Genomic DNA, 121,896 nt, shown 5'->3' with positions numbered 1-121,896 from the left:
AAGACCAAGTGTGCGCTCGCGACGCGGGGCCTGGCCGTCCGCGGGCGCCCCGCAGACGCGGGGGGAGCTCCAGGCCGCTCCGGGCGCGCTCGGCGCCATCCCGGGTCCGGGCGGAGGGGGCGCTGCGGCGGGAGGCCGGGCGCGGGGCGGGGCGGCGCGGGGCCGGGCGGGGCCGCCCCCAGCCGGCGGGCTAGCGAGAGCCGAGCCCGGGAGGGAGCGAGGCCGCCGCCGGCGCCGCGCGCGCTGCCTGGCTGCCGCCTCCGCCGCCGCCGCTCGGCCCGGCCCCGGCCCCGGCGGCGTACGGCCGGCCCGCGGGGCGCGGAGCCGAGGCCCGCGCCGGCCGCATGAAGGACTGCGAGTACCAGCAGATCAGCCCCGGGGCCGCCCCGCCGCCCGCCTCCCCCGGGGCGCGCCTCCCCGGCCCCGCCGCGCCCCCCGCCCCGGGCTCCGGCCCCTCGCCCCCCGCGCCCGCGGGGACGCGCTGGAGCGCCAGCGGGAGCCTAGGCCGCCGCCCCCGGCGCAAGTGGGAGGTGTTCCCGGGCCGCAACCGCTTCTACTGCGGCGGCCGCCTCATGCTGGCCGGCCACGGCGGCGTCTTCGCGCTCACGCTGCTGCTCATCCTCAGCACCACCGTCCTCTTCTTCGTCTTCGAGTGAGTCCCAGCCCCGCGCTCCCCGCGCCCGGCCCCCGCCCCTCTCCTCGGCTCCCCGGCCTCTGCTCTGCCCGGCCCTGCCTCGGCCCACGTCCGCGGGAGACCGGGGCCCTCCGCGCCCCGCCTCCCTCCATCCTGGACCACCGCTTCCTCACCCCAAGTGCGCCCTCCTCTCCCCACCCTCCCCTCCACAACTTCTAAGTTCCAACACGCTTTGCCCGTGTGCATCCTGGGCGTCCCCCGGGCTTTCGGCCGGGCCCTGGCTCCTCTCAGACTCCCCTCCTTGCCCCCCTCCAGCCCCCTCCACCCACCCTTAGACTTCTCCAAGCAGCTTTGGGCCTCGGAGACCTCCCCTTCTCTCTCCAGCACTTAGTTTCTGCAGTTCCCCGGCCCCTCCACTCCTGGCTTCTTCCCGCCTGCCCCCTTCTGGCTTGTGCACGGTGCCTTCATGTAACAGGCCCGATTGACTCCTGTGGGTCCCATGGATGGAACAATGGGTGCTCACCCACTTACCCAGGCCACCTATGTGCATGACAAGTTTGCACCCCATCCTCCAGCAGAAGCCACCTGCCATATATCTTGCAAAACGCTCCCACTCATGCACACCCACCCTGGGGGCCCTTCCCTCCTGGCCCTCCCAGCCCTCTCTTCCTTTATTATACAATGCACTTAAGAGTTCCTTCTCTGGAGACAGCAGATTTGGCGTGGATCCCAGCCCCACCACACACCAAATGTGTGACCTCAGGCCAGCCACCTCTCAGAACCCTGGGCCTTTAAGAATACTCACCCCCAGGGTTGTCAAGAAGCTGGTTACCAGATGACACATGCCAGCTTTTGGCTCGGTGACTAGCAGTTGATATTGGTTGCTAGTTAGTACTTGTGTCACCAAAAAGCACTCCCTGAGGACACATGGCTGTGGGGAGGCTGCCACAGGATACCTCACCAGGCCTTGTATCTGCAGCCCTTGCTTCCTCTGTAAGCAAGATGATTTCCTATCACCTTCTTCTTTTTGCCTTTGCACCAAGTGCTCTGCCTGTCCTAAGTCAGGCGAGGTGAAAAGTTTGGGATGATTTACAAGCAGAAGCTCGGTTGCTCCAGCCTGTCCTGTGGTCCTTGCTCTACCTGTTCCTGTGACTACACTGTGCCTTTTGTAGAATGGGGGAGTGGAGAGGGCTGGAGCTCTGTTGTGCGCCCTGTGGCACTGTAGTGTGAGTTGGGGTCAGTTCAGAAGCAGGGCCTCTGGCTAGAGTGGGTGTTCTCACTGGGTAACTGGGCCCGGACGGACCTTGTCTCTTCTCTTCGCTTCCCCAAGTGTGGTGTTCCCACTTGGAGCTCACCTGAGTTTGAACAAGCCCTGTTGAGGGACTTCCTCCTTCCACTAGCCTGTTGTTCTGGTAAGGGTATATGTCTGGGTCCTGTCTTTCCTCCTGTGGTTTAGTGAACTGTGGAAGGTCCAGGCTTCCTATCAGAGCTTTCAGCTTCTGCCCTGCGCCCCACATAGCAGCCAGAGCTCCCCTTTCATTCTTTTTGTTTGTTTTTGTTTTGCTGTCCTGGGGTTTGAACTGTCCTTGGGATTTCTCAAGGCTAGCGCTCTACCATTTGAGCCATAACATCACTTCTGGCTTTTTCTGTGTAAGTGGAATTGAGGAATTCTGGGTTTGAGGAATGGAACCCAGGGCTTTGTGCATGTTAGGCAGGCACTCTTTAACACTAGGCCACACTCCCAGCCCCCACCCCTTTCATTCTTCCCCTGTTCTCTCTCCCAGTAAGAGCCAGAGTTCTGATACTAGACTTCCTCTTGTCTCAGCTCCTCCCTCCCCTCCACCTTTTTTTGTGCCAGTTCTAGGTTTGACCTTAGGGCCTGGGTACTGTCCCTGAGTTCCTTTGCTCAAGGATAGTGCTCTACCACTTGAGCCACAATTCCACTCCCAGCTTTTTGGGTAATTTATTGAAGATAAGAATCTCACATACTTTCCTGCCTGGGCTAGCTTTGAACCTCATTTTCCTGAGCAGCTGGGATTACAGGCATGAGTCACCAGCAGCTAGCTTCAACTCCCTTTTTGTTCTTTTCTTCCTGAGTCTCCTGCTGTGCCTCACAGCCCATCTCCCCCACATTGGCCTGCATGCTCACGTACTGTGGGCCATCCCACTGTTTGGAATACCCTCACTCTCTTTTCACTCTTTCAGCCATCGGTACTATGTGTAGACAGTAGTTTACAGTAGTTTAATACTTGTCCTTGTCCATGAGAGTGGAGTATTTATTGTTCTCTTCTAGAACCAGTGTCTGGTATGTGGCTCCACACAGCAAATGCAAGTTAATGAACAGTCACTTGCTGAGAGCCCAGATACCCTAGTCTGTCACTGACCTGGAATCTGACTGTGGGACCTGGCATCCTTCTGGGAAATCAGGAAACTAGTATTGGTGTTTCCTAAAGACTGTGTAAGTCTTACATTTCAAGTCTCTGTCTCCCTTGGAAGGAATCTGGCTGTGAGTGAACAGAGTGAGTTGCCATGTAAGTGACACTGAGAGCTTGACTAATTCTATTTGAGGGTTGTACCTGGGGTGGAGGTACATGGCCTTAGCCCTCTCTGGAAGCCACACATCTGCTGAGCAGTGTGCAGATGCCTATAGGCCTGGCTCTTGCTTCTGCATCAGCTCCTGCAATCCTGGCTGCCTCCTAACCATCTCCCAAGCAGCTTCTCCAACCCCATGCAGCTCTGTGTAGGAAGTGGCCCAGGGCAGTGGTTCATATAGCACAGGCTTCAAAGTCAGACCTGGCTCCAGTCCCTTAGCACTCCTGAGCTGTATAACCTGGGGCAGTTTTCTTTTCTTTTCTTTTTGTTGCTCATGGGGCTTGAACTCTAGGCCAAGGCACTGTCCCTAAGCTCTTCATCTCAAGGCTACCACCCTACCCCTTGAGCCACAGCCCCACTTCCTGGTTTCTAGAGCTTAATTAGAGATAAGTATCTCACTGAGTTTAGTGCCTGGGCTGGCTTTGAACCACAATCCTTACATCTCAGCCTCCTGAGTAGCTAGGACCACAGGGGTGAGCTACCATGCCTGGCTTTTGCTGCTGCTGCTGCTTTTTTTTTTTTGGTCAGGCTTGGATTCTGGGCTTGAGTGTTGTCCTTGAGCTCTTCAGTTTAAGGTTAGTGTCCTATCCCTTTGAGCCACAGAACCACTTCGGTTTTCTGGTGGTTAATCAGAGATAAGAATCTCATGGACTTTCATATTCAGGCTGACTTTGAACTGAGACCCTCAGATCTCAGCCTCCTGAGTAGCCAGGATTACAGGACTGAGCCACCAGCACTCAGCTTGGGCAGCTTTCTTAATTTCTCTGAACATTAGTTTAAAACTTGTCTATAAAGGGTTGAACATTGGCTGGGAGTTTGGCCTAGTGGTAGAGTGCTTGCCTAGCATGCACAAAGACGCGGGTTCAATTCCTCAGTACCATAGACATAGAAAAAAAGCCAGAAGTGGTGCTGAGGCTCAAGTGGTAGAGCTCTAGCCTTGAGAAAGTCCAAGGACAGTGCTCAGGCCCTTAGCTCAAGCCCAGGACTGGCAAAAAAAAAAAAAAAAAGGGTGGAACATAGCTTTTCAATGGTCCTAGTAAAGATTTGATGAGACTGTGAAATGCACAGACTTGTGTTGTTCAGCTATTATTAATAACTTACTAATTAGAGCAGTGTCTATCTGGCACATAGTAACTCTTCAAAGCTATTAGTAACTGGGTGTCAGTGGCTCATTCCTATTATCCTAGCTACTTAGAAAGCTGAGACCTGGAGAACTGTGATTTGAAACCAGCCTGGCAGAAGAGTCTGAGAAAGACCGTCTCCAGTGTATCAGCAAAATACTGTGCTGGAGGTGTGTTTCATATTGTAAAGCATCATCCAAAATGAGAGCAGAAGGCTTAGAGTTCAAGCCCTAGAACTGGCAATCAGTGAATCAATTAAAAAAGACAATGCTGTCAAGACTGAGGATCATAACTATGTTACAATATTTACCTAGCATGCATAGGTCTTAGGTTTGAGTGACAGCACTACAAACTAAAAACTAGTAGCTATTTTATTTCTTGTGGCAGGAGAGAACCACTGTTGATTGATTTAACTGTTAGTTACTGGATATCTTCTGGAGCCAGGTCTGTAGTGTGCTGGGAATGTAAGGTGAACTAGAGATGCTGCTGCACTTCAGAGAAGTTCTTCATTTTCGGAGAGAGACGGCACATCAACAGATAAGCGGTTAATGTGGGGGGGGGCGTGTGCATACATGCGTGCATGTGTGTGTCTACTGCGCCTGGGGCTTGAACTCAGGGTCTGGGTGCTGTTCCTGAGCTATTTGGTTCAAAGCTAGTGCACTTTCTCTCCAGCCATAACTCCATTTTCAGCTTTAATTGGTGATTTGGAAATAAGAATCTTACGGCCTTTCCTGTCTTAGTTTTTTGTTTTTGTTTTTTTTTTTCCAGTCTTGGGCCTCGAACTCTTTGGCTTTCTCAAAGCTAGAGCTCTGCCATTTGAGCCATAGCACCACTTCTGGCTTTTTCCTATCTATGTGGTATGGAGGAATCGAATCTGGGTCTTTGTGCATGCTAGGCAAGCACTCTACTACTTAGCCAAACTCCCAGTCCCCCTGCCTCAGCTTTGAACCACAGTCCTCAGCTTTCAGCCTCCTGATTAGGTTCTCTACTCATTCTTGTGGGTTCTGCTTCACTATTATATCCCTCTGAGAGCCTTGCCTGTTCCACCCTCCCCTCCCTGCAGCGCACACATCACCTGTGTGGCAAGTCTCTCTTCTCCACTAGACCAGAAGGGCTCTTATTCACAGCCCTTGTTTCTGCTGCTTATTAAAAAGTATTACTTGGTACAAAGCATTCCGTAAATATTTGTGGAGGGTGTGACTAAATGGGCACGTGAACAACATTGCCCTGGACCAGCCACTTCAGGGACGGTACACCTCATTAGTCATGGCTATCTGGAGCAGTGTGCTTACTAGGTTTCTGAGGCTGCAGCTGAGTTCAGGGTTAAAAGTGTTGAGATCTGAGCAGGGTGTTGATAGCTCACATCTGTAATCATAGCTACTCAGGAGGCTGAGATCAGAAGTCCCAGTTCAAAGCCAGCCAGGACAGAAAAGTACAGTTAAACAGCAAAAAGCTGGGGTGGAGTTGTGACTAAAGTGTAGAGTGCCAGCCTTGAAGATGAAAAAAAAAACAAAACAAAAGGAGCAAAAGCATGAAGCTGTAAGTTAAAATTTCAGTACTGACTGGCATGCATAAAAAAGTGCTGGGACGGGGCACGGTGGCTCACACCTGTAATCCTAGCTACTCGGGAGGCTGAGATCTGAAGATCATGGTTCAAAGCCAGCCTGGACACAGAAGTACATGACATTCTTATCTCTAACTAACCACTAAGAGGCTTTAAAGTGGCACTGTTGTTCAGTGTAGTAGTAGATTGCCAGCCTTGAATTGAAAAGCTCAGGCCCAGGGTTGAAGCCCAACGACCAAGGGGAGAAAAAGGAAGAGGGAGAGGGAGGGAGGGAGGGGTAGAGGGAGGGAGGGAGGGGCCGGGAGTTTGGCCTAGTGGTGGAGTGATTGCCTAGCATGTATGAAGACCCGGGTTCAATTCCTAGTACCACATACATAGAAAAAGCTGGAAGTTGTGCTGTGGCTCAAGTGGTAGAGATCTAGCCTTGAGAAAGCCCAAAGACAGTGCTCAGGCTCTGAGTTCAAGCCCCAGGACTGGCAAAAAAAAAAAAAAAAGGAAGAAAGCTCCAAGGAGATAGAAGCTCATCACACCTATAACCCTACCTCCTCAGGAGGCTGAGATCAGAAGGTCAAGGTTCAAAGCCAGCTCTGGCAGAAAAAGTCCAAGAGATTCTATCTCCAAAATGCTGAAAGAAGAAAAAAGAAACAAACAAGGTGTGGCTCAAGTGGAAGGCCCTGAGTTCAATCCCTGGTATCACCACCACCAGCAACAAAAACCCAAAACAACCCAAAAACAGATTTGTGGGATGTGTTGATCAGGTCTGTAAGGTATAGGATCCTTGCTCTTGTATGTGCAAGGAGAAAAGTATTTCCCTGAAGTAGAGCGAGCCCCTGCCCCAGGCCAGGCTGGACCCCAGAATAAGTACTTCCGGTTATGTGTGCTGACCCTCCGCCTCTCCTTCCAGTTGTCCCTACCTGGCCCACAATCTGACCTTGGCCATTCCCGTCATCGCTGCTGTCCTCTTCTTCTTCGTCATGAGCTGCCTGCTGCAGACCAGCTTCACAGATCCGGGGATCCTGCCCCGGGCCACCGTGTGCGAAGCTGCCGCCCTGGAGAAACAGATTGGTGAGGCCTTCTCTGGAAGCTAGGCTTCCCCACCCCATAAACGCCCCAAGTTCTCTTCCACCCCCTTGCTAGGAACTAGAGATGGAGTGGTGAGCCAGGCAGGCTGGAGTGAACACTGACACTGGGAGAGGGAAATAGGTGATAAACTAGGGGGCAAGTAAGTTAGCAGGAAGTGCTAGCCAGAAAAGGCTCTGGAAGCCAGCCTGGAACCAAGTGCTTTTAGTGGGGCAGGCACTTTTAAACTCTCTGTGCAGTCTTATAGACCCCCTCCCCAATAATCCCATGAGGTGTGGACTGTTGTCCTCCCTTTACTGATTGTCTTCAATGAAAGATGGAGAAGTTTAGGGAATAGTCTAACATCTGGAATATGATGTAGGCAGTCTGCTCTTAAACATTTATACACACTTACTCATTCACTCACCAGGCTTTTACTGATGCTGTGGGCCAGGAACTTTCCTAAATGCTAGTGATAGATAGCAATGAAGCTAACAGTAATCTCTGTCCAGAGGCAGCATGCTGGGGAGGAAAAGGCAGTAAACAAACAGGTAATGAAATGTCTAAGAAAGCAGAGAGGGTAGACAAGAGCTGGAGAATTTTAGCCAGGCTCTAGTGGCACACAGCTAGATTCCTAGCTATTCAAGAAGCTGAGGGGCTGGGAATGTGGCTTAGTGGTAGAGTGCTTGCCTAGCGTGCCTGAAGCCCTGGGTTTGTTTAATCAGTCTACGTAAACAGAAAAGGCCAGAAATGGCACTGTGGCTCAAATGGTAGAGTGAGTGCTAGCCTTGAGCAAAAGAAGCTCAGGGACGGAGCACAGGCATTGAGTTCAAGCCCGAGGACTGAGATCTAGGATCAAGGTTCCAAGCCAGACTGGGCAGTAAAGTGTCAATTCCTATCTCCAGTTAACTACCAAAAAGCCATCAGTGAAGCTATGATTCAAGTGGTAGAGTGCCAACCTTGAACAAAAAGCTAAGAGACAGTGCCCAGGCCCTGACTTTAAATCCCAATACTGGTACCAAAAACAAAAACAAAAACCCTGGAGAATTTAAAGCAGGGGCATCCTGAGAAGAAAATGGCATCTGGGCAGAAGCCCAGGCCTGCAGAGATGAGGAGCTGGGCATGTGAGAAGGGGTGCAGTAGGTATGGGGTTTGGGCTGGCTTTGATTGGGTCAGGGAAGGCCCTAGAAGCCTATGAAGCCAGAATAGTGTGGTAGGAAGCCCGGTATCTGTAAAGGCATGGGGACAGCTGGGTGGGTTGCAAGGCCAGCCAGAAGGCTGTGTGACTAAAAAGAACCTGTGCTCCAGGCCCCCTCCCCCAGGCAGCCCTTGATTCCTCCCAGACTGCTTGCACTTTCCTCTGGGGAGCTCCTTCCTGGGGCTGGGACCTTCATCTTAGCTGGCTCCACCCTCGCTCCTTCCTGCTGAGAAGTGACGTGGATGCTTGTGTACTCTGAAGGTTTCCTGTTGGTGGTTGGTTCCTTCCCCTATGAGGGTGGCATTCATGCAGGCTTTCAAATGCCCAGCTGGCCCTCAAGAGATCTAGTGGCCTGTAAATGTCAGCATCTATCACTGGAAATCATTTCATTCTCTGGGGCAGCTCGGGACAGGCGGTGGGGAGAGGGTATTCTCTAGGTTCTGTGCTTTGTCCCCTTCTTCTGTCTGGCTGCACCCATAGCTGCTTCTTTCCCCTTGAGTGGCCATGGGCCGTCCTGATTCAGCGCCTCCAGTGTCCCTTGTTCTAACCTGGCTGGGCCACCTGGCTGAGGCGGCTCAGTGGCATCTCCTCCGCTTCGGGTCAGGGCTAATCATGAGGCAAGATTATTGTCCAGCTCAGCCCCTCAGAGGTCTGGTGTCCTGTGAGCCGCTGGGGTAAGAATGACAGCAGTAATCCTTGTGTTTGAGCGTATGTCCAGGGCTGTCCACTGATCATCCCCACACATCTGCCTGCCGTCTGCTGAGGGTTACTACCCTGGTAACCAGGTGTGCCAATGCAGACACCAAGCACGCAATCTTGGATCTGAAGGGACAGCAGCAGCCACAGCATTGTGTCCTCATCCTGTCTCCTCCAGCTCTTTCTCCTCCCTCAAGGCCCCTGGGCCCCAAGATGGACATTAGGGGATTGTCTTTTCCACACAGCTATGAGGGCCTGGGCTCCAGTATCTTGTTCACCGAGTTGCTATGTGGACATCTGGGTATGGAAGGCTTTAGAGCTGTGGATGGAGAAATGAGGGAAGGCTGTGATCCTCAGACTCTCCTGGTGAAGCTCCGTGGCTCTTGCATGTAGGGGTGTTCCCCACACATGTAGGGGTGTTCCCCACATGGCGCTGCCACCCTGCCTCAAGTGGTTAGCCGGTACAGGGCAGTACAAGGTATAATGCCTGAGCGGCCACAGGGTAAATCAGACCTTGGGAGATAATGGGAAGGATGAGCAGTTACAGAGCACATAATGTGGGTCAAAGTTTATAGACAACCCATCTATAGTGTGTGTAGTACACTCTTACGATTGCACAAGTGACATAATGACACATTTCTCAGACTATGACCCTATCCTTAGGCCATGCATGACTGTGTTTTAAAAGGAAAATGTATGCCACCCCGGTAAGTGTCAGACCAGATTCACTTGCTCTGAATAGAAGATAATCATAGAAGCAGAAACCACAGCATGATGGATTTTCTGGTAGTCACTGTTCCCAGGAGAAGTCACTGGGAGGTGAGGACAGGTCACAGGATAATGGTATTAGGAGTTGAGACTTTCTGCTTGCTCCAGTTAAAGGCTGGAAAGAGAATTGAAAAAGGAAGAATGTCTCATCCCGTGACTCAATGTTGCTTTGTGCGTGAGGACAGGAAACCCCCTGTGGGGTGGCCCTGCAGAAGCCTTTTTCCTCCAAGACTGGGGAGTTCCCAGGTTGGTCAAGGTCCCTCTGATGTTGCCTGCTCTGTTCTGTGTCTACTCAAGGCTCCTCTCCCAGTGGTGAGACCCACCTCATTCTTCTCCCTGGTAATCACCACTTCTTTTTGTTTCTATTTCAGCCTAGGTCTCCTTGGTGGGCTGGATCTCACATCCTCCTGCCTCAGCCTGCTGAGTGCTGGGATTTCAGGCATGTGCACCTATACCCATTTAATAGTCACTCCTTTTGCTGGGTGTGGTGGTACATGCCTGTAATCCTAGCTACTCTGGAAGCTGAGATCTGAGAATCAAGGTTCAAAGCCAGCTCAGCCACTAAAGTTCCTGAGACTCTTATCTCCAATTAACCACTAGAAAACTGGAAGTGGCACTGTGGCACACGCGGCAGGGTGTTAGCCTTGAGCTGAAGAGTTCAGGGTCAACACCCTGACCCAGAGTCCAAGTACCGTGACCACCACCAACAACAAAAAGTCACTTGATTTCTTTTCTTTTCTTGATTATGGGGTCTAGAGTGCCAATCTTTAGTGCTAGGACTGGCTTTGAACCATAATCCTCATATTTCAGTCTCCTGAGTAGCTGGGATTACAGGTGTGAACCACTTCACCTGGCACTCTTTTTGATTTCTTGACCCAGTCTCATTCCTCCAGTCCTCCAGCCCACTATTCCCCTTTGTATTTTTTGGGGGGGAGGGTCTCTCATGGGGTTTGAACTCTGGACCTGGGTACTGTTCCTGTTTCTTCAGCTCAAGGCTAGCACACTACCACTTTGAGCCACAGAGCCACTTCCTCTTTTTTTTTTTTTTTATGGCAGAGAGCAAAATGTTTATTGGTTAAAAAAAAATTAAAAAGTGGGGTTGGAGGGCCAGGAGTTTGGCCTAGTGATAGAGTGCTTGCCTAGCATACACGAAGACCGGGGTTCGATTCCTTGGTACCACATACGTAGCAAAAAGCCGGAAGTGGTGCTGTGGCTCAAGTGGTAGAGCTCTAGCCTTGAGAAAATCCAGGGACAGTGTTCAAGCCCTGAGCCCAAGCCCAGGACTGGGAAAAAAAAAAAAAAAAAAAAAAGTGGGGTTGGGGGTTTGGCCTAGTGGTAGAGTGCTTGCCTAGCATGCATGAAGACCCGGGTTGAATTCCTTGTACCACTGGAAGTGGTACTATGGCTCCAGTGGCAGAGCTCTAGCCTTGAGAAAGCCCTGGGACTGGCAAAAATATATATATATTTGTTTTTTCACACATGAATTTCATGTTTAGCTTTATCCTTCAGGTATTTTATTATGTATGTGTGTATAAATGTTCCAAGATCACAAATTGGAAATCCAAAGCACTTTTGGTCCTAAGCATTTCAGATTAGCAGTAATCAGCCTATAATAAACTCTTGTTAGGTGTTGGACACTTGGCTAAACTCACATGGTATATTTCTAACTCCTGATCAGCATTTCTCTGAGATGGATTGATTTTGTTTATATTTTGTTTTTGTACTGATCCTGGAGCTTGAACTCAGGGCCTGGGCATTAACCCTTGAACCCCAGCTCCACTTCTAGCTTTTTGGTGGTTAATTGGAGATATGAGTATCACAAACTTATCTGCCCAGACTGACTTTGAGCCATGATTCTCAGATCTCAGCCTCTTGAATAGCTAGGATTACAAATATAAACTACCAGTGCCTGGCTTTTGTTTTTTGTTTTTTACCAGATGAATGGAGAAGTTAAGTGATTTGACCCCAATGTTCAGTAAATGATTGGGAGTTTCCTCGCTAGGTCCAAAGCCTGTCAGTCAGCAGAGGACAGGTGGCCAGAGCTGGGCTGGGGAGTGGTATGGGATTTGGTGTTCTGTTCAGAACAGCACCAGCAGCTTTGGAAGGAGCCAGTTCTGCTCACTGGCAGAACACAACTTGAAGTGTTGATCAGGACCAAAGTCAGTTGCTCTCGTGAATCTAGCTGTGTGCCCAGAGGCTCAGAGAGGTGTAAGGAGCTCCTGAATCCTGCCAGGATTCACCCCCAGTGCCCTCTTGCTGACAACCACTAGGAGGTGCTTACCTCGCATCTGTCCATATGTGTGATCTGTGCAACTGTAAGGCGCGTGAGGAGCCATAGCAACTGTTGGAATCTATGTTGGGTGTTTTGTTTTGTTTTGTTGTCATCAGTCTGGGGCTTGAACTCTGGGCCTGGGTGCTGCCCCTGAGCTCTTCAGCTCAAGGCTACTGCCCTACCACTGGAGCCACAGCACCACTTCCGGTGTCTGGGTAGTTAATTGGAGATAAGTCTCATAGACTTTAGTGTTTGAACTAGCTTTGAACTGCGATCCTCAGATCTCAGCCTCCTGAATAGCTAGGATTACAGGAGTGAGCCACTGGCCCTGCTTCTACGATGGGTTTGAGTCAGTGCTGGTGAGCAGGGAGTAGGAAGGGGGCTTAGAGAGAGTGGGGCAGAAAGACTTGTCAGGGGAAGAATGAGGTGGGGAAGATAGAGGAGAAGGACGATTAGAAACAAATAGAGGGCCTTGAACAACCTGGGAAGTGTGTCTGAGGGCTGGCAGTGTAGTTGAGCAGTGCAGAACTTGCCTCAATGCACTGAGTCCTGTTTGAGAGGGAGAAAACGGGGCTCACACACAGCAATGACAAAAGCAGGTTTTCAGTCTGTTCACTGGCCTCAAAACCGCCTGCCCTTTACCACGCATCCTGTTTTGAAGAGGAACTGCTCAGATGCTTACTTTCACGTCACGGTCAAGGTTATAGAGAAACATCAGACTGGAAGTCTGTCTGGTGGTTAGCAGTGTGAGAATGGGCTGTTTGCCCTACTGATTTTCTGGCCCTGCCTCTAGGGGCTGGCACGTTGGCAGGCTCTGAGGAGTCGCTGGACCAGTGGTGGACGTCCCCCACGCTGGGTCATCCAGACTTTAGTGTGGGAAGGGGCCACTGCTCTGAGGTCTTCAGTCCTCTGTGGCCTAAGAAGCCCAAGGGTAGACTGGGGTATTTGAACAGTTGGTGAAGTAGAGCCCAGGCTGGCACACAGAAGGCCTCAGTACCTAGTGGTAGCTTTTTTATTTTTATTTTTTGCCAAGACTAGGACTTGATCCTGGTATCTAATGCTTTTACTCACTGGCTGGAACTCCACTACCTGAACCATACTTCAGCCCCAAGTAGCTCTTAATGTTTGTCACTACAGTAGGCCAGGGAGGTGCACACACCCACTCGCTCCCCTCACCTTTCCCTCTTCCCACGTTCAGACAATACAGGCAGCTCCACGTACCGGCCGCCCCCTCGGACACGAGAGGTGCTGATCAACGGACAGATGGTGAAGCTCAAGTACTGCTTCACCTGCAAGATGTTCCGGCCACCGCGGACCTCCCACTGCAGCGTCTGCGACAACTGTGTGGGTGAGTGGGAGCCTTAGGGCTCCATGGGGTGGCAGTCTTGGCTAGAGGGACAGTGGGTGAAATAACCAGGGCCAGGCAAAAAGTCTGCTTCACCCACACTTGCCTTGACTGAGAATGAGCAAATGGCATCTTGGCTCCATCCGGGATCCACTGGTCCAGCCGTGCCAGTGACTCAGGCGCCCCTCCCCTCCCCGCCCCCAGCTGCTGTGCTGTGGACTTTGGTCTGATTCCCAGGGTTGGGAAGGGGTGACAATCTGGTGCTGTGGAGTGGGGAGGATAGAACCAGGACCAGAAGCTGGTTCCTGATCTACACTGCAGTCAGTGCTGGTCTTGTCCCCTTGCCCTGCTTCCCAGAGGCCACACAGCTCCCATTGAGACCCAGGGAGGTCCCCTGGGAGGGTGTTGTAAGAGGTGCTAAGTAAGGTCCCAGGTGAGCTGAGCCATGGTGACAGTGCACAGTTCTCAGAGCAGTGACCTCACCGTGCCAGCTCAGCACACCCTGAACAAGAGCACAGGGGGAACTCCCAGAACAGGAGCAGCGCAGTGGGTGACACCTATCCCCTAGAGTCTGCCCCACCCATCTCCGGCAAGGACACTCACCCTGGCAGGAAGCCTGCAACGGGCCTGTGACCCCCATTCCCACAGGACTTTTCCTCACCCTCTGGGCGTGCCCCACCTCCGGGACCTGGATGAGCTCAGCTCTGCCTGTGATTTACATTGCAGCAGTGCATGTGATCAGACAAATACTTTTTTGTGTGTGTGTGTGTGGATTGTGGGGTTGGAACTTGGGCCTGGGCACTGTCCCTGAGCACATCAGCTCAAGGCTACCACCTTACCCCTGGAGCCACAGTGCCACTTCCTGTTTTCTGGTTATTAATTGGAGATAAGAGCCTCACAGACTTTAGTGCCCAGACTGACTTTGAACTACGGTCCTCAGATCTCAGCCTCCTGAGTAGCTAGGATTACAGGCGTGAGCCACCACACCCAGCTTGACAAGTACTTGTGTGGGTCTTTGTATGGCTGCACAGTGTTGGACCCAGGGTTTCACAGCAACCTCATGCCCACAATCGAGCAGAGGCCAATCCAGTCATTATAAATATACAGATCGACCTAGACAGAGCACTGCTAACCGGGAGAAATAGGGTGGTTAAGTAGGTGCCCCAGCCATTCTGGGGCCTAAGATTTATTATTTATTTATTTTTTTCCAGTCCTGTGCCTTGAACTCAGTACCTGGGCACTGTCTTGGGATACTTTTTGCTCAAGGCTAGTGTCCGATCCACAGCACCACTTCTGGCTTGGGGGCCTAAGACTCCTTAAGGCTGAGATGTGAAGGAGGTTCTGTTGAGTGGGGAGAGAGGTGAGGATGTCAGCACGAGGGCAGGGCCTGTGCACAATAAGCAGAAGAGATGAGATCAGTGTGGAGGGGGAGTGGATAGGGGAACCCCGGCCATGGCAGCAGACCTCTAGCCACCTGTGCTGGCTGCAGACCAGACCAGCGCTAACCTGCCCCCTCCTTTCCCTTTCCAGAGCGGTTCGATCACCACTGCCCCTGGGTGGGCAACTGTGTGGGAAAACGCAACTATCGCTTCTTCTACGCATTCATTCTCTCCCTCTCCTTCCTCACGGCCTTCATCTTCGCCTGCGTGGTCACCCACCTGACCCTGCGTGAGTTGAGGAAGGACGGGGTGCGGGGGAGCTGGCCAGCACGCCCATCCAGACCAAGGGGCAAGGCTCACTGCCCCTCTCCCAATTCTTTCCAGGCTCTCAGAAAAGCAACTTCCTCTCTGCTTTGAAGGAGACACCAGCAAGATATCCTTTGTCCACGAGTGGGTTCTCTGGTGGAAACCTAGGCTCCTTCACAGAGAGAGTCCATGTCTGCCCACTGTATACCAGCTGCTTCTGTTCATGCCCAGGCTCGAGCTAGTCCTAAATGGGGCCTCATGGAGCAGAGCTCGGAGGAAGCTCTGTCCTTGTCTTGGGGGCCTGGGGGAAAGCATGTCCCACCAGCAGCCATGCTCCCTGCCCCGAGCCGGGCCCGCGACTGTGTTACAGTCCTCACTTCCCTCTGCCGTCATTGCCCTGATCTTGTCTTGCTCCTGGGGATCCTGCTGAAGAGTGGTGATTGGGCCACAGGCAGGCCCCCATCTTGTCAGTGGCCCCGGGAGACGTCCCCGGGAAGGCTGGGTGAGAAGGGCTGAGCGTCCCTCCACTGCTGTGTGTCCTTGACTGCGCCACTGTGCTGGAGTTGGTGATCTGCTTCTTCTCCATCTGGTCCATCCTGGGCCTCTCAGGGTTTCACACTTACCTTGTCGCCTCAAACCTGACCACTAATGAAGACGTGAGTAAGGCCATGCGGGCCGAGGGAGCCCTGGCAGCAGGGGTATAGAGGAGTCGAGCCTGCCAGTGTGCCTGGCCTGGCCCTGAGAGATCCAGTAGAGGGTCCCCTCAGCCCCCCAGCACAGGCCCTTGAGACCCCCAAGTTGCTTTTCTCAAAACTCCACGATGAGCCAATACCAGCCAGTGCCACTCCACTTCTTTCTGTTCCCTTCATCTCTGAGGCCTTTTGCCAAGCCCAAGCCGGAGGCAGGAGCAGGAGTGTGTATTCTCCCTTGGACGGCTGAGGGTTGGGGCCCACATTCACAGAGCTGAGAAGGAGCAGGGCCAGGGTTAGCCCAGACGTCATGGTTACGCTTTGTGATCATAGCGCCACCTGTAGGCAGCAGAGCTGTGACCAGAGCACCCAGCAGCATCCTTATTGAGAGGATGGCACAGGGGGCTCTAGGGAGCACCCCGGTGACCAAGCAGCCAATGTACCCAGCCCCATCATCCAACAGAAAATACGTTCCCTATCTGGGGGCTAGTGGCTCGGGCCTGTAATCCTAGCTGCTCAGGAGGCTTAGATCTAAGGATTGTGACTCAAAGCTAGCCAGACAGAAGAGTCCTCCAGAGACTCTTATCTCCAGTTAGCCACTAGAAAATAGAAAGTGGTATTGTACCTTAAAGTTGTAGAGCACTAGCCTTGAGCAAAAAGTGCTCAGGCCCTGGGTTCAAGCTCCATAGCCAACCCCCCACCCCCCAAAAAACCCCAGTAACTTCAGCCTGTCAATGCGGGGGGCGGGGGGACTCAGCACCCATGACAGGGTATCATGTGCTGGAATTGGTAAGAGCAGGAATGACATCAGCCATTGTATCTTGAGAGTTGGTTTCCTAGATGCTGACTATGCAGGATATTTGCAGAGCTTAAGCAACAATGGGCGTAAGACACAGCCAGGGTACAAACTTCTGTGTTTGTGGGACTTGACTTCTACCCCACTCAGCACCTCCAGAGCGGACTCATGGGACTAAGATGGACCATGACATTTTTCATCTCATGCTCCATCTGTGCTCTTTGAGAATTAGTGTAGTGTAGTTATCCCTGTTCAAATGAGGAACAGATTTGGACATGTGATCTAGCCAGTGAGTGCAGGGCCACGGTTCACAGCCAGCTCTGTCCTAGTCCTGTGTTTTCGATGCCATTCTCCTTCCTGGCCAGCCAGAGAAGGGCCATTCACCCACAAACTTCCTTCTTTTTTTTTTTTTTTCCCGTCCGATACTTTTGTTCTGTGGCTGGTGCTCTACCACCTGAGCCATGCCTCCAACCCCTCCTGAGCTTCCCTTTGGAGACTCCTCTTTGATTCTGTCTTCTATCCTGTTGTGGAGCCTCCTGATCTTTGTTATGGTCCCCCACATCCAGCAGTCCTCCACATCTCTGGTGAATGCATGTCTAAGACATGTTTCTCCCATCAATCCACCCAGAAGAGTTTTGGAACTGGCCAGACATCCCTGGCCTCTCAGCTGCCCTCCCAGAAGAGAAAAGAAATAGGAAGTGGCGAGGGGTGCTTCTCAGTGATAGCATGCCTGCCCTCCACGCCTGGAACGGCAGTGCAGACGATGGGGAGGACTTCAAACACTAGTGGTACGTGGCATGCACAGGCCCTCCCTAGGTTTGATCTATACCTTTTTTTTTTGGCCAGTCATGGGGCTTGAATTCAGGGCCTGAGCACTGTCTTTGGGCTTTCTTTCTTTTTTTTTTTTTTGCCAGTCCTGGGCTTGAGCTCAGGGCCTGAGCACTGTCCTTGGACTTTCTAAAGGCTAGAACTCTACCACGTGAGCCTCAGCACCACTTCCGGCTTTTTCTATGTATGTGGTACTGAGAAATTGAACGTGGGTTTTCATGCATGCTAGGCAAGCACTTTACCAACAGGCAAAACTCCCAGCTCCCTTTTTTTTTAATGCCATGCACTGATGACTCATACTTGTCATCCTAGCTACTCAGAAGGCTGAGATGTGAGATTGTATTTTGAAACCAGCTCAGAGCCTATGAGTCTCTCATCTCCAAGAGCGCTAACCTTGAGCAAAAAAAACTTCAGGGACAGTGCCCGGCCCTAGGATTGGCACACGCGCGCGCAAGCCAGATTGTAGAGAGTGGCTCAATTGTAGAGTGCCAGTGAAAGCAAATAAGTAAGCCAAGAAAACTTGAGGCCTTAAGTTCAAACTTCATTACCAGCAAAGTAGTTAAATAAGAGGAAATAACAGTGTTTCTTCCTGCTTGTAGATCAAAGGCTCATGGTCCAGCAAGAGGGGTGGTGAGGCCTCCGTCAACCCCTACAGCCATAGAAGTATTATCACCAACTGTTGTGCTGTGCTCTGTGGCCCCCTGCCACCCAGGTAAGCCAGAGAGGTCACTGCCTGGAAGACCTTGGACCTCAGCAGACCTCTGCCAATCCCACCAGCATCCTCTGTCCACAGTCCCCTGATAATGACCCATCATTTGTCATGCAAGGAAATGCTGTGAAAGGTTGTCATTTTTCTTTATGTGCTCGTTGTAGAAAATAAGCATAAAATATTAGGATTTGAGTGGGGCATAGTGGCCCGCACCTATAATCCTAGCTACTCAGGAGGTTGAGATCTGAGGATCAAGGTTCAAGGCCAGCCCAGGCGCAAAAGGACCTGAGACTCTTATCTCTAGTTAACCTCTAGAAAACAGGAAGTAGGACTTGGCTCAAGGGTAGGGCGGTAGCTGAAGAGCTGAAGAATTCAGGGACAACGCCCAGGCTAACTTCAAGCCCCACAATCCACAAAAAAAAATTAGGATTTGATATTGTGATCAGTTATACTGATAGTTATAGCCATGCTTTAGTGGTGGGTTTCAGGCAAGAGTGGGTAGACTACCCAACGACCTCTCCTGGCAGAAGAGAATGTTGATAGTTCATCCCTTCTAGAAGTTTACTGCCATTCTGACACCAGGGGGCGCCAGTGCTCCAGAATGGGAGTGAAGTCTCAGTGGCCACTGCTGGGACAGTATGTCCACACAGTCATCTCCTGCCTGGGGGTGGGGGGAGAGTAAGATTGTCATGTCTCCTAAATGCCTGTCCAACCTTGCTTCCCCCTTCCCCGTCGCCTGACTTCACAGCCAGACACATGCTTTGTTTTGAACTAACAATGAATAAATTGGGTTGGCTGACAAAAGCCATGTGCCAGAAGACAGGGAGGCTTTCCAGGTCAGGAGCCCCAGATACAGAGAGCCTGGAGCTCTGTGTTGGGCCTAGCCCTCATGTGTCTTGTTTTTGTGTTTTGGAAGCCTGATCGACCGGAGGGGATTCGTGCAGTCAGATGTTATGTTCCCCTCACCCATCCGAAGTGACGAGCCAGCCCGTGGCGCCAAGCCGGACACCAGCATGGTAGGAGGCCATCCCTGATCGCAGCTCCGTACTGCCACCTGCTGGCCTGTGTCCCCGCTGCACCCACCTGCTGGGACCCCATGCCATCCCAGGGAAGCAGAGCTGCCAGAGACAGGAGTCTGTTCGTATTTATTTCCCACCCTGCGTGGCTTTCCCCGAACTGTTCCGTGGCTGTACCCTCTGCTGCCCAAACCCAGGTTCCCACAGCCTTGGGCCCTAGGGTCCCCCAGCTAATCAGTGACAGGAGAGCCAGAACCTCTGGAGGCCATGGAGGGGACACGGAAAGTCCCTGCCTGTGCCCAGGCAAGGCCTCCTGGCTGAGAACGGCACCACGGGCCCCAGCAGTCGAGGCCTAGACAGCTGCTTTGGTTTGGGGCCCTGCGCTCTTTGGGCATTTGGTGGTTTGGTGGGGAGGGGTTGGGTAGAAATGGTCAATAGGATTAGAGCTGGGGTTCCGTCAGGGGATGGCAGGGGTGGGCTGAGTTGGGAAGCTGGGCCCGACAGCCACCCAGAACCTCAGCTTCTGTGAGAAAGGCCTAGTGCCCCCACCCTCACTACTCCGGGGGCCCTGGACCCCTCTGCCGCCCCATCCCCAAGTCTGTGCTGGGGACGAGCAGGCTGCGCTCCCGCCGCCAATACTTGAAACGGGTTTATCACTGCTGGGTATTTTGCACAATTTTATAGACCTCTTTTCTACATAGCCTTTTTGAAATGGAAGAGCCAGTTGCTCTCTGCATAGTGCCAGGTGCAGGGTTATCAGAAGGCCAGTTGGGTTTAATAAGTTTCTTATAGGAGACCTTCTGGTTGTGTATGAGCGTGTGTGAAAGAGAGTGTGCGTGTGTGCACACATGCATGTGTTCACGTGTGCCCCTGTGCTCCTCCCCAGGCTGTCCCCTTCCCTAAACCTGCTTGGGTTCGGGAGCAGCCCAAACCGCAGGGTCGGGGCAGTCAGGGCTCCCTTGGAGCTCAGCCCCGCTCTCTTCCTTTTCCCTTCCTCCGTGGACTTTAGACAGTCGGTGACTGGGGACTCTGCCACCCCTCCCTGTCGCCACCCAGGCCCCAGATGAGGCTTCCAGCCAAGGCCTGCCCAGACAGGCTGAGCCCGATGGGATGGGTGGGGTGGTGGCTCTGGGGCGCGGCTGCCATCCTCCACACCACCTGCCCCCCCCCCCCAGACCACTGCCTTGGGACCTGCTTCCAGATAAGGAGTTTCTGCCACCTGGGACTGACATCCAGGGCAGAGGAAGGAAGGAATGGGATAGGCCAGGAGGGGAGTGAAGCTTGGCCCAAGTGTGAGCCAGAAGCTCTAAGGACAGGCCTGTCCCTCTGGGTCCTGTTTTTCATGGTAGCTGGAGAAGTCAGCCCGGCCCCCTCCCCGGGCCTTGGAAGTGACACGGGAAGTGTGCACCTTGCCCTCCTAGAGAGAAACGGCTTCACCCAGCCATAGGGCTCTGGGCTGTGCTGCAGTGACCCTGGGCGGTGGAGAGGAAGCTGGCTCAAGAAGGGGGATCTTTTTGTTTTTTTGCCTTTTATTTAAGCCAGTATTCTTTGTTCCTGCTTGTAATAAAACTTTTGTTTTTAAGAGTTGATTTGCTTTGGTTTGGTTTTTGTTTTCTTTTCCTTTGCTGAGGCCCCAGCTGGCAAACCTGGGCTCTTTCACAGGAGCTCCCAGAGGGCACAGTGCCCAGCAGTGTCCACAGCTCCCCTAGCCGAGCTGGGCCAGAGGGAGACCGGCCCTGGCCAGGTCACCCCGTCCTCTTCACCCCTTCCCTGTCCTCGCTCACTGTCTACCCTGGTCCCAGTGAGGGCTCTGCTGAGCAAGTGCTGGGGACACGGATTCCACTTGGAGAGCCGGAGCCTTGGGGCCACAGCCCTGCGTGGGTAGCCCGGCCCGCACTCGTAATGCTGGCCACTCTCCGGTATCTCCCCCAGGAGGACACCTGTCAGGACTTTGCCATCTCCTGCACAGCCTGAGGGAGCTAGCAGGCCTCTTTGCAGAGGGTTAGCTGGTAAGCGCCTGTCTTGCCTGTCGGCTGCTCAGCCATCATCATCATCATCGCATGTCTCACCGACCCCATGGAGCCTCTCCATCTGTCTGGTGTGTGGTGTGGTGCGTGCTGGTGATAATGGGGCCCGGGGCTCTCCCCCAGACAGAAGGCAGAGCAGCTGTCTGCGGGAAGAGAAGGTGACGGCCCGGGTAGGAGGAGGGCACCCCCAGGCCCCGGCCTGATCTAATGGTTCCTGGGGTGCTGGGTCCCAGTCCTGAACACCGCCTGTGTGTCCTGGCTTTCTGTCCCTGCTGAGCTTGCTTTCTCACCTGCCTGTCTTCTCGCTTTGTTGCCTGCTGCCTGCGCCCTAGCCCTTCTCTGGGGGAGAGCCAGGTGTCATGGCAGCCCCAGTCTCCAGCACAGGCCCCTCTTATCCTGCTAACTCTCTCTCTTCTCCTCCTCTGCTGACCCACCTGGGATCTCCAGTGTGTGCAGGGGCTTAAGGACTTCCTGAGGATCGGTGCGCGCTGCCTCTCCAGGGGTGGTATGGAGGGAGCCAGGCCCTCAGCACCTCCACCTGCCTAGCCTGTGCCCGTCTGCCACCATCTGTGCCTACAGGGTCTGCCCCTCAGCCTGTCCCACATGTGTGCTCTCTAGCGCCCCCATGGAGGCAGGGGCTGGCCTCTACCCCACCCCTACTCCATGCTGGCCAGAGCCTAGAAAGCCATTATGCAGCTCTCAGCACAATGCTGTACTACTATGCTGAAACTCTCCTCCCGGCCTCCCCCACGTGCCCTCCCCGGGTTTGTGAGGTGTCAAGAATCTTCAGGAATCTTGCCTTACTGTCCCCCCAGCCCGACCTCCCCCCCCAAAAAAAAAAAAACCAGGCAGAGCCATAGCCACGCTGAGCAGGTTTCTACAGGAGCCAGCTGGGATGCCCGTGACGCTGCTGAACAAGTTCGGTGACTGTTCCAAGCACAACCAGCTCCCCGGGCTTCAGTTCCCACACCCTTTTGGCCCAGTGGGTCGGGTGCAAGGAGGGAGCCCATATCCTTTGCCCCTGGCACTGAGGGCTGTACAGTATCACGTTCCCCCAAGGACCTAAGGGAACTTTGCCCACACCTGGGAAAATCAGCTGCGCCCAGGCCTGGGGGCTGCTTGTTTGCTGTCCTGTGACCTTTTATAATCAAAATAAAGAGTCCCCTCTTGCCATACCTTTTTGATTGTGTGGTGTCACTTTTTCCTTTGGGGTCTGTGGGTGGGGCCAGTGGGGTCTGCAGAAGAACCACTTCCTAGCTTTGCTGCAGCTGGTCAATGCTGGGCATCGTTGCTTTGAAGACGAGTCTGGGAGGAACGTGGGAAAAGCTGCCAGCAGCCTCTGCTCTGTCCCGTTTGACAGAGACTGGCAAGCCTTAGCTGACCTCTGAACTCAGAAAGGCCCAGCCTAGGCTGAGACAGGCTTTAACTCCAGTGGAGGGCTCACACCCCTCTCTCAGTTGCTCTCCCGACCCGCGGGTTCAGCTATTCGTGCGGCTCGAAGAGGCACCTCCTGAAAGAAGAAAACCAATGGGGGAAAGAGAGGAAGGAGACCAGGCGCATAAAGAAAGACAGAGACAATCTGAGTCGCGTCAAGGTCTCATTTATTAAAAGTAAAGCAGGGTTTATATACCCTGAGTGTAAGGAAGGGAGTATAGAGGGGGGGGGAATGGAGAGTTTTTGTGATAACAAGAAGGAGAAGTCTCAAGGTTAGGGGTGGGTCAGGCTGTTCTTTTGGCCGTTGTGCTAACCCAAGCAACCACCTGCGGTTATTCCAAGAAGTATTTTGTGCAGATGACTCAACCAGATGCGATTTGCTCAAGGCTAGAGGGTCTTTGCTTCGTTCCGTTTAACTCCTTGGTCTCTGACAATTCCCCCTTTCCTTTAAAGAACAAGGTCTTTATAGGTGGAGAGAACACCCTGTCTTAGGCTATATGGAGGGACCCTTACTCCTGGCAACATGCCTTGTTGAGCCGGCCTCGACGGCCTCTGTATGTTGTGCCACCCAGGGTAAGCTCCATAATAATCCCGTCATTGGATGCTCTCTAGCCGCTTGGGGTTTATCAGCCAAGAAGTGTATGAAACTGGAGCCCTCTTTCGGGAGTGCTTGTTTCGGACCCTACAGGGTCATCCTGAGCCTCTAAGCGATGATAATGCACCGAGATTGAGTTTTTGGAAAAGGCAGAATCAATTTGATTTTTTATAAATCGCGTAAGGCGCTGAAAAGCCCAAGGGCCAAAAGAAATTAGGAGGAGAAGTCCCACAAGGGGGCCCAAGAGGGAGGGTAAAAGAGTTGATAGCCAGGGAGATGTGGAGAACCAATTTTGATACCAAGATTCTTGTTTTTCCCTTTCTCTTTTTCGCTTTTCTAGGCTAGCTGTAATTTTTTCTAAGCTATTCTTAACAAGTCCTGTTCTATCTACATATACGCAGCATTTTTCCTTTAAAGCCGCGCATAAGCCTCCTTGCTGTAGAAAAAGTAAGTCTAATCCTCGTCGATTTTGGAGGACAACTTCTGCCAGAGAGCATCACCGTCAATAGCATCATGCCGAGTGATGACAGGGAAGGCCTCATCAACATGGTTGTTGACCTGTAAAAGAAAAATATTTTTGTTCTCAGGCGCCACCCTGGAATTAGTTATATGGCTTTATTGTTTATTATATGGTTTTATTAATCTTTCAGGCAACCATCTAGCTCCCCCTTCTTTAGAATTATAAATGCAAGCTGATCCTTTTCCCCAGATAATGACTGGGTCAGGGCCATTCCATATTCCCGTCAGTGGGTCTTTCCATAGGGCCTGGGCGTAGTCTGTTTGTGTGGTGGGATGCCAAAGGCGTTCTGCAGCAGATTTGCCATTACCGTCAAGGGTTAAAAAGTTTAAAACAAAGAGAGCATGTAATAGTAAAGTCTTATAGTTTCCTTTAAGGGAATATAATGTTTCTTGTGAGGCAAGTTTAATGAGGGTGTTTTTTAAAGTCTGATGAGCCCTTTCCACTATTCCTTGTCCTTGGGGGTTGTAGAGGATTCCAGTAATATGTTTTATGCTCATTTGGGAGCAAAATTGTTTGAACTTTTGACTGGTATATCCGGGCCCATTGTCTGTCTTTATAGTTTGGGGTTGTCCCATGACAGAAAAAACATATAAACCATCGTTTATAACATCTTTTGTGGCCTCCCCTAAATGAGCAGAGGCACAAATAAATCCACTAAAGGTATCAATGGTAACATGTACATATTTTAACCTTCCAAAGGAGGGGACATGAGTAACATCCATTTGCCAAAGTTGTCCAGGTATGAGCCCTCTGGGGTTTACACCTACATGGGGTTCAGGGAGCAGGGTTAGGCAATTTTTGCAGTTTTTAACAATTTGTCTTGCCTGTTCTCTAGTAATTTTAAATTTTAAGCGCAGGGTATGAGCATTAAGGTGGTGAACAGCATGGGCCTCCTGTGCAAGGGTCACCGGATCAACTGTTTGAGATAAGGTAACTATTTGGGTTGCCAAGTCAGCTAATTCATTGCCCCGGGTTAGTGGCCCAGGTAGGCCAGAATGAGCACGAATATGTCCTACAAAGAAAGGGTACGAACGTTGTCTAATAAGTTTTTGCAATTCAAAAAATAATTGAAAAGTAGGTGTAGTAGGCTGAATAACCGGAACCATTTCTAAAACTTGTAAAGCTCTAACAACATAATGGCTATCTGAAAACAGATTAAAAGGGTGGGTCTTTAATAACCGAAAAACACAAAGCGCAGCAAATAATTCTACTAACTGAGCAGATTTAAAGGAAGTATTTACAAAGTGGGAAACATTATTAATAACATATGAAGCTTTTCCATTTTTTGAACCATCAATAAAGATGCTCAAAGTATTGGGGATGGGCTTTATTAAGGTATTTTTTAGAAAAACAAAAGGAGTAATATTAAGGAATTGAATAAGTCTGTCGCTGGGCATGTGAGTATCAAAGCTACCCTGGAACCCAGTGCATAAAACAGCCCAATCATCTTGTCTTTGTTGTAACCAATTAATTTGTTCCTTAGAGTAAGGGGTGATTATGATATCAGGATCCTTGCCAAAATATCTGACAGAAGTCTTGAGCCCCAGAAAAATAAGTTGGGAGACCAAAGAGGGGTAGGAGGGGAGTACCTTGGACTGAGAGGCGGAGGCATGAATCCATAACAGGGGCACGGTTTTTTGCCACAATAAACCGGTGGGTGTAAATTCTGTGGCAAAAATGATTAAATAAAGGGTCAAGGAGGGGTTGAAGTAACCTATATTTTGTTGTGTAATGGCCTCCTCTAACTTTATTAGGGCTTTTTCAGCTTCGGGCGTAAGTTTTCTGGGGGAGGAAGGGTCAGAATCTCCCTGTAGAATATTAAACAGGGGTTTGAGATCTCCTGTTGTTAATTTAAGGTGAGGACGTAGCCAATTAATGTCTCCAAGGAGTTTTTGGAAATCATTTAGACAATTTAGCTTATTTCTTTTGATTTGAATTTTTTGAGCATATATTAAAGAGGGTTCTAATTGAAAACCCAGGAACAAGAAGGGATAGCAAGTTTGAATTTTTTCTGGGGAGATAAAAAGTCCTCTGTCTTGTAAAGCAATAACTATTTTTTGAGTCACTTGATGTGCCTCCATTTCTAGTTTGGCAGCAATTAATAGGTCATCCATATAATGTATAATATATATATGAGGGTATTGAACACGAATTGGGTCTATGGATTGAGCCACAAATTTTTGACAAAGAGTGGGAGAATTAGCCATACCCTGTGGCAACACTCGCCATTGAAAGCGGGGATTAGGGCCCTTATGGTTTATTATGGGTATGGAAAAGGCAAATCTTTTACAATCTCCAGGATCGAGGGGAATGGAGAAAAAACAGTCTTTTATATCTATTACAATTTTAAAATATTCTTTAGGGATAGCTGTGGGAGAGCCAGGATGTTAGAAACCAGACGATGAACATGTCCCTAGATCAACCTGTAAGGCCTGGAAGGACTGGACTGCATCATGGTTAGCACTGTCAGCTAGTTTAGCTTTCCCAAGTTTTCCTTTAAATGACTCCTGGGGCTGCCTCTGATACCAGAGATAACATATGGCCTGGTGGTGGTGGGGGGGGGCTAACAATTGCTATCAGACCTGGGCAGAATGCTGGGCAGACAGCATTCTTTGGTTTGGAGGGGCATACAGCATTCCCTCCCAGTTCTGCACCCAAGAAAACCCACACAATTAGAAAATATACATCCAAGTATAGCAACCCCTCACATCAGTGTATCAATTCTGACTCTATTTACATTACTGCAGTTTAACTGCATACCAACTTTACTCAAGACATACTCATACCATTGGCGACATACTCAAACCTTTTACGACTTACATGAACATTCCATGATTATTTTCCCTTTTGAGCAAACATTTAAGAGAATTCCTTTCAGATCCTTTTTTTATTCAGATAAACCATTTTAAAGGAGAGTCCTTGCAGTGAGCTTGAAGCTCGGCCTATAATAAGAAAAAACATTCCTGGCGGGGGAGGCCCGAACCTTCCACAGTTTATAACAACTGTTCCTTCCTCTGGAGTTATAATTCTGGTGGTGGAGGAACAGAGGTCCAGTCCTGCGCTGCCTGCAGTGGCTCGGAACAAGTCTGAGTCAGCGATGTTTGCATCAGAGGCAGATTTTGGGCGGGAGGGGTCATTGGTTGTCATGGTGGGTAGGTAGGGCCCCCTACTGGGGCCCGAAGCCCGTTTCCTGAGACCGCAGATAAAGGCTGGCCATTTATATCGGTCTTGGACCGGCACTCTTTAGCCCAGTGACGGCCTCTTCTGCATTTAGGACAAAGGCCAGGGGGAAGGGGGAGGGGAATCGCCCCAGGAACATTGGGTTGTTTAATAGTTCCAGGGCATTCTCTAGCAAAATGTCCGATTTGTCCACATTTAAAACAGTTTTTAGGGCTAGGTATTTGTCCTAGTTTTCCTGAAGGTGGAGTCTGGTTTTGGAGTATGGCTCCAATGGCCAAATTAATAGATTTAGACATTTTATGTTCAAAGGAATCCACATCATTGCAAATTTTAATCATACCATTTAAATCTAGGGTCTTTGTTTTGCCTCTTAAAGCAGCTTTACAGGCTGCATTAGCATTTTCTATGGCCAACTGTCTAACTATAATATCATCTGTATCTACCTCACCTAATATTCTTTCAGCTGCTTCTAACAGTCTGGCAACAAATTGAGAATATGGTTCATTATTGCCTTGTACTACCCTGGAAAGAGAGGTAGTAACCGCTCCTGCAGCGGGCACGGCTCTCCAGGCGGCCAGGGCAGCCTGAGCAGTCTGGGTTAATATTCCTGCAGGGAGTTTTTGTTGTTTTTCCTCCGAGGCAAATTTGCCCCTCCCTGAAATTTTATCAGAAGACCATGAAGCCATTTGTGTATGTTTTTTATTGGTAATAGCTTGATTTTCTGCCTTATCTATAAATTCAGCTTTCCAGGTTAGATATTGACTCCTGGTTAAAACAGACTGTACAATTTTGTGCCACTCAAGAGGCAATAAATGTCCCTCACCCCCGAGGCCCTCCAGTACTGTTAAAGTAAAAGGGGCGTTAATTCCATAATTCTTAACAGCCGAATGTAGTTCTTTAATTTGTTTAAACGTCAATCTCCTATATGTAATTTGAGAATCTCTCCTTGCCTCCTCCTGATCACCCCCTTCCTCCTCAGAGGCAGAGGAATCTAGGTTTTGTCCCTCCTCCTGAGCCTTCTGGTGGTGTCCGCCTCTTCTTCTCCCGCTTCTCCTCCCTCCCCCTCTTGTTCCCGAGGTTGAGTGTTAGAGCGAGTAATTACCGGGAAGGAGAAGGAAACAGTTTGCGCCCCAGATTTGAGTCTATTATTGCGGCTCTTTGAGGCCGAGGGTGTTTTAGCGGGCTTGTTACCCGAGGCATGGGGGGTAGTCACGGCTTCCCCAACAAGATCCATTTGTAAATCATGAATTTGCAAAGTGAGGTCCCTTAACTCTCTTTTTTAAATGAAGCACGTTTTTTAATTCTGTCACTTGTTTCAAGAGAGAGTCTTTGGATTTAAGGAGACCTTGCACCTCCGGAGGAACAGAAAATGATCTCACCATTTCCTGTGGTGGGGCTGACTGGAGAGAGGTGTCTGGATAGGGGGGAGGGGTGGGCCAGTGAAGGGCCCTTATCTCTGGAGTCTGTGTAGCTGCAGAAACTTGTGCTGCCTCCTCCTCTAGCTCCACCTCAGAGGGGGGGTTGAGCCTGCCATTATCAGGAGAAGTCTTAGGAATAATAGGATAAATATTTTTATAAGGTTTTAGTGACATATTTTTCTTTTTAGTATAATTCCTGATGCTGTCTTCTAAAGGGGGTTGGACTTGTTCCTCTTTTTCGGGGATTAAAGGTGACGCCAAGCGGCGTCCTGAGGGCACAGGCTCATCAATCACAGAGGGAGTGCGTGAGCCAGGCCGAAGGCCAGTGACCATAGGTTTTTCATTGTCACTTTCACTTTTGCGAGACGGGCAACGTGACTCCGTTAGGTAATCCTCTGTTAAAGCTAGTAAGCGAGCACTGTCACCTCCCTCCTCTGCTTCCTTTAAAATATCTCTAATAACCCCATAGAAGCTAAAGAAGGCCTCGGGGATTTCCTCTCCCTGACGGAGTAAATCATTGATATTTTTTCCTACCTTATTCCAGGTAAGGGGATGGATGTCTGGTCCGTGCAAGACCAACCACGGACACTTTTCTCCAACAAAACAAAAGAATTTTACCAAATCTTTCTTTTTAACTCTTATTCCTCTCTCCCTAAGTGATCCTTTCATTTCTTTTATAAATAAAACCTCTTTTGATAATGCTTTGCCCATGGTTGATGGGACGGCAGAACTTACCTCAAGACTCTCCCACGGTGCACGAGCGATGCGGTGTGGGCGTCTCTACCTTAATATAATCGGGGTCCCCTGTTCTCCACGCCGTCCGGTAGGTCACCGTGCTTCGAGCCCCACGTTGGGCGCCACTTCTCCCGACCCGCGGGTTCAGCTATTCGTGCGGCTCGAAGAGGCACCTCCTGAAAGAAGAAAACCAATGGGGGAAAGAGAGGAAGGAGACCAGGCGCATAAAGAAAGACAGAGACAATCTGAGTCGCGTCAAGGTCTCATTTATTAAAAGTAAAGCAGGGTTTATATACCCTGAGTGTAAGGAAGGGAGTATAGAGGGGGGGGGAATGGAGAGTTTTTGTGATAACAAGAAGGAGAAGTCTCAAGGTTAGGGGTGGGTCAGGCTGTTCTTTTGGCCGTTGTGCTAACCCAAGCAACCACCTGCGGTTATTCCAAGAAGTATTTTGTGCAGATGACTCAACCAGATGCGATTTGCTCAAGGCTAGAGGGTCTTTGCTTCGTTCCGTTTAACTCCTTGGTCTCTGACAAGTTGCCAACCCACTACTGTACTAAGTGCTAAAACCTAATTATTGCTGCTGTTGAGCAAGGGCTTGCCAAGTACCAGGCCTTTTTCTCTCACCTTAAGCTGAGAAGGTAATGTCAGCCTTTTAAAAAATTTTATGCCAGTACTAGGGCTGCTTGAACTCAATCCCTTCACTCTCACTTAGCTTTTTTTTTTTTTTCCCCTTAAGGCTAGTACTCATCACTTGAAACATGCCTCCACTTCTGGCCTTTTGCTGGCTAAGAATTTTTGAAATGGCTGGGAAGGTGGCTTAGTGGTAGAATGCATGCCTAGCATGCATGAAGCCCTGGGTTCAATTCTTCAGTATCACATACATAGAAAAAGCCAGAATGGCACTGGCTCAAGTGGTAGGGTGCTAGCCTTGAACAAAAGAAGCTCAGGGACAAAGCCCAGGCCCTTAAGTTCAAGATCCAGGACTGGGGAGGGGGAGTGGAGAGAATCTTTGGAGTTCTTCTGTTCAGGCTGGCTTCCAACTGTGATCCTCAGATTTTCAGCCACCTAGAATTGCAGGTGTGCGCCACCAGCACCTAGCTGCTGCCAGCCTTTGTATAGATGAGGGGACTGAGGCTCCAGGAGGGCCCTAAACTACTACCTAGTAGGGGACTCAGAGCTGGCTGGTGAGGGCCCTCTGTGCCAGCGGGGAAGCTGAGGTCCGTGTGCAGGAAGGGACCTGCCAAGGCCTCAGAACACAGCAGGAATGTGGTCCTGCACCCTGACCTCATTCCGTTCTTCCATAAATCCCACATTACCCTAGACTGGACTGGTTTAGGAGACGAGATACTCTGAACAACAGTGCCTTGGAGGAAAACAGGACTCTGAGCAGCTGAATGACTTGAACTAACCTGGTATCTCTCCCCAAAGGCAGCTTCTTGAAGAGCCCCTCTGCTACGTAACTGTAACTGGGCTCATAGTCACAACTAACCAAAAGAAATCTCCTCTGGCTGCCTGTTTAATTCCGTCATTTCAGAGACAGAACTTTCTTTGTCATTTCTTTCTGGACTCTACCCAGTCTTTTTGATAGGTTGCTGCTTTCTCTATATCACAATCCTTCCTCTCAGCTAAGGAAGAAATTGAGTATAGACCATAGGATGGACAGCTCATAAGGGTGGGGAGGTAACAGGCGAGGCAAGGAAAGCCCCTTTCCTCTGCAGCCCCAGCTCCTGTCCTGCTGACTCAGGCAGCTGATGTAGCTCTCAGCCCTGCCAGGGCCTGCTGCCTCCTGCATGCCTGGGCCTCTGGACTGCGGGGTGGAAGCCTGGAGGCAAAGGGAGGCAACTAACACAGGAACTGAGTCAGGATAGACAGGCCGGAGCGAGCTAGAGCTAGGAGGCTTCCTGGCTTTGGCAGAAGGAAGAGGAGGAGAGGGGGGATTGAGGGGGTGCTCTAAGGAACTGTGAACCTTCAGATCCCCCTAGGACTTGCGGAAGCCCAGGCTGGATGACAAGTGCACAGGAAATCCTGGAGGAACCAGGGTAGAGGAGGCCACAGGAATGTTGTAGCGGGAGAGGGAAGGCCGAGTATGAATTGTCCCTTCTCCCCTGTTGAGATCCAGCTGGCAGGGGATGACCTTCTATGGCTGATTTTGTAGAACCACCTCATTAATAATGCTGTATGTGCTTATAATAATAAAGCTGGCCGGGCCTATTTCATAGGGCATTTACTTCTCTCTTGATTTCCTCTGTGCATTTCATGAACTCAATTTCATCCTCAGTGGCCTCACTCCCGTCTACAGGAATTCAGGCTCACAAAGGTCCCTGGGCCGTGACCACAGAAACCTATCAAAACTGAAGTCAGGCTGGGCACTGGTAGCTCACACCTGTAATCCTTGCTACTTAGGAGGCTAACATCTGAGCATCACAGTTCAAAGCCAGCCTGGGCAGAAAAGTATAAGACGCAACGAACTACTCAGAAAAAAGGTGGAAGTAGTGCTGTGGCTCAAGTGGTAGAGTGCTAGCCTTGAACACAAAGTGGTGCAGGAACAACATCCAAGCTCTGAGTTCAAGCCCCAGGGCCAGAAAAGGCACTGAGACTGGATGAGATCTCTCAGGAGGCTGAGACTGGAGGATCAGGGGTTGAAGGCAGCCCTGGCAGAAATGTCTGTGAGACTCATCTCCAATGGTAGCTCAACAGCCTTGACCAAAAAAAAGCTTAGTGAGAATGTGAAGCTCCTGAGCTGAAGCTTCAGTAGCAGTGCATGCACTTGCACACACACACACACACACACACACACACAAAGTTGGTATTTTAGTATAATTCTTTTCCATCCTTTTCTATGTCAATGCTTCAGTTTGAGCTAAGTCTTTAGGAATTTGGCCTAAAACTCCATTGGCTTCCTGAGAAACATAGCCTCGACATGTCCCTGCTGTTTTTGTTTCTTCTTGTGGTGCTAGGAATGGCTTGCTGGGCAAGCACTAAAGGCAAGCACTCTACCACTGAGCTACAACTCTAGTCCCCTACTTTTCCTTGGGCAAAGAGGCATCGACAGTCTTTGGGGTTCCCTCCAGAACTAAAGGAGTGCTCAGATTTCAGAAGAGCCTGGAGAGATGCAGGCCTGTAACATGACCCTGGCTCAAAGATTAGTGGATCCCAGAGAGGGGGTGGGGCCTCTCCCCTGAGCTCCATCTGAGCTTTAGCAAGACATGGGATGGATGAGCAGGAGCCCACCCCAACAGGCTCAGTGCCAACACTCCTAGGTAATGCTCATGGTGAAGCCTGGAGAAGGGGAGCCCCCAGCAACCTAGTCCTACAGGTTGGCACCAGAGAACTCTCCACCTGTGAAGCCTACTGTGGACCAGAGTGAGGGCTACACTCGGAGAGAGGGAACAGGGAATCCTCTGGTAGATGACAGACTGGGGGACACAAGTCACTCAGCTGGAATTGCCACCCCATAAAACAAAATGGTATGCGTCACAGCTACCTCCTTTTTCTCAGCCCTGTCTCTCTCTGGGATTGCTAGCGTCCCCCCTGGGGGACCAAACTGAGAAGGCAGGTGGCCTGCTTCCAGCCTCTGACAAGAGGGCCGTCTGGTCTGAGTCAGGCATGAAAGTGGGACAGGAGAGGAGCTGGGCCCCCACCCGCTGGGAGCCTTGCTGATACTCGATGGCAGACAGCTAGGAGGGGGCAGGTGAGCTGGTGTGGAGAGCCAGAGGCTAAATCCTCAGACAAGTGGCAACAGGCCACTGACTTGAAAGGGAAAATTGTGCTGTGATGGGGAAGGTGTCCAACAAGCCTACAGGGTGACTAATTACAAAGCCCGCGCTGAGGCGTCAGAGGCCGCTTCGCTGGTTAAAAGACTTCATTAAGTGGCACCCTGAAAGCTGCTGCCTGTGAATTCGGGAGCTCAGAGGGGACCTTGGAAGAGGGGACCAGGGGATAGAATGACCTTCAAGTAGACGCAGGAAGAGAACTGGTTTTCACTCTCAGATATTGGCTGGGGTTCATAGTTCAGAGACCTCCATAGGAGAAAAGCCCAATGAAGTCAGAAGTAGGAAGGGGATGAGTTAGGGAAGCTGTGAGCTCTAAGACCTGGGGCGACTCTTAGCCCGGATGGAGACCATGATGTCAAGATGCTTGGAAAACTGTACAGTTGTTCTATGGATATCTGTGTTACCACACCAGAACTCAGTGGGAAAATGCTCTGTAGGCAGGGGGCGGGGGCTAAAGCCATCCTCACCCCTGAAAGGACACAAGAGGAGGCTCTGATTTGAGAACCTGGGGCGGTTTCCTAATATGGGCATCTCTGTAATGAGCCCTGAACAGCAGGGGGCAGCACAGAGCCAGAAAGGTGCCTGTGCAGGTGGGGCCCACGCCCCAATCTCGCCTGCTGACTCTCCTGGTGACTCACCCCCACATCCCAACCCTTTTACCTTTGAGGAAGAGCCGGAAAAGGGGGTGGGAGGAGGCAGGTCCTGGGCCCCAGTCCCGCCCCTGCCCCACCCCACCCTTCTCTAGGCCATGCCACCCAGCCAAAAGGCAGGCGGAGAGCAGGAGAGGCACAGAATCCTGCATTGGTCCTGAAGCAGCCAGTTACTCCACTGCCTGTGTCTGTCTGCCTGTCTGTCTGTCATCTGTCACCAGAACCATGGAGAGAGCCAGTCTGATCCAGAAGGCCAAGCTGGCGGAGCAGGCCGAACGCTACGAGGACATGGCAGCCTTCATGAAGGGCGCGGTGGAGAAGGGCGAGGAGCTCTCCTGTGAAGAGCGCAACCTGCTCTCGGTGGCCTACAAGAACGTGGTGGGCGGCCAGAGGGCGGCCTGGAGGGTCCTGTCCAGCATCGAGCAGAAGAGCAGTGAGGAGGGCTCGGAGGAGAAGGGGCCCGAGGTGAAGGAGTACCGGGAGAAGGTGGAGACGGAGCTGCGGGGCGTGTGTGACACGGTGCTGGGCCTGCTGGACTCCCACCTCATCAAGGAGGCCGGGGACGCCGAGAGCCGGGTCTTCTACCTGAAGATGAAGGGCGATTACTACCGCTATCTGGCCGAGGTGGCCACCGGCGACGACAAGAAGCGCATCATCGACTCTGCGCGGTCGGCCTACCAGGAGGCCATGGACATCAGCAAGAAGGAGATGCCGCCCACCAACCCCATCCGCCTGGGCCTGGCCCTCAACTTCTCCGTCTTCCACTACGAGATCGCCAACAGCCCCGATGATGCCATCTCTCTGGCCAAGACCACGTTCGACGAGGCCATGGCTGACCTGCACACGCTCAACGAGGACTCCTACAAGGACAGCACCCTCATCATGCAGCTGCTGCGAGACAACCTGACTCTGTGGACAGCCGACAACGCGGGGGAAGAGGGCAGCGAGGCTCCCGAGGAGCCCCAGAGCTGAGTGCCCGCCCGCCGCCGCCCACCTGCCCGGCCCTGCCCTCCGGTCCCCCGAGCCAGCCCAGAGGACCAACCAGGCCCTGCCCTGACGCTTCCCGAATGCTCTGCCCCAGCTCAGAAAGGCCCCAGGGAGGAGGCAGGGCGGCATCCAGCAGAGACCAGGGGGCTGGGGTCCCACTCTTCATACAGCGATGGGGGGGCTCCTAAACTGCAGATCACTCGGCCTGCCCTCTGCACCCCCTTCCCCCCGACCCCATCGCTGACCTGGCCATTTTGTTCCACTCCGTGCCTTCCTCCGGTCCCATCCCGAGGCTGGGAACTGGAGATGGGCGCGTGTGACTCTGTGAATGGAGAGGGAAAGCAGGTCTGCTGGGTGTGACCACGTCTCCTCTCAATAATAAAAGTTCCCCGGTGACACCCCTGTCTGCTCCGGTTATTGGCCTTGGGCTGGGGCTGGAGCCGGTCTCAGGCCCTGCACCCCCGCCCCGCTCCGGCTCGGGGCCAGTGGCTCCCGGGGAGAGATGGGGGTCCGGCTCTCAAGGCCGCGGGGTTCCCACATTGCTCCACTGTGGAGGTGGGGAGCGGGGCGGCGGGGCGAGGGCGGGGCCGAGGGCGGGGACAGCCGCAGGGGGCGCTCGAGACGCCCGGGGAAGCCGAGGGTCCCAGCAGAGGCGCTCTCCATCCCAGGCAAAACGTACGGCGCCATTAAAAAACCCAGCTCGAGGTGGGGGGATGATCCGCGCCCCCCCCTCCCTCGGACGGAAGAGGAGGGCGGGAGAGGCGCTGGGTGGGAAGAACCGCAGCGCGGGAGGCAGCCTGCCGGGACAAGCTGGGAATTCGCAGTGGAGGGACGGGGCTTGGGACGCTACTGCCCAATCACAGGAAGGTATTACCCCCGGGTTCCGCCCCCAGGGCCCGACTGCCCAATGAGGGAGTGAGCAGCGGGCAACTGGGTAGCGACGGGTGGGGCGGCGGCCCTGCCACCCGCGGAGCGGCGGGCGGTGCTTTCCCGGTTTCACTCCGACAAGTGGCCGCCCGCCCGGAGCTGGAGCGCAGCTCCGCGGGGCGGGGCCCTAGGGCCGAGCGCAAGGTGCCCGCCCGGCCCTTTTGAGTCATCCACTCACCTGGCCCCGGCCGGGCTGAACTGGGAAAGGCCATCAAACGGCCCCGCTGCACCCCAGAGGCCCCGGAGGGCCCGCGCTCCTTCTGTATCTTAAGAAGGTCGACTTGGAGCTCCTGCAGTAGGGCCCGGGAGTTTGGCCTAGTGGTTAAAGTGCTTGCCCAGCATGCAGGAAGACCTGGGTTTGCTTCCTCGGTACCATATACATAGAAAAAGCCAGAAGTGGTGCTGAGGCTCAAGTGGTAGAGCTCCAGCCTTGAGAAAGTCCAAGAACAGTGCTCAGGCCCTGAGCTCAAGCCCAGGACTGGCAAAAATAAAAGATAAAAAAAGATATATATTGGATGGGCTGGGAGACTGGCCTAGTGGTGGAGTGCTTACCTAGAATGCACAAAAACCTCGGAGCTCTAGTTGAGAAAGCTCAGGCCCAGACTGACAAAAAAATAAATAAAAATAAAAATAATGGAACTGGGAGCAGTGGCTCATGCTACTCAGGAGGCTGAGATCTGAAGATCTTAAACCAGCCCTAACACTGAAGAACCTGAGACTCTTATCTCCAATTAATCACTAGAAAATAGGAAATAGATCAGTACCCTTGGGCTGAAGGGCTCAGGGACAGCGCTCAGGCCCAGAGTTCAAGTCCCATGTGTACATTATGTATACAATATATATTTGGGGGTGGGATATATATTTGGGGGGTGGGAGTGTGGACTAGTGGTAGAGTACTTACCTAGCATGCGCAAAGCCCTGGGTTCAATCCTTGGTACCACGTACATGGAGAAAGCTAGAAGTGGTGCTGTGATTTAGGTGCCCAGTGCCCAGGCCCTGAGTTTAAGCCCTAGCAATAAAATAAAGGTAAAAGGCTGGTGGCTCATGCTATAATCCTAGCTAATTAGGAAGCCAAGATCTGAGGACTGTATTTCAAAGCCAGCTGGAGTAGGAAAAAGCCAGAAGTGGAATCATAATTCAAATGGTAAAGTAGTAGCCTTGTGCATAGGGTTGTGGCTTAGTGATAGAGTGCTCAGAACATTATCGGGTCTAGCAATTGCTTAGCACTCACTAGGCCCCAAGCTCAGCCTAAAGCACCAAACACAAAATAAAACAAGAAAAAAGATTGCCAATTAATTTTTCCACCATCTGTCTAGAGTTTATACAGCATTCCTCTGACCAAAACAAAGTTATCAGCCCTGAGGAAAAATTAGACCTCTAGCCTCCTCAAGTTTTCCACACAAGTTCTCAGATCTGTCACCTCCTATTTCTAGAGGGGAAAACTCAGGCCTATTCTGATGCCTTTAGGGTCCCTAGTTTCCTCTTTTTTTGATGGGTTGAGTTCCAAGGTTCAAAACCCAGAGACTCTGGGCAGGGCAGGCTCCTCCCTGCAGTTCTGCAGCTGACCTGGTTTCTCTCACCAGACTGGTCTAGTGACTTTCTCTTAATGGGGTAGGTCCTGGGAAAGGAACTTCTTTCTAGTCTCCAGACTCTGACTTTGGCCTATTGGCTCCTGACCACTCAGGAGTGCCCTATGTGGGAGATGTGAGCTGCCCAGAGATAATGTGTTGGTGTGGAAAGATTTAAAAGAAGATGCTGTGGATTTACAATCGCCAAATCTGACCCTAATGGTCCAGAATCTGTCCAGCTCAGACAGGAAAGTCCATGGCACTCTTTAGCTCCAACTAATCACTAAAAAACATAAAATGGAGTTGTGGCTCAAAGTGGTGGAGTGTGCTAGCCTTGAATGGAAAAGCTTAAGGGACAATGCCCAGGCCTTGAGTTCAAGACTCAGGACTAGCAAAAAACAAACAACCCCCCCCCCCCCAATTTAAAGAACCATATATGGTGCTGTTCTGCCTCCTGTCATTTCGGACCAAGAATGAGGAACCAGGGCATATCTCAAGTGGTAGGGTGACAGCGGAAAAAGTCAAGAAGAGCACCAAAAAGGCCTACAGTTCCAGCACAAAAACCAATCATTGCATAAATAAAGTAAGATGTATGCTCTTTGATCATATTATCTTTAAGAAAAAATAAAGGATGAAGAAAGCCTTTTTTTCTCTGTATTCAATCTTATTCTACCCCAGTGTCTGGCACAAAGTCTTCAGTGATTAAGCAGACTGATTTCCTGGCTCACTCAGAATTTAGTTTTCCTTAACCTAGCCCCATTCTTTCTGTCTTTAAATTCTTCCTCCTGTTCACAAGGCCACCCTGTCCCTGATGTGTGCTTTGTATGGTGTAGGGAAGGCAGGTTTCTGCACGGTGGGTTCCTTTCCTAAGAGCATCCCTACTTCTACCTACCCACTGAGTCAGGAGGCAGGAATGTCTGTGGGGGCGGCAGACAGGCATGTCAGCCCCCGGGTGCCAGAGGCTGATTCATCTCTCTGCTCAGCCCTGTCTTCTTACAGTGCTGGGAACTAAAACCCTTTGTCTAGAGATAAAAGGGAAGCCTGGACTCTGGAAAGCATGCAGTCTTTTAAATCTAGGATTTTATCAGCAGGGAATCCATCAGATTAGGGTATTCAATATTTGTTGGAAGGGAAGGATGGAAGGAAGAGATGGAGGAAAGACAGACGACATATTTTCTCCTTTTCCAGAGCAAAGGTAATCTGAAATCTCTGACAACAGAGGAGACTGGCTTTTACTTCAAAACAGATCCTATGACCCCTGGAATGATGTAACAAAATTGGAGAAAATCTTCTCATGTCATGTCCCAATCTTCCTTCCTCGCTGTTTGTGCCTGTTCTAGGCCTTACATATTGGAAGAAGTTAGTTTTGGTGAATCATTCATTGACAGTTTGGTCTGAAAAAAAAAATACTAGGGGACATTTCTTTAAGGCAAACTCAAAGGGCAAGCAGACTGCTTTAGAGTTGGTTTACTTGGGATGTCTTGGGCATTTTTTTTTTTTTTTTTGGCCAGTCCTGGGGCTTGAACTCAGGGCCTGGGGGTACTGTTCTTGATGTTTCTCAAGGCTCTACCACTTGAGCCACAGCACCACTTCTGGCTTTTTCTGTGTATGTGATAACCAAGGAATCGAACCCAGGGCTTCCAGCATGCTAGGTAAGCACACTATTGCTAAGGCCAAACTCCTGGCCCGACTTGGGTATTTATTTTGAGTTAATGTACTTTTTCCCTCTGTGTCAGTTCTGCGGCTTGAACTCAGGGCTGTCCCTGAGCTTTTGCACTCAAGGCTAGTAACACTCTGTCACTTGAGCCACAGCTTCACTCCCAACTTTTTGGTGACTAACTGGAGATAGTTTCATGGACTTCTCCTATCCAGGCTAGCTTCAAACTGTGCCCCTCAGATCTCAGTGTAGAGAAATGTGAGTAGGTGGGATTATAGGAGTGAGTCACCAGGGCCCAGCCAGTTAACAGACATTTGGAACCTGCGGGAGTCATCTGTCCACACATCACACATGCCCGCACAAGGAACAGTATCACTCTGTCAGGGCCCCATTCCTCCTCTCTCTTCTCCCTTTTCAAGCTGTGCTCCCCACCCCCATATTTATCTCCTTCCTATTTACTCTTTGTCCCTTGCTTTCTCCTCTCCAAGGATCCTCTCCTAGCCAATCCTCTTTTATATTTATGGACCATTTCCATCATCATCAGCTCAGGTCTGTACTCCACAAATGAGAACTGTGATGGGTGGTTTCCTCCTTCCTAGCTCTTCTTTTTGTCATTTTTCCCCTGGGACTATGGATTAAACTTAAGGCTTCATGCTTGCTAGGCAAGCATTGAATCACATCTCTCAATCTATTTGGGATTGTTTTAAAGGAGCCTCCCATCTCCCTCTTCTTCCAGAATTCTAGAGTGAGGACAAGTTTTACTATGCAGTCCTTACCCAACACATATTTAAGCAGTGTGCATCTTTATCCCACTCAGCTGGATCTCAAATCCTCAGCCCAGCACACCTGAGTCCACTGGACCCCTGGGCTCCCCGGCTGGAAATGCAGCACAGTGGTTGGAAGCAAAGCATATGGCCTCCTCCATCCTTGGCAGTTGTGTTGGCAGGAAGGCACATGCTGACCTGGGGTTCTCCCTTCTAAATAGGACAGGAAGAGGAATGGCAGCCCACATCATGCTGGGTAAGGTCTCAAGACCCAGGGTTAAGAGAGAAGGAAAGGAGAAGAGGCCTGTATGGGCCATTATGCTGGACTGTACCTAAAACTACCTCATCTCCCTCAACTTCTTGAGAAAGGCAGAAAATCTCTACAATCTACCTCTCTTACTTCCTGGAGACCCAGCTGTGGGTGAGCATTCTGCTTATTCAGAAAGATTGAGGATGTACGTGAGCTGTGGGCTTTAGGACCCCACCTTCTCTCTTAGGCATTTTTGTCAGGCTAAGAGCCTTCCAATGAGCTGTGGCCCCATCTTCAATGTGTCGGGGACCTCTAATTCAGTCAGGAAACGCAAAGAGCCTAATGCCATTGCCTAACAGGGATGACCAAGAATGATGACATTATCAGTGACGTGTAAAGTGTCACTTCAGGAAAGCATTACAATAATATGAATCCAGAACTCAGACTGTCTAGGACTTTATCATAGGTTAAAAATTAGACTCAAATATTTAGGTACATAGATGTTAATCACAGTTTTTGCTATTGTAAATAGCAAAAAAAAAAAAAAAAAAAAAAAAAAAGCCTGTAATGACTTACTGGCTAACCATGGGAATCTGGCTAAGAAAACAGGTGATATAATCAAACTACCAAATACTAGGTGCACATTCAAAAAAATCTTTGTATTTTTTAAGGAATAATGTTGACTGAAAAATTAAAAACTTTATTGATTATATGAACTCAGGGCCTGGGCACTGTACCCGAGCTTCTTTTGCTCAAGGGTAGTACTTTACTACATGAGCCACAATACCACTTCTGACCTTTTCTGTAAGTAGTACTAACGAATGGAACTCAGGACTTCATACATGATACCACTAAGCCCCATTTCCATATGCTCTTCTCTTACCCTATACATTTCATGGAAGGAGTCATACTTAGAACCTGTCATGCTCCCTTTGAGATCCCTGTTCCCTTTACCTGAGGGTATGTAGGGAATACAAATCCCTTGTGCTATCACTTTTCCTAAGAAGCAAAGAATCTGGCTGTCATACCAAGGCCTGAAAATAATTTTGGATTTCTATTCAACTCCATTGCATGACTTCAGAGGATAAATGCTGAGGTGTTTGGAGATGAGGCCATAAAGTTGGAAACAATGCCTTCCAGCGTGCACACATGGTGCAATTTGGGTAAGAACTAAGGCTTCTGTGATGGCTAAGCATCAAAACCCACAACCACAGCTACTAGTAATAACTCAAAAACACGCACCCACCCTCATGCCCTGATGAGGGATCTGCCCAGCAGCAGCCAGCCACAAGCTATGCCTCCTGGCCTCAGTTTCTCTGGCTTGCCATGTTGGTACTCCACCTACTACGCAGAGTATTAATAGGGGTGAGGCACTTTGAACTCCTCAGATGAAAGCAGCCGGGTAGGCTGTGCCCAGTCATTATCCCCTCTAGTGCCAGGCGTGGGAGCCGCGGCTGGCTTCTTTTACACTGCCCCAGCCACCGTGGGCTCCTCACAGCCCCTCTTCTCTTTTGCCTTCAGTTATGGCTGCCAAAACTGGGAAGCAAAGACTAATCATCTGGTTTTGACTTAAAAACTGTTTTAGATTTCTTTTTTAAATCTATGTCAGTGCTAGGGTTTGAACTCAGGCCTAGTATTTGTTAGGCAGGCATTCTACCACTTGAGCCAAGCTCTGACCCTTTCCCTTGACTTATGATCCAGTAGTTATTCATCATTTACAGGTGTCAAGTTCTTTCTCCTGATTGACTACAAATCCTGTGGGCTAGGGCTGTAACTCTTCACTAGTAAGTATGCCTGGGGAGGAACATTCACCAGTCAGCAAAGTGGGCTGAGAGGCTAAGTAAATTCAAAACCATCTGTTTTCTCTGGCAAAGCAGGCAATGGCATGATCATAATCCCCTCCCCACCTCTAAGGGTCCGCTGTATGAGCCATCTGAATTGGTGTGTGGAGGCGCAAGCCCATCCTATCCTATAGGCCAGCAGTTCCGCCATGCCAGGTTACAGCTGCAAAAAGGCAAGCGAATGGTGCCACCTACTGGTTGAAAGTATGAACTGCATCCCACTAGCAGCAAAAACTTTTTTAGTGTGTCAGTTGTAGAGCTCAGCACTAGCACTTTGAGCCATAGTACCACTTCCGGTTTTCTGGTTGTTAACTGGAAATAAGAATTTCATGGACTTTCATGCCTGGGCTGGCTTTGAATCATGATCCTCAGATCTCAGCCTCCTGAGTAGCTATATTATAGGTATGAACCACAGGTGGTTGGCTTTAGAATGTTTTCTTTTTTTCTTTTGCCAGTCCTGGGCTTGAACTCAGGGCCTGAGCACTGTCCTTGGACTTTCTCAAGGTTAGAGCTCTACCACTTGAGCCTCAGCACCACTTCTGGCTTTTTTCTATGTATGTGGTACAGAGGAATTGAACCCGGGTCTTCGTGCATGCTAGGCAAGCACTTTAACCACTAGGCCAAACTCCTGGCCCTAGAATATTTTCTTTCAACAAATCAGTTTGCACACATTATCATATTTTGAAGTGAACTTTTAATATCTCTTTTCTTTGTGGCAGCGTTGGGGGCTGAAGTAGCACATTTGCTAACTGGTAGTGCTCTCTACTGAGCTACATCCCCAGACCAATTTTCTCTGACTACACACCTGAAACACAATGATAAACCACGAAATACAATGGAACTTAAACCATAAGGTGTAGCTAGGGAGTGTCATTTGTGAAGACTTCCTACATGTACAAAACCCATTTGGATCTGCTCGCCAGGGATACTGCAGTGAACAAAAGCTCAGGGCTGGTGTGTCAAAGCTCCAGTGTGCCAATTCCTGTGCTCTGGGAAAACAGCACCTAAATGACTGAACAAGTCTCCTCAGGAGGAGGGTGATATTTCTCTAGCTACCCAGGAGGCTGAGATATGTGGATCATGGTTCAAAGTCAGACTGAGCAGGAAAGCCCATAAGGCTTTTAACCACAAAAAGCCAATAGTAGAGCTGTATTAGAGAACTGGCCTTGAATGAAAAGGCTCATGGCAGCCCCAAGGCCCAGAGTTCAAAGCCCAGGTCAGGCAGGGAAAAAAGTAGAAAATACACTTTTAAATAAACATTCCAACACAGCCCAAGTTGAGCCAGTCTTCAACATCTGGCAGTGCTTCCTGAGGGCAGCAGCTACCAAGGCAGCACTGTGGTGGGCGTGCCGCTCTTCACCTCGTCTGGCTTTCTGTCCAGAAGTGCTTCGCAGAGCTGACTGTCCCTTTGCCAGACTCTGCTCTCTGGCACAGAGGACTTGCTTTAGGCTCCATGGCCTGCTGTGTCTGTCCATTGCTCTCTCCAGGGCCTCTTCGACACTACAGCTGCATGGTTTCCTGCTCCACAGACTGGTCTGAGGCCCTTAAGTACTTCTCCTGGATGCCCAGAGTGCTACAGGAGGGTGCGTTAAGGCTGATGGCAAGGACTGGCTTGGCTAATGTACGACCTCTACTGATACCCACCCTCCAACCATGACTGAACAGTTCTCTCCCTCTTTCTCTTCCTCCTGTCTATAAACAGGAACGAGCCACCCAGACTGCTCCCACAAGAGAACAAGAGGTTCTCCCACACTGTGCTGATGACCAAAGGACTGAGAGCTCAGCGGGCTTGCTGAGCTTGAACCATGCTCCTGGCCTACCTTTTTGCTAACTGGAAATGAGTTTGGCGCTTTTCTGCCGAGGCTAGCTTTGAATGTCAGTCCTCTGGAGCTCAGCCTCTTGAGTAGCTAGGATTAAAGGCATGAACCCCCAGCACCTGCCTTTCTGTTACCATTTCTGAGCCCCATGTCTCATCATCTTGGCTGCGGCAAAGAAGTGAGTGAGGCTGAGGGTAAGGATACGAGGAGAAATGGAAGTCAGCACCCATAGCCGCAGACATCATGGCCTCCAGGCTTCGATGCTCCTGGACCCCGAAACAGTAGCCGTTGGCTTTATCCACAGCCTGCAGGACTCTCTGGATGCTGTCTTTGTCCTGAGAAGAGATGAGAAACAATTCTATGAGTGAAACAGAGGTGTTAGAACTTAGCCATACAAACCTGTCTACAATCTCCAAATACAACCTATTTCACCTGATACAGCTGTATATGCAACTTTCTTGGCTGTGAGTTGTTCTGTGTTTCCACAGACCTGACTAAATCCAACCCTTCCTGACCTCCAGCCCACCGAGATTAGACACAGATCAGCACTTCTGTGGTACTCAGTCCCCTGGCTGTATGGGCAGCATGCCTGCTCTCTTAGAAATAAATCCCAAGGCCAGGAGCCAGTGGCTCACCTCTGTGATCCTAGCTATTTACAAAGCTGAGATCTGAGAATCATGCTTCAAAGCCAACCTGGGCATAAAAAGTCTGTGAGACTCATCTCTAATAAATCACCATCAGAAAACTGGAAGTGGCACTGTGGCTCAAGTGGTAGAATGCTAGCCTTGAGCTAAAGAGGTCAGGGACAGTGCCCAGGCCCAGAGTTCAAGCCTCACACCTCACCAAAAAAAAAAAAAAAAAGAATAATCTGTAAGTTAAATGTGTTACTTAAAACTACTTTTTTCGCTGGGCGCAGTGGCTCATGCCTACAATCCCAGCTACTCAGGAGGCCGAGATCAGAGGATCAAGGTTCAAAGCCAGCCTGGGTACAAAAGGACTTGATACTCATCTCCAATTTACCTCTAGAAAATGGGAAGTGGGGCCCTAGCTCAAGGGTAGGGCAGTAGCCTTGAAGCCTTGAGCTGAAGGTAGCCTTGAGCTGAAGAGCTCAGGGACAGTGCCCAGGCTGAGTTCAAGCTCCATAACCAACAAAACAAACAAAAAAACCTACTTTCTTCCTTCACATATAAAAATAATAATAGCTACTACATTACATGATGGACAATGCTCAACAGAGAAAGCCTCATTGCAAGAAGTTCAGAATGTATATTGAAGCTGGGTGCTGGAGGCTCATGCCTACATCTCTAGCTACTCAAGTGGCTGAGATCTGAGGACTGTGGTTCAATACCAGCCCAGGCAGAAAAAGTCAGTACTCAGAAAAAGCCTTAAGTGGCCTTGTGGCTCAAATGGTAGTGCTAGCCTTGAGAAAAAGAAGCTCAGGGACAGACATGTATCCAGGCACTGAGTTTAAGCCCCAGGACTGCCAAAAAAAATAAATAAATACACAAATGTATATGTACCTCTATTCTCAATAGAGGAGAAAGGTATGACATTAGAAAGGAAAAATACACGGGGCCGGGAGTTTGGCCTAGTGGTAGAGTGCTTGCCTAGCATGCACGAAGACCTGGGTTTGATTCCTCGGTACCACATACAGAGAAAAAAAAAAGCCAGAAGTGGTGCTGAGGCTCAAGTGGTAGAGCTCTAACCTTGAGAAAGTCCAAGGACAGTGCTCAGGCCCTGAGCTCAAGCCCATGACTGGCCAAAAAAAAAAAAGAAAGGAAAAACACAAGCTGGGCACTGGTGGCTCACTCCTGTAGTCCATTATTCAGGAGGCTGAGATCTCAGGATTATTGTTTAAAGCCAGCCTAGTGGTAGCCTTGAGCTGAAGAGCTCAGGGACAGCACCCAGGCTGAGTTCAAGCCCCATCAACACCCCCCCAAAAACAAAAACAAACAAAAAAACCTAGGCAGGAAAGTCCATGAGGCTTATTCTTAGCCAACTACCAAAAAAAGCCAGAGTGGTGTGGCTCAAGTAATAGAGTACTAGCCTGGGTGGAGGGGAGAGGGAAGGCTCAGGGATAGCATCCAGGCAGGTCTGGTACACACACAGAGAAAGGAAGACACAAGTAGTCAGATAAAACCCACTTCCTACAGAAAGAGATCTAATATACATACACCCGTGTCTCTTAGGTTAGCTTTACAGGGCAAGGTGAGAGATACAGGAACTAGGTACTAGTTTGCAAAGTTGAATCACTGGCTCACTCAGTTTTACTCAAGGAGGATGTGTAGGGAGAACCTAGTCACAGAATTAATTGACAAAGCAGAAATTTGTTCTACCTACTTCACTGCAGTTGTGCCCCCCACAGCTCCTGGATCCAAAAGCAGGGGAGCCCATAATAAACACACCCATAATAAAGACCAATGTTTTAGTTCTCAAATCGTCCTATGCCCTTGGCTAATGAGGGGAAGAGACCGTTCAGTACCCAATACCTGGATGTTGAGAGGGATAAAAGAAACCAGGCTGTAGTCTTCGATGAGCTGCACTAGTTTCTCATTGAGCTGACGGTAGTGACGGAAGAAAGGGTCAGAAGCCAGATGGTCAAGCAGGTAGGACAGGTCCAAGACCTCCGTGTAGTAATCAAGGTTGAAGGCTAGGAGAGAAACCAGGGTTCAGAAGCAGTGGGCATTAGGCTGAGGACTGAAGAGGACCTGAGCACTGGAGAGGCTGTGGGTCTAGTTTCACAGATTGTGTGGCTAGTGTGAACAAGGCCCTGGGCTCAAGCCCCAGCATTTGAAGGGGAAAAATCAGGCTATAATGCTGTGGTACAGCACTTGCTAACATGAGACCCTGGCTTCTATCCCAGGAGCACCGAAGAAAAGACTCAAGGACCGGGACTGCATTTTCTTCTTTTCCTTTGTCTTCATTCATTCAAATATTCATAGCTTCAGTGAAACCAAGTCACTAAGCACATTCTTGGGTTTCACCTGCTGGCTCTGCCTGGGCAGACTGCTACTTCACTGGGCTACTTTCAGGCTTAGAAGGAAAGCAGAGCTCCCAGTCAGATGAACTAAGGGACTCTAAGCTGAGGAAGGTCCTCTAAAGTGCTCATGCCCCTCCATGCCCTGCCTTAGAGCTAGTTGATGCCTTCCACCCTTACAAAGCCAATGCCATGTTACTTGCCCAACAAAACTCCCTCCCTGCTCACATGCTAGTTATCTGAGCCATTCTTTAGGTTTCTTTTCTTTTCTTTTTTCTTTTGCTTTTGCCAGTCCTGGGGCTTGAACTCAGGGCCTGAACACTGTCCTTGGGCTTTTTCCTCAAGTGGCTCTACCACTTGAGCCACAGCACCACTTCCAGCTTTTCTATGTATATGGTACTGAGGAATCGAACCTGGGTCTTTGTGCATAATAGACAAACACTCTACCACTAGGCCAAACTCCCAGCCCTCCATTCTTTAGGTTTCTTTATGGCTTGTGGTTCTGTTCAAGGAATCAATGCCTCCAGCACAGTAGAGTACTAATTTGGTAAGAAAAAGAATGTGGGGCCAGGAGTTTGGCCTAGTGGTACAGTGCTTGCCTAGCATGCACAAGGACCCAGGTTCGATTCCTCAGTACCACATACATGGAAAAAGCTGGAAGAGTTGCTGTGGCTCAAGTGTTAAGAGTGCTAGCCTTGAGGAAAGTCCAAGGACAGTGTTCAGGCCCTGCACTCAAGCCCCAGGACAGGCGAAAGGAAAAAAAAAGAAAAAAGGACATTGGGACTTCACAGGACACCTCTGCCTGCTGCCAGGCTGCTTTTCCATTCCCTCCATATTATGTTTATCTTCTCTCCCGGGATATCTCTGCCATATGAGGATACAATTATAAGGAGGCTGGCTCCTCCTGACTCCCGCCGCCCAGTTCTAGGCCTTGAAATCAGGGACTGAGCACCGTTCTTGGGCTTTCTCAAGGCTAGAGCTCTACCACTTGAGCCACAGCACCACTTTTGTTTTATTTTTTCTATGTATGTGGTACTGAGGAATCGAACCCAGGTCTTTGTGCATGCTAGGCAAGCACTCTACCACTAGGCCAAACTCCCGGCCCAAGGACACTGGCTTTGTATAAGCCACGAGCAGGCCCTCACCAGACTTCTCAGTCACCAGGATTGTGAGAAACAAATGCTGTTTAAACCACCTGATCAGTGACCTTTACAAAAAAAATACTAGCTAAAACAAAACAAAGCTTTTGCCCCTACTAGACCTTCTGTCTAGAACAGTCCTTCCTCAGCTGGCACTATCTCACCACTCAGGATCAGTTCAGGTGCTATGCCTTACAGCACTCACTCACCACAGTTCACTTCATTTATTTCCACCCACTCACTGTTCTATCACTTTACTTTGGTACCCATATTGGGGGGCTTGAACTCAGGGCCTGGGCATTGTTCCTTAGCTTTTCCAATCAAGGCTGGCATTCCACCACTTGAACCATATCTCCACTGCTTCACTCCAGCCCAGGTGCTGCCTTACTCCATGTCTGAAATTCAAGCTCTTACCCAGCTTCCCGTAGTGTTCAATGAGGTCCATCTTGGAGAGAAGGTTGACATGTGGCAGTTCCACATGCAGCATGGTGGCCAGGGAGGTGCACAGCACTGAAATGAATTTGGCTGGGTCTGTGCAGTAGTGAGAATCCACAAGGTGGACGGCTGTCAGCTGGGAGGGGAAAAGACAGGGCGAATGTGACTTGGGCTGGGGGGCGCTGGAAACATCTGGGACTCTGTCTCCCTCATCAGCTGGGAGCTTCAGGTCTGAGTGTAAGCCTTCCCCAATCATGTCTGCTTGCTTTGCTCTGTTCTGTTTTGTTCTAATAGTTGTACTCATGTCTTTTCTCTAGAAGACATGGGAAACATGTTTTTTTTTTTACAAGAGGCCTTAGACAGAACCTCCCAGTGGGCAACGGGTTCAAATTCTGCTTCCACTGTATTATCTATCTACACTTTTATCTTGGGGCAGGGTCTTGATATGTAGCACGAGTTGGCTTCTGATTTTAATAATTTTTTGGACCCAGCTTCCCAAATGATGGGATTGCAGGTGTGCCCCATCGTGCCCTGGATACCTCCATTCTTTCATTTGCTTTTGCCCATCAACTTAAAAACCTGCCACTGAGATGCGTTCTACATAATCCCCTATTTCCTAAAATCCTGAGATAGGTAGGCACTAGTGTTCATTTTCCAGATGGAAAAATCGAGGTTCAGACAGGTGTCTTATACAAATCACATCGCGAGTCAGCGGCAGAGGTAAAAATTCGGCCTCAACTAATTCCAAATCAATGCAGCCCCTACTGCCCAGGGTGACAGGAGGCGTGGTAATCGGTTCACCTTCCCGTCTCAGTTGCTCTCACTGCAAAATGGGCCTGCCCCGACCCAAGACGCACCCTGAGGTCCCACTGAGCCATCTGGGAGAAGATGTTACGCAGAGCGCCGTGGTGCGTGCAGAGTTCCACTTGGCCCGGGCAGTCGAAGAGCAAGTAGTGGCCGCGGAGGGGCTCGAGCTTGGCGCGCAGCCAGTCCAGGTTAGCTTCCAGATACTCCATGCAGTACAGTAGGCCGCCGTTGGGTCCCAGGCGCAGCGCGTCCATCACGTCGCCCAGGGCCACCAGCTCGCCCACGTCCACGGCGCACTCATATGGCAGCCCCTCGTTGGCCGGGTCCAGGTTCACCACCGCCACGCGCCGGCCCAGAGCGCGCAGGAACTCGCTCATGCCCAAGCAGTACGTGGTCTTACCCGAGCCCGGCGGGCCGATCACTGCTTGCCCGAAGGCGGTGGCCGGAGCAGCCCCCGCCATGGAGGAACAGGGCCCGGCGGGAAAACAGAGCAGGGCGCCGCGTCCGAACCTACGCGGTAAGCGGCGGGCTGTCGTCCAGTGCTTCGCCGAGAGCTGGCCGCAGGGTCCGGGGGTTACCTGAGGAGGACGGCGGCACCCAAACGTCCCGCACCAAAGAGACCCGACCCCGACTTCCGGGTGGCGGCGGAAGCGGCTCCGAGAGGAAGTCCCGCCTCTACAGTGACGTTTCGGTGGAGGGCGGGCCCACACCGCGTGAATGACGGGTCCTCCGCGAGCTGGGTTGGCCTCCCTGGAGTCTCCGGCTTTCTCACAGAAGAGAAGGCCAAGTGGAGTTGCAGACATGATTTATTCTCGCGTTCCATTCCGGTCCTGGGTCACCCGAGGACTCATCCCACCCGGTTCAAGCCGTGGGAGGAGAGGCGATGGTGGAGAGCTGGTGGGGCCTGCAGACCACTGCGAAGCCTCTCCTGGCCTTGTCCTCTCCCTATTCTGGCTTCCCTGACTCTTGTGGCCTGCAAGGAAGTCCTGCTGGTGATCTCTGGGTTCTGCAGGCTCTGGGGCAGGCCCAAACAGACTAGGATTAGACCAAGGAGCTGATATTAAACCCTTATCTCCAAGAGGAGACAACTTTGGGGGGATGTTTTTGCTTTTTTAATGTCCTAGAGGTAGAGAACTAAGCACCAGGTATCAGTGGGACAGACTGCTGCTCCCAGAATCCTCTGTGCCTTAGTGGAAGTGAAGGCCCATGAGGGCCTCACCCTTCAGTCGCCAGCCCTCACTCCTCATTCAAGGTTAGAGGGTCTGTCTGAGGCATAACTGGAACCCCTCACAAAGGCCATGTCTGTCCGAAACTTCATGCTACTGGGTGGCTGGCGGCGCAGCAGCGACTCCTTCTGGTCCTGGGGTAGAGGCTCATCATAGATGGTGGAAATGAGTCCCAAGCCAGTTCCACAACTCCTCTTCAGTTGCCCAAATGGTTGGAGCTTCTCTCCATGGTACCTGGATTTAAAAAGGACTTTCAATGAGAGGACACCTGGTGAAGAAGTTTGAAAAAGGCAGAGAAATAGCTACTACCTATCCAGTTTGTCCTAAGATGCAAAACTGTGGGATTTTTGTTTTGCTTTGCTTTTGCATAAGATAATGAGGTTGAACCTAGAGTCTTGTGTTTGTTAGGCCAGCACCTACCAGAGAGCCACCATGAACCACTAAAAGCAGAGCTTTAAATCTGGATATGGCCACTGATAATCTGTGCCACAAACAAGGACCTCAGAATGTTCATTCCATCACTATCTTTTTCCTTGACAGTTATCAAATTCAAACTCAGACCGAGGTGAGAGAATGACTCTCTTGGGAGACCCTGTTAAGACTTAGAGTTTGGCCTAAAACAAAAGGAATAGTTAGTGCCAGATCCATGTTTTCCTCCCCATTTTGATTTGAAGTTCATTCCCCAGGAGTACCCACCCCCAAATCAAAGGGAAACCAGGACACAGCTTAAAGCTAGCTTGTACCCCAGAGGAAGTTCCTCAGCTATACCCACCCTAGTCCACGCTTGCATCTGGGGTGCTGGCCATCACCATCTAGAGCCTCAGGCACCCCAGAACATGTGCTGCCCAGGCCCTGACCTTCTGCCCAGCCTTGGCGCTCCATCACCTTCCGGCCAATGCCCTGCAGAGGAAAAGAACAAGATTCAAAAATTGGGTTCAAGCTGGGCACAGTGGTGTACACCTGTAATCTCAGCACTTAGGCGAAGGCAGAAGGATTGCTAGTTCAAAGTCAATCCGTGATACAGAGACCCTGGCAGAGGTAATGGGGATAGGAGGAGGAAGAATGGTAGTAAAGAGGGAAAACATACAGGCTGGCATAGTGCTCACTCACCTTGGTGTGGCGCTCAAAGGTGCCCACCTGGCCTCTGATCAAAGACCCGTCTTCCTGACCATCACGAAGTCTCTGTTCTAAACGCATTTGCACAGAGTCTCGAGCATCCTTGTCTCCACCATCTGAGAGAACAGAAATCCAGTTTGTGGAAAGGTACCTTCTCAGCAGAAATAAAGGACCAGAATTCTAGAATTCCCCACAAGATGTACTGATTCATTTCATATTTCCTATTATCTCTGATCAAACTGGAAACTTACCAACAACAGGAATTATAACCCTGCCCATCTATAAAGATGAGGACCTCGTGATACAGAAAAGTCAGAGCCAATAGATGACAAAATGAAATTAGAACCTAGGTCTCTCAACAGCCCCAGCTTATTTTTTACTCTAGAACTAAGTTCTGACCAAAAAGAACCTGTCCATCAAATCTGAGCCTCCTCAGAGCTGTTCTAACATGACTTTTCTCACCAAAAAAGGACAACGTCTCCGTCTACAGCTGGTACTTTAAGTCAACAAAAGACGATGAGTGTAGTTGGCCCTCTGTATCCATAAATTCTCTATCTGTGGATTTAACCAGCCACAGATTGAAAATATTCAGGAAAAGTTCATCTGTACTGAATCTGGACAGAATTTTTGTACTCCCTTTACAATAGTATTTCCATTACAACAGTTTTAGTAGGACATCCAGAGGACATCAGAGATGATTTTTCTTCAAGAGAGGTGATTTAAAGGATACAAGAGTAAGTTATAAGCAAATACCACACCACTTTATATATAAAGTATCATGACTTTTTTGGGGGGGCAGATTTTAGCAAAAAATCTGTGGGGGTCTTAACACTAAACTGTACTGAGGGCCACCCAAAGAAACTGGTCCTATCTTGGCCTCTGATAAGCCTGTGTGCCAAAGTGTCCTCACAGGACAGTATGCCAGTTACACCCCTTGTCCAGTACCTCTGTCGTAGTACACGCTCATATCCACATCCCAGTCATCAGCGGTCTGCTCATCAAAGTCTGCAGGATATAAGCAGAGTGGGTGAAGGACTCAAAGGTCTGTTGAGAGTGAATTGTAGCATTAGACACAATTTGTAGAACCTGGTGTTTTGGTCTGTATTTTCAAGTGCTTTCTTCTAGGATTATTTAGAATTAAGAGTGCTGGGCGCAGTGGCTCACACCTGTATTCCTAGCTACTCAAGAGGCTGAGATCTGAGGATGGCGGTTCAAAGCCAGCCTGGGCACTAAAAACTGTGAGACTCTTAACCACTAGAAAATGGGAAGTGGGGCTATGGCTCTAGGGGTAGGGTGGTAGCATTGAGCTGAGGAGCTCAGGTACAATGCCCAGGCCAAGGAGTAGGGTGGTAGCCTTGGGTTGAAGAACTTAGGGACAGCACCTAGGCCCAGAGTTCAAGTCCCATGATGACAAAAGAAAAAAAAAAGGAAGAAAGAAAGAAAAAGAGTGCACATATGCACATATGTCTTTTCTATCCATCCTACTGATTCTTTATTACATACCAGGATCACTGGTGTTTCATATACAATAAAGGCAAGCCTTCCCTAGCTTTATTTATTGACTTTTTCTGGTGGACAAGGGTTTGAACTCAGGGCCTCAAACTTCTCAGCTTAGCTTACTTGCTTGCTGGCATTCGACCACTATAGCCATGTATTCATCCTGGCTTTTGCTAGAGAGAGGAGTTTCTTGGACTTTCCACCTTGGGTTGGCTTCAAACAATGGTCCCCCAGGTCTCAGCCTTCTAAATAGCTAAGATTACAGACATGAACTACCAATACCCAGATTTCCTAGCTTTCGTTTCTGACTCATTGTCAGGGAATAAACCAAATAGAGTAGAGAAAGATAATATAGTAGCGATCACCCCTGTCCTGACCTGAGTGCCAGTCCGCCATAAGTTGCACCTTAAAACAGCCCCCAGACTCTCACATGTTACAGGCTCAGTCCCAGAAAGCCACTACTGAGAGGTGAAAGAAATGCAGTGGGCCTAGTCAGCGGATTCAGGTTATTGGAGATACGCTCTTAAAAGGGTCTGTAGGACTTTGGTCTTTTCCTCTGTTTCCTATCCATAAAGTATATTGGCTTCCTGTGCCATGACCCCTTACTACAATGTGTTACCTCACCACAAGCCCCAAAACAACTGGGCCAGCAGGCAATGGTGGCTCACTTATACTGGCTGAGATCTGAAGATTACAGTTCAAAGCCAGCCTGGCACCAAAAAAAAAAAAAAGAGGCTGAGAATGTGACTTAGTGGTAGAGTACTTGCTTAGCATGCATGAAGCCCTGGGTTTGATACCTTAGTACCTCATAAAAGAAAAAGCCAAAAGTGGCACAAGTGGTAGAGTGCTAATCTTGAGCAGAAATAAGCTCAGGGACAGAGCCCAGGACCTGAATTCAAGCCACAGGACTGGCAAAACAAAACAAAACAAAAAACTGGACTGGCCTGGCAAGGTGGCTCACACCTGTAATCCTAGTTACTCATGTGGCTGAGATCTGAGGATCTTGGTTCAAAGCCAGCCCAGGCACTACAAAGCTCTGAGACTCATATCCCCCATTAAACTTCAGGAAATGGGAAGTGGGGCTGTGGCTCAAGGTAGGACAGTGGCCTTGGGCTGAAGAGCTCAGGGACAGCTCCCAGGCCCAGGGGTAGGGTGGTAGCCTTGAGCTAAAGAACTCAGGGACAGTGCCCAGGCACATAGTTCAAGCCCCATGACTCAAAAACAAACAAACAAAATAAAACTGGACTATGAACTGAAATTTCTTAAGCTATTAGCCCAGATAAACCTTCTCTCTCTCTCTCTTTTTTCTTTCCTGAGGAGCTGGGGAATTAACTCAGAGTTTTACACATACTAGGGAAGTGCTCTACCACATGCACCATGCCTTGAGCGAGTAAATACGTCTGGACAAAGGCTTTTGGGTAGCAGTTAAGGGGTAGGGGTTGAACTCAGGGTCTTCTATTTGCCAGGCAAGAGTACTACCACTTGGACCACACTTGTAGAAACTTCCCTTTTTCCCTTCCTTCCTTCCTTCCTTGCCAGTCCTGGGGCTTGAACTCAGGTCCTGAGCAATGTCCCTTAGCTTCTTCCCTCAAGGCTGGCATTCTACCACTTGAGCCACAGCTACATTTGTAGGTTTTTGGTGGTTAAATGCACATGAAAGTCTCTTAGACTTTCTTGCTGGATTGACCTCAAACCATGACCCTCAATCTCTCTCCTGAGTAGCTAGGATTACAGTTGTGAGGCACTGGCATCTGGTTTCTTTTTCTTTTGTTTCTCTTGAGAGAGAGTCTCCTTTTGTAGCAGGCTAATCTTACACTAAAATTCATCCTGCCTCCACCTCTCAAGTGTTGGGATTGACCTACACCTTTTCTCTTTAGAAGTTCATTTATTTCAGGTATCTGTGACAGTAAGAGAAAACTGAACAACCCAGAGCTTTACCGCCTTCTTCTTCTTGCCAGAACTGGGCGTCGGTGTAGAATACCAGGCCGGAACCTCCCTTCTCCCACTTAAGCTCAATCTCCTCTTCAAAGAGCCTCTCGGTGGTCCGCTCCTGCCTGGTCACGTCATCATGCAGTGCCTCATGCCGCTCCCACTCCTCACCCCGGTCGTCATCCTGGGAGAAGTGGGGAAAGGGGACCTGTGTATCCAGCTTCCCGACCTCAAGGCTCAGAGGCACGGAAGGAGGTGAGAAAGGGCTTTGAACCCCATGCCTTAAGGTTTCTCTAGAAGCAGTGCATATGTAGACCTGAGAACCCTGACCAATGCAAACCTTTACACTTCAACATGAGCTTCTCCCCAGCCCCTCCGTCAGGGCTGACTGGCTCTTAGCTCTGTTTTTGACTTGTGTAGTTTCCTTGCATGAAACATGTGTCTTCCTCCCCACATCCTTTTCTTCTCCACTTGGTTAAATCTTCTTCATCCTTGAGTCATACAACTCACATGAAGCCCTCCACTTAGACACATGGGACTCTCTCCAGTTTGAGCACACTTTTATAACTCAATTCCATTCATCCCAGTGACCTTGTGAGTTAACTTTATTATTTCCATTCTCCATAGAAGGAAACCTAGGCTCAGAAGAATAAAGTGATTTTCCTATAATGCACTAAGAACCAGCATATAAACCCAGGGTTCTATACAGTGTGGCCTTTCCAGATGCCAGTTTTCGCCAAGATTATAGGCTCCCCGAAGGCTCATAAATGGATTGTAAAATACCTTTGGGGGCCGGGAGTTTGGCCTAGTGGTAGAGTGCTTGCCTAGCATGCCCGAAGACCCGGGTTCGATTCCTCGGTACCACATACATAGAAAAAAGCCGGAAATGGTGCTGAGGCTCAAGTGGTAGAGCTCTAGCCTTGAGAAAGTCCCAGGACAGTGCTCAGGCCCTGAGCTCAAGCCCAGGACTGGCAAAAAAAAAAAAAAAAAAAAAAAAAAAAAATATATATATATATATATATATCTTTTTGGGGGGAGGAAAATGGGGACCAAGACATGTGAAAGGGTATCAATGTATGTGAAGTAATGCACCTTCTATCTGGCGAATGTAATGTAACCCTTCTATTAATTACAATAAAAAATATATGGAAAAAAATACAAATATATATATATATATATATATCTTATATATCTATCTTTGGAACTGTGTACTAGTCCCTGGTATACAACTGCTTGACTGAGCTTGTAGAATAACAGGTGACTCTGTCCTGGTCACATTTTTTGTAGCAGGTCACAGGAATCAATGCTGTCAAACAAGTGGTAGGGAGAAGTCAGAAGAGTGTCACTCTAAGGATGTGTGCTCATATGAAAGCTATGCTAAGCTAGGTACGCTGAAGCATGGGTGCCTTTTGACAAAAATAGCAAAACCGGTTTCCTAATAAATCCCACCTTCCTTTAAAAATGTTTTTTTTTTTTTCTGGGCACCAGTGGCTCACACCTGTAATCCTACCTACTCAGGAGGCTGAGATGTAAGGATCACAGTTCAAAGTCAGCACTAAAGTCTATGAGATGCTTATTGCCAATTAACCACAAGAAAAACTGAAAGTGGGGTTTGGCTCAAGTAGTAGAGTGCTAGCCTTGAGCTGAAGAGCTCAGGGACAATACTTCAGCCCAGAGTTCAAACCCCATGACCAACAAAAACAAAAACAAACAAACAAAAAACGGAAAACCTGTTGGGCCTGGGTACTAGAATTATAGATATAAGGACCAGCACCTAGCTTCCACCTTCCTTGTTTTATTTTGGTTAATTTTATTTATTTTTGTTGTCAGTCGTGGGACTTGAACTCTGGGCCTAGGTGCTGTCCCTGAGCTCTTCAGCTCAAGGCTACCGCCCTACCCCTAGAGCTCCAGTGCCACTTCTGATTTTCTGGTGATTAACTGGAGATAAGAGTCTCAAGGACTTTAGTGCTGGGCTGGCTTTGAACTACAATCGTAAAATCTCAGCCACCTAAGTAGCTAGGATTACAGATATGAGCACCAGCAACTAGCTTCCACCTTTTTTTTTTCTTTTTTTGTGGGTCTTGGGTCTAGAACTTGGCCTGGGCGCTGTCCCTGAGCTCTTCAATTCAAGGCTACTGCCCTACGCCTGGGCCTGGATGTTGTCCCAGAGCTCTTCAGCTCAAGACTACCACCCTATCCTTGAGCCAAGCCTCACTTCCTTGTTTTTTGGAGGTTGGCTGCTTTTGAACCTTGATCCTCAAATATCAACCTCCAGAGTAGCTAGGATTACAGGTATGAGCCACTGCGCTTGGCCTTCTTTTTCTTTTTTTTAATGAATGAACAACCATATCTGGAGAAAGGAGTCTAAGAAATGCCTACTATATTGACAATATCAAGAGTAGAAGCAGGGCTGGCTTAAGCCTTAAGTTGAAGAGCTCAAGGACAGCATCCCAGACCGAGCTCTAGCCCCAGAACAACAAAAGAGTAGAAGCTGGTGTAATCCATTGAATCAAGACAGCAAGTCAGAGGAGACTGTTCCCAGGCACAGGATGAAAGCCCATTAGAGACACAGAAACTGGGTTCTGTGCCTCTATTTTCTTAGATGATCTGAGACAAATTACTACATAACTCTCTCTCTTTGTGACAATCCTAGGGCTTGAACTCAGGGCCTGGGTACTATCTTTGAGCTTTTTTTGCTCAAGGCTAGTGCTCTAACAACTTGAGCAGAACTCCTTTTCCAGCTTTTTTTTAGGCAGTTGTAGGGCTTGAACTCAGGGCCTGAGCACTGTCCTTGGACTTTTCTCATGGCTAGAGCTCTACCACTTGAGCCACAGCAGCACTTTCAACTTTTTCTATGTATGTGGTACTGAGGAATGGAACCGGGGTGTTCATGCATTCTAGGTAAGCACTCTACCACTAGGCCATATTCTCAGCCTCTATTTCCAGCATTTTGATGGTTCATTAGAGCTAAGAATCGTACAGGCTTACTTGCCCAGGCTAGCTTCAAACCACAATCTTCAGATCATAGCCTCTTAGGTAACTAGGATTACAAGTATGAGCCACTGGCACCTGGCCCATAGCACTCTCCCTCTGTGTGTGTGTGCATGTGTACGTGTGTGTGTGTGTGTGTGTGTGTATAACTAGGCACTGGAACTAGGTGCTGGAACTAAGGCTTGAACTCAACCCCTTGCATCCTTGCTTGGCTTTTTTATTCAAGTAAGGAGCTTTATCACTTGAGCCACTCATCTACTTCTGGCTTTTTTGCTGGTTAATTGGAAATAAGAGTCTCTTGGATTTATCTGCGTGGTTTGGCTTCAAACCGATATCTACAGATCTCAGCCTGAGTAACTAGAATTACAGGCAGGAACCCTCAGAACCCAGTCGGTACAACTCGTGGTCACTGGTTTCATTTATGAAAAGGAACCCTTCTTATATCCCTCTCCCTCCCTTTTTTTCCTCCTCCTCCTCCTCTTCCTCCTCCTCCTTCTCCTCCTCCTCCTCCACTATAGAATCTTCTAGTAAAAACGCTGTACTTTTTCCCTTCCCTGTCCCGCCCCCGCCCCAAATAAAAAGGAAAAGAGGAAAAACATATATGCACATATAAATGCTGCTTTACATTTAGTATCAAGCAGTTCTCCTGCTCCTTGAAGACCCCCTGAGGCCCCCAGATTGAGGACCTTTGTAATATACTACTAAGAGAACATTACTAGTACCCTTTTTAAGCTGCCAGGAAGGACAGAATAGCATGCTATACTCACGTCATCAGAGTGAGACTCTTCCTCCTCTCTTTCTCCTTCATCCGCAGTCTCTTCACGGGTACTAACTGGTGCATCTATCAAGCAGGTCCCTTGGGGTATTTCCTCACCCTCTGCTGTGTACACATGCTCTTCCTGCTCCACAGTCTCAGATTCCTCATACTCGAAGGGCACATTGCCATATCGCCGGGAAGAGCCTGTCTTGGGGAACTGGAGCTGCAGCTGGGTGATAATTCGTGGGGGTAGGCGGCAAGCCCGAATCAACTCTAAAAAGACTCGCAAGGGCGTGCCCACATTCCCATTGGGCATTAGCACTGGTGGGTTAAGCTCTGGGAGTTGTCTCAAGTCAGTGAGAGAGAAAGCTTCACTCTCAGCTTTCCGACTCTGTAGCTGCTTCCTAGTTTTAAAGGGAAAGGAGTCCAAACCTTAGGAAGGAAAAAGAATGGATGTTGAAAACCACATGCTTAGCTGGGCTGGCTCACGCCTGTACTCCTAGCTACTCTGGGGGGGGGGGGGGGCTGAGATCTTAGGATCAAGGTTCAAAGCCAGACCAGGCAGGTAAATGAGAGAGACTCTTATTGCCAATGAACCACCACAAAACGGAAAGTGGCACTGTGGCTCAAGTGGTAGAGCACTAACCTTGAGCTGAAGAGGTCAGGGACAGCGCCCAGGACCAGAGTTCAAGTCTCACAATCAGCAAAAAAACAAAAAGATCCAGGAGTTTGGCCTAGTACTAGAGTGCTCACCTAGCATACATGAACAGCCCTGGGTTCGCTTCCTCGGTACCACATACACAGAAAAAGCTGGAAGTGGCATTGTGTCTCAAGTGGCAAGGCACTAGCCTTGAGCAAAAGTGTCCAAGGGCAGTGCCCAAGCCCTGAGTTTAAGTCTCAGTACTGGGAAAGGAAAGAAAGAAAAAAAGAAAGAGAGAGAGAGAGAGAGAGAGAGAAGCCGGAAGTTTGGCCTAGTGGCGGAGTGCTTGCCTAGCATACTTGAGGACTCAGTCCAATTCCTCGGTACTATATACACAGGAAAAAAAGGCCAGAAAGTGGTGCTGTGGCTCAAGTATAGAGCTCTAGCCTTGAGAAGGCCCAAGGACAGTGCTCACGCCCTGAGTTTAAGGCCCAGGACTGGAAAGAAATAAGAAAGGAAGGAAGGAAGGAAGGAAAGAAAGGAAGGAAGAAAGAGTCAGAAGCTTCAAGTAACACTTTCAGCCAGAAATAAAGTCATAGTTTAAATCTATTATCCTAATACTATTCACATTATAACCTCTTCAGAGTCCTTTCCTATCTTCCTGACAGAACCACTTGGCAATTATGTGCCATTGCTCATCACTGTGGCTGAGCACACAAAAAGTTCTTCCTCATTTGGCTCCTGTTGTGTGTGTGTGTGTGTGTGTGTGTGTGTGTGTGTGTGTGTGTGTGTGTGTGAGTTCTAGGGCTTGAACTCATGACCTGGGTGCTGTCCTGTAGCCTTTCCACTCAAGGCTGGTACACTCCCACTTGAGCCACACCTCTACCTCTGGCTTTTATGGTGGTTAGCTGAAGATAAAATGTCTCATGCAGGCCCTGGAGTTTGGCCTAGTGGTAGAGTGCTTGTCTGGCATGCACAAAGACCCGGGTTTGATTCCTCAGTACCATATACATAGAAAAAAGCCAGAGGTGGTGCTGTGGCTCAAGTGGTTCAAGCCCTGGGATTGGCAAACACACACGCGCGCGCGTGCGCACACACACACACACACACACACACACACACACTATGTCTGATGGATTTCCAAGCCAAGGCTGACTTGGAACCTGGATTCTCAGATCTCAGCCACCAAAACACAGCCTTAAAAAAAAAAGCAAGCCATCCCATTGCTGGTGGCTTACTGGTTACTCAGGATGCTGAGATCTGAGGATTGGAGATAAAAACCAACCAGAGCAGGACATGGTGGCTCACGCCTGTAATCCTAGTTACTCAGGAGGCTGAGAACTGAGGATTAAGGTTCAAAGCCAGCCCGAGGCATAAAAGGACCTGAGAATCTTATCTCCAATTAACCTCTAGAAAAGGGAAATGGGGCTTGGCTCAAGGGTAGGGTGGTAGCCTTGAGCTGAAGAGCTCAGGAACAGCTCCCAGGCCAAGTTCAAGCCCCATGACCCACAAAAACAAAATTAAAAAAAAAAAAAAAAAGCCAGCCAGAGCAAGTTAAGACAATACTCTTATCTCTAACCATCAAAAAGCTAGAAGTAGAGAGCTGGCTCAAGTGGTAGAGCAAAAAAGATCATGGATAGGTGGGGTGCTGGTGGCTTATGCCTGTAATCTTACCTTGAGGATTGCAGTTCAAAGCCAGCCCTGGCAGGAAAATCTGTGAGACTCTGTCTCCAATTAATCACTAGAAAACCAGAAGTGGTGCTGTGGCTCCAGTGGTATAGCACTACCTTGAGCTGAAGAGCTCAGGGACAGCGCCTAAGCTGAGTTCAAGCCCCAGGACAGACCCCTCCTCCCCAAAGAAAAGAAAGAAAAAAGATTAGAGATAATGCCCAGGCTGTGAATTAAAATCCTAGGACCAGTATGTGTGTGTGTGTGTGTGTGTGTGTGTGTGTGTACACACATATGCACAAACATGAAAATGAAAGGCTTAGAAAAATGCCTATTAAGTTCGTATTTACTGATAATTCTTTTTTTTTTTGCCAGTCTTGGGCTTGGGCTCAGGGTCTAAGCACTGTCCTTGGACTTTCTCAAGGCTAGAGCTCTACCACTTGAGCCTCAGCACCACTTCCAGTTTTTTTCTATGTAGGTGGTACAGGGGAATCGAACCCGGGTATTCGTGCATGCTAGGCAAGCACTCTACCACTAGGCCAAACTCCCGACTCCTACTGATAATTCTTAATGACTATTAGCAATCAGATGATATCTCTGACAATTACCTTTTCCAAATCTGTCTTTCTTTTTTTTTTTTTTTTGCCAGTCCTGGGCTTGAGCTCAGGGCCTGAGCACTGTCCTTGGACTTTCTCAAGGCTAGAGCTCTACCACTTAGCCTCAGCACCACTTCCGACTTTTTTCTATGTATGTGGTACCGAGGAATCGAACCTGGGTCTTCATGCATACTAGGCAAGCACTTTAACCACTAGGCCAAACTCCCGGCCCATCAAATCTGTCTTTCTGTATGTATTCTAAGCACTGGCTGTGTCCGACTGTTCTCTGCATATAAGCTAGTATCACACTGGGTCTATCAACAGAAACATTTGTTGAATGAACACATTGGAGGGCTCTACACTGTTTCTTGTTTCCCCCATCAAACAGTGAACTCAATCCAGAAAAGATAGATTGTCTGGGAGGGAGAACATAAAAAGAGTACAAAAGATAAAAGCAGACAGTTAAGGGCTGGGAGTTTGGCCTAGTGGTAGAGTGCTTGCCTAGCATGCACAAAGACCAGGATTGATTCCTGGGCACCACGTACATAGAAAAAATGGTGCAGTGGCTCAAGTGGTAGAGCTCTAGCTTTAAGAAAACTCCAAGGACAGTGCTCAGGTCCTGAGTTCAAGCCCCACAAAGGCAAAAAAAAAACAAAAAACAAGAGACAGTTATACGGAAAATATAGAGTCACTTATACCAAATCTTAACAAAATACAACCAAAATGCTATAATGCTGCTTGGCAAAAGACATTATCCCAGTGAGACACTGGCATCACACACTTGGAATTCTAACTAATCAGGAATCAGAAATCTGAGGACTGCAGTTTGAAGTCAACCCAGGGAGAAGTCTGTGAGACTTTTATCCCTAATGAACCAGAAAAATGCCTGACTGCAGATGTGGCTGAAGTGATAGATCAGCAGAGGTGAAGTAGGAAGTTAAGAAAGTAAAAGAGCATTCCAGAGTTCAAACCCTGAAACATGCACCAAAAAGTAAATAAATAATTAAACAAAAAAAAATAATCATAACATTATCCCTGAAGACTGGGCCAAACAAGCTGGCATAAACACCACCACAACCTTGTACAAAAAACCTTTTTTCTTTGGTCAGTCGTGGGGCACGACACAAACAGAGGCCTGGAAGAGTGCCACTGTCCTGGGGCCCTTAGGCCCAGCCCGTTACCTGATGCCTCCAGGGGCAGCCTAAGTCTGTGGATGTGACAGCGTCCGGGAAGCCAAGTCCCTTGCGCGTCCAGCCACCGGCGGCCAGAGTACATGCGAACAAGCTTCTGGGCCCGAGCCAGCCCCCGCACGGAGAGGACGCAGCAGCAGGTGCGGGCCTGGCCGCGGGCGGCGCCCCGCCACGCGAGAGCGCTCGCCCCGGCGGCCGAGGTCGGAGCGGGCCCCGGGCTCCCCGCGGCGGGGTGGCTGGGAGGAAGGCCCGAGGCCGGGGCCGGCGCGGGGGCCCCCTCGGGCCGATGCCGGTAGTGGAAGCAGAGGAAGCCCCCGCCGCGCTCTTCTCGGAACTGGCTAAAGTAGCTCCGTAGTTGAGCCGATCGTAATGCCGAAGGGATGCCAGTCACCACCAGGTAGACGGTGGCCTCGTCCTCCACCTCGCTGGGCGTCGCCATCTTGGACTATCATGTGATCTGTTGGCACTCTCGCGAGAACACAGCGACGCGGGCCGAGCCTCGGTCTTTATCGAGCTGGGAAACCAGTCGAACTTAACTGAACTAGCTTTTTCGTTTTTTTGCCAGTCTTTGGGCTTGAGCTCGGGGCCTGAGCCCTGGCCTTGGGCTTTCCTCAAACCTAGAGCTCCACCACTTGAGCCTCAGCGCCACTTCCGGCTTTTTCTGTGTCTGTGTTAAGGAGGACTGGAACCCGGATCTTTGTGCCTGCTGGGCGAGCACTCTACCACTAGGGTGGATAGCAATCCTGAGACTTGAACTCAAGGTCAGAGAGCTGTTCCTGAGCATTTTTGCTTGCGCCATAGCTCTACTTGCTGCTTTTGGAGGGTGGTTAAGCCTGGGCTGGCCTCGAACCTTGACCCTCAGATATCAGCCTCCAGAGCAGTTAAAGAGCGGCTAAAAAGGGTTTTTTTTAATATATTTTTTTAATTTTTGGGGGGTCATGGGCTTGAACTCGGCCTGGGTGCTGTCCCTGAGCTACCGCCCTACTCTTAAGCCAAGCCCCACTTCCCGTTTTCTAGAGGTTAATTTGAGATAAGCGGCTCAGATCGTTTTGTGCCCAGGCTGGCTTTGAACCTTGATCCTCAGATCTCACAGCCTCCTGAGTAGCTAGGATTACAGGTGTCAGCCACTCAGCTTAGAGGTGTCAATTTTTTTTTTTTTAACATATTTAGTTAGGTGCCTTTGGCTCAAGTCTATAATCCTAGCTACTCAGGAGCCCAAGATCTCAAGATAACAGTTTGAAGCCAGAAAATTCCCCAGGAGACTCTCTCCAATTAACCTCTCAAAAAACAGAAGTGGAGCCGAGAGTGGCTTGGTGGTAGAGTGTTTGCTTAGCATGCACAAAGCCTTGGGTTCCATATACACAGAAAAAGCCAGAGTGGTGCTGTGGCTCAAGTGGTAGAGCACTAGCCTTGAGTTCAAGCCCCAGGACTAGCAAAAAAAAAAAAGCCAGAAGTGGGACTGTGGTTCAGAGTGTTAGAGTACAGGGCCAATACCTAGGTCCAGAGTTCAAGCCCTACTGTTGACCAAAAAAAAAAAAAAAAAAAAAAAAAAAGAAGAAAAGGAGGAGGAGGGAGTTTTGCCTAATGGTAGAGTAAGCATACTTAAAACCTAGGTTCAATTCCTTGTTACTACATACATAGAAAAAGGCAGAAAGTGGCGCTGTGGCTCAAGTGGTAGAGCTCTAGCCTTGAGAAAGCCAAGGACATTGCCCAGGCCCTGAGCTCAAGCCCAGGACTGGCAAAAAAAAAAAAAAAAAAGGATAAGGGAACATGAGATGTTCACAGATGTCTGTGTCAGAGCTGGCTTTGAATATAATGCTCTGATCTCATCTTCCTGAATAGCCATTGGCACTGGGCTTAAGGTCCTAGAGTATGCAGATACCCCAGGGCAGGGCTGTCCGTTGCAGGGCACAGCACGCGTTAGCTGCCAGACTGCTTAATACACAGCTAATGCTTTGGCTAACAATGACTGGGATAGTGATGTTAACAAAATGGTACCCTAGGCTGATCCAGAGCCACAACTTCTCTCCTGAGTTCTACAGTGAGTCATCCCTGGCTGAACCTAGACAGAGATGGTGGCTAGGGAATAAACAAAGGCTGAATTGGCACCAGCCAGCCTGGTCCTGACCATGACTCACTCCAGCGCATACTGGTGGTGAATACCCGACCTGAGTCACACAAGTCTAAACGCAGCTCTCAGCAGAGATGACCAGCTCAGACCTTGAGTAACTTCCATACTGTGTTTGGACCTGTTTCTTCTTCCCTGCCTAGAAATGAGACACAAGTCCCACCCCAGAATAACGAGGACAGAGTTCTCTACCTTTGAAAGCGTGCAGGCTCCTGGACAAAGCTCTATTGCCCTTTTGACACTGGAGCATTCTTGTAACTTTAGACCTTTTTTTGTACCAGTCCTGGGGAATGAACTCAGGGCCTGAGCAATGTCTTTGAGCCTCTTTGTGCACAAGGCTCTAGTGCTCTACCAGGTGAGTCACAGTGCCACTCCTGCTTTTTTTTTTTTTTGAGTAGTTTATTGGAGATTAGAGTTTCCCAGACTCCTTCCAAGGCTGAATTTGAACCATGATCCTCAGATCTAAGCCTCCTGAGTAGCTAGATTATAGGTGTAAGCCATTGGTGCCTGACCTTCATATTTGCCTTTCTGTTGCTTGTAGAGGGCTTAAGAGGTAGGACACAGGTAGGCCACTCATTAGATAGAGACTTGAAACTGAAGTGTACTTCCTAGCCCCAAGGAGGAGTAGAGAAATTAGGAAAGAACAAATTTGAGCTAATAATGGGAGCTATTTAGATAATGAAAAGATTAAGTTTTGGGGGCCGGGAGTTTGGCCTAGTGGTAGAGTGCTTGCCTGGCATTCATGAAGACCCATGTTCGATTCTTGGTCCCACATACATAGAAAAAAGCCGGAAGTGGTACTGTGGCTCAAGTGGTAGAGCTCTAGCCTTGAGAAAGCTCAAGGACTGTGCTCAGGCCCTGAGCTCAAGCCCAGGACTGAAAATTAAAAAAAAAAAGGGCCGGAAATTTGGCCTAGTGCACGAAGACTTGGGTTCGATTCCTTGGTACCACATACTTAGAAAAAGCCAGAAGTGGTGCTGAGGCTCAGGTGGTAGAGCTCTAGCCTTGAGAAAGTCCAAGGTCAGTCCTCAGGCCCTGAGCTTAAGCCCAAGATTGGCAAAAAAAAAAAAGAAAAAAGAAAAAAGAAGATTAAGTTCAGAAAAAATGCTGCTGTGGGGTGTGGAGGGGGAGGTTCCCTAGTGTTTTATGGGGTTAGAGAAAAGGGGTGGCTTGAAGGGTCAGGGAGATACTACTGTTAACTTTTAGCGGCAGTTGAAAAAGGGCATCAAAGAAATAGGGGGAACCGCAAGTCCCTAAATCTCTTAGCTTGAGTCATGTCAGAAAAACAAGTTTTCTACTCCTGCAAGAGTATTGGGGCTTGAACTCCAGGCATAGGCAGTGTCCCTTAACTGTTTTGCTCAAGGCTGGCACTCCATCACCTGAACCACAGCCCTACTTCTGTTTTTTTAGTGGTTAATTGGAAATAAGAGTTTAATGGACTTTCTTGCACTGATGGCATCAAACTGCAGTCCTCAGATCTCCACCTCTTTGTTTTTGTTTCTCTTTGATGGCAGAGGCGACGGTAGTTGGTGTGTGCCCCTCTTCTTGGATATGGGCACTCGATGGCTGTGTGGTTTTGTGGTAGGTCTGATGTGCATTTGGGTTGCTGTATGGAGGTGAATGAAAATATCCATGCTTTTCTGTGCTGTGTATGGAAGGGTTGAAAATGTGTTTGGGGGAGTCGGTGAGTCACATGTCTGTGCAGTTGTGTTTGAGGTGCACATCTGAGTTACTTGCATCTTGGTTGTGGGGTCTGAGCTCTCTCTTTCTGACTAGTGTGTGACTGTTGAGCAGAAGATTGGGTGAGGGGCAGGTGTCCTTGTTGCTGGCACTGGTTGCACATCCTGGGGACACGACTAGTACAGTGTGTTTCTAAGATGGGGGCTGAGAGTGAGGGCTCCATGATAACTCCTAGGCTGTTGTCCTTGGGAGAATGACCTCTCACTGGGCAATAATTAACCTGACCCTCGGAAAAGGATTTAAACTTTGGTGACAGTTGGGTGGGGTCTAGTCAGGTCAGGAGGCCTGCAGGTCCTACAGGCTTTGGTGGTGTTATCTTTTTCTCCTGCCCACCCTTTAGGTCAGTCACCCTGACCAGGTCACAATATTTAACAAACATTGAGGCACAGACATTGACCAATCAGAACAGATGCAAGCTACCTCTGAATGGAGCAGTGCAGGAGGCCATGGCCGTGGCAAGTGCTTCATTCCAAGTGGCTGGATAGTGGGAATGTCTAGACAGAGGATCCCAGGCTCAGGGCATTGCAGAGGAGTGGCAGAGGGGGGTCAGCTAAGCCTCAGCCTGCCTTTGCCTCTAGGTAGCTTGCAAGCCAGCCCTAAGTAAGGGCTTTTGTGCCAGCTGCATGAATGGGAGAAATTGAAAGATCCTAAACTATAGAAATCGTAGTGGTCTTCTTTGATCTGTCTGTCTTTCTTTTTCTTTTCTCTTTTTTTCTTTTTTTGGTCGGTCATGGGGCTTGAACTCAGGGCCTGGGTGCTGTCCCTGAGCTCTTCAGCTCAACGCTAGTGGTCTACCACACTTGAGCCACAGCGCCACTTCCATTTTCTTTCTTTCTTTTTTTTCTTTTTTTGTCATGGGGTTTGAACTCAGTACCTAGGTGCAGTCTGAGCTTTTTTTTGCTCAAGGCTAGTGCTTTGCTACCTTGAGCTACACTCCATTTCCAGTTTTCTGGTGGCTAATGGTGTATGAGTCTGAAGAGGGCTGGGAATGTGGCTTCATGGTAGAGTGCTTGCCTAGCCTACATGAAGCCTTGGGTTCAATTCCTCTGTACCACATAAACAGAAAAAGCCAGAAGTGGCACGGTGGTTCAAGTAGTAAAGTGCTAGCCTTGAGCAAAAGAAGCTCAGGGACAGTGCCCAGGCTCTGAGTTCAAGCCCTAGGCCTGGCTAAAAAAAAAAAAAAAAAAGAGTCAAGAACTTTTCTGCTGGTGCAATCATTAGATCTCAGCCTCCTGAGTAGCTAGTATTACAGGTGTGAGCCAACCAACTGTACTTGGCCAACCCTTTTTTTTTTTAATTGTAATTAATAGAAGGGTTACATTATATTCGCCAGATAGAAGGTGCATTACTTAGCTATCATTGCTAACCCTTCTCATGTTTTTGTCCCCATTTCCCTCTCCTACCCCCTTAGGCCACCCTTTTTTGTTTTCTATTTTGCTGATACTAGGGCTTAAAATCAGGGCCTACCACTGTCCCTTGGCCTTTTCTGCTCAAGGCTGGTATTCAACCACTTGAACCACTTCTCCACTTCTGGCTTTTTGGTAACTAATTAGAGATGAGAATCATATTGACTTACTCACCTGAACTGACTTTGAACCAAGATCCTCACATCTCAGATTCCTGAGTAGTTAGGATTGCAGGCACGAGCCACCAGCACCTGGCTTCAGTGACCTTGTTTAATTTGTGGCTAGAGAGCTTCCTTATTGGCTGTGCCTCCGCTGTTCCTGAGGTAAGAGGAAGCGGGACTTAGTGTTGGGGAGATTACTTGAAAATCTGGGGATGGGAAAACTCTCGCTCCCCTTCCACACTGATAAGGGCAAGGAGTGATGGGGTTGTGACCTGGTATAATCAGCTTCAGATTATGTGTAAAATAAATCTCATCCCTTGAAGTAAAAGCCCACCAGTGCTTCACACTTGTAATCTACTCTAGAAACTGAGGATCATGGTTCAAAGTCAGCTGTGACAGAAAAGTCCATGAGACACTTATCTCCAACTAACCAGAAAAAAAGCTGGAACTGGAGGTGTGTGTCAAGTGATAGGACACCAGCTTTAAGCAGACAAAGCCAAGCAAGAGCACAAGGTCCCAAGTTCAAGCTCCAGTACTGGTAAACGTGTATAGACATGCATACACACACACATACACACACACAGAGTTAAGTCATCAACTTACTCGTAAAAATTAATGTTCTAGCTCCCCAAGGCCTGGTCCCTGGATCCCTTTGGATTCCTTCCCTTGGGTTCCCTCTGACAAGGGCAGAGAGTTGGAACTGGTGAACTGGTCCATTCCATATATACAAATTACAATGTATATCTTCAAGCATATCACATGTTTTATTACAAAAACCAATAAATTAATTTCGGTCTGTACAAAGGAATTGTGGATCAACAGTAATCTAAGCTTTCATCCCTGTCCCGGGAGAGGACCGGAGTTCTAGTCCAGAGGCTCTGGGGACCACCAAAGTCCTGTAAGGTAGCCAGAGCACTCTGTCCAAACCAAGGAAATTCGAGTTAGGGTTGCATGTGCGAGGGATTCCTCCTGTGGACTGGGTGCTAGCTGACGACCTTCCCCCTCGCGAAGCTTTGGCTCCCTCTTCCTCAGGTCACCTTAGCATCAGCATGTCCTCCAGGAGTCCAGTGATGTCAACATCTCCAATAATTGGCCGGAAGAAGAGGTCCCCAAGAAGGCCAGGTGGGATGCTCTTGAGGGTGGAGGCCATGAGGAGGACTCGGGCCAGGCGGCCTTGGCCTGCGGGGTACCAGGGCTCCAGGACTTCACACAAGGCCCAGTGAGCCTCCTGCTGCAGGTGTCTGATGTGGGAGGAGGCCTGGAGGCCTGGCACGTCTACAACAGAGAGTAAAGATGCCAGTGAGCACATACTTCCAGCTACCAGAGGATGAGGCAGAAGATAAGGCTTCTGCCTCCTATGCATGTTAATGTGTGTGCGCATGTCCACACACACACTCTAGTAATAGGGCTTGAACTCAGGGCCTGTTGTATGCTCTTGCTCAGCTTTTTTACTCTCAGCTAGGCACTCTCCACTTTAGCCATACCTCCAGTTCTGGCATGTTATGGGAGGAGGTCGGGGGGTGGGGGGGGGAGAGGATACCAGGGCTTAAACTCACTTCCATTTTTTTTCTTTCTGTTTATGTGGTCCCGAGGAATCAAACCCAGGGCTTCATGAATGCTAGGTAAGCACTCTACCACCAAACCACATTCCCAGCCCAGATATTAATCATTTAAGATGTTGCCAGACACGTGGCTCACACATGTAAGACAAGCTACTCAGGAGGGTGAGATCTTAGGATCGTGGTTCAAAGACAGCCTGGGCAGGAAAGTCCATGAGACTCTCATCGTCAGTAAACTACTCAGAAAAAGCCGGAAGTGGCACTGGAGCTCAAGTGGTATAGTGCTAGTCTTGAGCAAACAAAACAAAACTCAGGGACAGTGCCCAGGCCCTGAGTTCAAGCCCCACAACCAGAAATAAAAAAAAAAGGTATTCTTATGATATATATTATAGAATTCAGGGTGATATTTCATTCCATGAATATGTCAACTCATTAATCAAATCCAATTTCCCTTTTCCCATCTTCCCTTAAGCTTTCCTGTTCTCTAGCAATTACTATTCCATTTTTAGTTAACTTGTCTTGTTTTTTAAACTTCCACTTGATAATGTATATCACTTCTCTATGTCTGGCTTATTTCATTTAACATAATATCTTCCACTCTAATTCATGACATGGTGGTGTTCTTAGTCTCATAGTTTGTACCCAACCCTACCCCTGCCAGTTGTGGGACTTGAACTCTGGGCCTGGGTGTTGTCCCTGAGCTCTTCAGGTCAAGGCTACTGCCCTACCACTTGAGCCACAGTGCCACTTCCCATTTGTTGGTGATTATTTGGAGATAAGAATCTCACGGACATTTTAGTGCCCGGGCTGGCTTTGAACCACCATCCTCAGATCTGAGCCTCTTGGGTAGCTAGGATTACAAGGCCTAAGCAACTGGCGCCCAGCCATTGTTTTTGTTTTGAAGTCTATTTTGTCAGATAAAAGTATAACTACTTAGCCCGGTGAGGTGGCTCACACCTGTAATCCTAGCTACTCAGGAGGCTGAGATCTGAAGATCAAGGTTCAAAGCCAGCTCGACACTACAAAGCCAAGAGACTCTTATCTTCAATTAATCTCTAGAAAACAGGAAGTGGGGCTGTGGCTCAAGTGGTAGGGAGGTAAGTTGGCGTCAGTGCCCAGGCCTAGAGTTTAAGCCCCATGACCCTCCCCCCCCAAAAAAGTATAGCTACTTCTGGGCCAGGAGTGTGGCCTATGGTAGAGGGCTTGCCTAGCATGAATGAAGCCCTGGGTTCGATTCCTTGGTATCACACATACAGAAAAAGCGAGAAGTGGCCCTATGGCTCAAGGGTAGACTGCTAGCCTTGAGAAAGCCCAAGGACAGTGCCCAGGCCCTGAGTTCAGACTGGCAAAATAAATAAGTTATACCTACTTCTACTTGCATTGTTTTGATTTGACTAGAATACTGTTGCCCACTCTCTGTGTGTGTTTTTACTGTTGAAATGGATTTCTTACAGATAGCATATTGTTTGGTTTTGTCAGACTTGCCTCTCTCCCTCCCTCCCTCCCCCCATTGTGTGCAGGATGGCCTCAGGATCTCTGGAATGGCGGGCAAGCACTCTGCCACTGAACGATATCTCTCTGCCAACTTTATTCTACCACTTCCTTCTTTATTATCATTTTATTCTCTCATCCATTAAGACTAAGGACCACGATGTTTAGATCCGAGTCTCAGTGCTGTCACTTACTAGCTCAGTAACTTTGGGCAAACGATGACCCCCCCATCTTTCTTGTAAAATGCGGATTGTGATTGTACCCCTCTCTTGAACTTGTGACGTTTAAATGAGCCAGCACATATTAAACTGGGCCTAACATATGGTAAGAGAGATTTTACTACCGTTATCATTAGTCACTGTAGCCAGGTACAGGCAGCTCATGCCTACAATCCTAGCTAATCAGGAGGCTGAAATCTGAGGATCATGATTTGAAGTTAGCTTGTGCAGAAGTCTGTGAGACTCTTGTCTCTGACTAACCAGGAAAAAGCCAGAAGTTGAAGTTATGGCTCCAGTGGTAGGGCATTAGCCTTTATCAGAAAAAGATAAGCAAGAACAGGATAAGTCCCAGAGTGCAAGCTCAGTACTAGTTCACACAAAATTAATTATTGTCCTTTAACTTGTACCAGGGCCTTCAGGAATACTCTCTCCAGCCTTTGTTCTTTGAGCTGGATCTCTTAAGGACTTCCTCCCTGTTCCTTCCTCTCCTCTATAAAGTCTTTTTGAAGACCTAGAGGAGTTTAACCATCAGAACTTCCCCCATGCAGAGTGCCCTAGAAGACTTAGTAGAGACACAGCTGTGTCTTCCCCTTCCACTTTCCCTGAAGGTCAGAGCAAATTTCCCAAGCCCAGGGCCAAAGGCAGCCTCTGGGAGGGAACTGATCTGTTTGCATCTCTGCTCTGCTCCTCTCTGGCTGTGTAAGCTTCACTTTATCCCTCAGCTGCTCTGAGTGTAGTCTAAGAGAAGGCTATTCGATGCTAATAAGGATGCTAATAAGGATGCAATGAGATAACAGATGTCAAACCCTTAAAGGACTCTCTCTAGCTCCTGCCCACACTCCCTCTCACGTCCAGCATCACTGGGGAGCTCACCTGGGTTGAAGAGGATGGTTCCTTTCAGATAGGCATACTCCTTGGGGCCGAGCTTGAGGCTGAAGAAGGACTCCAGGCAGCACTGAAGCCATTGCACGGCAGCCAGGGAGGGCTGGGGCCTGTCGGGCAGCGGTTGGGTTCTGCTGTTGGCTCTGCTGTTGGGTTCCTCCAGCAGTATCTTCTTGAGTATGCTGGGCACTGGGGCCTCTGCCACCTCGAAGGTCACAGTATCTTGGGCTAAGCCAAGCAGGAAGAGGGGGACCCAAGAGCCCTGCAGCAGGAGCCGCTGATCTTGGATGGGCAGCTGGCAGAAAGATGGCAAGTTCCTGAGAAAGGCCACTGTCTTGGCTAGGACATCCAAAGCCTCCCTGCAGGTGCGATGTGGTGCGCGGAGGTGGACGGGTCGGTGCTGCCTGCAGAGGCAGTGGGTGCGGGAAGGGGGCATCGAGGAACTGGTCGCGAGGCTGGGGCTCAGCAGTGCATACAGAATGGCTGGGCGTCCGACAGAACCCTGACATGGGCAGGCCCCTCGATGGCTGGAGCTCATGGCTGGGGACCTGCTCCAACTTCCTCACTCTCTGGCCCTGTGTCCTGTTCTGTGGGTGTTATTTATATCCACACTAGGTGGGAGGGGGAACAGCCTGACAACCTTGACTCCAGAAGCCATGTTCATTCACACACACACACACACACACACACACACACACACATTGACCCTGGCAGGCCTGCTGGGGAAGTGGCGGGGGAGGGGACACGGGGTGCTCCACGTGGCACTGATATGGCTTCAGTCAATGAAGCGGTGGCCGGGGCTGGGTGCAGGGCATGGGGCCACCTGTCCGATTGCCCGGCTGCTCTTTATCAGATGACTCAAGTGGATAAACAGGGTCATTAACCCAGGCGTACCAAGGCACCAAGGCCTCAGGTACCCAATCAGCAGGTAGCTGTCACTGCCCTTTCCCTTAGTCCTCATTCTCATGTGCGTACAAAAGCAGGTTTCTCACTGAGCCAGGAAGCCACAAAGCCGGACAGGCCTTGAGTGGAAGGCCCAGCCTGGAAGTGTTTTATCACTGGCTTGTTTATTTAACCTTGGAGTTCTGCTCCTGTTGGAAGGAACAGACTGACAGGAAAGGAACCAGGACACTGGGGGGCTGGGAGGACTTTGCCCAGCTGGACAGTCTAGGAAGGCCTCTTCTTCCACCTCCTACGATGACAGGCCCTGCAGGATTAAGGTCCTTCAGACCCCAGCCCAGTCCTGGATTCCTACAGCCCCTGAGAAGCCCTCACAGATGCATCATGAGGGCTTGCTAGGTTCCAATCACTTCCTTTTCTTGTTGTTGTTGTTGTTGGTCATGGGGCTTGAACTCTGGGCCTGGGTGCTGTCCCTGAGCTTTTCAGCTTAAGGCTATCACCGTATTCCTTGAACTACAGCACCACTCGCAGTTTTCTAGTGGTTAACTGGAGACAAGAGTCTCATAGACTTTAGTTCCTGGGCTGGCTTTGAACCATAGTCCTCAGATTTCTGCCTCCTGAGTAGCTAGGATTACAGTTGTGAGCCATCACCCTGGCTGTTTTGTTTTGTTTTGCCAGTCCTGGGGCATGAACTCAGGGTCTGAGCACTGTCCTTGAGCTCTCTCAAGGCTAGCCCTCTACTACTGTAGCCACAATACCACTTCTGGCTTTTTCTGTGTATGTGGTACCAAGGAATTGAACCCAGGGCTTCATGCCCTGCGCCATACTCCAGGGCCTTGAACTTGTTAGGCAAAATAGTTACTTAATTACAAGACACTTCTACATTTTGTCCACATAGTTCACCCAGCCTCATTTTTTTTTGTGCTGGTACTGGGCTTGAACTCAGGGCCTAAGCTCTTTCATTTAAAGCTTGGCATTCTACCACTTGAGCCACAGCTTCACTTCTGGCTTTTTGGTGGTTAGTCCCAGATAAGTCTCACAGAATTTCCTGCCTGGGCTCACTTCCAGTTGCAATTCTTAGATCTCAGCTTCCTGGGTATGTAGGATTACAGGTGTGAGCCACTGGTACCTGTCTATACACAGCATTCCCCCCCCCCCCCAGTACTGGGGCTTGAACACAGGGCGTAGGCACTGTCTGAGCTTTCTCAAGACTAGTGCTGGGCCAGGAGTTTGGCCTAGTGGTTAAAGTGCTTGCCTAGCATGCATGGAGACCCGGGTTCGATTCCTCGGTACCACATTCATAGAAAAAAAGCCGGAAGTGGTGCTGAGGCTCAAGTGGTAGAGCTCTAGCCTTGAGAAAGTCCAAGGACAGTTCTCAGGCCCTGAGCTCAAGCCCAGGACTGGAAAAAAAAAATAAAGACTAGTGCTGTACTACTTGAGCCACGGCACCACTTCTGGATTTTTCTGTGTATATGATACTGAGGAATGGAACCCAGGGCTTCATGCATGTTAGAAAAGCACTCTACCACTAGATTACGGGCCTGCCCCTCCCCCTCCACTTTATTTATTTATTTTTTTGCTTTATTTTTTTGACAGGATAGCTGAGACGGCAGGCAGGTTTGGCTGTGTAAAGTTGTTCTTGGTAGAGATAGAGTCTCCTAAACTTTTCATTCCACTAGCCTGGAACTGCGATCCTCCTAATTTTCACCTCCCATATAGCTAGGATTGATTACAGGCTTAAGCCACTTGTACCTGCCTTCCAAGCTAATTCTGAGTACCTTCCTGTAAGGCTAGATTCTTTGTCTTCTTTCTCTCTTTCTTTCTCTCTTTCTTTCTCTCTCTCTTTCTTTCTTTCTTTCTTTCTTTCTTTCTTTCTTTCTTTCTTTTGTCTTCAAGTTTCAGAGGTTTATTAGTCAGTGTAATAAATCCAACAAATCAGCATAATTATGTCATACATTTCCTGGTGAAGTGAAAAATTGTGCAGATGGCTTCTGAAAGCCTTCATTTTCAGCAGCTTTATTGTGACGGTTTTTCAAATTTAGAAGTTTTTCCTCAGCTTACTGTAGTCCACATTCTTGGAGCAGAATTTGTACTGATCATGGGGGCCCAGTTTGTTTCAGAGTTCTGAATCTTTCTTTGTTTCTTTCTTCCTTTCTCTCTTTCTTTCTTTCCAGTCCTGGGCCTTGAACTCAGGATCTGGACACTGTCCTTGGGCTTTCTCAAGGCTAGAGCTCTACTCCTTGAGCTACAGCACCACTTCCAGCTTTTTCTGTATGCTAGGCAATCACGCTACCACTAGGCCACTCTCCCAGCCCCATTTCCAGCATTTTCTATGTATGCAATACCGAGGAATGGAACCCAGGTCTTCGTATACGATAGGCAAGCACTCTACCACCAGGCCAAACTCCCTGCCCCTGGGTTATTCTTTCTCTCCCAACTAACATCCAGATTGAACAGAGCCGGACATGTCACATATGGTGTTGCTCCAATACTTCCTGCTCCAATAAATACAAAAGGGGATCGAGCTTGGATGCTTCTTGGCCTGACTGATGAACTGAAAGCATAATTGCAACAGAGACCTGACATTCAAAAGGGGATAAACCTTCCAGGCACAAGACTGAAGCTGCCTCCCTTTTTCTTTTTCTTTTTTTTTTTAGCCAGTCCGGGGGGCTTGAACTTAGGTGCCTGAGCACTGTCTCTGAGCTTCTTTTGCTCAAGGCTAGCACTCTACCACTTGAGTCACAGCATACTTCTGGGTTTTCTGTTTATGTGGTACTGAGGAATTGAACCCATGGCTTCAGGCATGCTAGGCAAGCATTTTATCACTAAGTCACATTTCCAGCACAAAAGATTTTTATTCTATAACACTCATAGAAGTGAAATGATTTTCCCAGGGTCATCCCAATTTGTTTGTATGGCTCCACTAACCACGTTTTACAGCATGCATCCAGTTCCCCCACAATGGGTGGTTAGCTGCTAGACACCTGCTGTTTCCTGCTCTGTGGATGTGACCCACCTGGGATTTGGACCAAACATGTTTCTGCTGCCACACAGCTCCTCTGTCCCAGGCATTTGTCTCAGACAGGTGCCTACAGGTATAGGAAGTGGGACCTTAGTTATACTGTATCCTTGGACCTTGGCCAGTCCAACCTGGCAGACCTTCTGTCACCATATTCCCGGAGCCTGGTGTTCTGGATGGGGAGAGGACGGCTCTGGGCCTTGCCAACCCTGACACCTGCTCCTGGCTCCATTGCTTCCAGTGATCTCTGAATATCATCTGGGACAATAAAGCCTGCCTGCAGGACTATTGCAGTGACAGAATAAGACCAAGCTCACTTACTTTCCCACTTTCTTGTATCTAAATAACTAAGCAGCACAGCTATCTAATCAACTAACAAACCAGAGTAATCTGGCCTTTGCTTTTCTACTTCCCTTTTTTTCTTTTCCTCCTTTTCCCTCCATTTTAAAAAATCTTTTCTCTCTTTTATTGTTGTGGTTGCAAACACCCTCAATCTCTGATAGGGAGAGTGAAGTAGGAAGAGACCCCCTGCCAAGCTGGATGCGAGTTCCTGGGTCTCATATTTTCAGAAAACATGTTTTCTGATCCCTGTGTGTGGAGTGTCAGTCCTAGAGCTCCTGGAGGGTGAGGACAGGATTTTTACGTTCCGGGACCTGTCTGGGACAGTTTGCTCAGAAAGGTGGAGGCTTCTGTCAAGGAGATAGCTCACCAGCTGCCCTCTGCCCAGGCCCTGTTCCCAGTTTGAAGTGGAAACACAAATCTGCTTTTGGAGCTTCAAATGTAATTGGAGTGATGTGTCATAATCAATCCTTCAGAGATATCCTTATTCAGATAGAGAAGATGAGTCTTGCTTTCTGGAGCCTTCAGTCTGAAAGAGGAGACCCAGATGAACTTTCAGGAAGGAGGGAGAGACAGTTACATCGTGTTCTCAGTAGCTCCAGGTCTGATGGACATAGGAGTATGTGTGTGGGAACATGCTACAATGGAGTGATGGAGTTGTGTTACTTGAATTTACCAGGCTTTCTAGAAAAAAAGCTCACGACAACACCTTTCATCTGTACAGCACCTTGTGGTTTACTAAGTCATTTGCCAACACAATTATCTCAGCTAATTTAAATGCAACAAGAGCATAAAGGTAGCCGAGCATGGTGAGTCACCCCTGTAATCCTAGCTACTCAGGAGGCTGAGAGCTGAGGATCAAGGTCCAAAGCCAGCCTGGGCACAAAAGGACCTGAGACTCTTATCTCCAATTCACCTCCAGAAAACGGGGAAGTGGGGCTTGGCTCAGGGTAGGGTGGTAGCCTTGAGCTGAAGAGCTCAGGGACAGATAGCGTCCAGGCCAAGTTCAAGCCCCATGACCCCCCCCCAAAAAAAAACCCCTGAAATTGGGACCCAACTGCAATGATTTATGTCTATAATCCCAGCTTCTCATAACCCAGAGATTGGGAGGATCATATTTAGAAGCCAGCATAGGTAAAAAAATTCTAGAGACCCCTATTTAGACTGAGCATAATGATGTTTACCTTTGGCCCCGGCTATTGCGAAGCATAGGTAGGATTATTGTGGGTTTGAACTCAGGGTCTGAGCACTATCCTTGGGCTTTCTCAAGGCTAGTGCTCTACCACTTGAGCCACAGCACCACTTTTGGCTTTTTCTATGTATGTGGCACCAAGCAATTGAACCTGGGTCTTTGTGCATGCTAGGAAAGCACTCTACCATTAGCCACACTCCCAGCCCCAGGATTGTTTTTCAAGGCAAGTCCCAGGGAAAAGAAACAAAAGATCCTATCTAAAAAGTAATGAACACAGAAAAGGGCTTTGACTGTGTGGCTTACAGCCCCTGTCTAGTAAGTGCTAAGTGCTGAGTTCAAACCCAAATACAGGGAATGGAGGACTTGAGGTTAGAAAGCCAGTACCTTTTTGGTCCCTGGATATATTACACATTTTCATTGTGCCTCCAACCTTTTCCCCACATTCCCCTCCCCTCATTCCCTCCAGTGATGCCTTTCTCTAACCCTGTGTGCTGGCAAACTCCTGTGGTTGCTGGTTCCAGTCTAGCTGAAATGTTAGTGCTCTGGTACAGGCTGCCTTCCTTTCTCTTTCTGCATCCTGAGAAGAGAAAGTGCTCCTTTCCTGAGTTCCCATGTCACCTAGTACACACCCCTGACAGAGCACTTAGCACATCATGTCCTGATCAGCCATTTACCTGCTTTGACAAGGTTCAAATGCAGGTGGAGTCAGAGGTTACTAGGGAAAATTGAATGTTTCACCAAGTGGACTTGTTAGGCAACATTTATTATCTTAGTGAACTTACCAGGGTCCAAGATCAGGCCTTGGCTTCAGAGGGAAGCGTCATATCAGACAAGTATCTGGGACTGATTTATAAACACAGAGCCAGTTCAAGGTTAAACCCTGACCTCTGGTGAAGTAGACATGGGGTGGATGCTGTGACAAAGTATCTGAGAAAATCAACTCAGTTCAGCATGTTGCCACACACTAATAATCCCAGGCATTCAGGAGACTGAAGCAGGAGGATCGTGAGGTCAGAGCCAGCCTGGGCAACATATGAAGACACAAAATTCATTTCTCTCTCTCCCTCCTTCTCCCTCTCTCTCCCTCTCTCTCTCTCTCTCTCTCTCTCTCTCTCTCTCTCTCTCTCTCTCTCTCTCTCTCTCGCACGCGCGCGCGCGCACACACACACACACACACACACACACACTTTTAAATAGCTGGACGCTGGTGGCTCACACCTGTAATCCTAGCTACACTGGAGGTTGAGATCTTAGAATCCAGGCCTGGGCAGGAAGACTCCAATTAAGCAGCAAAAAGCCAGAAGGTAAGGTGTATCTCAAGTGGTAGAGCACCAACCTTGAACCAGAAAGCTAAAAGATAGTACCCAGGCCTTGAGAGCCATGTGTACACCAATGACGCCTAGTGGAATGAGCGATGGCAGTGATGAACAGGTAAGCCATTCTCTGGTACTACCTTCTTTCCCTCGCCTCATATAGATTTGGAAGAAATAATGACAGGAACTGTCAGTTCCACCGCTCTATCTATACGCTAGGAGGTCGTTAGCAAGGTGGAGGAGCAAAGCCTGTCCCTTCTTAAATTCCAACCTTGACCGAGTTAACCCAGGGCTTTCTAGAAGGCTCCAAAGCATCTGGTGACCATAGCAACTCAAGCCAAACTCACCGGGCTCTCGGTTCCGCCTACCGCTTCATGGACGCGCTTGTTGATTGGTTCACCCAGGTGCCCAATGGTGAGCGAAGCGGGCTATTTCCCGCGCGGTGAATGGCCGCTGGCCGGGGGTGGAGGCGGGACGAGAGGGGGCGGGCGGGCCTTGGCGGCCTGGCGCGTGCGTGTTTCCGGCCCCGCAGCGGAAGGCTGAGCCGTGGAGCCGTTGGGCCGGACGCAAGTCAGAGGAACCGGAGAGCGCGGGTCTCGAGTGCTGAGATCGGGACGCGGATCCGAGCCGGAGCGATGGGCGGGGAGCAGGAAGAGGAGCGGTTCGATGGCATGTTGCTGGCCATGGCGCAGCAGCACGAGGGCGGCGTGCAGGAGGTAACCACCCGCGCGGCCTCGGCCCGCAGGCCCCGAGGCGCTGGTCCACCCGGCGGCCCGAGCCGCGCCCCGCCCTCCCCCCGCCTCTGAGGGCCGAGACCCCTCCTTCCTCCTCCCAATGGCCGGGCGGGCTCCTGGGGTGCCCCCAGCGTGCCTACCCGCACCCCAGCTTCCGGTTGGGTTACCTTCCTCCTGGCGGGGCTCTTCCCCTTGGGTATCAGTTCCGGGCCTCTGGGGGCTCCTCGGTAGTTACTATTTTGATAATCCCAACGTCCCAGAATCCCCCGCCTCCTCCCCACGAGTCTTGGGGTCACCCCTGCGTGCACGCGCACACACGCACGCACACACACACTCTCACACACTCACTCATGCATGCTTCTGACCCTATTTCTTCTATGGTCGCCACCAAGAGCGACAAAAACCATCGCAGACATGATTTGCATCCATCCACCCAGAAGTGGAGCCGGCCTGCCAAGGGCTGCGGGGGAGTGGTGGAGCACGAGGGAGGGGTGGAGGGGGAGCACGTGGTCCTTTTCTGCCTTGAATGGAATTGTAATCACAACTGGTTTCCACCACCTACGAATTTCTATCTCTCCGAGTCACGGTTTGCCTGTCTGAGGTGGAACCACGAATCCCAGTTTTGTCTGTTCGTAGTGTCTTGAAGTGAAAGGCAGTGAGTTCATTCAACAAGTGCTTTGTCCTGAGTGTTGCCCTGTCCTGAGTGTTGCCCATGCGTGCTGAACACTCATGAGACTGGATCCAGTGGATACAGTAGTGAGTAGAAACCTTCTCTTGCCTTCTTGGAGCTTACAAAGAGCATTTTCAAAAGCATAAATCATACCTGGTGACCAGGCCCAATAACATTGTGTATGATATGAACAAACTGGCAGGCTGGGATGTAGCTCAGAGGCAACGTCCTGATTTCTACCCAATATCCAAAAAAAAAAACAACCCACTGCTCAACGGTGGCATGCTAGCCTTGAGAAAACTCAAGGACAGTGTCCAGGCCCTGAGTTCAAGGACTAGCAAAACAAAACAAAAGAGCAAATTGACCAAGCACTTATGGCTCACTACCTGTAATCCTAGCTACTCAGGAGACTGAGATCTGAGGATAAAGATCGGAAGCCAGCGCAGTCCAAAAAGTCCAGTGAGACTCTTATCTCCAAGAAACCATCAAAAAGCCAGAAATGGGGATGTGGCTCAAGTAGTAGAGTGTAAGCCTTGAGCCAGAGACAACACCCTAATCCAGAGTTCAAACCCTGGGACCTACAAAAAAAAAAAACCAAAAACCCCAAAAAACAAATCAAAAGTGAAACTGGCTAATATTCATTCATTCATTTATGGTGTTGATCCCTGAGCTTTTCTGCCTTAGGCTAGAGTTCTGTCACTTGAGCCCAGCTCCATTTCTGGCTTTTTGATTGTTTATTGGAGATAAGAGTCTCATGGACTTTACTGCCTAGACTGGCTTCAAACTGGGATCAGCTTTCTGAGTATCTAGGATTATATGTGAGCCTTGGTTCTAACTTTAAAAGTTTTTTAGCAAGGGCCAGGAGTTTGGCCTGGTGGTAGAGTGCTTGCCTAGCATGCTCGAAGGCCCGGGTTCGATTCCTCGGTACCACATGCATAGAAGAAAAAAAGCTGAAGTGGTGCTGTGGCTCAAGTGGTAGAGCTCTAACCTTGAGAATAGTCCAAGGACAGTGGTCAGGCCCTGAGTTCAAGCCCATGACTGGCAAAAAAAAAATTATTAGCAAGGGCTGGGAGTTTGGCCTAGTGGTGGAGTGCTTGCCTAGCATTCCCGAAGACCTGGGTTGGATTCCTCAGTACCACATACATAGAAAAAAAGCCGGAAGTGGTGCTGAGGCTTAAGTGGTAGAACTCTGGCCTTGAGAAAGTCCAAGGACAGTGCTCAGGCCCTGAGCTCAAGCCCAGGACTGGCAAAAATTACTAGCATATATGAATTAGACAAGGAGTGGGGTTCATTGTTATATTTTCACACATGTATACAATGTATTCCATCTCACTTCCTTTATCACTCTCCCTTAGCATTCTACTTTCCTGAAACAATTTCAATAGGTTTCATTGTTCTGTTTTTATACAGGCAAACAAATACTTTACCATACTCATTGAACTTTCTGTCCCCTAACAGAAGTAGGAAAGCTTATTTACAGTAAGTTAGAATCCTTATAAGGGTTTCTGTGTGGGCCAGTGTGAGAAGGATTTGCTTGTCTATCCAACAAACCCCTCACCTAGAAAGGACCAGACTTCTTAGGCCATTGTACTTTTCCTAATCCATGGCTGATTTTGTGTAGCACTAGGGGCAAGTTTTCATTTAGCTTTCCATTCCTAGTCTTTCTCCCAGGTGTCTGGGGTAACCAAGGATTTCTTAGCCCTTTGACATGGAAGAGGTGTTTCTAATCTCTATGTGTGAAAGTCTCCCTATTTTCATCTCCTAAATTGTTGAAACAAAATAGATTTGAGAGTAAATTCAGTTTTTGAGTGAATTGATTTTTTTTTTTTTACCAGCCCTTGGCCTTGAACTCAGAGCCTGAGCACTACCTTTGGGCTTTTTCCTGAAGGCTAGCACTCTACCACTTGAGCCACAGCACCACTTCCAGCTTTTTTCTGTGTATGTGACACCAAGGAATTGAACCCAGATCCTCATGCGTGCTAGACAAACATTTTACCACTAGGCCAAACTCCTGGCCCTGAGTGAATTGAAAGAATATCTATCTAGAAAGTAATAGGCATTGAGTTCAGTTTTACCATCCCATTTAAGATCACTCCTTGTATGTACTGACTAGCTTCAGGTCACCACTAGATTGTTATATCAAGAATTTTATAGCTGTGTTCAATAGCTCTGGCCTACAATCCTAGCTACTCAGGAGGCTGAGACCTGATGATCTTGGTTCGAAGCTACCCTGGGCACTAAAAAGTCCGTGAGACTTTTTAACGCCAATTACCACCAGAAAACCGGAAGTGGTGCTATGGCTCAAGTGGTAGAGTGCTAGCCTTGAGCTGAAGAGCTCAGAGACAGTGCCCAGGCCCAGAGTTCAAGTCACAGGACCGACAAAAAAAAAAAAAAATTATGAATGTATAGGATTTGAGGAGGTGTGCCCATCTTAAGTAAGTTGAAAATGTAAGTGGGTAATGCATTAATATACTTAACCTGCTGAACTATGTTGTAGCTAAGCAATGTATACTTGCAACTAATTGTTTCCCCTAGTGAGAGAGAAGCTGAGTAGGAGCTGAAGCTCAACTGCTCAGCATTACAAGAGAGTATTGCTAACCTACGAAAAGATTACAACTGAAAGCATGTTGCTTTCATACCATGATGAAGTCCATAGGTCCTCGGGCAGATCATCACAGGTTGGGTCTAGATGTATTCTGAGCCTCTATGGTTGTGCTCACTGTAGATGTAGAAAAGTAAGCTGTGGTTCAGGTTTCTTGCTTGTGAAGCCTTAACCCCTCTGCCAGTGGCTTTCCTGCTGTGGGCCAGAAACTGCTAAAGGTTTACCTCCAGTACATAATTTTGCTCCTCAAGATCCTAGAACAAAACCCTCATATATTAAAATGATAAGAAGGGCTGGGAGTTTGGCCTAGTGGTAGAGTGCTTGCCTAGCATGCACGAAGACCCAGGTTCGATTCCTCGATACCACATACTTAGCAAAAAGCCAGAAGTGGTGCTGTGGCTCAAGTAGTAGAGCCCTAGCCTTGAGAAAAATCCAGGGACAGTGCTTAGGCCCTGAGCCCAAGCCCAGGACTGGCAAATAAAATAAAATAAAATGATAAGAAACTGCTGTAAACCATGTAGCTAATGTACATCAGTGTGATTTTTTTTTTTTTTTTTTTTTTTTTTTTGCCAGTCCTGGGCTTGAGCTCAGGGCCTGGGCACTGTCCTTGGACTTTCTCAAGGCTAGAGCTCTACCACTTGAGCCTCAGCACCACTTCTGGCTTTTTTCTATATATGTGGTACCGAGGAATCGAACCCTGGTCTTCATGCATGCTAGGCAAGCACTTTAACCACTAGGCCAAACTCCCGGCCCATCAGTGTGATGTTTAAATCCACACGCTTGGTTACATCTACTTCCGTCATGGCACCCATACACATTCAGCTGTCTTTCTTGTCTTTCAGCTTGTAAATACTTTCTTCAGCTTCCTTCGACGCAAAACAGACTTTTTCATTGGAGGAGAAGAGGGGATGGCAGAGAAGGTGAGTGTTGGATTTCTGTCTCTTGAGCTAGTGTGTTTCTGTAGAAAAGCTCATCTGGCCTTCAGCATGGTAGGAGTCTGGAGAAGTCAAGCTATCATTGAGCCCACTTGTTGCTGCATGCTTTGCCCTTATGTTACTGTCATCACTAGTTTTATGAGACAGGTCCTTTAAGTGCCTGGGCTGGCTTTGAACCTTGATGCTCAGATCTCAGTCTCCTGAGTAGCTAGATTATAGGTAGGAGCCATGTGCCCGGCTCTCCCAGCATCTTGACATGTTCAGCAATCCAGAACTGTGAGTTCCTTATGGAGGTTTTATGTGTAGGTCTGATTGACTAGATAATTGCTCACTGTGACCTCATCCTCCAATGCTGTCCCTTCCTGGGAAGTTGGCGAATGAGTTTTTATGAGTCCACCTCTGACTCTGCTAGGTCTTTTTAGCCACTAGCCCCATCTCGTAACTCCACGTAGGGTTCCAACAAGAGCAGCTTCTTCATTAGTGCAAGAAGGTTCCTATCACTCAGGAGCCTGGCACAGAGACCAAAGAATTTCTAATTCTTGTTGGATCTCACATTCTCATGGTGTCATATACTGTTTCTTTGTCCTTTGGATTCTTTGTATGTTGGCAATAAGATCTCCAGGCTTGATTTGTTTCACTTTATTTTTTGTTCTCCAGAACAGTTTTGTGTGCTCCATTAGGAAGCACAGTGGTATTAATAGTCATTGATTATGCCCGAATCTGTTACTTTATTCTTGAAGGTTTTGTAAACTGCTGATACTCTACCATTCTTACTTTCTTAGCTGAAACTTCCCCTCACCAACCACTTGCTTACATTGAGACCATATATAGGAAAAGTATCTCATTCCTCCTTTCAGAAGATTACTTGATTGCCTGGTATGTTTCAAAGGTGACAGCCTGTGAGGTGGGTTTTTGCCCTGTTGAGGCAGGCCTGGACTGAAAGGGCTTCTCCCAAGTCCATCAAGAAGGAAACCTGTGTCAAAGGACATAGGCCACTGTGGTTCCTGATATTAGCATGAGATCCGATGTCAATACCAGTTTCATACTGCCAGCCAAGCCCTGTCCTATTCCCTGTACACACCCATGGAATTGCTGTTGCGGCACTCTGCACTGAGAGCTTAGTCTATTATGCTGATTATGCTGGACTAAGTGTCATGTTTCTGCCTTTATCTCTTAGTAAAGGATTCCTGAGTATTCTTTGTATCATTGTTTGAGATAGGATCTCTTTATGATCCTGGGGTTTTTTTGTTTTGTTTTGTTTTTTTGATGGCTAGGTCGTGGGACTTGAACTCCTGGGTGCTGTCCCTGAGCTCTTCAGCTCAAGGTTACCACCCTACCCCTTGAGCCACAGTGCTACTTCTGGTATTCTGGTGATTAGTAGTAGATAAGAGTCTTATGACTTTTAGTGTTTGGGCTGGCTTCAAATCGTGATCCTCCTGAGTAGCTAGGATTACAGGTGTGAGCCACTGTGCCCTGTTTCCCTTCCTCCACTCCCTCACCCCCCCAATCTTGGGACTTGAACTCTGGGCCTGGGTGCTGTCCTTGAGCAATTCAGCTGAAGAGTAGTGCTCTACCGCATTGAGCCACAGCCCCATTTCCGGTTTTCTGGTGGTTAGAGATAGTTGTTTCATGGACTTTCCTTCCTTGGCTGGCTTTGGACCGCAATCCTCAGATCTCAGCCTCCTGAGTAGGCAGGAATACGGGTGTAAGCCACTGGCACCCTATTTTTATGAACACAATTTCCAGTGAATTCACTTGCTTGTGTATGTATGTATATACTTAGAGTGGTTCAGGAGCTTAAACTCAGTAAGTACCGTTTGCTCTTGGTATACTTGCTCATGGACTTACCACTTGAGCGATATCTGTCCCATCTCCCGTCCCCCATTAATTGGAGATGGAATCTTGAGGACTTTTCTTCCCTGGCAGGTCTCAGCCTCCTTAGTAGCTAGGATTATAGGCATGAGCCACTGACCCCTTGCAAGAATTCACATTTTTTTTTGGGGGGGGTCATGGGGCTTGAAATTCATTTTAGGAAAAACTGTTTCATAAAATTCTGTCTTTGGTCAAATTTGTGTGGTACTTTGTTAGAAAAGTATATCTGGCAAGGACCATGATGCACAGGATGGATCCTTCCACTCAAGGAGGGAGGCACTGTCAGTGAGGTTGAGGTACAATTCTGGGAGTTTTGGAAAGAAAAGGGAGCTCAGTGAAAGTCTTGAAAGATTTGCAGGAGGGTGCAGCCCCTGAGCAGCTCACACCTGTAATCCTAGCTACTTAGGAGACTGAGGTCTGAGTATCAAGGTTCAAAGCTAGCCTGGGCACTAAAGTAGGCACTAAAGTTGGTGAGACTCTTATCTCCAATTAAATCAGGAAGTGGCCTTGTGGCTCTATGGGTAGGGTGGTAGACTTGAGCTGAAGAGCTCAAGGACAATGCCCAGGCCCAGAGTTCAAGCCCCACGGCGACCAAAAAAAAGCAAGAACAAGCAAGGTGCAGAGTTGGAGAAGCCTGTGGGAGGAAGAGAAGTACATGGGGAACAACCCACACAAATTTAATCTGATCTTGAGTCACTGAGGAGCAGGCCAGGCAGGGGAACCCAGATGGAAAAGCAACAGTGGGATTTACATTACAGGGAGCTGTAGGCCATTCTGATCGGGGGCTACTATTTATACTAGATGCCTGGAAAGGGGTGGGGGATGGGTAGGGAGTTCAGCAGGACAGGACATTAGGTATGATAAGATTGGTACCTGGTGGGTGTTCACGGATGGCTTTTCTCTGTCCTTGGACTCTTGATTGAATGGTAATAGTTCTCCTTGGTCATTAGGTCACAGATGGGAAACATGGGGAAGAAGGAAGTTGCCTAAGGGAACTAGCTTCTTGGTAAGGCTTCTTAGGCCTTCTGAATAAGACTAAGTGTACCATTCCAGCCCACTGGTCTCTGACCTGTGGAGAGAGGGAAGAATGGTGCAAGACAGTACTAGGGGCAGAATTACTGGGATGTAAAGGAATTCAGCATGATCTCTTAGTTGAGAATCCTCACCAGAAGTAGCCAGTATTGTTTACCATTTGTGTCACCTCCTCAGGTGGCCTGATGCCTTGAGTTCAGTTTGAATTGCTGGGAAGTCGGCCCTGGCCAGTGTGGTAGGAAGCATCTAAGTCACCTAACCTGGTGGAGGAGGGCCTGTTCTCACTTGTGCCACTTCACTCTCCCACCCTCTACCCCACCTTCCTTCCTGAAGAGATGTCAGTCCTCCAGCCTGGTGTCTGACGTCTCTAGGTTGGTACTTGCGATGGGAGGGGACTGGGAGGAAGGGTCAGCGGCTGCTGTGATTGGCCTTGACTCTCCCTAGTGGTTCATTTCTGTCCTTCTTTAACCTCCAGGAGCCCCATAGGACTTGGACAAATGGGATGTGACATGATCACTGGAGAGGGGAGGGCCCTGTCCCTACCTCCCCTTGGCCGCAAGTTGGCAAATGGCTTGAGTTCAAGGTCTCTCAGAGTAGGACAAGGCTTTGTTGTGGTGCACTGGCCTCTGATGAGCAGTTGTCTCATGACCTGACGTTCCTCCCTCCCCTTTCTTCCCCCTCCCTCCCTCCCTCCTTCCCCCTCCCCCCCACTCTGGCATGCGCGTTCCCTTCCATCCTCCCTCCCTCCCTTCCTCCCTCCCCCCCTCTCTCTCTCGCTCGCTCGCTCGCTGTTATTGCTCATGGGGCTTGAACTCAGGGCCTAGGTGCTGTCCCTGAGTTCTTTCACTCAAGACTAGCGGCTCTACCACTTTGAGCCACACCTCTACTTCCAGTTTTCTGGCATTTAGCTGGAGATAAGAGTCTCATGGACTTTTTTGCATGGGCTAGCCTTGAGCCACAACCCTCAGATCTCAGCCTCCTGAGTAGCTAAGATCACAGGCATGAGCCACTAGCTGATGTTTCCCTTGGTGGCAGATATGACCTCTGGGTGGCTTGCCACACCTTTGTTAACATGTGCTTGGTGGGAGAGGGCAGCTTTTGGCTCCCTTTTATTCTGGCCAGGACTAGAGTTATATTGCAGTGTGGTGTTGGGACTGAGGAGTTGCAGTAATGATGGATATGCATAGGTGAGTGAGAATCCTCTGGTGCTTGGCGGGCCCGGGCCTTGGAGCTCCTAGGGATTCCTGTGGTTGAGCCTTTACAGACCTCTTTCCTTCCTCCAGCTGTGGGTCAGAGATGCTTAGAAGATGGTTTATTGACTACTAATCACCTGGTGAATACCCTCTGGGCCTCTCTAGGTATACACATGTGAGTGTGCCCCGTGTGTGGGTGGAAACCCACTTGAGTTTCCTAAAGATGTTTCCAGAGCCTGCTGAAGGACAAGGTAAAACCCCAGAGACACGAGCTGGTTCTAGAGAGTGAGTTAGGAGCTTTCCATGTGGTGTAGGAGTGGGGCAAAGAACGGCATACTCCAAGGCTGCTTTTAGAGAGGCACAGAGAGATTCATTACCTCAAGGTGCTGATTTTGTAGGTCTGGGGTAGGTAGCATTTATTTTTCCCCCAGTTTTGTTTTTGAGGCAGGGTCCTGCTATATAGTCCATGTAGGTCTAGAACCGAAAATCCTCCTGTGGACTGAAATTATAAATCTGGCACCACCATGCTTGGCTGAGATTTAGCACGTCTACTCATTTCATGGGTGCTGATACTGCAAGTGAGGGGAGCTCACTTAGAGCTACTGGCTTCCCGTAGCAGAGAAGGGGTTTCTCCACCTCCACCAGCCAACCCCTGCAACCACACAGTTGAAAAATGGGTGTTTACATGCCTTCCATGGGACAAGGATTGTCCTAGGTTCTTAATAGGTATCGTCACAATCATACCTCCTGACATATGAGACTTCGGACTAGGATACAGTTATTCACTTATTTGAGGCCACTCAGCCAGAGAGTTACAGGCAGCTGGGTTAGTCCTTGGGTGGTAGCATGGGGGGCGGGGGCAGTTAGCTGGAGAAGGCTTAATTGTAGAGAAAGGTTCTTTTGTTTTTGGTTTTTGCTAGTACGGGGACTTGAATTCAGGTCCTCTGGGTGCTATCCCTTAGCCTTTTTCACTCTAGACTGATGCTCTACCACTTCAGCCACGCCTCTAGTTCTAGTTTTTTGTTTGTTTGTTTGTTTTTGTTTTGTTTTTGATTGGTCTTGGGGTTGACTTCTGGGCCTGTGTATTCTCCCTGAGCTCCTTTTGTCAAAGCTAGCACTTTACTATTTGAGCCACAGCTCCACTTCTGGCATTTTCTTTCATTAATTAGAGGCAAGGGTTGTGGATTTTGCTGCCTGGGCTGGCTTTGAACTGTGATCCTCAGATCTCAGCCTTCTGACTAGTTGGGATTATAGCTATGAGCCATCAAAGCAATTGTAATTGGTAGCTTACTGTCTGGAGAGACTGAAAATAGCCTTTCTAGATCAAGAGCTGTCCAACTGAGGCTGCAGTCCTGGAGAGAGGATAACGTACAGGGCAGGGAGAGGCTTGAGAGCCTAGAACAAGGCTGGGTGGCTTTGTTTATTTATTTATGCTAGTCCTGGGGCTTGAACTCAGGGCCTGGACACTGTCCCTGAGCTTCTTTTGCTTAAGGCTAGCACTCTACCACTTGAGTCCCAGTGCCACTTCTGTTTTTTCTATTTATGTGGTACTGAGGAATCAAACCTAGGGTCATGCATACTAGGCAAGTACTCTACCACTAAGCCACCTTCCCAGTCCTAGAAAGAGGGTTTTTATGAGTTTACTTTTTTTGTTGGTCATGGGGCTTGAACTTTGGGCCTGGGCGCTGTTCCTGAGCTCCTTAAGTCAAGGCTAGTGCTCTACCATTTGAGCCACAGTGCTACTTCCAGTTTTCTGGTGTTTAGTTGGAGATAAGAGTCTCCCTGGACTTTCGTGCCCAGGCTAGCTTTGAACCCAAAATCCTCAGATCTCAGCTTCCTGAGTAGTCAGGATTCTAGGCATGAGCCACCAGCACCCAGCAAAGGTTTACTCCTTTATTGTAGCTGTTATCGCTTGAACCTAGGAGCTTTGCAGTATTCTCATTATTACTCTATAGATCAGTGTAGTGTTCTATTTTTATTTTGCACATGAGGAAGCTGACATTGTTATGTAGTGTTTGTCCAGGTTCAGGCCTTGAGAAGGTCCTCATTGTCTTTTCTGCCTTCCCTAGCTCATCACACAGACCTTTAACCACCACAACCAGTTGGCACAGAAGGCCAGGAGGGAGAAGCGAGCTCGGCAGGAGACTGAGCGGCAGGAGAAGGCGGAGCGTGCGGCCAGGCTGGCCAAGGAAGCCAAGGCAGAGACCCCTGGGCCACAGATCAAGGAGCTGACTGATGAGGAAGCTGAAAGGCTGCAGCTGGAGATTGACCAGGTCGGATTTGGTGTCCCTTCTCCCCCCTCCCCCCCCGGGCCTCTCCCCCCTCCTGTTGCTCTGGAAAGTAGGTCCCTGTTGCAAACTCTGTGCTCTTTGCTATTAGAAAAAGGATGCAGAGAATCATGAGACCCAGCTCAAGAATGGCAGCATTGACTCATCAGGAAAACAGGTGAGATGGGTTGTGGAAAAGTACTTCAGGCCAGTCAGGAGCTTGGGAACCAGCCTTCCTTTTTGTCCCTAAAGCCCTTGCTTACCTTTCCCTCTCCTCAGCTTTGGGTTCTCCGTATACTTCAGAAACCTATTTAGGGACATGGAACAGATGGATTTGGATTAAAAGTAATAATAATGAAGGTGCTGGCTGTGCAGTCACCATCTGAAGGGCTGAAGTCTGTGGGGGTCAACTCATGTGATAGTCTTTTGCAGGCAAAAATTAGAACCCATTTTACTTTTGGTTCCCAGTGGACCAGGTTATTGGGGGAGGGGGGTGTTCTGCCTTCCATAGTGGGAGCAGGGGGCAGTTCTGTTTTGTAGTTGTATGCCCAGTGCCAGTCCTGAGCTTGGCCCAGTGGGGGTCCAGTCTGTTGTTGTTTTTGTGGGTTGTAGGGCTTGAATGCTGGGCCTAGATGCTGTCCCTGAGCTCTTTAAGGCTATTGCCCTAACCCTTGAACCGCAGCCCCACTTCCCCTTTTCTAGTGATTAATTGGAAATAAGAGTCTCACAGTCTTCAGGTCTTTAGTGTCCGGGCTGGCTTTGAATCTTGATCCTCAGATCTCAGCCTCCTGAGTAGATAGGATTACAGATGTGAGCCACCATGCCCGGCTTCCAGTCTGTTTCTTGTTTAAGTAAGTGGACTCTGACTGTGAACAGGATGCTGAGGAGGAAGAAGAGGAAGAAGATGAGAAGGACAAAGGAAAACTGAAGCCCAACCTAGGCAATGGGGCTGACTTGCCCAATTACCGCTGGACCCAGACCCTGTCGGAGCTGGATGTGAGTGGTGGCTGGTGGCCAGGGCTGGAGGTTTGGGAACCAACCTGGAGACTTGGCAGGCCCTAGTGGCCTCTCCTGACTTCCTGTACCCGTGCAGCTGGCAGTGCCCTTCCGTGTCAACTTCCGGCTGAAGGGAAAGGACGTGATAGTGGATATCCAGAGGCGTCACCTCCGGGTGGGGCTCAAGGGGCAGCCAGCGGTCATTGACGGTGAGCTGTACAATGAGGTGAAGGTGGAGGAGAGCTCATGGCTCATTGAGGACGGCAAGGTCGTGACAGTGCATCTGGAGAAGGTATGTGGGGTCTGCAAACTCAGGCCATGCTGGGCCTTAAGGATATACCTTATTTACTCCTACAAGATTCCTCGAAGCAGCCTGTCCTTGGTTTGGATCAAGAAAACACAGATTTGCCTGCCATCCATCTTGTAGGAAGGATGGACCTGTCTTTGATTGTGCCAAACCTTTTCCATCAAGTTTGCAGTGTCCATGTCTAGTCCTACACATAGTGAAAGCCTATGGTGCCTAAGGAGCTAGGGAAAAATCTGTGCACTCAGGAGGCTCCTGTCCTTTACTGCACTGCCTTCCCTGAAAGGTGGGACACTGGAAAATGAAGGTGATATCCAGGAGGGCCGGGGTCTAAGGATAACTTTCCTAGCGCAGAAGGCCTGGTTACCCTGGGCTGCTACTCATTCCTCTATAGCCTTGGGCTTGCTTTTCCCCTCAGAATTACCTTTCCTTTTTTTCTTTTCTTCCTTTTGGGGTATTGCTGGTATCACTCCATCTTGAGCCACCATGATCAGCTCTGTATTTTCTATTTTCTCTTTTTCCCTACCATACTAATAAGGTTTTTTGTGTGTGTTCGTATGCGCATGTGTGTATGTGCGCACGCGTGTGCCAGCCCTGGGGCTTGAACTCAGGGCCTGGGCACTGTCCCTGAGCTCTTTTGCTCAAGGGTAGCATTTTACCAGTTGAGATACAGTTTCACTTCTGGATTTTTTGGTGTTTTATTGGAGATAAGATTTTTTATTTTCCTGCCTATGTTGGCTTTGAACCATGATCCTTAGATCTCAGCTTCCCTGGGTAGCTAGAATTACAGGCAGAAGCCACCAGCTCTGGCTATGTATGTGCACACACAACTACTAGGGTTTATGCTTAGGGCTTCATGTGCTCACTTAGCTTTTTTGTGAAAGGCTGGTGCTTTGTGACTTGAGCCACACTTTTTTTCCCCTGTATGTCATGGGACTTGAACTCTTGGCCTGGGCACTGTCCCTAAGCCCTTCAGCTCAAGGCTAGCACTCTATACTTTGAGCCATAATACTCTTTCTGGGTTTCTGGTGGTTAATTGGAGATAACAGTCTCGTGGAGGGCCAGCAGTTTGGCCTAGTGGTGAGTTCTTGCCTAGCATGCACAAAGACCCAGGTTTGATTCCTCCATACCACATACATAGAAAAAAGCTGGAAGGTGGTACTGAGGCTCAAGTGGTAGAGCTCTAGTCTTGAGAAAGCACAAGGACAGTGCTCAAGTTCTGAGCTCAAGCCCAGGACTGGCAAAAAAAAAAAAAAAAAAAAAAAAAAAGTCTCATATTTTCATGCTAGGGCTGTCTTTGAACCAGGATTCTCAGATCTCAACCTCCTGAGTAGGCGTGAGCTATAGGCACCCAGCATGAGTCAAACATTTTTTTGGCCAGTTGTTGGGCTTGAACTCAGGGCCTGAGCACTGTCCTTGGACTTTCTCAAGGCTAGAGCTCTACCACTTGAGCCACGGCACCACTTCCAGCTTTTTTCTATGTATGTGGTACCGAGGAATCGAACCTGGGTCTTCGTGCATGCTAGGCACTCTACCACTAGTCCAACTCCCAGTCCCATGAGCCAAACTTTTATTTCCTTTTTCTTTTTTTTGCCAGTCCTGGGGCTTGAGCTCGGGACCTGAGCATTGTCTTGGAGCTTTTCCTCAAGTCTAGCGCTCTACCACTTGAGCCACAGCACCATTTCTGACCTTTCTGTGTATGTGCTACTAAGGAATCAGAACCCAGGTCTTCGTATATGGTAGGCAAGCACCCTTCTATTAGGCCAAACTCCTGGCCCCTTTATTTCCATTTTTTTGCTGGTTATTGGAAATGAGTCTCATGGACTTCTCTTCCCAGATTGATTTTGAACCACTGTCCTCAGATCTGAAGTCTCCTGAGTAGTTAGGATTAAAGGCCTGAGCTATTAGCTCCCAGTTTATCATACCAGTTTGTAACTATTAGCTTCCTTGTTGTCTCTTCCAGCTCTGGAAAGGCCAAGGTCTGGCCTTTTACCCTTGATCTCAGTACAGACTTCTGTGGGTCTCAGGTGTGGATGGCTCTGGAAGGATTGAGCAGTGAATTCTGGTCATAGAGTGAACCCTTTCCCACTCCTTGAGTGTCTTCTTTTCACAGATTAATAAGATGGAATGGTGGAGCCGCTTGGTATCCAGTGACCCTGAGATCAATACCAAAAAGATTAACCCTGAGAACTCTAAGGTGAGCCCTGGCTGGTTGAAGAAGCTCCAGTAGGAGCGAGGAGGGCCTGAAGTAGTCATCAAGTGTCAACCCTCCCTGTCTTTGTCTCCAGCTGTCAGACCTGGACAGTGAGACTCGAAGCATGGTGGAAAAAATGATGTATGATCAGAGACAGAAGTCCATGGGGCTACCCACCTCAGACGAGCAGAAGAAACAGGAAATTCTCAAGAAGTGAGCAACTTAGAAGACTGGGAAGTGGGGAGGGTGGGTGGTGCTGAGGCTTTACACCTGGGCCAGAGGGGAGTAGGTGCTGAGGGCTTACACCTCGGCCAGTAGGGAATAGGTGGCGTAGGTTGTTGAGCCGCCCTGCCTCCTTTCAGCATAACCAGCCAAGTTTATTGCCTTATGGCCTTGGTTTGCTTACCCTAATCACTTGTTAGGTCACCCTGAGGGCAAGGCCAGCTTTTGCAAGGGGGTAACTGGCAGTCATCGCCACCTACAGGCAAACAGTACCAGTGTTGGCACCTCTGTTTCCAGCCTCCAGATCAAATGGACCCTCAGATACCTGGGGCTTTGTGTGGCCTGGCTCTAGACTATTCAGGGCTCTAAAGAGGCCAGAACTGATATTTGTGTGAGGACAGTGGATTAGCTTGAGGAGGACAGCCTGTTTCACCCTCTTGTACTTTGACTCTCTTCCAGATTCATGGATCAGCATCCAGAGATGGATTTCTCCAAGGCCAAATTCAACTAGCTTTTGAACTCTTGGGGCTGAGTCCCCAGCCATCCAACTTCCTTTCCTATCCTTCTTGGGACTTGGGAGCCTCAGGGCTGGGCCAGGCACAGGACTGGCTCGGGCATGTGGATCCCAAGGTATCATGGGAGAAGGGCTCAGGCCTCCAGGGTCTTGTCCTTCCCAGTTGGTCTTCTGTTACACATTAAAGCTATTCACCCAACTCTGTGTCCTTTCTTCTCCTTCTGGCCTGTGGCTGCTGCTGGAGGTATGGTTTTGGCTTTTAGCCCAGATTGTGCCATGTGACTTAGGGCAGGTCCTTAATTTCTCATTACTTAAGAGGAAGTATTAAGGCAAAGCTTTTAGTCTGTGGTTCTGAGCAAAGGTGTGTTTTTGCCTACAAAGATCAAAACATGTCTGGTTCTCAAAGGGGCCTGTGACTCAGCAAAGACCAATCAGACGCCTTCCTACCTACCCCATCCCTGAATCAAATGTTTTTCAAACTATAAACTTTCCCTAAGGCAGAGGAGCTACAAGGCCTGGGTGACACACCTAGCTTGCAGAGCAAGGCAGGATGTCCTAGGCCTCAAATTCACTCTCATAGAGACCTGGCTGGGAGGATAAAGTCCATTGGGGCCCACTGTTTGTCTCTGCCCTGGACTTCTGCCTATTTTAGGACTGCTCAGACAGCCGCTAGGCAATGCCCAACTCAGTCCAAACTAGCCCAAATTTGCTTCAGCTAGAGGAGGAGATCAGAGTCCTGAACCCACCGAGTCTGGGACAAGATAGTTTTCTCAAACTTGCTAACCTTCTCGGGAGTTCACAAGGCTGTTTGGAAAATGATGTTCTAGGGCTGAGGTCAGAATAGAGGGACTTGGTTACTCGCACTCCGGGCCCAGTGGCCTGTAAGTGCTTCACATTTTCCATGCTGGGGATGAAACAAGGCCTCTTGCATAGTAGGTAAGTGCTCTTCCACTGAGCTACATAGCCCAGCCCAGTCATTTCATTCTGTGGAGGCCTTGGCCTGAATGCGATAGCCCCTAAGGAAAGGGACCAGTTAGATCTTGGGGCCCATTCTGTGCTTGATAAAGAACTGGATAAATAAGTGGTTTGTCTAGTCACTTCCCAAAGGGTGAAGAGATCTTTAACATCTTCCAGTTCAGTTTTATGAGCACTAAGTTGGGGAGACTGCTCATGGTGTGAGGGACAGTTAAAGGCCCTCAGTCAGGCTGGGCTCTGGCACCCAAACAAGAGTTCAGTTCTCTCTCAGAGTTCATCTAGGTTCCCTCTCTTACTTTCCCCCTGGAAAGGCCAAGAGAAAAGTGAAAAAATGAAGCCATGGTAGCTCACACTTGTAATCCTAGCTACTCAGGAGGCTGAGATCTGAGGATCCCCATTGAAAGCCAGCCTGGGCACTAAAGTCCGTGAAACACTTATCTCTAAATAACCACCAGAAAACAGAAAGTGGTGCTGTGGCTCTAGGGGAAGGATGGTAGCCTTGAGCTGAAAAGCTCAGGGAAAAATGCCCAGGCCCAGAGTTCAAGACCCACTGCTGACCCCCCAAATTAGTGAAACCGTTTCGTTAGTGCCAGGGAGAAAAGGGCAATGGGTGGCTGATAAGTGACCAGGGATTTGAAGGGGTCTGGATAGCCAGAACAGACCATCCTGTAGGTAATTGGACTGATGAGATCAGACAGTCCAGTCAGGCCTTAGAAGTACAACAGAGGGGCCGGGAGTTTGGCCTAGTGGTTAAAGTGCTTGCCTAGCATGCATGAAGACCCAGGTTCGATTCCTCGGTACCACATAAAGCCAGAAGTGGTGCTGAGGCTCAAGTGGTAGAGCTCTAGCCTTGAGAAAGTCCAAGGACAGTGCTCAGGCCCTGAGCTCAAGCCCAGGACTGGCAAAAAAAAAAAAGTACAACAGAGACAACCCTAGTCAAGTCGGGTGCAAGTGGAGCAGGCCTGTACTAGCTTCACCTGTAGCCTCTTAGCTACTCAAGAGGCTGAGATCTGAGGATGGAAGTTCAAAGCCAGATTGGACAGGAAAATCAGTGTCCAGACCCTAAGTTATGCCCCAGGACAAGTACTTTCTGGCTTGCCAGAAAAACTTGTCAAACTTTTCTCAGATCCATATCCTGGGACATAGGTAGCCTCTCTTCTACCTCATCCTCTGACATCAATTCCACAACAGGGCCAGACTGGCTGTGTATCTTGAGTCCTGTTCCAGCAGTGGTTAGGTAAGGCAAAGTGGACTGAAAGGTGCCCAGGCAGGCATTTGCTGCTTTTGTACTTGAAGCTACAATCATGTTAACATGTAGAATCAGAGCATAAGCGGGCACTGCCCACAGAATTTCAAACAGACCCTACCATCCCCCAACCCAGGCCACTTAGTTTCCATGATTGATTTAGGATGATGCATTATAGGGATGAAGTAACTCCCAAGTCTTTGCTTTCAGTGATCAGACACAGGAACAGGCCCAGGGAGGGGTCAGGCCAGCTGGGGGTGCAGGGAACGTGGGCACCAGGGTCCTGTGAAATGCAGTGCTCGGAGAACCAGCCGGCCAGAGGAGGAGTGCGAGGGGCACTGCTCCTGGGTTCCCGATGGTGTGTGCGCTCAGAGGGGCTCTGGGCCCTCTGCTCCCAGGAGTGGCTGAATTGCTGGGTTAGCAGTACACCTGGAGCAGGGGGGCTCCTGATGAGTCTGTGTCTGTGCCTTGGAAGGACGAGTCATGACTGGCCGGGTACCCTGGTTGGGAGAGGAAGCAGAGGCTGAGAGAGGAAGAAGCTCATCCAGGGCCCACAGCCAGGGAGAAGCCTGCTGAGAAGGAACAGAGCAGGGCTTGAGCCTGGTCATCATCTTGCCTTGGTGACCCACTATTTTGGCCTCTGAACCCCAGTATCCCTCTGTAGAAGTGATCCTGTTCCCAGGAGATATCTCTAGAAACCCTCCTCCCTGGTGACTGGGGCTTAGAGCTTGGAGGTGGATCCCTCCCAGCTAGTCTCTTCCGAACACTTGCCCTGTGCTTCCAGCTTGCTTACAGGACTGAGGCGGGCAGGTCCCTTGTCCCTTCCTAATCCCATCCTCACCCACCCTAAGAGGAAGCTGGTAAAGAGGCTCCTAGTAGTCAGTCCCCCCACCCACTGCATCCATACCTGGGGCTCCATATGGCCTCAGCTTCCGGGCAATAGCATCTGCAGTCGTCTCCTGAGAGATCTGCACTGTCAGTTCTAGAGGAGGAACAGGAAGGGCGGTGGTCAGTCAGTGTGACATCCTCTCAGTGCCAGCTCCTATTCCTATTGGCAGCTCAGTGGAGGGGCCACTCACCCTGGCAGGACTAGAGAAATAACCCTTAAAATAACACAAAGCCAGGTACTGGTGGCTCATACCTGTAATCCTAGCTACTCAGGAGGTTGAGATCTGAGGACTGATTGTGGTCCAAAGCCAACTCAGGCAGGAAAATCCATGAGACCTATCTCCAATTAATCACAGAAAAAGCCAGAGATGCCTCTGTGGCTCATTAGACTTGAGCCAAAGGAGCACAGGGGCAGCACCCAGGCCCAGAGTTCAAGCTTTAGGACTGCCAAAAAAAAAAAAAACCTCCCAAAACAATAACAAAACAATGCTACATGCCTGTAAACCTACCTACTCAGGAATCTGAGATCTGAGGATCCACAGTTTGAAGCCAGTCCAGGCAGGAAAGCCCCTGACATTCTTATCTGTGATAACTACCAAAAAAGGCTCAAATAGAGCCTTGACCAAAAAAACTCAGGAACAGTGCTCAGGCCCTGAATTCAAGCCCCAGGACTGGCACATATAACTAACAAAAAAAAAACAAGGCCGAGTGCTGGTGGCTCCTACCAATAATCTTAGTTACTCTGGAAGCTGAGATTGGAGGATCACAGTTCAAACCAGTCCAGGCAGGACTCTTATTGCCAATTAATCACAGAAAAAGCTGAAGTGATGCTGTGGCTCAAGTGGTAGAGCATTTTGATGCCTTGAACCAAAACAAGCTAGCACCCTTTGAGCTTTAAGACCCCCCCCCCAAAAAAAAAATCCACAAAGCTGAGACTCACCTGGACGCCCAGAACCTAGAAGACTGAAGGAGGAATATGTGAATTCAAGGCCAAGCTGAGCCATTAAAGGCCCCATCTCACAACCACAAGAGCAAATTGCCAAAGGACAGATCCGCTCTGTGTATGTGTGTTGGTAGACCTGGACAGAAGTTCAAATTCATGGGCCCTGGGGTCCTGCTATATCCAGGTTAGCCTGCAGGGGGAAGCAGGCGAGGAGACTTGGATGAGCGCAGCAGACAGTGCTCGAATCCCAGCTCTTCCCTTCCCTGGGAAGGGCAAGTGGGAGTGCGAGGAGGAAGATCAGGGACTTGCTAAGGGGCCAACACGTGCTCCCACTCCGGCCCTACCCCTCCTGGGTCTTCCCTGGCCCACCTACCATCCTGGCTGAGCCCTGAGCCCACCATGGTCTCATGGCCACTGTCGGGGGCGGCGGCGGGGGCGGCAGCTCTGGCGTGCGGGCGGGCGCGGCTCTTCCGGGTGCTGATGCGGATGATGCCGCGCACCAGGCGGCCCTCGGCGTCCTGCTCGTCCAGGTGGTAGTCCTGGGTGATGCTGCTGATCAGGTCGGAGATCTTACTGGTCTTCTCCAGGAACACCGTGTCGGACGTGCACTTGGCCAGCTCGTCGATCTGGTGCACGCTGAACAGCTCGGTCAGCTTCTTGAAGATGAGCACGTCGATCTCCCGGCTGGACATGGAGCCGCTGCCCATCTCCGGCAGGTCCAGGTCGGACTCGTGGAAGGAGTAGTACTCCTCCGAGCCCCGAGGGCTGCTGGCCAGGGTGGTGGGCAAGCTGTGGCGCATGGGAGGGGGGTCGGCGAGCGGCTCCTTGCAGCAAGAGTCTGTGTCGGGGGCCGGGGAGGTGGCGCTGCGGTAGGGGTACACGGGGATGCCCTTGAGCTTGACGTCGGGGTAGCTGAAGCTGCTGCCCATGGGGGACTTGAGGCGCTGGCCGTCCCGGCGGCTGGGGGGTGCCCGGTCGGGGCTGGGGGGCACACCGTTGTGCTCCTTGGCCCAGTGGACCTCGGCGGCCCCCTCGGTGGAGTCCTCGGCCGACAAGCAGGGGCTGCAGCCCCGAACGCAGGCCCCGCAGCGCTGCAGACAATCCCGGCAGCGGCGGAAGCAGAAGGCAGCCCGGCACCAGTCCCATCCCCAGGGGCGCCAGAACAGGCAGCAGGCCGGGGACTCGGCCGCTGGCTCGGCAGAGCCAGAGATGAAGGTGATGCTCTCCGGCCCATGGTGGCCAGGGTCCTTGGGGTCTGGCCTGCGGGTGCGACGGCCAGGAGGAGGCTGGGATGGCTTATCGTAAGCCGCAGGCCGCTCCCAGGGTCCCAAGCATGGCGGCCCAGATGATGGGCGGGGCTGTCCTGGCCGGGGCATGGCTTACTGCATGGTCTGCGGCAGCCAGGCACCTGCAAGGGGGAAGTCAGGAAAGAAGTCAGCAGCGGAGCTCAGGCCCATGCTCCTGGACTGAGTCACAGAGCTTCAAATTCTGGCTTCTGGGAAGCATGTGACTGGCTTGGGCCCATTATGCCACACTCTCGTTTACCTTCCCAAAGAGAAAGTTCTCCATGTAGTCTAACTGGATCTGAAAGTTTCTTGAACATGTCAACCACACATTGACTGTTACTTTTTTTTTAAGCCAAGAAAATAGTAACTGTTTGGATACCAAGACATCAGAATCCTTGTGCATTGCTGGCAGACTTATAAAGCTTAGACTACTGTGGAAAACAGTGAGGTGGTTTTTCAAAATTCAAACCCATTTGTGTAGAGACACAAGACATCCCCAAAGCATATGACTCAACAACTCCACTTCTGAGTATACAGCCACAGAACTAAAAACTGCAACTTGAAGAGATATTTGCACATCTATGTTCACAGCAGCATTATTAGAGGAGTCCTAAGGTTAGAAGAACCAAAAGTCCCTCAGTGATGGAGAGACAAAACTGGTATAGAGGGCTGGCAGGGCTGACTAAGTAGTAGTGTGCCTGCCTAGCAAATGCAAGGCCTGAGTTCAACCCCCAGAAACACACACACACACACACACACACACACACACAAAGGTGGCACATTTTTTATAATGAAATATTACTCAGCCTTAAAAAAGGAGTAGAGTTGGGAGCCAGTGGCTCACACCTATAATCTTAGCTACTCAGGAGGCTGAGATCTGAGGACTGTGGTTCAAAGCCAGTCCAAGCACTAAAGTCCATGAGACTCTTATCACCAATGAACCACCAGAAAACCAGAAGTGGTGCTGTGGCTCAAAGGACAGGGTGGTAGCCTTGAGCTGAAGAGCTCAGGGACAGCATCCAGACCCAGAGTTCAAGTCCCATGACTGACAAAAAAAAAAAAAGAGTAAAATTCTTATATACTTACCCTGATATGTGAACATTAGATTGAGTAAAATAAGTTAGAATAGAACGAGCAAAGACTATACTGTCCTGCTTATGTGAAATATCTAGAAGTCAAATTTGGAGCGATAAGTAGAATTGCCAGGGGCTGGCTGGGAGCAGAAATGGAAGAGTATTGTTTGGGTACAGAATTTCAGCTGGGAAAGATTATGGGTCTCGATAACCTGGGAGTCTAGGCCCAGTACTATTAAAAAAACAACAGGGGGGCTGGGAGTGTGGCCTAGTGGTAGAGTGCTTGCCTAGCATGCATGAAAACCCAGATATGATTCCTTGGTATCACATACGTAGAAAAAGCCAGAAGTGGTGCTGTGGCTTAAGTAGTAGAGCCCTAGCCTTGAGAAAGCTCAAGGACAGTGCTCAGGCCCTGTGTTCAAGTCCCAGGACTGGCAAAAAAAAAAAAAAGGAAAGGAAAGAAAGAAAAGGAAAAGAAAAAGAGAAAAACAGGGGAAGTGGTGCTGTGGCTCTCGAGGTAGCGTGGTTGCATTGAGCTGAAGCAGGGATGATGCCCACGCCTACAGTTCAAGCCCCATGACCAAAACAAGATATTATAGGGCCGGGAGTTTGGCCTAGTGGTAGAGTGCTTGCCTAGCATGCATGAAGACTCAGGTTCGATTCCTCAGTACCACATACATAGAAAAAGCCAGAAGTGGTGCTGTGGTTCAAGTGCTAGAGCTCTAGCCTTAAAAAAGCCCAAGGAGACATGTCAGAAGACATGTAAATTTGGTCTAGTGGTACAGTGCTTGCTTAGCACGCACGAAGACCTGATTCCTCGGTATCACATACTTAGAAAAGCTGGAAGTGGTGCTGTGGCTCAAGTAGTAGAGCACTAGCCTTGAGGAAAAAGCCCAAGGACAGTGCTAAAGGCCCTGGGTTCAAGCCCCAGGACTCGCAAAAAAAAGAAAAGGGGGGTCCAAGAGTTTGGTCTAGTAGTAGAGTGCTTGCCTAGCATGTACAAAGACCTGGGTTCAGGCCCTCAGTACCACATATGCAGAAAAGCCGGAAGAGGTGCTGTGTCTCAAGTGGCAGTGTGCTAATCTTGAGGAAAAAGCCCAAGGACAGTACTCAGGCCCCCAAGTTCAAGCCCCAGAACTGGCAAAACAAAACAAAAAAAACCCAATAAAACAAAAAACAAAAAATGCAAACCCCACAAAACCAAAAAATAGCTGCAGAATCTGAAAAAAGTGTGAATGAATTTAATGCCATGATTGTAAAAGTACCAGTGGCTCATGTCTGTAATCCTGGCTACACAAGAGGCAAGAAAGTCCATGAAACTTTTACTTTCAATTACCCACCAAAAAGCCAGAAGTGGAGCTGTGGCTCAAGTGACAGAACACCAACCTTGAGCAAAGAGGCTATAGGAGAGTGCTTGGGCCCTGAGTTCAAGCCCCAGGATGAATGTGCATGTGCTTATGTGCATGGGCATGTATGCAAGCTCACATACAAAGCAAATAAGAGAGCCAGTGTAGTGGTACATGCCTGTGATTCCAGAACTTACAAAAATGAAGTGAGAAGTTTGGGAATTTGAAGCCAGACTCTATCTCAAAAAGGAAAGAAAAGCTAAAGAAGATGGGACATGTAGAATATATAATACATTCTGGGGTCAGAGAAAATTAAAGATTATGCAATGGTGTATTTGGAAGGACCCTTGAGATCCCAGTACTTTTATCCTTGCCTTACTGACACTGGGGTCCTTGAAACCAGTGCTATATGAGGGACAAGGAACTGGGCAGCAGATACCTGAGATCTAATTTCAGTTCTGGCCTATATAAACCATGTGCAACCTTCCCTGTCACTATTGCCTCTTACCCAAATACAATCAAGGCTTTACCTGCCACCTCTAGTCCCTTCTACTTGTTGTAGCCTATGTAAACACTTTTTGTTTTTTTGTTGTACTGGGGTTTAACCTGAGATCTCAATGTTTCCTAGGCTGGCACCCTACCACTTGAGCCACTCAAGCCTTTTTTGCTGGTCATATTGGAGATGGAGTCAAGCCAACTTCTCTGTTCTGGTGGGCTTGAATCTCAATCCTTCAGTTCTCTCTCAGTCTCCTGAGTAGTTAGGATCATGGCTTGGTGAAAAAATTTAAAAAATAGTTCTGGAGGGGCTGGGAGTTTGGCCTAGTGGTTAAAGTGCTTGCCTAGCATGCACAAAGACCCGGGTTCGATTCCTTGGTACCACATACATACAAAAAAGCCGGAGGTGGTGCTGAGGCTCAAGTGGTAGAGCTCTAGCCTTGAGAAAGTCCAAGGACAGTGCTCAGGCCCTGAGCTCAAGCCCAGGGCTGACAAAAAAAAAGTAGTTCTGGAGAAGTTGGAAGATACTACTTCTAGTTAAATGATTAAATTTTTTTTTGTCAGTCCTTGAACTCAGGCCCTGGGCTTCTTTTGCTCAAGGCTAGTACTCTACCACTTGAGCCACAGGGCCATTTCTGGCTTTTTCTGTGTATGTGGTACTGAGGAATTGAACCCAGGGCTTCATGCAGGCTAGGCAAGCACTCTATTACTAAGCCACATTCCCAGCCAAATGATTAAAGTTAATATCACCAATAATGGGACAAAATGACATCAAGTACCTCCTGACACTGTGCACTGAGGACACAATATCACTTGTAAAGTATTCTCAAAATGCAGAGCCTAAATATACTCACAAAAGCATACCAGATAAGCCCAGTCCCAGACATACAGGATAGGCTTAAGGAAGAAAAACGGAAACTGGATAATGTGAACCATTAGTGAAATTAAAAACAAAAACAAAAACATTAGTTAATGGTATTATATTAATGTCAAATTTCCTGAATTGTTACAATTATTTAAGACAATTATTTTGATTTGCTTTTTGAGACAGGTCTTGCTTTGCAACCCAAGTTAGCTTTGAACTCTCAATCCTCCTTCTGAATGCTAAGATTATAGACATTCACTCCTCTGTCAAACAAGCCAACGTTCTTGTTCTTGAGAAATAAATGCCAAAGCATTTAGGGTAAAGGGACACATATCTCAAACTGGCAACCAACACACATCTAGAAGGCATGTATGAATTGGGCGTGGATGAGAAGACACAGGAGTTCCTTCTTCCTGTGACAACACAGCCCAATCCGTAGCTCCATTCAGCTCTCCTCTAAGGACCTTGAGGATCCTAGTCAGGTGGGGCCTTTCTTCTACAGCCTTCTGCTGGACTCTCTGCCTTGTACTCAAGGCTTAGAGACCATGTCAGCCTTCTTTTTGCCACAGTGTCTGTAACAGCATCAGGTTCAGATGGGGTCACAGGATATAGGCACATTCTATGCAACTTCAGAATAGGATCAGGACCACGCACAGAGAAACAGACTTAGGATCCAAACTGACCACAGCTGGACCAACTGTCCTATTGGGCAGGCCTTGTGCAATCCCATTTTCAAAGATATACAAGTCTAGACTGTAATAAGTGATTTTAAAGTTCCCATAACTCAGAGGCACATGATTAAAAATCTGCCTTGAGTCAGGCATTGATGGCTCACAGCTGCAATCCTAGCTACTCAGAAGACTGAGATCTGAGTGTGGTAGTTCAAACACAACTGGGGCAGGAAAGTCCATGGGACTTATCTCCAATTAACCACCAAAAGGCCAGAAGTAAGAATTGTGGTTCAAGTGATAGAGTGTCAGCCTTGAGCATAAAAGCTTGGGGACAAGACAAAGGCCCTGAGTTAAGTCAAAACAAGCAAATACAGTGTTGCTTTAGGCATAGATTCATTCAATTAACAAATAGTTACTAGGCATGGGGAGGGCATAGTATGCCCAACACAGTGCTAAATTCTCTGGGAATTGTGATAAAATGGAGGAACTCCTGAATCTCAGGAGCTGGCCATCTACTGAACGCCACTATTGGTGGCACTGCACTACTTTTTGTAATAAAACAACTCTTACTCTCCGTCTATAGCATCATTCTGCAGAAGCTCATTGAGATTAAATAAGTAGTTGAAAGACATACTTCTATTTGTACCCAACTGGCCGGGCCCAGAGTCTCATCCATCCCTCACTCAGCTCTTTGCCAGCTGCATGGACAAGACTGTACTCTAGTAGAGCCCACAGTGGAGACTCAAGTCCTCCACACCCAGGCACTGATTCAGGAGGTGGCAGCATCCACACTGTTGGACCACGCTGAGCTCTTAGGTCCCAGCTTTGGGAGAGTATTAGGAGTGACTGAAGATAGGCTGGGCACTTATCTCCTTCCCCACCCCAAGGCTGTGGATTAAATTCATCCCCGTATTTATGGTTGGGCCCAGTGCAGAACTAAGGGCTGTGGAGAAAGGGGTGAATGGGTGAGCAACAGGTGGTCCAGAAGGACTTCCATCCAAATAAAGCTTACCATTGCCCTGTGAGGCATTCACTCCTCCTGAAGGCCCCTCTCCAGATAAAGACTGCCATTACTCTCTTTCCAGGCTTTCCTTTCACTTTCAAATGCACTTAATCACTTATTCTGTTCTCATTAAAAACAAACAATTGCACTCACACACACATACACACACACAAAAGCCCGTAATGCCTTGCATGCTCAAAAACCCTGGTTTGATTCCTTGGTACTACACACACAGAAAAAAAGCCAGAAGTGGTGCTGTGGCTCAAGTGGTAGAGCTCTAGCCTTGAGAAAGCTCAAGGACCGTGCTCAGCCCCTGAGTTCAAGGCCCAGGACTGGCAAAAATAAAACAAAACAATTGCATTGTAAGTGAAGTCCCCACTTTTCAGATGAGAAGTCAGAAGCTCTGCCAGGTCAAGTAAGTTGCCTCAAGACATCAAGCTAGGAAAGGCAGCATGGTAGTCTTGCCTGCTAGACTTGGTAGCTAGGTGCTTTGCTGTGGGCTACATCCCCAGTAAGGATGAGATAGGGAAAAAGGAAAAAAGGTCTGGCCTCAGGGCTGAGAGTCTGGCCTAGTGGTAGTGCTTGCTTGGCATGCATGAGGATCCAGGTTCGATTCTTTGGCACCACAGACAGAAAATGCTGGAAGTGGTGCTGTGGCTTAAGTGGTAGAACTCGAGCCTTGAGAAAGCCCATTGACAGTGCCTAGGCCCTGAGTTCAAGCAAAAAAAAAAAAAAAAAAAAAAAAGGGTCTGGCCTCAGCTTCTCCCTGTGCAAGTCAAAAACTTCCCCCTTCCTACTGTTGCCTCCCTACCCTTCCTCAGTCAGTTCTAGCAACATTGGTCACTTGGTTTAGTGAGGGGAGGATGAGTCCTGACCTTTATTTTTTTTGCTAAGGATGGGGCTTGAACTCAGGGCCTGAGCACTGTCCTTGGACTTTCTCAAGGCTAGAGCTCTTTCACTTGAGCCTCAGTGCCACTTCCAGATTTTTCTATGTATGTGATACCGAGGAATCAAACCTGGGTCTTCGTGCATGCAAGGCAGGTACTCTACCATTAGGCCAAACTCCCAGCCTCCTGACTCTATTTTTGACTCTTGGCCTCAGTTTCCTCATGTTTTAAAATGGGGAGAAAATAATCCTTCTCCACCTACACACACCCAAGTTTAAATCAACTATTGTGTCTAGTAGGGTTAGGCACGGGGTCTGACAGCTGGAAGAGGCTGAGCCAGTCCATGGCACCTCAGGGTGGTCCTCCAGGGTGAGGGGCTTCCGTCGGTCCTCCCCGACCCCTCCGCCTTAGTTCCCGCGAACACATCCACACGCAGGAGCTGGGGTGCCTCTGCACGACCCCCTTCTCTCAGGGCTGGAGGCTGCAGCAGCCCCAGCCCCAGCTACAGTGCCTGGCCAAGTCTTGCACTCGGCGGGCCCCGAGCTGTAGCCCTCCCCCCCCCACCCACCGGGCGCGGGGCACCGGTGCGCCTTGCATCTCCGGTCCTCGACGCGACCCAAGCCACCCCGTCGAGGCTCGCGGACCCGGGAGCTGGCACAGCCCGTACGCCAGCGCTGCCCTCCGGGCGAGCAACACCCTCCGCGGCTGCAAGGCCCGCGCCCACGGGCGGACGCCGCCGCTCCCGGGTCCTGCAGGGCTCCTCCGGCCTCCCCCTGCCCCCCAGCCCCGACGGCGAGCACGGCCCCGCCGCCCCTCACACCCGCGCGCCCGCCCGGGCCGCTGCCCTGCCCCCGGCCGCACACCCCGGAAGTGGGGGTGGCCCCCGAGGTACCAGGCCCGGGACCCTCCCCACCCCGTCCAGCCGCCACCTCCGGGGGGGGCTCCACCCCAGCGCCGCCTGGCTCCGCAGCCCCTCGGGCCCGCGCGGGGCTTACCTGTCCCGCCAGGTGAGCCTGCGGCGGCTCGGCGCCTCCCCGCCCCCCTCCCCGCTCACCTGGGGCGCAGGTGAGCGTCGCGTCTCGCGGGAGCGCCGACGGGCCGCCGCTGGGGACACACTTCCTGCCTCCGCGAAGCGCCGGCGCCGCGCACCTGAGCCAGGCCCCGCCCCTGCGCCAGGCCCCGCCCCTGCGCCCGCCCCCGGGCCTGGCCCGGCGCGTGAGGTCAGGCTGGGCGGGCAGGTAGGCCCGGGCCTGCTTGAGCGTGGTCTGTGCCCGCGCCCTGTGGGCGCGTCCCCCGACCCGGTAACCCAGGCCGCTGTCAGGTGGACCCTCCTCGGCTCTCTCTATGGCAGCCTTCCGCGAGTCGTTGCTTTCCTGTTTCCTGTGCCTTCTTTTTCGGTCCTGACGTGGTAATAGGTGTGGGGGGTGTGTACTGGAGTTTGAACTCAGGGCCTGGACACCATCCCTGAGCTTCTTTTTTTTTCTTTCCTCAAGGCTAGTGTTCTACCGCTTGAGCCTCAGCTCCACTTGTGGCGTTTTGCTGGTTTCTCCATCCTCAGATCTAAGCTTGCTGCAGACCAGCATAAACGTGATGACTGCATCAGCTGAGAACCACAGTACAGGGAGGGAGAAATGAGTGGAGGAAGATCCCATCTCTGAACCTCAGGCTATGCGCTCTGATGAGTAAAGGAAACGTTCTCTGCCTGACAACAGTCCTGTGGCCTTCAAGAAACTTTCCCTTCTCGAAAAAAAAATGGAAATAACAGTGTGGTGGGATAGTGCACATTTGTAATTCCTGCACTCAGGAGACTAAGGCAAGAAACTTCTGAGTGCCAGCGCAGCCTGCTACATAGTAAGGCCCTTACTTCAAAGAATACAAAAGGGGGATGGTATTTCCTCACAGAGTGCAATATGGAGTATTTTGCCAAAGTTGTAACGTAGCTATTGTCACTTAAATCACAGCCCCAAAGAAACTTCACTCATCTTTTCTTCTGCCCCTCCTGTTCTTTTTTTGGGGGGGGACTTGAACTCTGGCCCTGAGCTCTTCAGCTTAAGACTACCACCCTACCCCTTGAGCCATAGTTCCGCCACTTCTAGTTTCTTGAGATAAATTGAAGATAAGAGTCTCACAGACATTAGTGCTGGCTTTGCACCACAGTCCTCAGATCTCAGTCTCTTGAGTAGCTTGGATTACAGGTATGAGCCACCAGCACCTGGCTGCCCTCCTATTCTTTTTAAAAATTATTTATTTATACTTGAAGAGAAAAATTATATTAACATGTCAGGGTGACTGGTATTTCAAAGACTATGCAATGAATTATGGTATAAGAGAATGTTTTGCTTTCAAATTTTATAAACCATTTGAGGTGGAAAGAAGTTGTTAGGTAATAATCCCTTATAAGGCTTCATGAATATCTATCCTTCACTAAAAAGTACAACTGGATAATAGTAAACAACGGGAATAATGAAAATAAAACAAAAATAAAAATTGTTTATTTGTCGATCATGGGACTTGAACTCTGGGCCTGGGTGTTGTCCCTAAGCTCTTTAGCTCAAGGCTACAGCCCTACTCCTTGAGCCACTGCCATTTCTGGTTTCTGGTGGTTAATTGAAGCTGAGTCTTATGGATTCTTATTCCTCCTATTCTTTCTTTTTTTTTTCACCATTCCAAGGGCTTGACCTCAGAGCCTGAGCACTGTCCCTGGACACTTTTTGTCAAGAACAGCACTCTGCCACGTGAGCCACAGCACCACTTCCAGTATGTGGTACTTAGGAATTGAACCTGGGTCTTTGTGTGCTAGGCACTCTAGCACTAGGCCTGACTTCTGGCCTGTTTCTCCTATTCTCAAGGTTCCTTCCCCCATCAGAGTGTATGTGTCCAAAATGTTGGTTAAAAACTAGTAATACAAAGCTGGGCACAGTGGCTCTAGAAAACAGGAAGTGGGGCTTGGCTCCAGGGTAGGGCAGTAAGCTCAAGGACAGTGCCCAGGCCCAGGGGTGGGGTGGTACCCTTGAACTGAAATGCTCAGTGCAGCGCGCAGGCTGAGTTCAAGCCCCAGGGCCCACAAAAATAAAACAAAACAAAAAACACCAGGAGGTGGCACTGTGGCTCAAGGGGTAGGGTGGTAGTCTTGACCTGAAGAGCTTAGGGACAACACCCAGGCCCAGAGTTCAGGCCCCTCAACTGACCAAAAAGAAAAAAAAAAGGTAAGAGCTGGCTGGGAATGTGGCTTAGTAGTAGAGAGCTCACCTAGCATGAATGAAGCCCTGAGTTTGATTCCTCAGTACCACATAAACAGAAAAGGCCAGAAGTAGTGCTTTGGCTCAAGTGGTAGATAGAGTACAAAAAAGAATCTCTCAGACTTGTCAGCCCAGGCTAGTTTTGAACTGAAATTCTTAGACCTTAGCCTCTTGAGTAACTCAAATTATGGATGTAAATCACTAGCACTTAGCACAGACAAATATTTGTGTGCTAATACTCAGTGCAGCATAATTTACAATAACCAAAAGGAGGAAGCAATCCAAATATTTATTAACATAAAATAAATAAGAAAATATGGTATGCATATAATATGCATAATATTATTCACCCTTAAGGAGGAATGAAGTTCTCATTCACGCAACACCATGGATGAAATTTGAAGGCATTATATTAAGTGAAATAGGTTAAATAGGAAAGAACAAATACTCTGACTGGGAGTGTGGCCTAGTGGTAGAGTGCTTGCCCAACATGCCTGAAGCCCTGGGTTCAATTCCTTGGTACCACATACACAGTAAAATCTGGAAGTGGCTCAAGTGATAGAGTGCCATCCTTGAGCACAGAGAGGAGGTGACCAGGCCCTGAGTTCAAGGTCCACGGCTGGCAAAAAAAAAAAAAAGAATACTGTATGAGTCTACATATATGCAATATTAATTAAATTCATTGGCAGAGGTTACAGGTTATCAGAGGATGGAATGAGAGGAGAGGAGAATGGAACATTATTGCCTAATGGGTACAGAGTTTCTGTTTGGGATGATGCAAAAGTTTTTGAAATAGAGGTGATGGTTATACAACATTCTGAAAGTAATTGATGTCCCTGAATTTATGCTTAAAATAGAAAGTGGTGCTGTGGCTCAAGTGGTAGATCACTAGTCTTGAGCAAAAAATGTTCAAGGATGAGCGGGGCAAGGTGGCTCATGCCCATAAACCTAGCTACTCAAGAGGCTGAGATCTGAGGATCTCAGTTCAAAGCCAGCACTGGGGCACAAAAGAACGTGAGACTCTTTTTTTTTTTTTTTTGCCAGTCCTGGGCTTGATCTCAGGGCCTGAGCACTGTCCTTGGATTTTTCTCAAGGCTAGAGCTCTACCACTTGAGCCTCAGCACCACTTCTGGCTTTTTCTAAGTATGTGGTACCAAGGAATGGAACCTGGGTCTTTGTGCATGCTAGGCAAGCACTCTACCACTAGGCCAAACTCCTGGCCCAGAATGTGAGACTCTTATCTGCAATTAATCACTAGAAAACTGGAAGTGGCGCTGTGGCTCAAGGGGTAGGGCAGTGGCCTTGAGCTGAAGAGCTCAGGGATAACATCTAGACCAAGTTCAAGCCCCATGACCTACCCCCTCAAAAAGAAAAACATTAAGTTATACTCTCAGCCACATAAAGGCCTGGTGTTATATCCAGAGCCTCCTGTATTCACTTTGCCTGTTGGCCTTTACCTGGACAACAGTCTTGACCCTCAGTTTGGGTTTTTACTTTCTGGTCCTCTTCTGCTACTGTCATGTAGGCTCCTGGGTTGGTCAAGGATGAACTGTGTTTCTGGCTTATGTTGCTAGATGGACAGAGATTCTTGAGAAGGACAAACTAGCCTGGGGCATAAAAACGCAAACTTCAAGCCAGGGGTAGTAGCTCCTGCCTGTAATCCTATCTATTCAGGAGGCTTAGATCTGAGGATCAAGGTTTAATGCCAGCCCAGGCACTAAAGATAGTGAGACTTTTATTGCCAATTAACCACTAGAAAGCCAGAAGTGGTGCTGTGGCTCAAGAGGTAGGGCAGTATCCTTGAGCTGAAGAGCTCAAGGACAGTGCCCAGGCCCAGAGTCCAAGCTCCACACCGACCAAAAAAAAAAAGAAAAAGCAAACTTTGGTTAGATGGGTTGAATGTGAGGATCTGTGGGTTAGCTAAATACAGCACAGTTGCACACATGAATGACATCCAGAGTGCCGGTTAGAAGCTGCAACACCTACAGCTTTGTAGTTGAGGGGAACAGTGGTGCCAGCACACGGGGCTAGAAATGGGTGGTGGCAGGGGGCCCAGGATCCCAGGACATCAGCCTCCCTGTTTCCCTCTTCCACTGACTTGCTTCTTGCCTCTGGTGAGGTTCTCCAATTGGCCACTAGGAGGCAGCACAAGCAGTGGAAATGACCAGAATTTCCCAGTCATAGAATCTGAGTTGGAATCTTCGATGCATCCCCTTCAGGCCAGGTATGTGAGCATAACCTTCGAACCTCAGCCTTTCCTATAGAAGGCTTAACATGAGGCAGGGTAGCACAATGGTTAGAGTGCAAACTCTCTCTTTCTCTAGAGGGAGCCTATCAGTGTGCTCCAGCTCTCTACCACTTATTGAATGAGTAACTCCGGCCAAGTTACTGAAATAAGACCCATTGTGTGACCCTGGGGAACCCCTTGGGACAAGGGCCCCTCCCTCTGCCCTGGACTTGTGCCACCTCCCCTAATCAAGCTCCATTCTTTCTCAGAAACCTAAAGTGGGACAGTAACATAGACTTAAGTGGCAGACTTAAGTTTTTCCCAGCAGCCCCTAATCTAAGGATAGAACCAGTTTTGCAACCCTGCCCTCAGGGAACCCAGTCTGAGAGAAAGGAATAAGGTCTGATCTCAGGGCCCTCCAGTCTAGAAAGATGAAGGATGGAGGATGAGTTACTCAACTTCCATCACTTTTCAGTACTGGAGATAATTAACTTGCGAAGAGAAAGGGTTTTTCGAGCTGGAACTTTCCCAGGTTTGTCTGTCCTCAGTTGTCCTGCTGTTTTTTGGCCTGTGACACCACATCGTGGCAGGGGCACACCACTCACATGGCGGGAAGTGGAAGAGAGACAGATCCCAAGGAGTTGAATCTTAGCTTCCCCTTTGACCTGAAACTCTCCCGCTAGACCCCACCTCTTAAAGTTGCTACAACCTCTCTGTAACACAGAGCTAGGAACTAAATCTTTAACACAAGGGCGAGGAGGGTCATATATTCAAATCATAGCCAAGAGGTGAGCCCAGTGGAGGTCAGAAGTCAAAGGACAGGGCCAAAGGGGAATAGAAGGGTTATCTCTGGCTAGGTCTGTTCCTTCCTTCCTTTTTTCTCCTTCCTTCCTTCCTTCCTTTTCCTTTTCCTTTCCTTTCCTTTCCTTTCATTTTAGTACCAGTCCTAGAGTTTGAACTCAGAGCTTGGCTACTATCCCCGAGCTTTTGTGCTCAAGGCTGGAGTTCTACAAGTTGAATCACAGCTCCACTTCCAGCTTTTTGCTGGTTGATTAGAGATAAGGGTCTCACAGACCTTCCTGTCTAGGTCAGCTCGGAGCTGTGAAGCCTTCGTCTCCTGAGGAGCTAGGATGGCAGGCATGAGCCACCAGAGCCCAGCTCTACGTTTTGCTTTCTTATGAATCTCCTGCCTGAGATTACGTTGTGCCTGGCAGCCACAAATAGTTCTCTCTGCCAGGTTGATCCGTGGACACACAGGATGCTCCTAGGCTTAGCATTTCATTCCAGCGAGTACGTGGACATCATAGCCTGCACCTGCTCTTACCTGAGCTTTCCACAGCTCACTCCCTACCACCGGCAGTTTGCAGCCCAGTGCTAATGGGAGGCACGTGCAGAGCTGTGCAGGAACAGCCTGTGCTTCCCCCATCGTGCTGGAGTCTGAATCAGCATCAGATGTCAAGAAAAGCAAATGCCAGAGCTGGAGGCTGACAGAGAAGCGTTGTGGGCTGACACCCCACCAACCACCTTTCACAGTCTGTCTCAGAATGGAGAAGCTAGTGAGCTGGAGAAGGCCAGAGCAGAATGGCCGGCATCTTACGGATGCTGGTCCTTACAGGATGCAGCCAATCAAAGCTAAAGAAAGAGCAACTGGGCTGCTGTGAAACTGGATCCTCAGATCTCAGCCTCCTGAGTAGCTAGGATTACAGGTGTGAGCCACCGTGCTTGGCTGAAAAATGAATTTTTTGATCTTAGTTTCTCTACCAGGTCTGTTTCTTCCTGACTTTCTGGTATCAACGAAGAGCACTATAACCATCCTTCTATTTCTTGTGCAGATCCAGAGATCATTCCCTTGATCCCTCACCAATCCATCCACAAGCTTGGTTGTTCCTGGCCCAGTAAAACCCAAATCCATCCCACTCCTCCCCTGCCATCACCCTGGCCTTATCTGTTGATGGATTACTGTAGCAATCTCACTGGCCTTCTTAGCTCCAGCTCGTTACTCTCATTCCCCTCTCTCTATGTCAGATACCATATTCTTTTACAAACAAATCAGATCATGTTGATCCCCAGCTTAAACCTTTCAAAGGCTCCCGGCTCCCTTAGCCAAGCTGTGTCTCCTAGCTAAGCTCTCCATATTTTCCTGCAGGCTCTTCCAGTACTGACCACAGTGATCTTTCTGTCTCAGGGCCTTTGCACTTGCTATTTTGGAAACTGGAATATTTCTTTCCCCAATTCCACATGTCTGATTCCTGCTTATCTTTCAGGCGTTAGCCTAAATGTCATCTTCTAAGGAGAAGCCATCCCTGATTCCTCCCCCGCCCCCCCTTTTTTTTTTTTTTGCCAATCCTGGGCTTGAGCACTGTCGTACTGTCCTTGGACTTTCTCAAGGCTAGAGCTCTACCACTTGAGCCTCAGCACCACTTCTGGCTTTTTTTTCTATGTATGTGGTACCGAGGAATTGAACCCTGGTCCTTGTGCATGCTAGGCAAGCACTTTACCACTAGGCCAAACTCCTGGCCCTCTCTTTTTCTTTCTTTGTGCTAGTCTTGGGGCTTGAACTGTGATCCTGGGCACTGTCCCTAAGCTTCTTTTTGTACAAGGCTAGCACTCTACACTTGAGCCACAGCCCTCTTTCAGCGTTTTCTGTTTATGTGGTAGAAGAATCAAACCCAGGGCTTCATGCATGCTAGGCAAGCACTCTACCACTAAGCTACATTCCCAGCTCCCAGTGCTTCTCTTATTTATTGCTGTAACTCTAGTTCCTAATATCTTGCACAGTAGCTAGGCCTTAGTTGACTGTGTGTGTGTGTGTGTGTGTGTGTGTGTGTGTGCACGCGCGCACGTGCGCGCACGCATGCATGTGTGTACTGGAGCTTGAACTCAGGGCCTTGTGCTCTCACTTTGCTTTATTACTCAAGGCTGACTCTCTACCACTTGGGCCATACCTCCATTTCTGGCTTTTGCTGGTTAGTTAGACATAAGAATCATAGGACTTTTCTGCCTAGGGTGGCTTCAAATTTATGACATTTAGATATCAAGCCTCTTGAGTAGCTAAGGTCACAGGTAAGAACTCATGATCCACTGGAGCCCAGTCAGCATTACCTGCTTAATTCAGTTGTTGAATAAGTGCATGAAGACAGGCATGACCTTGGACTATTCATTCTAATTACCAATTACCCATTGACACCTTGCTATATTGGAGATGTGAAACACTGAGACCCCGGCTGGAAGTGTAGCTCAGTGGTAGAGTACCTGCCTCACTTGCATTAAGCTCTCTTGGTCTGGGTTGAATCCCCAGCACTAAACACACACACACACACACACACACACACACACACACACACACACACACACACACACACACGAAGATCCTGGAAGAGCATATTCAGCAGTAAGTCATTTGCCTGGCAAGCAGAGGGCTCTGGGTTTGGTCCTCAGCACTCAAAAACAACAAAAACCCTTGAGACCTTAAAAGTGGGGGTAACCTGAAAAATACATCAAGAGAGAAGGCGTATAATTGTTCCTTGTCAGAAACCTGATGAAGTCTCAAAAGCACACAGCACTGCTACATCCATTTGTGAACACGTGTCACAAGTCCCAGTCTTTGATTCCAGGAATAATATCTGGGGCAAAGTCTTCATCACAGGAGGGATTATATACCAAAGCCTGGGCGCTCTGGAGGGGCCACAGGCTGGTGGGTAGGCTGATGGGTGGCTGGCATTGGCACTGCAGTTTTGCCTTATGGGGAATACATCCAGATTCCTGGCAAAGTAATCATCTGCCCCCAACATTCAAGAACCTAGAGGCCCCATATTACAAATGCAGAAACTGAGGCTCAGAGAGAAGGGAGTTTGCTGGAGCCCACACAAAATTCAGCCCAATTACTACTGGCACCTAGGACAAGATTCCTGTATAGCCTATGTTGATTCAAAGGTTTTTAAGGGGCTGGGAGTGTGGCAGAGTGGTAGAGTGCCTGCCTAGCATGAAGCCCTCTAGTTTGATTCCTCGGTACCATATACACAGGAAAAAAAAAAGCCAGAAGTGGTACTGTGGCTCAAGTGGTAGAGTGCTAGCTAGCCTTGAGGAAAGACCAAGGACAGTGCGCAAGCCCTGAGTTCAAGCCCCAGGACTGGCAAAAAAAAAAAAAAAAAAAAAAAAAAGAAAAATTCAAAAGCTTTCAATATGCGGATGGAGAGAGGAGGGGAGGGGGAGGGAGGAAGAGGAAAAACGGGGTGTGAGTGTCAAGCTAGGTGTGGGCTGGCAGGCAGGGACACACTGACTCACGTGCTGGGCAACTGGAGACATTGTGGGGAGGGGAGGGGCATCTGTGGGAGAGGGGAGCCGGAGGCTGGGGCCTGGCTGGGTTATTTTCAGAGCTGCTATCTTTGTCTGCATCTGCTAAATTATTAAACTGCGATCGCATCCTAGAGGGTGCTGGGCCAGGATGCCAGGAAGACTGAATAGGAGGGGTTGGATCTCTTAGCTGAGGTCCAGAATCTTCTAGACTGGGATGGAAGTAAACTCCTATGGTCTTGATCCTCCCCCATACCCCATTCTTACCACACTTTCAAGTAATGGAGAGGATCCAGCTGGGGGCACTCCAACGCCAAGATTCTATCCTAGCTGGTTGTTCTGGGTGGAGGGGCTGCTGCATACTGACCAGGACTCTGCAATACAGTCTGGGTGATTTCTTTACTTCCAGGGCCTTTGATACAGACTACAGGTGTGTGTGAGTGTGTGTGTGTGTGTGTGTGTGTGTGTGTGTGTGTGTTGGTACTGGGGCTTGATCTCAGAGCCTTACATACTTGCTTGACTTTTTTTTTTGAGCCATACTTCTATTTTCAGGTTTTTTTGATGGTTAATTGAAATAAAGAGTCTCACAGACTTTTGTGCCCAGGCTTTGAACTATGATCCTCTGAGTAGCTATTATAGGTGTGAGCCACTAGTGAATGGCCCCTCTCCCTCTCCCTCTCTCTCTCTCTCTCTCTCTCTCTCTCTCTCTCTCTCTCTCTCTCTCTCTCCCTCCCTCCCTCCCGGTCCTGGGGCTTGAACTCAGAGTGTAGACACTGTCCCTGAGCTTCTCTAGGCTCAAGGTTAGCACTCTACCACTTGAGCCACAAACCCCTTCCAGCTTTTTCTGTTTATTTGGTACTGAGGAATCAAACCCAGGGCTTCATGCATGCTAGGCAAACACTCTACCACTATAAGCCACATTCCTAGCTCTCTTCTCTTTTGTTATTTTACCTTTTAATCTTTTATTTTCTCTAAAAGGAATATTTAACTTTTAAGAAAATGAGGAAAACATAATAACTATGATAGTTTAAAAATGTATTTCCACCAAGGTAACTCATCTCTATAATCATAGCTATACTGGAGGCTGACCATGGTTCAAAACTAGCCTGAGCAGCAAAGTCCATGTGACCTTTATCTCCAGAAGGGATGTGCTTAGAATGAGGTAAAAGGAGGTGCTCGGCAAGATAAGTGTCATGTAAAGTCATATCAGCCATCACTGAATGGACCTGTAAAGACCCCCTTTGAGGAAAACACACACAGGATGTAGATTGTGGGTGGCCAATTCTGAAAAATGGGCTTAGCACCTACCTTTTTGCTGGGCACAAGTATTTTGCTTCTGTTTTTTGCCTAGTTTGCTTCACACTAGAAAGTTTAGGGAAATTTCATGGATGCAGCCCTGCCCAGTATAAGCCCTGCTCCTTGGCTCCTGACACTTAAGAGTAGTTCCAGCGGGGCTCAATTGGCTATAATAAACATTTTCTTTAACTGAGATCAGCTTGGTGATTCCTGGGGCTTCTCAGCCTCGAAATACTCCAATGAATCAGCAAAAAGCTGAAAGCAGAGCTGTGGTTCAAGTGATAGAGTGCCAGCCTTGAACAACAACCACAACCATAACCACCACCACAACAAACAAACAAAAAACTGAAGGAACCACTCTGGCTTTCAGATCAAACTCCATTATCAGCAGCAGATAATTGGACTCAAGAGAAAACTAAAAGCAGGAGAGAAAACTCTGGCATCCTTCCCTTCATTTTGCAGCCATCTCCTTTGTCTTAAAGCTTTGAGTCAGGCTCCTGTTTAACTACATGCAGGCATGTGAATCACTCAAGGAGCGTCTGTCTAAAAGATCTGGTGACACCTAATCGATCTCCCCATCTTTCTAGGCTGCCGGTTCAGAGTTACTAAAATATCTCACTCTCAGTTTTTTACAATATTCATTTTTAGATTCCCTAAAAGACACCTGAAAGCCTCTAGTCACTGGAGTCAAGGAACAGAAGAGCTTAGTAGGCATATCACCCCAAGCAGGAACAATCATCTCAAAAGAACAAATCTGCCCTTCATTCAAGAAGAACTTCTTAGAACTGCCTCAAAGAACCAGTGAACATAACGATCAGCTAGATCCCACTGCGACCAAGACTGCTCCAGTACGCATGCTCCCATCTCCTGTCCTGGTCTTCCCCCCATCAGTTCCTAGGAGGTAGGCTGAGATGCTTAATCTCATTCACCTTCCCAACATGGCTTTGCACCATGATCCTTTACCGTCTGTGGGATGCATGGCTGGACCCGAGCCTGGACCACTAGTGTAGGATTCCTGTTGACTATCGCCTGCTGGGGGTGTGGGGCACTGGAACCAGTTAGGGAGGACAGCAAGAAAGCTGACAGATGCCAGCCTTCCCTCCCTCTGGCCCTTCGCACATGGTGCTCCCTGTATATCTCCCTCACTTCCAACTCTTCACCATCCACTCTGACTTATCCTTCAGGTCCCCGTGTAAAATCACCTCCCGCAAGAACCTCACCAGATTTCCTTCCATCCAGCTGGCTGATTGAACTCTGTGTTCTCACAGCCTCTGTTTCCTTTATACTGAAAGAAATCTCACTAAACTGCCGTCACTTTCCAGGGTACCCCTCCGCACACTCAGGGTGAGACTCATCTATTAGTGCTGTGCCTCCCAGCCGCCAGCTCAGCAGAGGGGGTAATTCACTGTTGAATGGAGATGGTAGTGGGGGAAATGACATCTTGGGTATGGTATAAGCCCATAATCTGAGTCCTTGGGAGGCTGAGGCAGGAGGTTGGAGCGTTGAGGATAACCTGAACTGTATAGCATGAATGCATGAATACATGGAGAAAGGGACTTCTCCATTCTCCACAAGCCCTGTGTTGTTCATTATTTTTCAACTCATAGAAACATTTATGAGGCTGAAGGTGTGGGTCAGTGGTAGAGTGCTTTTCGTATGTAGCATTCACAAGGCCCTGGGTTCCATCCTTAGTAATGGAAAAAATATGTTTATTGAGTGTGTTATGGAGCCAGGCACTCTGTTCAACCTCAGGGGATTTTAGTGGTAAGAAAATCTAGTCTGATGGGAGATATTACTAATAAGTAAACAATGAAAAAAATACATCTAGCTATGACTTATGGGAAATGCCAAGAGGATAGGAGCAGGGAGTATCACTGGATAATGATGGAGAGATAAGAGGCATCGCCAGGGACTTGGGTTTTTCACTAGGAAGAGAAGGCTGTAGATCCTCAACTCCAACGACTGAGGGGAAGAGAATATTGATTTAGTCAGTAAATGTTAAATTATTTATTAATTTTATGTGGGCCTGGCACATGTTTTACAACTAACCTCCAGTTACTGAACATTTCCTCCCACTTAGAGAAATTAGTACCCCAGATCCTGGAAGGACTCTGTGTGTGTGTGTGTGTGTGTGTGTGTGTGTGTGTGTGTAATTCACATCTGACTGGGTCTTTGGATCTAAGTGATGGAAGGGGTGGAATTAAATCCTGACCCTGTTCTTGACTCCTAGGTTTGGGAACAATGCTCTGCCTGAGGCAAACAAAACACCTATCCTTCTTGTCATTTTGATGGAGATGCTGTGTGTGAGGCAGGGGGGGGTTCTCACTAGGACCCAAGGCTATTGATACAAAGGCCTATTCGGGGCCTAGTGACAGAGTCCTTGCCTAGGATGCACGAAGACCTGGGTTCGATTCCTCAGTACCACATACATAGAAAATCTGGAAGTGGTGCTGTGCTCAGGCCCTGAGTTCAAGCCCCAGGACTGGCAAAACAAAAACCAAAGGAGACTATTCAAAGGAATGCCACTATTTCCAGAGAGCTCCTTTACCCCTTGCTGGGGGTAAACCTGATAAATCCTGAGCTTCCTTCATCCTCCCAGAGCCTCCCTCCCTCCACTGCATCCTTCCACACTTCTGTGCCCACTAAATGCCTGGCTCTATGGGCTTTCCCCTCCAATGTTACTCCTGGTTAGTCACTGAGCACCTCCTTCCTCTCAGTCCTCTCCCTTCCTGCTCATTGAGCCTGGAGGACCCCTCAGTCTCTCCTGAGCTGTCTTTCTGGAGCCATGCTGTCATGCCCATGAATCATCACTCTGTGCAAAGCACCCAAGCACATAAAGAACACAAAGGAGGTGCCAGGCTCTGGTGGCTCACACCTATAATCCTAGCTACTCATGGAGCTGAGATCTGAATCATTGTTCTAAACGAGCCCTAGCAGGAAAGTCGATGAGAATTTGATTTCTAACTACCCAACAGTGGGAAGTGAAGTTGTGGTTCAAGAGGTAGAGTGCTAGCCTTGGGCAAAAAAGCTCAGGGACAGTGCTCAGGCCCTGAGTTCAAGCACCAGGATCAGCTTGTCTCCCCCCTCTCCCCCGCAATACACACACACACACACACACACACACACACACACACACACACACACACACACACACACACAGAATGCTGTTATCCTCTAGCCCACTGGACTTCCTCGGTAGCCTTCCCTTCTAGCTGAGCTCTGCTCCCCACAGCTATTTCACCTTGGGTCTGCTTCAGTCCTTCCCAAAGGCTTTCAGAGCCAATTAATTTCCAGCCCTCCAGACCTTGATTTACCAGGAACACCTTCTATCTCTACCAGCACCTTCAAGTTGATGGGCAAGGCTCAATATTTTCGTTTTACCAGCATGACTGAAATCCAGAGAGGGGATCTGGTTATTTGAGTCCCCAGAGGGCATGAATAGTTCATTCTAATTCTTGGCCTTGCTCCCTGATGCAGAGGCAGCTGGTTTATTTCTGGACAGAAATAAACTGCTGCATTTGGAGTCTCTTTTTCCCACCAAGTAAAAGTGTGGGGGACCCACTGGGAGGTGCACACTGAAAGAGGTAAGGGGGAGAGGCAGGAAAGTATCTTTGCACACTTTGAGGACCAAGGTTCCTGAGTGTGGGGGGGCATCAAGGTTTGCAGGCTCTGTGGCAGCTCTGCGGTGTTCATTTCACCAATGTAGGGCCTGTCTGGGCCAGATAGATGCCCAATCCTCCCGGATTGAGCATTCGCTTTTCTTTCTTTCCCCTTCCATAGCCACAGCGAGACCGAGGGGCCCTGGCAAGCCGTATGGACCGGAACACCAGGCAGATACGATTGGCCAAGGGACAGCCTGAGGTTTGGGAAGTCTCATTCACGGCTCAAGGGCTTCTGACCTGAGTTCTAGTCCAGATTCTCACTGTCCTAAGGTCTCAGGTAAAACCTTTCCTGAAGTGGGGGGTGGGGAGAGACTGGATTTTATGACTTCTAAGCACAGTTGCCAAAGCTGATGACTCTGAGGGATCAAGTAAATAAACATCACCGCTTTTCCAGCCGAAGGGAGGACGCGATGGGGGGCGGGGCGCGAAGGTCAAGGGGCCTAACGGGATTTGCTGAGCACAGGGGCCGGAGGCGGAGCAAGTTCAGAGAATCCGGCACCTGATTGGCTGCGCTGCCCATCGCCCCGCCCCGTGCTCTATAAGATGCCGGCGGCTGGTGCGGCGCTGGCGTGGGCACTGCCGCCGCCTCGGTCTCCTCGCGTGCCCGGCTTCCGTCCTCCCTGCGGGCAGACAAATATAAACTGCCGGGGTGGGGGGCGGGGGATGCCAGGCTGCCGCATCAGTGCCTGCGGCCCAGGGGCCCAGGAAGGGACGGCAGAACCGGGGTCCCCCCCGGCGCCGCCCCGGGAGCCCCTGGCGTCCCCTCAGCCCCCGCCCCCAACTCCGACCTTGACCCCGAGCCCCGTGGAGTCTCCGCGGCAGCAGGAGGCCGACCGGGCCTCGGCGAGCGCGGCCGAGGGTCAGGAGCTGCAGCGCTGGCGTCCGGGCGCTAGCGGGGGCGCGGGGGGCGCGGGGGGCGGCGGGGCGCCGGGCGCGGGCGGCCGCGCGCTGGAGCTGGCCGAAGCGCGGCGGCGCCTGCTGGAGGTGGAGGGCCGCCGGCGCCTGGTGTCGGAGCTGGAAAGCCGCGTGCTGCAGCTGCACCGGGTCTTCCTGGCGGCCGAGCTGCGCCTGGCGCACCGCGCCGAGAGCCTGAGCCGCTTGGGCGGCGGCGTGGCGCAGGCCGAGCTCTACCTGGCGGCGCACGGGTCGCGCCTCAAGAAGGGCGCGCGTCGCGGCCGCCGGGCCCGCCCGCCCGCGCTGCTGGCCTCGGCGCTGGGCTTGGGCGGCTGCGTGCCCTGGGGCGCCGGGCGGCTGCGGCGGGGCCACGGCCCCGAGCCCGACTCGCCCTTCCGCCGCAGCCCGCCGCGCGGCCCCGCCTCCCCCCAGCGCTGACCCCGGCGCGCGGACGCCCGGCCACCCCGCCATCGCCGAGCTGCTGCTGACCGACGGATTCCGATGCTGGCTGGGCGGATGGCGTCATCTACGAGGATGGACAGACTGACGGTTGGCAGGAAGAAACAGTCGGGGGGAGCCAGCGGCACAATAAAGGAAACTGAGGTGCGGTGTTAGTAACTGCTGTTTTCGGGGGTCAAGT

The 121,896-nt window shown here is 49.4% G+C and overlaps 8 protein-coding genes and 1 long non-coding RNA gene across 11 annotated transcripts in view; 4 read left to right on the top strand and 5 right to left on the bottom strand.

Annotated features, from left to right (window-relative positions):
- Window positions 1-292: 292 nt before the first annotated feature.
- On the top strand, window positions 293-22,014 carry Zdhhc18 (zDHHC palmitoyltransferase 18). 3 transcript variants are annotated; one of them, XM_090335487.1, is made up of 10 exons: window positions 293-652; window positions 6,816-6,976; window positions 13,103-13,252; window positions 14,780-14,917; window positions 15,013-15,061; window positions 15,488-15,590; window positions 17,847-17,959; window positions 18,873-18,972; window positions 20,905-20,981; window positions 21,447-22,014. In XM_090335487.1, exons 1-9 carry the CDS (start codon window positions 345-347, stop codon window positions 20,944-20,946), a joined length of 1,164 nt encoding a protein of 387 aa, XP_090191613.1. In that variant the 5' UTR covers window positions 293-344; the 3' UTR covers window positions 20,947-20,981; window positions 21,447-22,014. The 3 variants fall into 3 exon arrangements, with proteins under 3 accessions (XP_090191613.1, XP_090191612.1, XP_090191614.1); XM_090335486.1 differs by having other exon boundaries at window positions 20,905-22,014; XM_090335488.1 differs by lacking the exons at window positions 20,905-20,981; window positions 21,447-22,014 and having other exon boundaries at window positions 295-652; window positions 18,873-20,559.
- An 11,397-nt stretch (window positions 22,015-33,411) lies between these two features.
- Sfn (stratifin) lies at window positions 33,412-34,676 on the top strand. Its single transcript, XM_090333845.1, has one exon. It carries the CDS (start codon window positions 33,531-33,533, stop codon window positions 34,275-34,277), a length of 747 nt encoding a protein of 248 aa, XP_090189971.1. The 5' UTR covers window positions 33,412-33,530; the 3' UTR covers window positions 34,278-34,676.
- A 7,056-nt stretch (window positions 34,677-41,732) lies between these two features.
- Window positions 41,733-49,277, bottom strand: Gpn2 (GPN-loop GTPase 2). The gene is made up of 5 exons (XM_090335482.1): window positions 48,525-49,277; window positions 47,647-47,803; window positions 45,606-45,766; window positions 43,321-43,451; window positions 41,733-42,872 (listed from the first exon to the last, which is right to left on the bottom strand). The coding sequence occupies exons 1-5, from the start codon at window positions 49,275-49,277 to the stop codon at window positions 42,800-42,802; spliced, it is 1,275 nt and encodes a 424-aa protein (XP_090191608.1). The 3' UTR covers window positions 41,733-42,799.
- Window positions 49,278-49,717: 440 nt separating this feature from the next.
- Gpatch3 (G-patch domain containing 3) lies at window positions 49,718-62,536 on the bottom strand. Its single transcript, XM_090335481.1, has 7 exons — window positions 62,076-62,536; window positions 58,001-58,422; window positions 54,252-54,426; window positions 51,762-51,821; window positions 50,811-50,932; window positions 50,473-50,600; window positions 49,718-49,934 (listed from the first exon to the last, which is right to left on the bottom strand). Exons 1-7 carry the CDS (start codon window positions 62,521-62,523, stop codon window positions 49,718-49,720), a joined length of 1,572 nt encoding a protein of 523 aa, XP_090191607.1. The 5' UTR covers window positions 62,524-62,536.
- Window positions 62,537-68,264: 5,728 nt separating this feature from the next.
- Nr0b2 (nuclear receptor subfamily 0 group B member 2) lies at window positions 68,265-72,229 on the bottom strand. The gene is made up of 2 exons (XM_090335485.1): window positions 71,661-72,229; window positions 68,265-68,794 (listed from the first exon to the last, which is right to left on the bottom strand). Exons 1-2 carry the CDS (start codon window positions 72,205-72,207, stop codon window positions 68,553-68,555), a joined length of 789 nt encoding a protein of 262 aa, XP_090191611.1. The 5' UTR covers window positions 72,208-72,229; the 3' UTR covers window positions 68,265-68,552.
- Window positions 72,230-75,305: 3,076 nt separating this feature from the next.
- LOC150062264 (uncharacterized) lies at window positions 75,306-78,903 on the bottom strand. Its single transcript, XR_016536002.1, has 3 exons — window positions 78,780-78,903; window positions 76,298-76,456; window positions 75,306-75,658 (listed from the first exon to the last, which is right to left on the bottom strand). It is a non-coding gene; the product is annotated as an uncharacterized LOC150062264 (long non-coding RNA).
- Window positions 78,904-78,953: 50 nt separating this feature from the next.
- Window positions 78,954-94,166, top strand: Nudc (nuclear distribution C, dynein complex regulator). Its single transcript, XM_090335483.1, has 9 exons — window positions 78,954-79,148; window positions 83,281-83,358; window positions 89,540-89,743; window positions 89,850-89,915; window positions 90,614-90,733; window positions 90,831-91,025; window positions 93,151-93,234; window positions 93,326-93,444; window positions 93,913-94,166. Exons 1-9 carry the CDS (start codon window positions 79,068-79,070, stop codon window positions 93,962-93,964), a joined length of 999 nt encoding a protein of 332 aa, XP_090191609.1. The 5' UTR covers window positions 78,954-79,067; the 3' UTR covers window positions 93,965-94,166.
- Window positions 94,167-96,154: 1,988 nt separating this feature from the next.
- On the bottom strand, window positions 96,155-106,703 carry Kdf1 (keratinocyte differentiation factor 1). Its single transcript, XM_090333844.1, has 4 exons — window positions 106,641-106,703; window positions 98,393-99,427; window positions 97,096-97,170; window positions 96,155-96,688 (listed from the first exon to the last, which is right to left on the bottom strand). Exons 2-4 carry the CDS (start codon window positions 99,393-99,395, stop codon window positions 96,606-96,608), a joined length of 1,161 nt encoding a protein of 386 aa, XP_090189970.1. The 5' UTR covers window positions 99,396-99,427; window positions 106,641-106,703; the 3' UTR covers window positions 96,155-96,605.
- A 14,238-nt stretch (window positions 106,704-120,941) lies between these two features.
- Window positions 120,942-121,896, top strand: part of Trnp1 (TMF1 regulated nuclear protein 1) — a 7,760-nt gene continuing 6,805 nt past the window's right edge. Inside the window, exon 1 of the mRNA XM_090333843.1 lies at window positions 120,942-121,859. Within this exon, the coding sequence (XP_090189969.1) occupies window positions 121,026-121,694 (669 nt within the window). The 5' untranslated portion in view covers window positions 120,942-121,025 and the 3' untranslated portion in view covers window positions 121,695-121,859. The remainder of the gene's footprint in view (window positions 121,860-121,896) is intronic.

Source organism: Megascapheus bottae, chromosome 6, assembly GCF_031878675.1.
Source record: "Megascapheus bottae isolate mThoBot1 chromosome 6, mThoBot2.hap1, whole genome shotgun sequence".
Classification (NCBI taxonomy): Eukaryota; Metazoa; Chordata; class Mammalia; order Rodentia; family Geomyidae; genus Megascapheus; species Megascapheus bottae.
This window is presented reverse-complemented; position numbering and strand designations above follow the sequence as displayed.

Bases quoted from the DNA above. Each gene is read 5' to 3' on its own strand.
- Zdhhc18 (XM_090335487.1), top strand. From the start codon at position 345: ATGAAGGACTGCGAGTACCAGCAGATCAGCCCCGGGGCCGCCCCGCCG. The intron at 653-6,815 runs GTGAGTCCCAGC...CTCTCCTTCCAG, and splicing joins GTCCTCTTCTTCGTCTTCGA to TTGTCCCTACCTGGCCCACA. The intron at 13,253-14,779 runs GTGAGTGGGAGC...TTCCCTTTCCAG, and splicing joins CGTCTGCGACAACTGTGTGG to AGCGGTTCGATCACCACTGC.
- Sfn (XM_090333845.1), top strand. From the start codon at position 33,531: ATGGAGAGAGCCAGTCTGATCCAGAAGGCCAAGCTGGCGGAGCAGGCC.
- Gpn2 (XM_090335482.1), bottom strand. From the start codon at position 49,277: ATGTCTGCAACTCCACTTGGCCTTCTCTTCTGTGAGAAAGCCGGAGAC. The intron at 47,804-48,524 runs GTGCGTCTTGGG...TTCCCCTCCCAG, and splicing joins TGGCTCAGTGGGACCTCAGG to CTGACAGCCGTCCACCTTGT. The intron at 45,767-47,646 runs GTAAGAGCTTGA...TTTCTCTCCTAG, and splicing joins TGAACACTACGGGAAGCTGG to CCTTCAACCTTGATTACTAC.
- Gpatch3 (XM_090335481.1), bottom strand. From the start codon at position 62,523: ATGGCGACGCCCAGCGAGGTGGAGGACGAGGCCACCGTCTACCTGGTG. The intron at 58,423-62,075 runs GTAACGGGCTGG...TTCCTTCCTAAG, and splicing joins GCTGCCCCTGGAGGCATCAG to GTTTGGACTCCTTTCCCTTT. The intron at 51,822-54,251 runs GTAAAGCTCTGG...TATATCCTGCAG, and splicing joins CTGGCAAGAAGAAGAAGGCG to ACTTTGATGAGCAGACCGCT.
- Nr0b2 (XM_090335485.1), bottom strand. From the start codon at position 72,207: ATGAGCTCCAGCCATCGAGGGGCCTGCCCATGTCAGGGTTCTGTCGGA. The intron at 68,795-71,660 runs GTGAGCTCCCCA...TCTCTGTTGTAG, and splicing joins AACCATCCTCTTCAACCCAG to ACGTGCCAGGCCTCCAGGCC.
- Nudc (XM_090335483.1), top strand. From the start codon at position 79,068: ATGGGCGGGGAGCAGGAAGAGGAGCGGTTCGATGGCATGTTGCTGGCC. The intron at 93,235-93,325 runs GTGAGCCCTGGC...CTTTGTCTCCAG, and splicing joins TTAACCCTGAGAACTCTAAG to CTGTCAGACCTGGACAGTGA. The intron at 93,445-93,912 runs GTGAGCAACTTA...ACTCTCTTCCAG, and splicing joins AAACAGGAAATTCTCAAGAA to ATTCATGGATCAGCATCCAG.
- Kdf1 (XM_090333844.1), bottom strand. From the start codon at position 99,395: ATGCCCCGGCCAGGACAGCCCCGCCCATCATCTGGGCCGCCATGCTTG. The intron at 97,171-98,392 runs GTAGGTGGGCCA...TTCCTCCTCTAG, and splicing joins CTCAGGGCTCAGCCAGGATG to AACTGACAGTGCAGATCTCT. The intron at 96,689-97,095 runs GTATGGATGCAG...TCTCCCAACCAG, and splicing joins GAGGCCATATGGAGCCCCAG to GGTACCCGGCCAGTCATGAC.